This window comes from Phocoena phocoena, chromosome 3, assembly GCF_963924675.1.
Source record: "Phocoena phocoena chromosome 3, mPhoPho1.1, whole genome shotgun sequence".
NCBI classification, from domain to species: domain Eukaryota; kingdom Metazoa; phylum Chordata; class Mammalia; order Artiodactyla; family Phocoenidae; genus Phocoena; species Phocoena phocoena.
The window spans coordinates 115,513,454-115,657,632 of record NC_089221.1 but is presented as its reverse complement, the minus strand read 5'-3'; the positions used below and the strand labels follow the sequence as shown (position 1 = coordinate 115,657,632).

At 43.6% G+C, this 144,179-nt stretch overlaps 2 protein-coding genes across 3 annotated transcripts in view; both read left to right on the top strand.

Annotated features, from left to right (window-relative positions):
• The window catches only part of HNRNPA0 (heterogeneous nuclear ribonucleoprotein A0), a 1,688-nt gene extending 627 nt beyond the window's left edge, over positions 1 to 1,061 (top strand). The window contains exon 1 of the mRNA XM_065875357.1: positions 1 to 1,061. This exon is cut by the window's left edge and continues 627 nt beyond it. Within this exon, the coding sequence (XP_065731429.1) occupies positions 1 to 543 (543 nt within the window). The 3' untranslated portion in view covers positions 544 to 1,061.
• A 32,742-nt stretch (positions 1,062 to 33,803) lies between these two features.
• Positions 33,804 to 130,167, top strand: KLHL3 (kelch like family member 3). Of its 2 annotated transcripts, XM_065873367.1 has the most exons (15): positions 33,804 to 33,931; positions 49,793 to 49,899; positions 61,867 to 61,988; positions 70,814 to 70,976; positions 72,733 to 72,735; positions 84,806 to 84,915; positions 97,195 to 97,311; positions 101,012 to 101,161; positions 113,769 to 113,886; positions 114,311 to 114,508; positions 116,001 to 116,102; positions 119,329 to 119,457; positions 122,775 to 122,915; positions 125,024 to 125,167; positions 130,139 to 130,167. In XM_065873367.1, the coding sequence occupies exons 1-15, from the start codon at positions 33,894 to 33,896 to the stop codon at positions 130,165 to 130,167; spliced, it is 1,671 nt and encodes a 556-aa protein (XP_065729439.1). In that variant the 5' UTR covers positions 33,804 to 33,893. The 2 variants fall into 2 exon arrangements, with proteins under 2 accessions (XP_065729439.1, XP_065729440.1); XM_065873368.1 differs by lacking the exon at positions 72,733 to 72,735.
• The last annotated feature ends 14,012 nt before the right edge of the window (positions 130,168 to 144,179 follow it).

The window sequence follows — 144,179 nt, the reverse complement described above, 5'->3', positions numbered from 1 at the left end:
ACCGTGGAAAAGGCCGAGATTATTGCCGACAAGCAGTCTGGCAAGAAGCGTGGTTTCGGCTTCGTGTATTTTCAGAATCACGACGCGGCAGACAAGGCCGCGGTGGTCAAGTTCCATCCGATCCAGGGCCATCGCGTGGAGGTGAAGAAGGCTGTCCCTAAGGAGGATATCCACTCCGGTGGGGGCGGAGGCGGCTCCCGCTCCTCCCGGGGTGGCCGGGGCGGTCGGGGTCGGGGCGGTGGTCGTGACCAGAACGGCCTGTCTAAGGGCGGCGGCGGCTACAACAGCTACGGTGGTTACGGCGGCGGCGGTGGCTACAACGCCTACGGAGGCGGCGGAGGCGGTTCGTCCTACGGTGGAAGCGACTACGGTAACGGCTTCGGCGGCTTCGGTAGCTACAGCCAGCACCAGTCGTCCTACGGGCCCATGAAGAGCGGTGGCGGCGGCGGTGGAGGAGGCAGCAGCTGGGGAGGTCGCAGTAACAGTGGACCTTACAGAGGTGGCTATGGCGGTGGGGGTGGGTATGGAGGCAGCTCCTTCTAAAATTTTTTTAATGCCTGGGAGTGGCTATAGGGGTAGCTGTTTTCAACCGCCCAACTAGGGTCGACTCCTAAGTCCTTTCCCCTCCCACCGCCTTCCCCGTTTTGCCCTTGGGGAAGCCACTTCTTAGGCTGTTCACCCTTGGGGGTGTTGCCCTGTTTGCCTGCCACCTCCCTTGTCTCCCTCTGAAGATGGACTTGGCCCCACATACACATTTTTGTGTTACAGTCATTGATGGACTCTATTTTTTTATTATTACTTGGACCTTGGTCGTTTTTATACTAGCAAGATGTCTTGTTTTAATTTGTGTTTTTTTTTGGGGGGAGGGAGTGAACTTGCTGATTCTGTAGCAAAACCTGGGCGGGGGTTGGGCGGGTTAGTTTACTTTGTTGTAAGGACTTGATATCTGGCTACAGCGTTTTCTATGAAATCTCCTTGGATCCCATGCCCGAAATTTGGAAGCATATGTACAAAAATCATTTTTACGTTTTATTTTTAATAAATCATTGTGTTTGACCGTACATGTCTAACATTTTTTTCTAGGATCCATTCCGTACCGTTTTAAGGGATCTTGAAAAATTTTCTTGTTAATTCTTAATTCTTGATGTGTACTTCGAGAAACTTTTAAAAGGTCCTGTGGGTTTTTTTTTTCTTCTTCTTGCTGTTGCCCTGGTAGTGACGTGTTGAATTTTATCCCTTACAGGTAAAACTTTTGAAGTGGTGGATGTGGCTTTTTAAAATCTTTAGTTTCTTTGCATCCATCTCTTGTACTAAGTAATTTGCTTATCATCTTGACATGGTCACTTCTTTCTATGAGAATTTACCTCAAAGTATGTACCGTGTAGTTCTAAAGAAATAGTTTGTATTAAGCATGTGTTTTCATTCATATGAACTGTTTAAAAAAATTTCAGATGGACTAGTTTCATCCCTCTTACTGGTTTGTCTGTAATGAATGGTTACAAATAAGGGTTATATTTTATCCTCAAACTAAAAGCGTTTTTGTATTTTCAGAGCAGGTTTAGACGTTTTTCTTTTTCCCCCTCTAGCTGAACTGTTGTCCTTATGGAAATCCTTCCCCCAACCTTTGTGGCACCATCTACTGGCAGAATGGCAGTATATCTGCAAAACAATTCGTTTAAAAACTTGTTTAGGACAGTTGCGTCAGATTTAGAAGTTTTGCCATCAGAAATCTGTGCAGACTTTGGTTATACATTTACTTGTAACTAAGATGGGATTTACAGGAATGTAGTTAACAGTCAATATCACAATTGCCCTTTCTACATGAGATTTGAAAATGTAAACTGCTATGCATAGCTTGGGCAGTGGCCCCATATTGCTATGGCGACTAATGAACCAGCTTCGTGTACTGGTATCTTAGGTGCAAGTTGTAAAGCAAAATATCTGTGTTTTCTGCTTGGTTAACATGTATATTTGTAGCCCTTTCATGCAATAGAATTCAAGTTGTGTTTATAAAAAGCAAAACAGAACAGTGATACCAGAGAAAATTGCCTTCCTGGATAGACATATAGAATAGCAACGTTTATGGATATCACAAATAAAGAATTCAATCCTTTACATGATTGAGTGAGAGTATGTATAACCTGGTGGGTGGGTTCAGAGTACCTATTAATCCAGTACCTACATTTTGATTTAATGTTGTGGTAAAATATTTGGAGTTTTGTGGTTGAAAGCCCAAAGCTAGCTGTATTAAGCTTTCCGAAGGGAGATTACTGGGCATTAAAGTAAAAAAATATATTGATCCTTTTCCTCTTAATTCTTGTTGCTGTATATTAAGATTTAATTCTTGCCAAAAGTTTTTTTTTTTTTTCTAATTGCTAGGGTTCTGCTTTCAGGAGACAGGAAGTACGGTCAAGATTGCTAGGCTGCTTAGTAGTCACTTTGACAAAGGGTAGCTGATACTTGGTACAAATACTTAAGTACCTCTACAACAAATGGGGTAGATATTTTTGCCTATTGAATAAATAAGCAACGTAGTCAAATTTTGCACTCACATGGTTTTACAATTTGCTTAAATTTCTGTTTTTTACTCAGTAAAATGCATCATACTGCCTTTCTTCATGTGGTGATTTGGTTCAGCTTTTTTGGGGGGTCCTCTAAGATATAGAAAATGATATGTGTAAATTTTTTATCATAATTATTACTCTGCTTGTATTTTACTCAGTTTTAAGGGGAAGATCTGTTTCTTCTGGTTCAATTGGAATAGTCCACCTCTTGGAGGGTTTTCATAGTGTAATAAGGTTACTGTCATTTTGTATTTCCAACGTAGTGACTTGTAAAAAAAATTATGTTAAAGGATTTTCTCTTAATTAGAAAAATGACAGCGTTCTGTTCATGGTATATTACCATTTCATTGTCATGTATATACCTTTACAAATTTATACTCTGGATTGGTATTTAGTGAAGGTAAAAGTAGTGGTATTTAGTCTTCCCAGAATTCCTCTTATCAATTTTATGCAAGCATTTTTGGCATGTGGGACTTACTTTGTCTTATGTTTTGATTTCTTTCACCTGTAAGGACTATCTGACCATTACTACTTCAAATTTAATTAAGACTTCATGGGAGGAGGTGGCACAGAACCTAATCAGTATTGAATATAATTTTTGTGCTATGCTTGAATTTAATTTGAAAGATTAGAAAAATAAACCTTTTTTTTTGTCTCCCTATCGTGAAGAACTTTGCATTTACAGTGTTTTTAGTATAAAGTCAATGGTAGTCATTAGTTGGAAGTGGTTTAAAAGATTGATAGTAATTTCAGATATTAAAACGCTTGCAAATGGTTAACGTTCATAGTGATAACAAAACAGGATGATATACTGATTGTTTCCTCCTATAATAGTGATTTAGGACACATTTCATATTTAAACCTTCACAATGAATTTTTGTTTTTAAGCAAGGTTAAAGGATTGAGGATACTTAAGAATTTGCTATTTATGATTATTTCCCTCAAGACCAGAAATGGCAGTGTCAGTTATTTGATTTGTAGGCTTATATATCTTTTAAGTGTGCTTAATTTTCTCAAATTTGAGAATTTGCATTTTAAACTTATCTCTTTGCTGATTGAAAGTGGGCATTTGGATGTTGAGTTGATTTAAGCAAAATTGCATCTGGGTAATGTAAGGATTATTCCCCAAAAGACAGTATTTGCACTTAGAAGAGGTAAGTCTCTTTCTTCCATTTTAACCAACTTACTGAGTCAGTGTTAAGATTTTGGTCACTGGGAAAAATTATTTCTTTTCCCTGTTTTAGAAAGCTTTATTTTTTTTCTGAAGCAGGGCAACAAAGATTGCCTCTAAACCAGTGTAAGACAATGCCTTTTCCTTAGTGTCTTATTGCAGATTACACTGCTGTGCCTTTGTCTAATGCTTTCTATTAAAAGTGAACATAAATTGTAAATTTTTTTCCAATAAAAAGCCCCTTCTGTGTTATTTTAAAAAGTATAATACTGCATATTTGGATTGTACTTCAAGTCACAGAAAATACCAGTATTACTAGGAAATAGAAGAAACAGATATTAATCTTCTTGAGGCTGGTGTATTTTCAAAAATTAGAATTAAATACTTAAATAACTGCTTGTAAACCAGACTAAACAAAGAATAGTAAAAACCCTGCCAATATGAGCAAACTCTCTTCTGAAGGATAATCCTTGTTAATAGGCATATGTTCAGCTAGATCTTATTTGTATGTATCTACATTAGTTTTTTTTAATACATCTTTATTGGAGTATAATTGCTTTATAATGGTGTGTTAGTTTCTGCTTTATAACAAAGTGAATCAGTTATACATATGTCCCCATATTTCTTCCCTCTTGCATCTCCCTCCCACCCTCCCTTTCTCACCCCTCCAGGCGGTCACAAAGCACTGAGCTGATCTCCCTGTGCTATGCCGCTGCTTCCCACTATCTACCTTACGTTTGGTAGTGTATATATGTCCATGCCTCTCTCGCTTTGTCACAGCTTACCCTTCCCCCTCCCCATATCCTCAAGTCCATTCTCTAGTAGGTCTGTGTCTTTATTCCTATCTTACCCCTAGGTTCTTCATGACTTTTTTTTCTAAAATTCCATATATATGTGTTAGCATACGGTATTTGTCTTTCTCTTTCTGACTTAACTTCACTCTGTATGACAGACTCTAGGTCTATCCACCTCATTACAAATAGCTCAATTTCGTTTCTTTATGGCTGAGTAATCCATTGTATATGTGTGCCACATCTTTATCCATTCATACAATAATGGACACTTAGGTTGTTTCCATTTCCGGGGTATTGTAAATAGAGCGGCAATGAACGTTTTGGTACATGACTCTTTGAATTATGGTTTTTTCAGGGTATATGCTCAGTAGTGGGATTGCTGGGTGATATGGTAGTTCTATTTGTAGTTTTTTAAGGAACCTCCATACTGTTCTCCATAGTGGCTATACCAATTCACATTCCCACCAGCAGTGCAAGAGTGTTCCGTTTTCTCCACACCCTCTCCAGCATTTATTGTTTCTAGATTTTTTGATGATGGCCATTCCCTGGTGGTGCAGTGGTTGAGAGTCCGCCTGCCGATGCAGGGGACACGGGTTAGTGCCTGGGTCCGGGAAGATTCCACATTCCTTGGAGCGGCTGGGCCTGTGAGCCATGGCTGCTGAGCCTGCACGTCTGGAGCCTGTGCTCTGCAACGGGAGAGGCCACAACAGTGAGAGGCCCGCGTATCGCAAAAAAACAAAAGCAAATACATTAGTTTTTAAAAGTAGGATTATATAGTTTTGCAGTTTGTATGTATATCATTGACATTATATCAGGGCAGATAGACCTTCCTCATCCTTTTTAATGCCTGTATAATGTTCCATAGCATGGCTGTACCATAGCTGTTGATGGACATGAGGCTTCTTCCTTCTCTTGCTGTTACAAATAATGCAGTGATTGTTCTTGTTGCACATCATGTTGTTGCTCATCACATATACACTTAGTTGATGAGCTGGCTACCTTAGAGTTAAATGTGCTAGATCATGAGAATGCAGCAGTTCTCTGGTATCATGTATTTTTTAGTTCTCGTGTATATTCAGGGAGGATACGTGCTCATTGGCAGCATTGTTAAAGACTTAGGGTATATTCAATTAAAAGATTTACTGAAAAACTTCAAAGCTATATTATACATGATAAAACAGTTAATGGCCTATGAAGACCATTGTATTGTTCTTTCTTGTTTTCTCCCAGTACCTGTAGATAACCTATGTTAACAGTTTGTCTACTTCTAGTTCTTTTTATTTGCAGGGAGGTACATTTATCTTTTTTTAGGAACAAGAATTGAGTCATTTTATATATACATACATATATATATATTAACTTCAAAGACACCCATATCTGTACATATAGCTCTGTCTCATATAACTGGTATTCTATAGTAGAGAGGCACTATAATTTATTGATTAACATGTTTCCATATTTCCTCTGATTATAATTTAAAACTACTTTTGCAGGGCTTGTGTTGCAATTTGCAATGTACCAAGGAGGATCAGCCCATGCTCACAAGGTACCCATAGGTTTTGTTTGAGTAGGGGGAATTTAAATAATCATGATAGAGTGTGAACATTTTAGTCAGAGATAGGTATGAGCAGTAGTGATGACTTTGTGGGTCAAGAAAATTGTTAACCTTTGGACTAGTCTTGACATTAGGACTAGGTAGATGAGTTGGCAAAGGGTGTTCCACAACTTATGCCAAAACACAGAGCACGATGTATTGGGCTCCTTACAGTTTTTTCTTAGATTGCTGGACCACGAAGACTTTAGAAGCACGTCGTCCATTTTTATTTTGCATTATTTTATGACTCACGATTTTTGCTAAGCATTAATAGAATCAGCTTAAGGGAGATGGGACATATTCAGTGATAGAAACACAAATCAGTTGAGATCTTAAATGGGAAGTGATGATCACTATATATTAATGAATATTTCCATAAGGAGTGTAATTCATAGTTTGGAGACCCCCTTTATTAAGCCATAGTTAACAGTATTCTCACTATTCTTCCTCCATTTTCTTCCTTTAATATGTCTTCCCTATATTTTGACTTATTGATTTTAAAATATAGTTTTGCTAGTAACTTTTGCAGTAAACAGTTTCTGATAAAACTTAATTTGCTGTAATTGAAAGCTTAATATGTACTGTAAATTTTGTTTTAAAAATTAACAGTTTTATAATTTGTGGGGAGGCAAGGTTAGTTTGAAGAATAATAAGTGGGCATGAATTATTAGCTTCAAATTGCATTTGAGCTTAGCACATCCTGGATGTTCTTGGTGCTTAAATATAGTCTCTTACTAAATATAATTTGTGGAAGTATCTTGTTGGGAAATAATGACTTATTGCTCATTTTCAAGAGAGGCACGCAACTGGTTTGGGAAAATTAGTCTTTGACATTTGGGGCCTACTTGTGGGTGAGCTTCAGATTCTTCCTAAATGAGAAGTTAAATGCTACCAGATAAAACATTTATCATAAAAAAGATATTAGAAAGCTGGTTTTGAGAAAGGAATCCCATAATAGCAAGGCTAAAAAGGGCAGTTGAGTCTCTTATGTACTGACCTATTCCATATACTTTTTTTTTTTTTTTTTGCGTTACGTGGGCCTCTCACTGTTGTGGCTTCTCCCGTCGCGGAGCACAGGCTCCAGACGCACAGGCTCAGCAGCCATGGCTCACGGGCCTAGCCGCTCCGCGGCACGTGGGATCTTCCCAGACTGGGGCACAAACCCGTGTCCCCTGCATCGGCAGGCGGACTCTCAACCGCTGCGCCACCAGGGAAGCCCTCCATATATGTTTTAAACTTGCACCTGGAGCTGAATGGTTTGAATCTTCAGAGAGGAAAAAAGGATTCAAGAAGATTCCTTTTTTTTTTTTTTTTTTTTTTTTCAGTTCTGTGCTCTGTTCTCTACTCAGGCAGATTTTCTTTGGCCCCTTTGATTCTTTTACCACTTTGTAAGGTTTGCTTAAAGAATAAAAATAAAAATTCTACCTGTAATGGGTTTGTGTCATGGTCTCCTGCTCTAAAATTATCTGATGTGAACTTGTACCATTTGGACAGTATGCTTATTTCCCAGTGTTTACTGTCAATTTCATTAGGTATTGATTACCTTCTTTGTGCAAAACACATCTAGGATCTGGAGATAGACAGCTGTAAGACTAACACGGTTCCTGTCTTCATGTAACTTGCATTCTGTTGGGAATTCTATTTCTTTTGAAATCTTGCATCTTTTTCAGCATCGTGGCATCATCTCAGATTGTTCACACCATACAAACAAATTGGAGTTAGTCCCATTGTCATTTAGTATATATCCTCTGATGAAAATTGTCTCACTCCTTTATTGATTACTTGTTATTTGGATACCATATGAAAGGTGTATTTTTTCTTCGATGCTTATGTTGCAAATGTAATTTGCCTCAGTAGGCATCTGATTTAGTATTTCATAGTCCTTAAGGACATACATTTTGGTATCAGGTAGAACAGGTTCTTTTCTTGACCCAGTCACCTTGTTCCATGATCTTGAGCTAATTGGCCTGAACCTCAGTTTCCTTGTCTTTAAAAAGGAGAGACTACTATTAATACCTGTCTCACAGAGTTGTTGAAGGAATTCAGTGAAAGAATACATGTAAAGGGCATACTGTCATCTCTGGTATATAGTAATTTTAATATTATACTTCTGATAAGGGATGTGACAGGCAGAAGGTGTACCTTTTTTCACCCCCACCTCAACCACAAGGTATTTGCACAGTTAATGAGGTGAATGAATAACTATCTTAAAAAAAGTAGTGACATGTGTATGTAGTCCATAGAGCACTCAGTATCTGAGGTTTGGTTTTTAACCTAGGCCTTTCTCTTGATTTGCTGGGTGAGCTTGGATGTGGGAACCCTCTATACCTCTGCTGCTTCAACTCTAGTAGGAGAGAGATGAACCGTGTTAGCTATGTGTGTTTATTTGTTATTATAAGAAAGATATAAATAATGTGTTGAGAGTGACTTCCAGGTAGGAAGAAAGATCAAGAAAAGCATTGAGGAAGATGTGGTATTTCACTTAAAAAATTGGCCACATAGAGAAGGTGAGGGGAGAAAGAGGTAATTTCAGGTAGAGGGACAAATAGGCAGAGATATGGGCATGCCTACTCTGTGCTAAACATTGTACTGAGTACATTTGCAAATGTTCTCACTGGATCCATTCAGTAACCTGCTTCACAGGTAAGGAAGCTGAAGCTCATCTCAGAAAGATTAAGAAACTTTCCCAAGGCCACCCAGCTGGTTAAATGATTGAGCTGGGAGTTGAATCCAAGTCTGATTCCAATGGCCATAGTCTGCACAAAACTTCCTTTACAATTGAAGCTTCCAAATACAAGTGGCTAATTTGTATTAAGGGTAAAGGAGAGTTGTGGGAAATAAATTGGGAAAAGTTGGGACCATATTACTGAGGTCTTTGAGTAGTCTATCTGGCGGTCAGTGGAAGTCACTAAAGGTTTTTGAGAAACAATAGTGGTAGTAGAACTGTAATTTAGAAAGATTAATCAATAACACTGGGTATAATAGATGGCATTTGAGTGATGTTTCAGGTGGTAAGGCCTTTAAGACAGCTGATGTTAACCAGGTAAGAAAATGAGAGCATGAACAAAGTAGTAGTACTGGCAATAGAGTGAAAGGGAATTTGAGGGAAGTTGTGAAAGTATAATTGGCAAATGATCAGATATGGTGGGGGATACGGAAGAGGGAGTAGTTGAATCAGAATTACTGTGTGAGTAGGAGGATGGTGATGTCACCGAAAATGGGAAGAGGAGATTTAGAAGGAAGGTTTGAACATAGCAAGTTGAAGATGCTGGTAAACACACTGAAGCATTGTGTGTTTTGCAGATAGCTTTACAAAATGGTTATCTCTGCTGGATATTCTCTTTTTGCCCTTCCTGATTCACTCCATACCTTTCTATTTCTCGCTTTGTGTTCTTGGAAGGTTGATTCTTAAGGAACTGTATACTCTCTTCTTTGGCTTCATGTTGAGTTTGGACAGTGGGAGAAACCAACAGGAGGTCTGGAGAGTGACAGAAAGGTGAGGTCAAGATATTTGTTCCCCCTGTCTCCCAAGTACACATACTCAGCAAACAGGTTATTAGGGGCTACAGGTCTGCTCCAGTGGCCCTCCCTTACAGCTCTGGGTCTTTTCTGGCTTCTGGTAACCACTCCTATTGCTACTTCAGGCTCCCTTTGTCTAGCCCCAAGATGGTTCACCAAACCTTGTTGGTTTTCCTTAACTGTGCCCACATCCTTGTAAATAGTTCCTTTTATTAAAACTCTTTAATAACCCTGTTTGAATGTGCCATCTGTTGTCATCCTTTCAGTGAAAAAATATTTAATCCCTTCCATGTTTTCTAGTGACTTGATCTCCCAGGCACCACCAAACTTGAAGATCTAGCTATTTGCACTAAGTTACTCTCCCCACCGGTCATGAGTTTTCCCACATTGTTTGAAATTCAGTGTTTCCCTGTCTCCTACTATGTCAGGTTAAATGTATGACTTCTCTCCTTCGTGATTCAGCTGGAAATGCAGCAGTGAACAAGAGACAAAAATCCTTGCCCTCAGCAGAGCTTATATTTTAGTGGTGGTGGTGGGGGAGACAGATAATGAAGCATAATAAATTATATGGCATTTAGAAAATGATGTGTGGTATAGAAAAATTAGGCTAAGGAGCTGGGAGTGCTGCAGGGCAGGATGTTTGTGAAGGTAGTGCAATTTAAAATGGGGTGGTATGGGTAGTTCTCTCTGAGAAAGTGGCATTTGAACAGAGACTTGAAGGAAATGTGGGAGTGAGCAGTGTAGATATTTAGGGGAACAGCATTCCAGGGAGAGGCTTAGGAAGAGCAAAAGCCCTGAGGCAGGATTGTGCCTGGATTTTTTGAGGAAGAGCAAGTTGGTCAGGGTGGCTGGAGTTGAGGGAAGAGAAGCAGAGGAGTAGCTGATCACAAAAGAAAGGGCTTTGTAAACTGTTGTAAGGATTTTGGCTTTTACCACACAATTGGTGAACCATTTCACGGTTTTGAGCAGAGGAGGATCATGATCTGCCTTGAATTTTAAAAGATTCTGATTTTCTTAGAACAAAATGTCTATTCCTTTAGTTGTTATGGTTGGTTTCGATGAGGGTTTATGAGAAAAGCAATCAGAACAATTTGGATTAAGGTGTAAAAAGACCCACAATCTCTTTAATTCTATTATAGGCATCTGCTTTTTTGAGAGAGAGATTATTCTTTTTGGCTGAAATGAAGCTTTAATTGTGATGTGCTGTCTTTAGAAGGAACTACTTGCAAGATTGGCCCTTGCCTGGGCACTTGTATTTAGGGAGTGTTCCCACTGTTCCCTAACTGATGAAGGTGGTTCACAGTGTCTAGACTGTGCAAGCAGTATGATTTATGCTAAACACCGCCTTCCTTCTGGGACTCTAGAGTTTTGATAGGTGCTAGGCAGCGGGTACCTATAAAACTTGGGAGGACTTAGTCCTTGGGCAGAAACATGACACACAAGTGTATTCTGTGTGACCCCTCATGGTCAGAGAGACCATAAAGAGGCCTGCACTTGGGTTCCTCCAGACTGTCTGTGTCTTTTCTCCAAATGATCCTACTGTGTATCTTCACTGTGTGTCTGTAGTAAACTTTATCTGTGAGTGTAAGACTTAGCAGTACTGAGTTCTGTGAGTTCTTTTTAGTTCATCTCTGAACCTGGTGGTGTACTTGGGAACCCCTGAAACAGCTGTTTTTTTTTTTTTTTGGTGTGTGTGTGTGTAACCAAGTTAAGTGGAAAACATCAGGTTGCGGGTAGAAGTTGCAGTTTTGGAAAACCTATCACATAGGTCAGTCAGCTCTGTGTCTAGTGGAGAGCTCTTTTGAGCATTTTCTGCTTTGTTAATTCCTTTCGTTTTTCCAAAAGCTCTAGGTCTTTTCATTATTGCAGCTTCTAGCAGTTTTGAGCATGTGGAGACTCACTGCCACCATGTAAATCCTTTGTAAGCAAGTTTATAAAAAGGACTGCCTTGTAAACATCTTTAAAGTAATCTTAGTGAAGGCAGTTGTTGACAGAGGCACCATAAACAATTCCTTAGGGAGGTAGGAAGTACAGCTACTAGAAGCAACAGCATCTGACAACAGGTGTAGGTATGTCAGTATGTTAGAAGGATCACACTTTGCCTGTATACACTGCAATGAAATGTGTAACAAGATGGTCTGATTTAACTGCTTTGTATTACTCCCCTTGGAAGGAAGTTATTCTGTTCTCATCATGAAGTAAGATTTTGGTATGGAGAATATGAAACGTGGGTCACAGAAGGGAGATTGTGGCAAAAATGCCCATTTGACATAGCTCTTCTGAATTTCTATTTATTGCTGACTTCAGAGTCACAACCAGTTCCCTTCAAATCTCTGGATCCATATATTCATGAGCTTGAAAGCTTTTATTTTCATTTGGTGGAACTGTTTGTTTGCTTGTCTTCAGTTGAGTTTAATCACAGTTTTGTACTTTTATAACTGAAATTGCAGACAGTAACTTCTCCATCAGGCTGGAAAAGATGATGAGTGAGGAGGGTAAATATGGATTTATTTGGTAGGAACCACTAAAGTATCCGTATCTTTTCTCTAGCCCTCCAATACTAGGAATTTAACCTAAGAAAACAATTCAGTGAAAGAAAAACAGTCATTGCACAAAAATGGTCATTATAACATCTATAGCAAGAGATTGGAAACTGATGTAAATGTCAAACATTAGGGAAGTGTTTACTAAATTGTGTTCTGTGAAAATGTGGGATATTAAAAATCCATTGGCCATCAACAGGTGAATGGATAAACAAAATGTGGTATCTACATACAATGAAATATTATTCGGCCATAAAAAGGAATGAAATTCTGATACATGCTACAACATGAATGAACCTTGAAAACATTATGCTAAGTGAAATAAGCCAGACACAAAAGGACAAGTATGACTGCACTTATCTGAGGGATCTAGAATAGGCAAATTCATAGAGACAATAAAATAGAGGTTACCTGGGGCTTGGGGAAGGAGGGAATGGAAAGTTACTGTTCACTGGGTACAGAGTTTCTTTGGGGATGATGAAGTTCTGGAGATGGATAGTGGTAATGGTTGCATAACATTGCGATTGTACTTAATGCCACTGAATTGTGCCCTTAAAAATGTTGATGTAAGCAACTATACTCCAATAAAAATTAATTAAAAAAATACCTGCAAAAAATAAATAATCTTGTTGGCAAAAAAAAAAGGTTGACATGGTAAATTTTATGTATATTCTATCACAATAAAAATTATAATAAAATATGCAATAATATGTATTTAGTGTAATATAGTATGTCAGTGTATTAAAGTAGTGAGATTAAACAATTAACCCTTTAAAATTATTTTTAAAAATTTTAAGTGAAATCATGAGAAATTGAACTTATCCAGTTGAAACTATTTACACTTACGAATACTCTTTTTAAAGCCCCATGGAATTATTTACTAAATTCACAACTTTATATCTACTCCTTGTGTCCTACTCCCTCCTTCCTCAAACTGGAAGCTGTCTCTTACTCCACTGAGTTCCCATAGTACCTTTTCTTCATTTCTCTTGAGTCTCTTGTTTTCTACCATTATTTATATGTGTCCATGTGCAGTTTCCCCAATCAGTTTGTAAGCTCTCTGGCATTCTATTCTTGTAGAATTTATGTGGCAGCTTCCTGGTACAACCCATCACATAGACATAGTAAGATATTCAGGGAGACTGAATTATAAGCGTGCAGTCATATGAAGGCAGAGAGTGACCAGAATGTCTGAGCATACTTTCTCATGGGTTTTACATTACTTTAACCATGTGCCTGCCTCAGTTCTCTGTACCTGCTAGATGGGCAGACCTGACCTCACCCACATACGCATCCCTGTATTCTTGACTTTGGGGCTATGTCTCATCTGTATTTTACCTCTTCTGTAAAAAACAGCTCAGCTTTCTTTGTAACCAGAATGGAAAGGACTAGAGAGCTGAGACAGGGGCAGCAGATAGAGGACCGATGCGTCAATTTACAGTTGCAAGTACCTATGAAAAAGTTGTAAGTAGGAATTAATACTTATTCTTGAAGGAAGCAGATTTTTGAACCTTGCCTAAGCCATTGATGTAGTCATTAGGTTTTGCTTTTCTCATAAAGATATGCACATATTTACCAGCAGAGGGCACCAGTTGCAGGTTGAAGATTAGCGAGAGGATGGAATTCTTAGGGAGACCCGGAAAGACAAGTGTTTGCAATGTGCTGGCCTGTGTGAAGCACCCTGCTTGCTGCTATAGTTGGTCTGGCTTTTCTTTGACTCACCCGGGGTCCAGTGATGTGCCTCCAGCTTTTCTCAAGAGCAATCTTTGGCTAGGCCTGCTTGGTAAGCTAAGGGACCAGAGGAATCCAGGGTTAAGGACTTTGTAATAGTAGGTGTTGGGAGCCTTGGATGCCAGCTTGTGTTAATATCTTTAGGGGTTCAAATGCTGTTCCCCATCTTCAGATGAGGTGGAGAGGGCATTAGGCCAGGCATCTGAGGATTTCATCCCACGCCCCACTTGGCCACCAACTCACTGAGTGATCTTGAGCCAGTTGCTTTCTCTCTCTCAGCCTCAGCTGGCTTTTCTCTAAAATGAAGGTAATAAGATAGGGGTAGTGACTGCCAAGCACAGTAGTTAGTAATGGTCTCTGAGGTCAGGGAGACCTGGGCTCAAACCTATAGGGCTTTGGTCAAGTCCTTATAAGTCTCAGAACCTCAGTTTCCTCACATTTATTTGTTTATTTATGTTCCAGTCGAGCTTATATTTACTGCATTACTTTTGAAAAGAAAAACATTTTTCTTTTTACCTTTTGACCCCCTTCACCCATTTCTCCCTCCCCCAACCCCCTGCCTCTAGCAACCACCAATCTCTTTTTTTTTTTTTTTTTTGCGGTACGCGGGCCTCTCACTGTTGTGACCTCTCCCGTTGCGGAGCACAGGCTCCGGACGCTCAGGCTCAGTGGCCATGGCTCACGGGCCCAGCCGCTCCGCGGCATGTGGGATCTTCCCGGACCAGGGCACGAACCCCTGTCCCCTGCATCGGCAGGCGGAGTCTCAATCACTGCACCACTGCACCACCAGGGAAGCCCCCAATCTCTTTTCTGTATCTGTGAGATTTTTTTTTAATTAAAAAAATTTTCTAGATTCCACATATGAGAGATCATACAGTATTTGTCTTTCTCTAACTTATTACACTTAGCATAATGCCCTTGATGTCCATCCATGTTGTCACAAATGGCAGCATTTTAATGTTCTTTATGGCTATATAATATCGCTCTGGGTGTGTATATGTGTGTGTGTGTGTGTATCATCTTTATCCATTCATCCATAGATGGGCACTTAAGTTGTTTCCATATCTGGACTATTGTAAATAATGCTGCAATGATCATGGGGGTACATACATCTTTTTGAGTTAGTGTTTTCGTTTTTTTTTTTTTAAAGAATCAATTTTATTTATTTTTGGTTACGCTGGGTCTTCGTTGCTTTCTCTGGTTGCGGCAAGCAGAGGCTACTTTTCATTGAGGTGTGTGCGTTTCTCATGTGGTGGCTTCTCTTGTTGTGGAGCACGGTCTCTAGGCGCGAGGGCTTCAGTGGTTGTGACACGTGGGCTCAGTAGTTGTGGCTCGTGGGGTCTAGAGCGCAGTCTCAGTAGTTATGGCGCACGGACTTAGTTGCTCTGCGGCATGTGGGATCTTCCCAGACCAGGGTTCAAACCTGTGTCCCCTGCATTGGCAGGCGGATTCTTAACCACTGCGCCACCAGGGAAATCCCTCGTTTTCTTCAGATATATACCCAGAAGTGGAATTACTGGATCATGTGGTAGTTCCATTTTTCATTTTTTGATAAACCTCCATACTGTTTTCCATATTGGCCGCACCAGTTTAAATTCCCACCATCAGTGTACAAGTGTTCCCTTTTTTCCATCTCCTCACCAACACTTGCTTCTTATCTTTTAAAAAAAATTTTTTAATAGATCTTTATTATATAATTGCTTCACAATACTGTATTAGTTGATGTTGCACAACAAAGCAAATCAGCCATATGCATACACATGTCCCCATATCCCCTCCCTGTTGAGCCTCCCTCCCACCCTCCCTATCCCACTCCTCTAGGTCATCGCAAAGCACTGAGCCGATCTTCCTGTGCTATGCTGCTGCTTCCCACCAGCCAACTGTTTTACACTCGGTAGTGTATATATGTCAATGCTACTCTCACTTCACCCTTCGCCCTCCCACCCCATGTCCTCAAGTCCATTTTCTATGTCTACCTCTTTTTCCTGCCCTGCAACTAGGTTCATCAGTACCATTCTTATCTTTTTGATATAGCCTTTCTGATCGGTGTGAGGTGGTATCTCATTGTGGCTTTGATTTGCATTTTCACGATGATGCATGATTTCCATGATGTTGAGCATCTTTTCATGTGCCTGTTGGTCATCTGTATGTTTTCTTTGGAAAAACATCTATTCATATGTTCTGCCCATCTTTTTTTTTTTTTGGTACGTGGGCCTCTCACTGTTGTGGCCTCTCCCGTTGCGGAGCACAGGCTCTGGATGCGCAGGCTTAGCGGCCATGGCTCACAGGCCCAGCCGCTCCGTGGCATGTGGGATCTTCCCAGACCAGGACACGAACCCGTGTCCCCTGTGTCGGCAGGTGGACTCTCAACCACTGCGCCACCAGGGAAGCCCCATACTGTTTTAATTAGTATAGCTTTGTAATATAGTTTGAAATCAAGGAGTGTGATGGCTTGGCTTTGTTCTTCCTTCTCAAGATAGCTTTGGATATTTGGGAATTTTTTGCAGTTCCATACAAATTTTAGGATAATTTGTTCTATTTCAAATATTAGGATAATTTGTTCTATTTCTGTAAAAAATGCCATTGAAATTTTGATAGAGAGTGCATAAAATCTGTGGATTACTTTGGGTAGTATGAACATTTTAACAATATTGATTCTTCCAGTCTACGAGCATGGAATATCTTTCCATTCATTTGTGTCTTCTCCAATTTTTTTCATTAATGTCTTGTAGTTTTCAATATACAGGTCTTTCACCTCCTTGGTTAAATTCATTCCTAGATATTTTGGGTTTTTTTGGATGCAACTGTAAATGTGGTATTTTTCCATATTTCTCTTTCTGATACTTCGTTATTAGTGTATAGAAATGCAATAGAGTTTTGTGTACCGATTTTGTATCCTGCAACTTTACTGAATTTATTAATTCTAACAGAGGGAACTCTACTAATCTCATTTTAGGAGGCCAGCATTAACCTCTTACCAAAACCAGACAAGGACACCACAAGAAAAATATTATAGGCCAATATTCCTGATGAACATAGATGTACAAATTCTCAACAAAATAATAACACATTGAATGCAGCAACATATTTAAAGGATCATGCACCATAATCAAGTGGGATTTATTCCAGGATTGCAAGGATGGTTCAACGTCTTCAAATCAATCATTGTGGAACACCACATTAACAACACGAAGGATAAAAATCATATGATCATTTCAATAGAAGCAGAAAAAGCATTTGACAAAATTCAGTATCCATTTATGATAATAAGTTTTAACAGAGTGGGTATAGAGAGAACGTACCTCAATATAATAAAGGCCATATATTTTCATATTCAAAGGTGAAAAGCTGGAAGTTTTTCCTTTAAGATCAGGAACGAGACAAGGATGCCCACTCTCACCACTTTTATTCAACATAGTATTGGAAGTCCTAGCCAAAGCAATTAGGCAAGAAAAAAGTAAAAAGCATCCAAATTGGAAAGGAAGAATTAAAACTATCATTATTTGCAGATGACATGATATTATATATAGAAAACCCTAAAGACTCTATCAAAAAATTGTCACAACTAATAAAATTCGGTGAAGTTGCAAGATAAAAAGTCAATATACAAAAATCTGTTTCATTTCTGTACACCTCACATTTAAAACAGGGATAATAGTCCCTTCTCACAGGGTTGTTGTGAGGAAATGAGAGGGGTATATGTAAAGTCTTGAGTACAGAGTCCGGCCCAGAGTAAAATGTTAAGGGATGGGAGCTGTTATTACTATTCGGGGGATGTTATCTTAAGTCCAAGGAGATGAGGGATGTGAAGAACTTTGTGAGCTTTAAAGTGCAACACAGATGCCACGGGTAATTATTGTCTTGAATATGTTCAGGGCATGGGTTCTTCTACTTCACAGGAGGAGTCCTGAGGGAAGCCAAGCATCTCTCTGGATAATATGCTGTTCTCTTTACCTTTTGACTTTTTTGGGCCTCAAATTCCTTTTCATTTTCTGCCTGGCTTCCTGTGCTGGGGGCATGCTAAGCAGCTACAGGGGGAGTCTACTCTCATCAAGTGGTCCAGAATCTGAGGGAAAGTTTTGGTGATACAGGTGTGGGTGGGTCTTGATTTAACTTTGGTCTTGCCTGGCTCTTGGTGACCTGTTGGTAATAGTGACCACTGAATGGCTCTAGGAGAGGCCCAGGGCTGGGCTTCCTGGCACAAGTTATCCTGGTTGACTTTCTTCTTGACCTCAAAACTAAGGACTCACAGAGCTATAGTTTGGTAGCATTGGCATAGGCAATGCAAATAATAGCTGCTAATGGTTACTCAGTGCCTATTACAGGCCAGGCTCTCTGCTAAGTGCTTTATAGTCTTGAAACCTAACAACACTGTGAGGTAGGTACTATTATTATCTTCTTTTTACAGATGAGGAAATTGAGACTTGTAAAGTACATTGCTAAGGGTCATGTTTCTGGTAAGTATATTCAGACCCTGGTCTGTCTGATTCTATTGGTCTGAGCTCTTTTCTTTGTGGTCTTTCCATTTAGCTGTGTATTAGAGTCACCTATGAAGTTCACTAAAATTCCTGCTCCTTGGGCCCCAATTCTGTAGGTGTGTGGTAGAGCCTGGTACTGTAGTATTTTCTTTCTCCCAGATTTATTGAGGTATGATTTGCGTAAAATAAAATTCACCCACTTAAGTGTCTAGTTTGATAAAATGTAGTAGTTGTATACAATTGTGTAAATATCATCACAGTCAAGATATGGAACACTTCCATAACCCTGAAAAGTTTCCTTGCATCTTTTGATCCTTTGATGCCTACAATTTTAACCCGCTGGGCAGATGGTTCTGATGCAGGTGTGGGGCTACTGTATGTGTTATGGTGCCTGCACATGTGAGGAACTGAGGCTCTGGAGAAGCAGGATAAAAGCAAGAAAAGAAGAAAAAGACACTTGGAAGAATGATGGGCCTTGCTACCTCCAGATAAGCTGTGCTGTACAGGCTCCTTGTAGAGAGATGGGGTGTGGAGAAGAGAACTCTCTAGACCAAACCCACTTAAAAGTTTTTTCTCCTCACATGGCTTCTTCCTCAGCCACATAGAGCTGGAGGATGCTGAACAAAGTTGGTGTACATGGCTGGGTAAATTGCTGTGGGATGGAGAGGTGGGTACTATTGGTAAGCTGTGGGAGAAGCTTTGGGTATGGGGAGGAGGGCTAGCAAGGAGGTGAGACATTACATCTGGGAATTCAAGGATGGGACCTCTTCCTCCAGGTAGAGATTACTTTGGTTCCTCTGACTTTCCTCTACTGCAAGAATCCAATAGTGACTCTCCTTAATCTGAAGTCCAGTTAGGAAAGTTAGCCTAGAGCAAGCAGGTTCAGGCTGTGGCCCAGAGAACACTTGGGTAATAATGTAGAAAGTGTAAAGTGTAGCTCTGATAGTAGAGAAGATTTAGGTGGCAACTTTGTGCCAGGAGTCTGGAGGCTTTGATTCTTGGTTCAGCTCTGACCCTGGTTTTGCCTTTCTTTTCTCAATGTCCTTCTCTAGGTAGTCTCTGTTCAGCTTACTTCTCATGGATAGAATGGGGAATAAAGTGAGCAGGTGGTAGCACTATGGTTTCAACACATACGTTGTAGTGATGTTGGTTAGCTTGGCAAAAGTAGGTTGCAAAGGAAATTGTGTAAAAATTTTATACTGGCTCTCAATAGTTGTATGTTAAAACCTGAATATGCTCAGCCTTTCAGTATTTTCTGATCTTTAAAAATTTTCTCTCTGGTTTGTTAGATGTGACAGTTCTCCCCCCCCCCCCTTTTTTTTAAATAAACAGGATTATTTATTTATTTAAAAAATATTTATTTGTTTTATTTATTTATTTATTTATTGGCTGCGTCGGGTCTTAGTTGCTGCACATGGGGTCTTTATTGAGGCATGTGGGATCTTTTTTCCTTATAGCCTGTGGTCTACTTGGTTGTCTCTCTAGTTGTGGTGCACAGGCTTCTCTCTAGTTGTGGTGTGAGGGTTTTCTCTCTCCAGCTGTGGCGCACAGGCTCCAGGGCACGTGGGCTCTCTCGTTGAGGTACGCAAGCTCAGTAGTTGTGGCATGTGGGCTTAGTTGCCCTGCAGCATGTGGGATCTTAGTTCCCTGACTAGGGATTGAACCTGCATCCCCTGCATTGGAAGGCGGATTCTTTACCACTGGACACCAGGGGAGTCTCCCCCCGTCCTTTCCTATATGGTGAAGTTGTGAAAGAGGGTATGAAGTTGTGAGAGACTCATTCTCATGTCCCTTTTATGAATCACCCACTTGTCATCCTGGTGGATGTCTGCATTCTGGCACGGATTCTGGGATTCAGTTTCCTTATTTGTGATGTTCAGCTTCTGGTCCCTGTGATTCACCTCAAGAGGAAATATCTGGAGCAGCGCCACAAAGCTGATTAGAAGAGGAAGGGGCAGAGGGAGAAAGATAGGAGGGGTATTGTTGCGAAAGGAAGAAGTTGTGATACAGGGCTGTAGGTTGTAAATAAAATCACCCGAGCCTCTTCTCACTTGAGAAAGAATGAGTTTGGGTAGTGGCCTAATGGCCTCATCTAAGAGGACATTGCGGTGTCAAAGGCGGGGGGTTATTTTTAAGAGTAACACATTAGCCACTTTGAGTTCCGGAGGCTGTATAAAGTTTAAGTTACTCTTAGTTTCTGTTACCTCAGTGTCCAGCCTCCCTCCCTGGTTTCAGGGCTTTCTGGCAGTGAAGACATTTATCAGGTCAAAATTATAACTATAATAGGTTTACTAAGCATCCCACATACTTTCACATACATCATGTTATCCTCCCTGAAGCCCTCTCAAAACATTGGAGTCCAGTAAAACTTTCTTCTTAAACAATCTTACAGATTACTCTAATGAGGAGAAAAATGGAACATTTAAGACATTTTTAGCATCATGTGATTTTAGAGCCAAAAGGGACTCTAGAGTCTGACCCTATGTTATGGATGAGGGGCTGAGGTCCAGAGTGGAGAAAAGACTTACTGAAAGTCGCTCAACCAGCTAGTGGTAGTACGGGTCCTGAAAAGCACAGATGTGACCCAGAGAATTCCCAGAATATAGATCCTCATGTATGATTTTTCTGAGGCATCAAGGAAGCTTCTTAACCCATTTTTGTGGCTAACCAAACACCAGTGGCTGATTGCCCCCATTTCCTCTGTGTCCCTTGACTGTGGCTATGAGGTACAGACTGGCCTCCAGTGTGCCCCAGGATTATGTGTTTGCATTAGGTGGGCCAAAATTGAGGCTCAGCAACTAGAGATTACAGGGTGCGAGAGATCTTTGGCTGCAGATAGGGATTCAGTGGGAGACTTACTGGTTGGAGCCACAGCTTAAGTTAAATTTCAACACGACAGACTTTAAGGAGGTATTTTAGGGCTGTGCTATAGAACTTGTGGTCTTTTGGTATGGCCTGGGGAAATAAATGTACGTGGTACCATTGTGGTGGTTTTACTGCAGTTTAGCCTCTTGTAGTAAAATAGCATTTGTTTCAGTTCCCTGTTTCTAATTTCTCTCTGCGTTCTTCTCAGTTCTATCAGGCTCTTTTGCCCTAACTTCTCTCCATCCATCAGACTCTCAGAGCTGCTGTAGATTTTGGGAGGAGGAATTGGAAAATGAGATGTGACCTACAAGTCAATTTCCCCAGGTGGATAAAGTCCACTGTAAGCCACAGAGGGGCCTCCTCATTCCAGCAATCTGACCAGGCTGACGAAGTCGTAGTCTATGGGGGCAGGGGAGGAGGTGGGGGCCCGTATTTCTTGGGCTAGTGAGGAACTGCCTGAGTCTTTTCAGTCTAGGCAGAGGAGGCAGGAGGCACTGGGGTGGGCTAGTCGCCTGGGCTGGGGATGCCTGGGCAGATGTGGAAGCGGCTGGAAAGGTGGCACTGTACTTGGGTTGCTGGCGCTGCGCTGTTCCTAGGAGACGGAGGAGCAGCAAGCCTGTGGGGGAGGGGGAGCAAGTGGGTTGCTGCTTTTAGCAGCTGAAAGGGCTGCAGGGAGCTCTGGGTAAGACATTTTCTGTTGCTGCTGCTTCTGCGGTAGAAGCTGCCGCGAGTAAGTCAGAGGAAGGAGGATCAAGAGGGGAGGAGGCTTCATTTGCAGCCATGCTGAATCACTGTTGCTGATCAGATCTCCTGCTGGTTGGCTGGGAGAAACGAGAACAGGGCTAGGATCCTCCAGTGCATGCACAGCTCAGCGGCTGCCACCCTGGCTGGGCCTCACACAATGGACGGTGAAAGGTATGTTATGTATAAGTGTGTGCGTGCACGCACGCGCGGGCGTGCGCGCGCCTGAGTGTGTACGTGTGTGTGTGTGTGTGTGTGTGTGTGTGTGTGTGTTTGTGTGCGTTCGCGGTGCAGCCACCAGCTTTGCGTTGGCATTGGTTAGACAGGGTTGGAAGACCTGGTCACTGATGGATCCCAGCGGGCAGCAGAGTCAGAGCAGGAAAGCCACTTTCCCCAGAGATCTGGCTTCCACAGAGGCGGGTCTGGGTTTGCTGGGCAGCGGAGCACCCTGAAAGAAGGGACTTCTTGGCTGGTGTTCAGGAATAGTTTCAGCATGGGCTGAATCAGGCTGTTTCAAGGAGGCGTTTCCCTTTCCTGGCTGCTTTCCCGGGGTGGTTTTTCTTGGGTGGGGGGTTTTTGGTATCATAGCAGGTCTGGCCTGACATAGAGTGCTTGCATTTTCACTCTGAAGTGCTCAAGTTGTCAACACGCATGCCAAGCTGATGTCTTTCCTTACAGTGTGTGTGTGTGTGTGTGTGTGTGTGTGTGTGTGTGTGTACCTGTATACACACACAAGTTCAAGTGAGAAGGAGAGAAATCCATTCAGGTGACACTTGCTCTGAACTGACTTCCATTTGCATTGAAAAGTTTACAAATTATACTGGAAGTTATATTCTTTAGAGAAACTCTTGCTCCTTCTGTCAGGGGTTTCTTTATGAAATAGAAGTTAACAGATGGGAATTTAAGTATTTGTGTTGAGCTGGATCTAACTAGCGAGGGATTGTTTCCTGGCAGGCACATGCATTTTAATAAATTTTAAGCTGTTATCTGAGGATCTGATTCTTTCATCGTGAAGGTGCTCAGTGTGGTGCAGGGGCGGGTCATTCCTCTGTGTGCTAAAATGTCCCCTCTTCATTCTGTGGGTCTGTGGCTGGTAGAGAACAAGGCTTGCCATTTTCCTTGAGGTGAGAAGACTGCAAGAGCGGTCAGGCCATGGCAGTGGACAGCCGAGGAGGGAGGGCTGCTGCTCTGAGTTGCCAGTTTGATTCAGATGGTAACCAGCTGGTTAAATGATAACAGGTTCCACTAAGTCAACACTGGAGAGCACCTCAGTACACTTTCTTTTGCATGGATTGTCCCAAATCTTGCCCCATCTCATGGGGCAGAATGATGTCATTAAACATCTCTAGACCCCATTAGAACTGGCATGATTGTTTGGTGTCCTCTTGTCTGAAGAGGCCCCCAGGGATTGTGTTTCTTGATGTGACTCCCAGGAAGAGATTGGGACATTTTAGACTGAGTGTGGTGCTGGTACAGCCTCTCCTTGAGTGCCCTTTGCAACAGGAGCTTAGTGTTGGACTCTGTGTGGCCACTGGCCGACAGAGCATCTGAAAGCCTGCTTCCTTGGGACAGAGGTGCGCAGTGTCCCCACCTTCTCTTATTGGTCTAGTAGCCAACAGAGGGCAGCAGTGATGTGAATGGAGGTTTAGAGATTCTTGATTTGCTTACATATTGGGGCTGAAAGGTCCATTTCAAACTAGCAGCAGCAGATCAAAGTACTGCTTCCCAAGCATTTTGGGGTACTTATTGTGTTCTCAGTTTTGTGTTCAGAAATGTAATGAGTCCTTGCCCCCAGGAGCTCTCTTGTTCTTCAACACTCTGGTGCCTCTCAACTGGGATGGCTGATGTCTTTGGCATTACAACACCTAGTTTTCACACATGTTCTTTTAGTTTTTCCTATCAAAGGCAGAGAAATCTAAACCTTGCAGCTTCCAGTGTTCACCAGGTCACCAAGCTCACTACCTTTTGTTCCCACTCCAAGACCAGCTTACCCTGCCAGGCATTCAAGTTTTGTGAAATCTGGCTCCAGTCTCCATTCCCAGTGCTCACCCATATACCGCCACCAAGAGATCTGTGGGTCTCTTTTGTGATCACCCATCCTGTACAGTACTCCATCCAGTCTCAGATCCTTAGCTTCCAGAGTTTGTTTTTGCCTGGAATGCCTTTTGCTTCTACTTTTCCAAAAGTTATTCATCTATCAAGGCTGTTTTAAAATTCCGCTTTGTCTTGGAAACCTAAGCTTTTCTGGTTCTGGCAGATGTTCTTCCTAATTCCAATTCCATAGTTGGGTACTGAATAATAGGCCCACCCACAAGATGTTTCTATGCTTTTGTTTCCTGTAAGTCCCCAAACTGGGAGATAGGTCCGCAAGGGCAAGGATGCTGCCTATATCTCTGAATATTCCACATTAAGTACTGTGTGGCTGCACACATAGTAGGCGTTAGATAATTATTTGCTGATTAGCTGATAACTTTTGTGGGAAGCTCTGATAACTAAAAAGGAAGCTCATGAGAGAGGTGATTGAAACCTTTGGCCAATAGGTTCATCCTTGGATATCAGCCTTATTATCTCAGCACGGGTAATTGACCCCATGGAATGCTTTGAGGTGGGGGCAGAAGAGGGGGAAGTAGCCTTGTTTCACAAGTTCCCTGGGAAACTCAGGGCCAGAGAAGCTGAGTGACTGGCCTAGGATCACATGTCAGACCTCTGGGGACTGGAGGGATCCTGAGTCTGGTTCTTCCACACTGAACCCGCTGAAGCTTAATTGGGGCTGTTTTTAAGCATTAAAAATGTTCAGCCTAGAGATTTCTAATGAACAATTTTCTTTCTTTGTCATAAGGGTATGAAAATCATGGGCTTTGGGGTAACACAGAGCTTGCAGTAAATCTGTTTCATAAACTGTATGACCTTGAGTGTGTCACATTTTTTCAGCATTAATTTTTCTTCTCAGTGTAGAGGGACAGTTTCCATATCTCACAGAGTTGTTGTGAAGATCAAAGGAGGCAATTTAGTAAGTTTTTCAGGCACAGCGTGAGTACTCAGTAAATGGTAGTTGCTGTTATTGTTGGTGTTCATCTATTGCCCTGTTGTACTCCATGGTTTGTGCTTAGATAGTACCCAGGGCTTATTTTAGGGCCTTCCTATATTCATAATCCAAAGAAGATTTTGTGGGACTGTTCCCATGAGAAAATTAGAGAGATCTTATCAGGTCATCATCTCCCATCCACCTAAACTTGTCTCCTCACAGTAAGATACCACACAAGGGCGTGGCACTTCCTCTTGTAGGATTCACCAGCACCTACCTTTGTCCTCCTTTTTATAGACACCCTGAGGCATCTGGATGCTTTAGTGGTTTGGAACCATGAACTGGATACTCCTTTGTTCAGGCCAAAATCTTAAGAAGAAACTGAATTTACACTCACCTTTGCAGTATCCCCTAAGCACTCTAGCTCTCTACAGGACCTTCTGATGCCAAGTTTCCCATCTCCCTCTGTGAAGAATCATTGTGCCTTGATCAGTCAGAGGAAGATGACTTCGTCTTCTGTTTTGCATAGGAAAAGGGTCTCCAGCTCTCAGCCACTACAGTGATAAATTGTGTGTGTGTGTGTATAGAGCAGATAGACATCGAAAATGACAGTAGCTCTGGCTACTGGGACTTAAGTTCTGGAAATCAGCCTTTTGGATGGATTACAATAAATTCCCAACTTATATGAGGAACCTAGAATGGTCAAATTCATAGAGGCAGAAAGTGGAATGGTGGTTGCCAGGGGCTGGGGAGAGAGAAAAATGGGGAGTTATTGCTTAATAGGCATGGAGTTTCAACTTGGGGAAATGAAAAAGTTCTGGAAGTGCATGGTTGCGCAAGAACATAAATGTACATAAAGCCTCTGAATTACAGTCTTAAAGATGGTTAAAATGGTAAATTTCAAGTTACATATATTTTACCACAGTTACAAAAATTTACAGGCAAAGTCTCTGGCATATCCACAAGAATTGCAGAGAACCACAACTTTTGGAAGAAACATCACAAAAAGGGGAAGTTGGTTGTCCATTTTTCTTAAAATTGTGGTGGTTTTCTTCATCAGAAGCATCGGGATGCCCGTGATTGTGAGGGGCATTGTGTGCCCAGCAGTGTGCTGTGAACTTGTGTGAGCAGTCCTCAGAGGGAGAATGGCTCGTCCTTATGGAGGAGAGCCTGGAACTCCAAGAATTTATCTTTCCATTCTTGATCAGGAACAGATAGAGCATATTTTTTGAAAGAACATGACATATACAGCCAATGCTCTCCAAATGCTGAGTTTTGCAGTGCCAGGTGTAACACTGGCAAGACCTAGGGAAGAGCAAATGTTCAGTGTCCTAGCCTTTCTCTTTTCCTCTCAGCCCTCTCCCACCCCTAGAAGGCATGGGTGGAAACTTCTGTAGAAATTTTTCGGCATCACTGCTTCCTGAAGCATATGTGCATTTCAACCATGATAAATGAAACCAAATTTTCCATTTTGGAAATACCTTTTGGTGAAGCAAGGTTTTCAGCTGCAAGAAAACAAGTCAGTTGAAAGAAACTTCTTGATTTCCCCACACCCAGATTTGGGTTTTTAGGCTTCTGCTTCTTGTTACGTTTTAGATTGTTAAGACACATCCAGACAAGAACATTTTGGGGTAAGTTTTCTAAAGCAAGTGTTTTATTTGATGAAATTTGCCATTGACCTAATTTTTTTCAAATTCTGGATAAACCCTAAAACTAGGTTAGACTTAAAAAAGCATTAATGCACTATGTAAAAAATAACTTGAACATGTTTTGTTCTTAGATATTTTTTTCCCTATCAAATAAGTTCAATGGTTGTCAAGTTAGAAATCTGTAACTTTTTATAATTTAAAAGGATTTTCAGACTCTCGGCCCAACTTTCCTGGACTTTTCTTTTTAACTTGTGAAAGTCTATTGTAGCCTCTATCAAAACCACACACATGGAAGAGCTCAGCTCTCCTAGTCAAACCAAATAGAAGCTTAGCTTCCAAAAATGCCACATAATGAGGCTGTGTTTTCTTTTAGCCTTTCTCTCTCCTTGTCTCATTCTATCTGTCCGAACTCAAGCGTTTCTCTTACGTTTTACATTTTTTATGCAGCCTGCTTAAGAGATTTCCCCCTTGGTTTTGAAGGAAGCTATCTGTGAATTGGACTCTTAGGAATGTGATTAGTAACATACCTGTTCTTGAGCTTGTTTATGAAGGAGCACATTATAAGAATGGTAGCAGCTGCTGGCCAGCTTTGATGCATCATGACGGGCTTGTGTGGAAATTCTAAGTTCCGTATAATTAATAATATCAACTCCCGTACGTAATGCAGTTCCCCACAATCAGTGGAGTGAAACAGTGCTATGTCACAGGTCCTAGGAGATTCAGTCTTTTTCATTTAGCCTGGTTTGGCCATACCATGAAGAACCTCAGAGAGTGGATCATAAGGATTGAGCTCCCATTGGCCGATGGGCTGTGGACATTATCCCAAGTCAGTGGACATTGCTATTAATAGCATAGGCCCTGGAGTCAGACCTGGGTTTGAGTGTCAGTTCTCTACTTAGTAGTTCTGTGGGACTTTTGGACAAGTTTTATCTCAGTGCCTCGGGAGATAATACCTCATAGGGTTGTTCTGAAGATAAAATGAGATGGTAGAGGTAAAGTAAGCTTTCAGTAAATGTTAACTGTTACTGTTACCCAGGAGCTGTAGCTTACTGATACATATCTTCTCTGTGTCCATGTGTCCCGTTGCAGGGAATCAGCTGATGCTGTGAACTGAGGTGGCACTGTGAAAGTGCAGGAGAATATGGAGCTCTATAGCAGCCTGTGTGTAGGGGGTGTTTCTTGATGACAGGACTGCACCATCACACCCTGAATCCTGCAGCCTGGGTATCTTCAAGTGCCAGGTCCTTCATTCATCCAGATGCAGAAATCTAAATTTGGTCATTTTGGCCTTGAACTTTAGGATTGAGAAATAAGCTAGATCTGCAGTTTGCCCAGAGCCTGGTAGGTTCTGAAATCCTCTCTTGTCAGTTTCCTTTGCTGCCCAGACTTGGAGAAGTGGAGTCATGCTGATGAACTCATCATGACTGAGGTACAGCAGTCAGAGTGTCACTTTATTGATATGTGATGAACAGTATTACTGGCACAATGTTCCTGAGAGCCTGCTACCACTTTCTTGCTTCCTGAAGGAGAACCATGGGGGAGGCCAACTTCATCAAGAGGCTCCATTGCGAGCTGGGGACTGAGTTAGGGCATTTGAGTGTTTATAGGTTTCAAGTTCCACAACAGGGATCTGACCTGAGACTGAACCAAATGATTGTCTGATGATTAAATCATGTCTTTCATAGATAGTGTTGGATGAGCTGGACCAAGGGCTTTCTCAGTCTGATTCTTTTTTTTCAATTTCCCTTTCTAAAGGACATATTTGTTGAAGGATTTTAATGCATTCGGCATAGTCTTAACTCTGACTCAAGAGTTGTGCTGCCCTCTTTAGGTGACTTTGACTCTCTTTATTCTGTCTCATCTATAGCCTGACCGTAACGTGCTTGGGCTCTGTGTGTGTGGTCCACGCTGCCTGAACTTTATTTGCATCTCTTGAAGACTTGTAGTGGGGATGCAGTCTTTAACCCTCAGCAGCGTTTCTTAGACTCCCGTTTCCTCTCCTCCCCATTCTCTCACACCCTGGATGCTCTGGAGCTCCTCGTTTGGCACATCCCCCAAACACTTCTGCACAATTGGATGCTCAGAGGTTTTTATGTCTCCTGCTTTGCTGACATGCCTTCTACTGTCCTTTCCTTTCCATTTATTGCCTGGATTTTCCTTAGTGATGGAAAGAGCCTGAGAACTGACACAGTAAGCGGCAACCCTTCTTGCTTTCTTCCTTCTACTCTAGTTGTGTCTGGCTTTCTCTTCTCCACCCGCCTCCACATCCTCCTGATACTGTATCACCAATGCAGGGGACTAGACTGGCTAAGAATGCCCCTCCCCTCCCCCCAGTACCTCCTATGGGGAGGAGGGTGGGGGAAGTTGAGAGCGATAAAGCTATAATTATTTTAATGAGGGGATGTGAGGAAAGATGGAATAATTGACCGTTATACCTCATTTACTTATCCATCCATTCAGTTACTCAGTAATCATTTATTGAGCACTTGTCATGTGCCAGAGGCTAAGACTATAGAGGGAAATAAGGCACCATCCTGGTTCTGATGGAGCTCAAAATCTAGGGTGGGCAGTGGTGTGCAAGAGCCAGCACTCACCCACTTGCTGGAGCTGCTTGTTAAATTTTTAAGAATTTTGTGAGTTATTAAATACAGCCCTTATTAAAAATTAAATTACGTAACTTACTAATAAATTATATTAAAAACAAGTGTAGTACATACTCATCACTTTCTAATTACTTTGCTAATATCTATGCCCTTTAGATTATGTCTATTATACTTGTGTAGTGGAAGTACTATATGGTGGTATAATGTACATCTCTTCCCAACTCCATGTGTTCAGTGAGATCCCATTGGTGGCTTGAAATCTGCCATGGTGGAGGTATTTACACCAAGGAAATTGGCAAATGTTACAAATCAGGGCTCCCTTCTTTGTAACCAGCTGTTACACATTTACCAGCACACACTCTGTGGGGGAGAGAAGAAGTAAGAGGAGACAGAGAAGTAAGAGGTCACTACAGTATAATACAGAGGGAAGTACAGAGTACTGCGGGAACACAGAAGAGGGGAAGTTAGTCCAGGGTAGTGGAGGATGATAGAGAAGGCTTTCAGCAAGAAGTCTGAAGCGCTGGTGGGAATGAGCTAGACATAGGGGACAGTGGGTGGGGATAGGGCAAAAAAGCCTGGTTTATTAAGGCAATTGTGAGTATTTTAGTACCTCAGTAACAAGAAGTCTTCAGGACAACGATGAGATTATGCAGGGCCAGGATGGGTCTCTGAGGCTTATTCTGGATGCAGTGAGGAACCAGTGAGAGGTTTCACATAGAACGTGGCATGCGCACAATGACATTCTGTAAAGATCATTCTGGAGTCTGTGAGGAAGTTACTGTAGTAGCCCAGGTGAGAGATCTTGATGGCCTGGACTGAAGTCGTGGTAGCAGTGACCGTGAGAAGGGAATGGGGTGGAGAGATAGTAAAGGACCTAGGACTGATGGGACTTGTGGTTATATGTGAAGTGAGAGAGAGAGAGGGAGGGAAGAAGATATCAAGGATGATATCCCAGTTTCTTGGATAGGTGAGTGGGTAGTTGGTTATACCTCTGGGATCGAGAATATAGATAGAAGAGTAGGCTTGAGGGAGGGTGGGGAGCATAAGTTGAGTATAAGTTACTGTGAATATCTAAGTAGGGGAGTCGATTCAGACACTGGATATGTGGCTCTGGACTTTAGAGGAGAGGGGAGGGTGGGAGAAAAGGCTGTGGGAGGTGGCGTGCCATGAAGAGGGCCTGATGTTTAGAGTTTATGTATTTTTATGTATAACTTCTATAATTAATAGTTTGTGTGTATTGAGTTGTAGTTTAACTCTGAAGACCAGCTCTACTTTCATTTTTTTAAATTGTTGGGTTGGGGGCAGTGGTTGGGGCAGACCATCCCTTTCTGCTGTGCTCTCTACCACTGTGGGGACAGTGAGAGGTCTTCAGATCAGAGTTCATTGATGAGAACGATGTAATGAAGACCTGCTGTGGGCATGGCCCTATGCTGGGAAGGCTAGGCCGTATGAGAGTCCTTGGACACACAGTCCTTGCTCACCAGGAATGTCGAATCTAGCATGAGGGGGCTGGGTGGCTAAATATGTGCTATGAAAAGGTACTCAAACACAGGTCAGTGTCCTATGTGCCAACTGAGTTACAGGCCAGAAATACTACAGTGGTTTAGGGAAGGCAGAGATCACTTAGGACTGAAGTATTCAAAGGGCTTCATAGAGGAGGCAAAACTTAACTCACTGGACCATTCTGGAAGTCTGGAAAGTGCAAAGTCCAACACAACAAGGGAGAGCAAGCTTTCCAGTTACTAGTCACAGTGGAGGTTGTTGTCAGTGCTTCCAAAATGGCTCTGTTTGGTCTACATCTCTTCCATATATGTAAAATAGAACTAATAATTTCTGTCCCCTGGGCTTTTATGAGCTCTAATCTTATTAGTTCTCTGTCAGAAACCTTCAGTTTTTCCTGATCAGTACTAGATTATATTTTCTCTAACTGTCTTTTAAGTCTCTCTACAGTTTGAAGACAACATTTGTAATGTATATTTGTGCAGTGTTTTACAGTTTCTAAATTTACTCCAGGAATGCAAGTATAGTGTAGTATTAGAAAATATATGTCATATACGACATTGAAAGATTAAAGGGAAAAATACGTATGATCATCTCATTAGATTCACGAAAACATTTGATAAAATTCAGTTTAACTTTATGATTAAAAAATAAAACACAAGGGAGTTTTCTTAATTTGATAAAGGCCATCTGCAGAAATCCTAAAATTAACACACAGTGAGGAAACACTACAAACATCTTTTTTAAAAGCAGGAAGATGACAGGAATATTCATTAGCACACTTTATGTTCAACATTCTGTGATATATGACTAAAGGTGGCATAACAGGTGAGTGGGAAAAAGAAATATTCAATAAATGGAACTTAAAGGAAAAAATTAGATCCATTTAATATAGTGACATAAAAATCAACATCAGATAAAATAAGGGCTTAAATATCAAAAGCAAAAATGTTAAACCTTTGGTATAAAATAGAAATTTATATCTGTCTGGCATGGAGTAGGGAAGGACACTAACTACAAAAGAAATTATACTTGTGGGATTTTTTTTTTTTTTTTTTGCGGTACGCGGGCCTCTCACTGTTGTGGCCTCTCCCGTTGCGGAGCACAGGCTCCGGACGCGCAGGCCCAGCGGCCATGGCTCACGGGCCCAGCCGCTCCACGGCATGCGGGATCTTCCCGGACTGGGGCACGAACCCGTGTCCCCCGCATCGGCAGGTGGACTCTCAACCACTGCGCCACCAGGGAAGCCCAACTTGTGGGATTTTTAATATGAAGTTTTTTTATCTTTACTGGGTTCTCCCCTTCCTTGATAACATTCTCTGTTTTGAGATTTTCTTCACCTTTTTAAACACATGATTCTAATCATCTGTCTTGATATTTATCATACTGTGCTCAGCTAACTTCTCTGCACCCTGAATGCAGGCAGTCCCCAAGTTCAGAGGTCTGTAGCTTACATTTTCATGCTGAAGTGAAAGTGGGAAGGAAGCCAGAAGAGGCATCTGTCCTGGTCAGACAAGCTGTGGGTCTGGCATGCTGGTTATATTGGAATGTTCTAGTGGTTACCAATCCCAGTGTGAAATTGAGAGAGACTCTCAGGTCTCTGGAACTTTTTCTTAACCATAGCAACGCCTATCTTGAGCCAGTTTGCAAGACTAGGTGGTAGCATCAGCGGAGGTCCACTAGGGGAAGGCAAAGGAAGCTACTCTCAGTGTCTTAGAGTTGGAGTGAACTGTGGGTCCCCAAATCTACACAAGTGGAGAAGGTTCTGTTTTTCTACTAGCAAAGCAGAGCTTAACCTGGTCCAAAGAGACCTAACTCCAATGTCCTGGACTTGACTTGGAGCTGAATAGTTTTACCAGTTTGGGGAGAAGGTCCTTTCCTTGCTCATTTTTTGGATTCTTCTTTCGCACCCACCATCAAGTTGAGACTTGTTGCTCAGGAGTGATTGGGCATCTAGCTGGCATCCCATAGGAATTTGAGTGTTTTGTCTTTGGTATAGAGGGCTTTGAGATTATGGGTGGCTCTTGCTAGTCACCACCTGCTCATTTAGGCCACATAGCTAGTCTTTATATAACAATTACAATCCCTTGGCTTTCTATGGGATTATGGTTTCGCCAAAGCTTTCACTCTTGTGCCACTGTTCTCCACGCTGTAGCCAATGTGATCTTTCTAAAGCACAAATGTGTTCACCCACTTCCTGCTCCACTTCTTTGCTTAAAACTCTGATGGCTTCTCATTGTTTTAGAATGAAATCCAAACTCCTTAGCTTTGTTTATGACACTTAAAAGACTGCTCAGTCTTCTAGGCTTTTCTCTTGATACTCTTCTTTAGTTTTACTGAACTTCCAGTGCTTTGAACATACTTGACTCCTTTTCTCTGGGTCTTTGTTCATATTGTTTCCTCTGCTGTTTCCCATCGTCCTTTTTACCTGGCTAATTCCTGCTCTGCCTTAAGACTTCTGTTTTTCCTCAGCTTCTAGTAAGTTTTTCCTTAACCTGCCAGCACTGGGATAGTTGCCTATCCTTTGTGCTTCTGAGAAATGTTTTCCTGGCTTTCTCTGTCACTGAACTCTAAGCTTTGTGAAAGCAAGGTCTGTGATTTCCTTATTGTTGTGTTTCTCTTGAATTTAAACACAGTGCTTGGCACATAGTAAACTCCTTTAAATGTTCGTTGAATGAACCAACATCCCTGTGAAGTGAGTGGTATAGTGCTTAATCTCTCCTCACCCCCTACCCTTTTAGGGATGGAGAGATGGAGGATAAGGACCTCCCACAAAGTTACACCTGTGTTTGATGGAAGAAGCTGAGCTCGGATCTGAGGGGTACATTTTCTGAGGGGTGCATTTTGCACTGGAAGATCCTGAAGAAATTCCTGACCCAGTGATTTCTTTCCCTGCTGGGTCTGTGGTGAAGAGAACAGGCTGACAGAGATGCCCCTGGTGGGTGGGCAAATGCATGGGTTTGTGGCAGTTGGATGAACGAGTTTACCAACATGTGATCCTCTCTTTCCCTTCCCACTCCCTTCCTGTTCACAGCATCAAGCTGAGCTCCCAGCCCCCAATACAGGCTGGGGATGACGAAAAGAACCAGAGGACGATTACTGTCAACCCTGCCCACATGGGGAAGGCGTTCAAGGTTATGAATGAACTGCGGAGGTACTTTTCCTATTTTGCTCGTGCCCTTTTGGAAGGAACTTGCTGGGTGAGCGTCATCAGGGACTGAGAACAGAGGCCAGAACACCACCAACTAGTGAAGTCTGACTCTTCCTCACCCACACTTCTCACTTGGCTTTCCCTTTCAAACTCTGACAGAGACAGAATGGCTTCCTCAAATTTCTCTTTCCTTTGTATTTATTTAACACCTATTGTTTCAGTGCTTAATCACTGGGGGAAAAAATCCATTATGGTTACAGCAGTTCTGTTCATAAACTTGATTTCCAACTGAACCAGCTGCATGAAGGCCAGTAATAGAATGATTGCAACACCTACACACAATTGCAGATTAAAGATTGTGGATGCCAGGCTTTCTTTGGGCCTCCCTCTCTCATGCTTTGGCCTGAACTTTTGTCTTTGTCAAGACAACCACGTGAATGGAAGAATACCTAGCTTCTAAAATGCAGTTTAACTCTATAAAGAAAGAAATGAAATGCAGAAGCACTCATCCTCACTGAGCTAAACAGTGAGGGGTGTGCAGGCTATTTGTAAGACCAATGTGCATGTTTGCTGAGCTTTTTTGCAAGACAGGTTCAGGGCACTGAACATGTTTTTCTGTACGAAGGCTGTGCATACAATCTCTTCTTTATCAGAGAGCTCAGAAGCTTCCTTTGCCCATGGCATTATTTGTTATCTTTTTTATTGAAATACAATAAATTATTGATTTACAATGTTGTGATAGTTTCAGGTGTACAGCAAAGTGATTCAGTTATATATATATATTCTTTTTCAGATTCTTTTCCATTATAGATTATTACAAGATATTGAATATAGTTCCATGTGCTGTACAGTAAATCTTGTTTATCTATTTTATATATAGTAGTATGTATCTGTTAATCCCAAACTCCTAATTTGTTTCTCCCCCACCCTTTGCCCTTTGGTAAACATAAGTTTGTTTTCTATGTGTGTGAGTCTATTTCTCTTTTGTAATAAGTTCATGTGGATCATTAGTTTAGAGTCCACATATAAGTGATATCATGTGATATTTATCTTTCTCTGTCTGACTTACTTCACTTAGTATGATAATCTCTAGGTCCATCCATGTTGCTGCAAATGGCATTATTTCATTCTTTTTTATGGTTGAATAGTATTCCGTTTATATACATATATATATGTAAAAAACGATGGTGTATATATATATCTATATCTATATCATATATATATATGGTATATATATACCATATCTTCTTTATCCCTTCATCTGTCAATGGACATTTAGGTTGCTTCCATATCTTGGCTATTGTAAATAGTGCTGCAATGAACATTGGGGTGCATGTATCTTTTTGAATTAGAGTTTTCCTCTTTTCCAGATATATGCCCAGGAGTGGGATTGCTGGATCATATGGTAGCTCTATTTTTATTTTTTTAAGGAAATTTCATACTGTTCTCTATAGTGGCTGCACCAGTTTACGTTCCCACCAACAGTGTAGGAGGGTTCCCTTTTCTTCACACCCTCTCCAGCATTTATTATTTGTAGATTATTTGATGGTGGCCATTTTGACTGGTGTGAGGTGATGCCTCATTGTAGTTTTGATTTGCATTTCTCTAATAATTAGTGATGTTGAGCATCTTTTCATGTTTCTGTTGTGCCCATGCCATTATTTACCGCATATTTCATCCTATTGTGAGTTGTAACTGTTTATACCCTCTTTGTAGTTCATGCGCTCCCTGAGGGCAGGGGCAACTTCTGAATCATTTTAATCTCTAGCACCTTGTACTTCATAGGAGCTTTGAGTTATCCACCAAAGATGCCCAGATATACTGGCTAGGCTCTGGGATGCGTGGGTGGGGGTACAAGGTAAAAAATGATAATAAGTCAATGAAAATGGTCTTTCTACAGTGCAACTAGGTGTTATGAAGGAAAACTGCATCAGGTGCCTGCCAGGTGGTAGGTATGCAATAATTGTTAGTTTCTTAAAGGGTGTCGTGAAAGCAAGCATGTCAAACCGCAACTTTGGAGGACACTTCCTAAAAGGGAAGGTGCTTGAGCTAAATTCTGAAGAACAGGTAAGAGTTAGAGAAATGAAAAGTGGTAAGGTTAGGGGGAAGTCTTCCAGCCAGAGAAAATGGCATGAGCAAAAGCACATATAGCTGAAGATGTGTGTTTTGGGTAGAGGCTTAAACTACTTGTAAACAAAAATTCTATATTCATTTACTCATTTCTCCTTTCTGCAAGGCCTAGTCTTTGGCATTAAAAACCAAGTTAAATTAAATTTGTCTTATGCCCTACTGATCAAGAATTTTTTAATTAATTTATTTTATTTTTGGCTGCATTGGGTCTTCGTTGCTGTGCACAGGCTTTCTCTAGTTGTGGCAAGCGGGGGCTGCTCTTCGTTGTGGTGCACGGGCTTCTCCTTGCGGTGGCTTCTCTTGTTGCGGAGGACAGGCTCTAGAGCACAGGCTCAGTAGTTGTGGCGCACGAGCTTAGTTCTTGTGCGGCATGTGGGATCTTCCCGGACCAGGGCTCGAACCCGTGTCCTCTGCATTGGCAGGCAGATTCTTAACCATTGTGTAACCAGGGAAGCCTTACTGATCAATTTTTATTAGGCTTCCTGCCAGATTTCCTAGAAGCTCCATCCATAGTTGTTTTAGGCAGTGGGCAGTGCTAACATTCAATCCTAATTCTCTTTTGTCACTAAAGAATTTGTGTTGTGTTCCCTAGACACTGTTGAAGTTCCTCATTTAGTTCCCTTGACTATGGCTTGTGTCCTTTGTCTGATTTAAGACTTCAGGTCTCCAAATAAACAACCTAACTTTACACCTCGAGGAAATAGAAAAAGAAGTTCAATCTAAGCTCAAATTTAGCAGAAGGAAAGAAATAATAAAGATTAGATAAAATGAAATAGAGACTAGACAGACAATAGGAAAAAAATCAATGAAACTAAGAGCTGTTTCTTTGAAAAGATAAACAAAATTGACAAATCTTTAGCTAAACTAACCAAGATAAAAAGAGAGAGGACTCACAATTATAAATGAAAAAGGAGACGTTACAACTGTTATCACAGAAAGACTAATCATTACAAGAGGCCACTATGAAGAATTATATACCAACAAATTGGATAACCTAGAAGAAATGGATAAATTCCTTGAAACATATAAACTATGAAGACTGGATCAAGAAGTAGAAAATCTGAACAAACCAGTAATGATTAAGGAGATTGGATTGGTAATCAAAAATCTCTCAACAAAGAAAAGCATGACCAGATGGTTTCACTGGTGAATTCTACCAAACTTTCAAAGAATAATTAACACTAGTCCTTCTCATACTCTTACCAAAACTTGAGGAGGAGGGAATAATCCCAAACTCATTACCAGCATTACCCTGATACCAAAGCCAGCTAAGGACACTACAAGAAAAGAGAACTGTAGGCCAATATCCCTGATAAATATTGATGCAAAAATTCTCAACAAAATACTAGCAACAGTATATGTATGATCTGGTAAAATGCGATCTGATAAAAGGATCATATACCATGATCAAGTGAGATTTATCTCTGGGATGCAAGGGTGGTTCAAGATAATGAAATCAATAAATGTGATACACCACATTCATAGAATGAAGGATAAAAAACATAAGATGCTTTCAATAGATGCAGAAAAGCTGTTTGACAAAATTCAACATCCTTTCATAATAAAAGACTCCCAACAAATTGGGTATAGAAGGATCATACCTCAACATGTTAAAAGCCCTGTATGACAAACCCACAGCTAACATCATAATGGTGAAAGTTTGAAAGCTTTTTCTCTGAAGTCAGGAAAAAGACAAGGGTGCCCACTTTCACCATTCTTTTTGAGCATAGTACTGGAAGTTCTCGCCAGAGCAGTTAGGCAAGAAAAAGAAATAAAAGGCATCCAAATTAGAAAAGAAGAAGTAAAATCATCTCTGTTTGCAGATAACATGATCCTATATATAAAAAACCCTAAAAGACTCCACCAAAAAGCTGTTAGAACTTAAAAACAAATTTGGTAAAGTTGCAGGATACAAAATCAACATACAGAAGTCAGTTTCATTTCTATACAATAACAAACTATCTGAAAAAGAAATAAAGCAATCTCATTTACCATAGTGTCAAAGCAATAAAATATTAGGAATAAATTTAACCAAGAAGGTGAAAGATCTGTACACTGAAAACCATAAGACATTGATGAAAGACATTGAAAAAGAGACACAGATAAATGGAAAGATATCCCATACTCATGGATTGAGAGAATTAATATTGTTAAAATGTCCATACTCCCCAAAGCCATCTGTAGATTCAGTGCAATCCCTATAAAAATTCCAATGGCATTTTTCACAGAAATAGAAGAAACAATCCTAAAATTTGTATGGAACCACAAAAGAACCTAAACAGCCAAAGCAATCTTGTAAAAGAAGAGCAAAGTTTGGAGACATCACACTCTCTGATTTCAAACTACAGTTGGCCCTTGAACAACATGGGTTTGAACTGCAAGGGTCCACTTACTTGGATTTTTTTCATTAACTGCTATTGTACTACACTATCTGTGGTTGGTTGAATCCTGGATGTGGAATTGTGGATATGGAAAAGTTATATGTGGATTTTCGACTGCATGGGGAAGGAGGAGTTTGCTCCCATAACCCCCATGTTGTTCAAGGCTCAACTGTATATGACAAAACTATGGTAATCAGAACAGTATGGTATAGACATGTAGACCAGTGGAACAGAATTGAGAGCCCAGAAACAAATCCACATGTATATGGTCAACTACTATTTGACAGAGGAGCCAAGAATACTTAATGGGGAAAGGATAGTCTTTCATCAAATGGTGTTAGGATAATTGGACATCCACATGTGAAGGAATGACTTTGGACTCCTGTCTTACACCACTCACAAAAATTAACTCAAAATGGATTAAAGACCTAAATGTTAAGACCTGAAACCATAAAACTCCTGGAAGAAAACAGGGGAAAAAAAATAAGTGGGACTTCATCAAACTGAAAAGCTCCTTCACAGTAAAGGAAATCATCAACAAAATGAAAAGGCAACCTATGAAAGGGAGAAAATACTGGCAAACCATAAATCTTATGAAGGGTTAATATCCAAAACATATAAGGAATGCTTGGAACTCAGTAGAAAAAAATGATTAAAAATGGGCAAAGGACCTCAATAAACATTTTTGCAAAGAAGATACCCAAATGGCCAACAGGTGCATGGAAAGGGGATCAACATCACTAATCATCAGGGAAATTCAAATCAAAATCACAATGAGGTATCACCTCACACCTGTTAGAATGGCTATTATCAAACAAACAAACAAAAACAGACAAATAAAAAACACACAAGAGGGCTTCCCTGGTGGCGCAGTGGTTGAGAGTCTGCCTGCCGATGCAGGGGACGTGGGTTTGTGCCCCGGTCCAGGAAGATCCCACATGCCGCAGAGCCGCTAGGCCCGTGAGCCATGGCCACTGAGCCTGCGCGTCCAGGCCTGTGCTCTGCAACAGGAGAGGCCACAACAGTGAGAGGCCCACGTACTGCAAAACAAAACAAAATAAAACAAAACAAAACAAAACAAAAAAACACACAAGAGATAACAAGTGCTTGTGAGGCTGTGGAGAAAAGGGAACACTTGTGTGCTATTGGTAGGAATGTAAATTGGTACAGCGACTATGGAAAACAATATGGAGATTCCTCAAAAAATTAAAAATTGATCTGTGGGCTTCCCTGGTGGCGCAGTGGTTAAGAATCTGCCTGCTACTGCAGGGGACATGGGTTCGAGCCCTGGTCTGGGAAGATCCCACATGCTGTGGAGCAACTGAGCCCATGTACCACAACTACTGAGCCTGTGCTCTAGAGCCCGTGAGCCACAACAACTGAAGCCCGTGTGCCAAAACTACTGAAGCCTGTGTGCCTAGAGCCCATGCTCTGCAACAAGAGAAGCCACCATAGTGAGAAGCCTGCACACCACAACAAAGAGTAGCCCCCGCTCTCAGCAACTAGAGAAAACCCGCATGCAGCAGTGAAGATACAATGCAGCCAAAAATTAAATAAATGAATTTAAAAAATTGATCTGCTATACAATGTAGCAGTCACACGTCTGGGCGTATATCTGAAGGAAATGAAATCACCATCTTGAAGAGATATTTGCACTCCCATGTTCATTGCAGCATTATTCACAGTAGCCAAGACATGAACACAACCTAACTGTTGGTCAGTGGATGAATGGATAAAGAAGATGTGGTATATATACACACTGGAATATTATTCAGCCACAAAAAAGAGGAAATCCTGTCATTTGCAACAACATGGATGAACCTCGAGGGCATTGTATTCAGTGAAGTAAGTCAGACAGAGAAAGACAAAGACTGTATGATCTCATTTATATGTGAAATCTAAAAAAGCCGAACTCACAGAAAGAGAATAGGTTAGTGGTTGTCAGGGACTGGGGGTTGTGGGAAATGGGAGATGTTGGTCAGAGGGTACAAACCTCCAGTTTTAAGAGGATTAAGTTCTGGGGATCTGATGTACGATGTGGTGACTATAGTTAGCAGTACTGTATTGCATACTTGAAAGTTGCTAAGAGAGTACATCTTAAATGTTCTCACCACAAAAAGTAAATGGTAACTATGTGAGATGATAGATGTATTACCTTATCGTGGTAATTATTTCACAATATATATCAAATCATCACATTATACGCTTTAAACTTACACAGTGTTATATGTCAATTATAGCTCAATAAAACCGGGTGAAAAAGACTGCCTGCTTTAGCCAAGTGTAGTAACTGCTTAAAGGTAGAGCTCAGGAAATAGACATGCACACAGAATTCCCCGAATCCTCACTTTATATTATTAGCATTTTTTCTTTTTCTTAAATACCTAAAAAAATCCTGTTATGTCTGTTCCTTCTTTTGCAAGTTACCACATTTTTGCATCTTTCCTCAAAAGCATCAACTTGGATTTAACCTCCTCCAACAGTCCTGCTGCTTCTCTTTTGTATAAGTCAGCGTTTGCCAAGGCTGTTCTGAGGAACATTTCCTCAAGATGCTCTGTGGGGAAAAAAGAGATCTGTAACAAAATGAGTTTGAAAAATGTTATATAAAACTGCTATACCCACCCCCTGAGATTCATAATATATATAGGCATATTAAAATCTCTGAGAAGTCATACAATAAAGTTGTTTAACTGAGGGTTTCCCACATGGTTTTGAATCCTCTTTAGTTGTTGTTGTTATGGATAGACCGAGTGTTCTGTGAAACTTATTTTGGAAAACACTGGTCCTTTGCTGAAATTTAAGTGAATCATCTTTGTATGAGTCAGGGTTTTTTAGAGAAACAGAACCAATAATATATCTATTTATTTATCTATTATTATTATATTATTTATATATATGTATTGCTTCTGTTTCTCTGGAAAACCAGATATATAGACACAGATATGTAAGAGGAGATTTATTATAGGAGTTTAACTCACATGATTGTGGAGGACGAGAATTGCCACAATCCGCTGTCTACAAGCTGGAGAACCAGGAGAGCCAGTGGTATAATTCGGTCCAAATCTGAAGGCCTGAGAAACAAGAGCCAGTGGAGTATGTCTTGCGGTCCAAAGGCCCAAGAACCAAGAGCTTCGATGTCTGAGGGCAGGAGAAGATGGCCAGTATAGCTCAAGAAGAGAAAGAGAGAATTCACCCTTCCTCCACCTTTTTGTTCTATTCAAGCCCTCTGTGGATTGGATGATGCCCACCTACATTGGTGAAAGAGATCTTCTTTTCTCAGTCTACCAGTTCAAAGGCTAATCTCTTCTAGAGAAACCTTTGCAGACACACCCACAAATAATATTTTATCAGCTATCTGGGCATCACTTAGCCTGGTTAAGTTGACATATAATATTAACCATCACAGTCTTGTTCTTCCTTTTGATTTTTTCAAATTGATTTTGATTTTTTCAAATGGACCACAATCTGTTTATGTTTTGGTTGGGAAAATTTTAGTTCAGATTTAAGCATGGATTTCCCTTTCGTTTTTAAATTAAAACCTTTAAATTTTTCTTTAAAAATTTGTAAATTTTGTAAATTTTTTGTAAAAAGAATATATTATAGAACATTTAGAAAATACAGGTGAGCAAAAAGTCACAGTGCTAACCATTGTTAACCCTTAGGAGATCTTTTTTTTCTTTAATATATATGTCTCAACCAGATTTTTTTTCCTATGGGTGATTTTTATTTTATTTATTTAAAAAATATTTTAATTTTATTGGAGTACAGTTGATTTACAATGTTGTGTTAGTTTCATGTGTACAGCGAAGTGATTCAGTTATACATATACATATATTCATTCTTTTTAGATTCTTTTCTCATATAGGTTATCACAGAATATTAGGTAGATTGCCCTGTGCTATACAGTAGGTCCTTGTTTATCTGTCTTATATATAGTAGTGTATGTGTTCAACCAGATTTTTATTCTTAACATTATGTTGAACAAATTTTTTGTGTTACTGTTCTACAACTTCATTTTAAGTGGATGAATGATATTCTATTTTTGTTTTTTTTAAAAACACTTCCCTGTTGCTGGGTGTCTAGGTTTTCCAATCCCTCAAATAAATAATACCTGCAGTGGTTATATGTGGAGCAGGATAGCACAGTGGTCACAAGCATAGACTCTGGAGCCAGGCAGCCTGGTTTCAAATCTTGGCTCCAGTGCTGACTAGCTGTGAACCTGGGCAAGTTCCTTAATATCCCCAACCTCACTTTTGTCAACCATAAAATGGGGCTAATAATAGTTCCAGTCTTGCTGGCTTGTTAAGAGGATTAATAAGTTAAGTGCTTAGAACAGTGACAGCACATATATTACTGTTGTTAAGTACTTGTGCATATTTACAATTATTTCTATAGAATTAATTCCTAGAAGTAGAATTGCTAATTTAAACAGCATGTTGCATAATAATAATAGCAATAGCTTATTCCTTAGATATTTTATGAGTCCTTGCAACATAGTGAACATTCTATGTTAGCTGTTATTATGATGGCGATTTTTTAAAAAAGATGTCTTTATTTATTTATTTAATTTATTTTTGGCTGCGTCGGATCTTAGTTGCGGCACGCGGGATCTTTTGTTGCGGTTGTGTTGCGTGGGCTTCTCTCTAGTTGTGGTGTGCAGGTTTTCTCTTCTCTAGTTGTGGCACGCAGGCTCCAGGATGCCTGGGCTCTGTAGTTTGTGGAACGTTGGCTCTAGTTGAGGCGCGCGAGCTCAGTAGTTCTGATACGCAGGCCTAGTTGCCCTACGGCATGTGGGATCCTAGTTCCCCGACCAGGGATCGACCCTGTGTCCCCTGCATAGCAAGGCAGATTCTTTGCCACTGGACCACCAGGGAAGTCCCCTGATGGCAATTTTTTGCTTCAGGCATATGGCAGTAGGTGAGACAAAGTCTTGCCCTCAATCTTGCTTGTATTCTAGTGGTGTTCAAAGACTATATCAAATTCTAAGGTATTTAAATGGCTAACTTAAAAAACTAGCATGGAATGGGGGAGGCAGGGAGAGAAAGGGGGCCTGAATAGACACTTTATTGATTTGGGTGAGTTTAATGGGAACTGGAGAGAGGCATACTTTGTTTTGATGAAGACCAGGGTGAAGCACCTTGCCATTCAGGGGTCAGGCTAATGAAATGTTACCTGATATTCCAGGGACCTAGGGTTATTTCTTGCATTATTTTCACATTCCCCTCCCTCAATTTTAAGCTATTTTAGTTCAAGCACATATGTTCCTTGCAATTTATGAATCACACAATTCACGTGTTTCCTGTTCTTTATACTTGCATTGTAGAAAATGGGCTGCTGACATGGTAACCAGCCAGCTTTCCTCCTCCTTTTGCACTTCCTCGCTCTGCTCTGGTCAGACCAACAGCTGCTTCTGGGCAGCAGAGCCCTAATGGCTCTTTGTCTCCTGACTTACCAGCCAACCAGCAAGTGGGCACGTGGTCCTTGTTGGAATAGCAACTCCTCATCAGGCCTGAAAAGGAGCGACAATCTTCTATCTTATCTTTACAATTTGAATCTCTCATTTCTCCATTGCAAAAAGTTCTCTGCTTCATCTTTTTTTTTAGATTGTTTTCCAGTATGGCTTTATTACTAGTAACGAGCCATTTTAGCACACTGCTTTTTGTTTTTCTTTTCTTTTGAAGTGTATCATTTTTTTAGCCTTTAAAATTTTTATTCCTTCTTGCTTTTAGTATAACTTCTTAAAATTGAAGCATAGTTGATTTACAATATTGTGTTAGCTTCAAGTGTACAGCATACTGATTCATTTTTTTCAGATTATATTCCATTATAGGTTATTACAGGATATTGAGTATCATTTCCTGTGCTGTACAGTAAATCTTTGTTGCTTATCTCTTTTATGTATAGTAGTTTATATCTTTTAATACCATACTCCTAATTTGCCCCTCCCCCCTCCCCTTTGGTAACCATAAATTTGTTTTCTATGTCTGTGAGTCTGTTTCTGTTTTGTATATACATTCATTTGTATTATTTTTTATATTTCATATGTAAGTATTTGTCTTTCTCTGTCTGACTTATTTCACTAAGCATAGTATTCTCTAGGTCCATCCATGTTGCTGCAAATGGAAATTTTTCATTCTTTTTTATTGCTGGGCAGTATTCCATTTTGTGTGTGTGTGTGTGTGTGTGTGTATCACATCTTCTTAAGCCAATCATCTGGACACTTGGGTTGCTTCCATGTCTTGGCTATTGTGAATACTGCTGCTATGAACATTGGGGTGCATATATCTTTTCGATTTAGAATTTTCATTTTTTGCAGATGTATATGCTGTTTTTCTTTTTTTGGTAACAGCTTCATCAAGATATAATTCATATACCATACAATTCACCCATTTAAAGTGTACAATTTAATGGCTTTTATTATATTCACAGAATTGGGCAACCATCAATCAATTTTAGAATATTTTCATCACCCTGTATACTTTAGCAGTAATCCCCCTGTTATCCCTATTCACTCACCTCCCAGTACTAGACAGCCACTAATCTACTTTCTGTCTTTATGATTTACCTATTTTGGAATCATATAATGTGTCTTTTGTGACTAACAGTTTTTACTTAGCATAATGTTTTCAAGGTTCATTCATGCTGTAGCATGTCTCAGTATTTAATTCCTTTTTATTGCTGAATAATATTTCATTGTATGGATATACAGATTTGAGGCCATTTGGCTATTATGAATAATGCTGCTGTGAACATTCAGGTACAAGTTTTTGTGTGGATGTATGTTTTATTTCTCTTGGGAGTGGGATTCCTGGGTCAAATAACAACTCTGTGTTTAACCTTTTGAGGAACCGTCAGACTGTTTTCCACAGCAGCTGTACCACTTTACATTTCTATCAGCAGTGTATGAAGCTCCCAGTTTCTCCATATCCTCATCAACACTTGTTATTTTCTGTGTTTTTGATTATAACCATCCTAGTATGTGTGAGGAGTTATCTCATTGTGGTTTTGATTTACGTTTCTCTGATGACTAATGATGTTGAGCACCTTTTCATGTGATCATTGGCCATTTCTGTATCTTATTTGGAGAATGTCTATTAAGATACTTTGCCTGTTTTAAATTGGGTTATATGTCTACTTATTATTGAGTTGTAAAGTTTTTATGTATTCTAGATACAAGCTTCTTATCAGACATATGATTTACAAAGGTTTTCTTTCATTATGTAGGTTTTCTTCTCATTTTCCTGATGTCCTAAAGCACAAAAGTTATAAACTTTGATGTCTAATGTATCTTTTTTTTTGTTTGTGCTTTTGGTGTCCTATCTAACAAACCACTGCCTAATCCAAAGTCATGAAGATTTACCCCAATGTCTCTTCTAAGAGTTTTATAGTTTTAACTCTTACATTTAGGTCTTTGATCCATTTTGAGTTAATTTTTGTGTATGGTGTGAGGTAAGGGTCCAACTTCACTCTTCTGCATGTGGATATCCAGTTATCCTAGCAGCATTTGTTGAAAAGATTATTCTCTCCCGGTTGAATGGTCTTAGTATCCTTTTCAGAAATCAATTAACTGTGAATGTGAGGGTTTATTTTAAACTCTCAATTCTATTCTGTTGACCTATGTATCTATCCTTGTGCTATTACTACACTGTCTTTAGCTTTGTAGAGTTTTGAAATTGGGAAACCTGAGTTCTTCAACTCTGTTCTTTTTCAAGATTGTTTTGGCCATTCTAGGTCCCTTGCATTTACATTTGAATTTTAGGCTCAGCTTGTCACTTTCTGCAAAGAAGCCAGCTGGGAGTTTGATAGAAATTGTATTGTATCTGTAGAACATTTTGGGGGAGAATTGCCATCTTAACAGTATTAATCTTCCAATTCATGAACACTGGAGATCTTTCCACTTATTTAAGTCTTTAATTTACTTCAACTGTGTTTTATAGTTTTAGGGTATAGGTTTTGAATTTTTTTGTTAAATTTATTCCTAAAGTATTTTATTCTTTTTGATGCTATTGTAAATGGGATTTTAAAAATATCATTTTTGTATTGTTCACCGCAAGTGTACAGAAACACAGTTGATTTTTGTATATTGATCTTGTATTCTGCAACCTCCTTATACTCATTTATTTATTTTAGTAGTTTTTTAGTGGATTCCTTGGGATTTTATATGTACAAGATCGTGTCATTTGTGAAGAGAGATAGTTTTATTTCTTTCTTTCCAATTTGGATGCCCTTTATTTCATTTCCTTGCCTAATTGCCCTGGCTAGCCACCCTAATGTTATCTTACTTATCAGCAGTATTTGGTACAATTGATCATTCCTTCCTTTTTGTATCCCTGTCTTTACTTGGCTTCTTGGACATCACACTCTTTTGGTTTTCCTCCTATCCCACTGGCTGTTTTCTCATCTCTTTTGTTGGTTCTTCCCCTTTCCCCCAACTTCTTAACCATTTCCCACCTCTGAACTCCAGACCCTAGTATCCACTTGCCTACTTGACAGCCCCACTTAGATGTCCAAAAGGCAGCTCAAATTTACCATATCCAAAACTTACTCTAATCTTGACTGAAGTATTTTGTGGAAAAAAGGAAGAAAAGAAATACATATTCACTGAATGTTTACTATTAGCGCTATTCATTATCTTGTTTACAACACATATCAGTTCTATGATACTCAGGGGACATGAACCCTGGTCAGTTTGATTCCAGGGCCTGAGCTCCTTCCTAACAGCTCTACTCTATTTCCTACAAATCAGAGTATGTATAGCCCTACTTTTCTCTCCTCAAGACTGTCCTTTGGAGTAGTGTCTGATACTTCAGAAAAAAGGATCTCACAGGATCTCTGGTAATTGGAATTAGAAGTGCTTGTGAGCCATGCAGTGCTTGTAGAGCTGCCTCTTCCCTTTTCCCTGCATAGTGGAGACTGAGATGTCTCCAGTGTGTAGACAGGCTTTCCCACCACCTGGGAAAGCCTACCCTGACTTTGTGGCAAGTTTTTCTTGGTCACTCTCCCAGGTTAGAGTTTCTCTGGCCTTGAGATACACTTCCCACCTATCAGAGCTGCTCTCATTTATTTGCTTGACTGGATTCTCCATCTTTACTCCTCATTCCTTCTGGTCTCTTTCCCATTTGTTCAAGAATTATCAGCTCTTCTGGGTTTGTGTAAGATATCCTACTTTGACATTTGCTTGCCCATCACCTGGCACTGAAAATTTGCTCAGCATTTCTGACCCATCTGTGTCAACACTTTCCTTATTAAAATACTGGTTACCAAAAAAAATTACTTGTACTTTTAAATAGCAGTGATAACTCTGTTTTCTCCCCAGAATCTTTAATAGAAATGAAAATGTCCAAGCAGAGTCTATACTGTTGGGAATACATTTTTACAATATATTTTAATCATATTTAAACAAGCCTATTCTCAAGTAGCATCTGCAATCTCATTTGGTCCCCACGGTATATGTCCCAAGGCAGCTAAGAAAGATGAGAAAACTGATGGGGTCAATTTGTCCATGTTCTTGTAGCCTGTTGGGGCAGAGCCAGTTCTGTTCCCAGTTGAGCTGGTTTATTCTGATAAAGTTCGTGTGTAAGGTGTGCTGTTCACTGCAGGATGAGGTCCCACCCCCAGGTTTTGCCTCTTGGTGCTCAGGGGTCTCACCCTTCCCAGAAGCCCCCTCACTGGTACCTTATTCTATATGCTGAACCTTTCCTGGTCACCTTTCCCCATTGGAGATAACCTAGCTACTGTTTTTTCCCATTCTAAGTGTCAACCAATCATGAGGCATTATGGTACTGTACCTGGAGTCAGAACTAGTTCAAGACTAAGGCTTCTGTGGCTTTGGGCCACCTCTCTGAGCTTCATACATAGGGTAATCTCTAAGGGCATTTGTGGTTCTAGCCTTCCCAGGCTGTATGACTCTATTTCTCTGAAAAGTGAACCTGGACTAATGTCTGAATAGTTGGCAAGGGTTTAATATGCTATACCAGGGAGAGCAAATATGTAGCTTCTCTTCCATCTATTAACCATGACATACTCATTATATTTATCTCATCCCTGTCACGTGGAACCCAGTCATGACCTCAGACTTCTCAATCCAGTATAGTGCGCTAAGTAACCACTACCAGTGGATCACAGTTGAAATGTGTTTATCTTCCCTGTCTTCCCTCCCACTTCTAGTGCTTTAATCTAAAGCAAGGACTAGTGGTGACCAGGATACTACAGAAGTTAAGAGCATGGGTTCTTGGGTTCAGCTGCTTATATTCAAATCCTGCATCCACTGCTCCCTTTCTGTATGACCTTGGGAAAGTTACTTAACTTCTCTGGGCCTCAGTTTCCCTTTTTAGTAATATGGGGCATAACAGTAGTCATACTTCATAGGGTTGTAGAGAGGGTTAAATGAAATAATATGTATTAAAAAAAGTGCTTAGAACAGTGCCTGGCACATGTAACTCAAGAAATGTTGACTATTGTATTGATAATAGCCAGGATAAGAACTTGAAAGGCTGGTAGAGGAAAAATTCTTGGATTGATAGGGCTTGTGGTACCCTTTCAGTCTTCAAAGTAGTCAAATATTCATTCTGTTTCTGAGTGTGGATTGATCCTATTTAAAATTTCATTATTTATTTAGTAAAAGTTTAGGGCCTACTGTGTGCTATGCATCCAGCTGGGTGTCTAGGATATAACAGTGAACAAGTCCTTTTTAAAGTTCATAGTGTATGGGGGTGACAAACAAGTAAAAATGTAGTTACAGTTTTCTTAATAATTGCAGTAATTGGAGTTTGCCCAGGGTCTTTAGGGAGCACTGTGTGTACCGGCGGAGTCTTTTTGATGTTAGTGTTAAACCTGGGTGGGAAGAAACATACCTGAGTCCTCCAGATCTGGCTGGCCTCTTACCAGTGTTTCACAGGCAGTGGGCTCCTTGGGGAAGAGTTAATACCTGTTCTAGCTGGTGGCACACCTCAGTGGCCTGCTCATGCTCCTTGGCATTCATTCAGTTACTCAGCTAACAGCCCAAAGCTTTTCCCACTGCTCCTTGAACTGCTGTCCCCCTTTCTCAGTCATAGCCTGTAGAGTTGCGGAGCAGAGATGTGAAGACAAATGAAGGAGCCCTGAATTTGCAGCTACACAGTAGTTAGATCTCTACAGAGTTGAGTGCCTTAGGAAAGCCTGAATGTGGGGCTTATTAGGGACTTGGAAAAGTTGATGAGTCCATCTCCCTGCCTAACTTAAGATATGGTAGGTCTGTATGACAACCGTGGTGATAGTATGGAATGTGGAGGGTGGGGGAGAAAAAATACCCTTGTGTGGCTGGGGGTGGGAGTTGGTGCTGTGACCCATCCTTTCTCCCACTGGTGTCTTGCAGCAAACAGCTATTGTGTGACGTGGTAATTGTGGCAGAAGATGTTGAGATAGAAGCCCACCGTGTGGTCCTGGCAGCCTGCAGCCCCTACTTCTGTGCGATGTTCACAGGTATGGTGAGGGGCAAACAATAACCCATGGTTGTGGGGCTGCAGCCCCACTGGGAGAATATTGAGGGTGGTGGCATGAGAGGGGGGAGGAAAGAAGGCTGTGACGCCCACCCTGCGGAGCTCCTGTGTGCCAGATTCTTTGCTTTGCACCGTGGAGATGCAAAGCACCATGACAGGCCCTCAGCTAGGCGAGTCAAGCATGCAGCCTCTATTGCAGTTAACTCTGTAGCATCATATAGTCTATGAATTCTCAGACTTTGTCATGCATCATAATCATGTCAGGGAGCTGGTTAGACATGTAGACTCTTGGCTTCATCCCCAGGCTTCTGAGCTATCATTTTGCAGATGGGGGACCCTGAGGCTGAGAGAAAGGAAGGGACTTGCCTGAGGTCACACGGTGAATGAGTGGAACTTGGCTTCTGGATGCCTGGCCCAGGGCTGGCTGGCCTAGCTGGCCCACATCTTATTATTCCTTAGCTGTTCTTTCCAGGCAGGGACCTTGAGTCTCCTCTAACCTTTATAGGAATGTGGTAGAGTTGGCAGAATTGATGGTGGGGCTTGGGGTGGGGAGAGTAAGACAGAGGTATATTCACCATCTGCATTCAGTTTCAGTACCTTTGCCAACTTTCCAGGGAGTCCCTGTTTCCTGAACATGCCAAATAGCCTTGTCCAACTATTGCACGTGTATTATTTCTAAGACTGAATTCCCTGAAACGCATGGGCTGAGCTTCTTGTCTGCAGTACCTCACAGCACCTCCCCTGAGCCAGGTGCAGGCAGTGCTGTATCCATCACTGCTGACTGAAAGCCAGCTGGATGAGGTCAGGTGTCTCTTCCACACACTTATCTGTACCCTGTGCTTCCTCTGAGTGTGGTCACTACCACTCTAAATGCTCATCTGTTTCCTGGGGTTTGAGGTGGTCATGCTCTGGGGTCTCATGTACCTGCTGCTTCTCACCCTGTATCAAATGTTGCCTCCTCTCTGACCACCTGAGCCGTAGTTCACCACTAGGTCTCTTTCTATTCCATAACCTGACTCTATTTTTTTCATAACATTTATCACTGTCTGAAAATCGTATTGGTTGGTTGTTTATATATTTTTTACCTGTGTCTCCTTACTGGAGTATCAGTTCCATGAAGACAGGGATCTTGTTAGATTTGTTTGTTTCTGTACCCTGAGTACCTGGTACATAATAGGACTAAAATATTGTTTTAATGAACAAAATGTCTCCTACCCTTGATTGTGAGCTTTGGGTGCTTGCGGATTATGTCTTATGTCTTGTCACTGTTGAATCCTTAGCGCCCACCCCAGGGCCTGATGTTTAGGAGACTGAATAAGTGAAGGTTAAATGAATGAATGTGGTGTTGCTAAGGATGGGTGAGTGCAGGCACATCTTTGCTGAATAGGCTCTTGCCCTTTTCCTGATATAGTACAAAGCCTGTGCTGGGCAGGAGTGGTTCTTGGTGGGGCGGGGAGTACTTAGCACTTGGCGTTTGGAGAATTCCTCACATGTATGTCCCCCTTGGCTCATCATGTGAAGGACCTGGCCTCAACTTGGAGCAGTGCTTTTGCTAAGTGGACCAAGCCACACTTACCTCACTTTGAGCCTTGGGCCAGGAATGCCACAGTGAAGCCTGGAAAACCAGCTAATTTCACTACCTGGAAATTTTGAGCCACGTTCTCTTTGGAGTAGCCTCAAACTCTAGTAGTAAGGTTTTTATTTCTTTTTTTGTCCTTGTCCTTCATCCGTCCCTTTCTTTTAAAATAATTTATCTTGTCTACAATAGTTATTTAGCTGCAACTTCAGTAGATAGTTCTGCCAGTCATTCTTCTCTGTTTGTGTGGTTTGGAAAGTCCAGTGTTGAGAGAGGAGTCTATTTGAATTACAATAAATTGTACTGTTGGCTCCACTTTTTGCTCATGAACTTGCCTCTGGGGGTAGTGGAAGTGCCTAGCAAAACAAGGTGATTTTAAAAAGGGAGAGAAAAGGTGCTTCTGGATCAGGTTTTGGATTCTGGTAATTGAAGGGAAGAGGGAATCAAGAGAAGAAAGCAGTCTAATATGTTGCCTAGCCCAAGCTTTCCACTGATTCTGGTTACCATCCATTCTTCCCTCCTTCCTTCCATCCATCCATTCATCCATCATCTGTCTGTCTGTGCATCCATCCACCCACCCACCTACCTATCCATCTACTCATCCAAACACTATTCACATATGTTCATTGTAGAATAAAAATTAGAAAATGTGAGCAAGCAAAAAAAATACATGTAATACATTTACTCTTGTGATAGCTTATGGTTCTCTTTACTATTACTACTTATCTCATTACTTCCTCACTGTCTGATTTGCCTGGTCAGTCATAAACTTTATGAGGGTAAAAACTGTACCTTTTAAATTTACTGCTATGTCCCTGCTGCCTAGCGTGATCTTACGTACAGTAGGTGCTCAATGAAAATTTGCTTAATTGAACTTAGCGCTATATTGTCAATATATTTTCATGGCAATGAAATCACATCTACATCATTATTTTAATGGCCGCATAAGATTCCATCATATGTATCCGAATTGAAAATCCATTTCCTTATTGGTTGGAAATTATAGTTCTTTCTAATATTTTGCTATTGTAAATAATGCTAAAATGGGCATCCTTGCAACTTAGTCTTTACTTACATTCCTGATTATTTCCTTAGATCCCTAGAATAAAAAATACTTGGTTAAAGTGTGTGCACATTTTGAATTCTTGTGAGACACGTGCCTCAGTTCCACAACACTTAGAACAGTTGTACCAGCTTATGCTTCCATCGGCGGTACATCAGATTCATGTATTTCTGAGGCCCGTTGGTTTTGCTTAAACCTTGGTAAACAGGTACAAAAAAAAAAGTAACATGGCAAAATTTTGTTCTAATTATCAGGTTCAGCTTCAAAATGCATAAAATTAGTAATGAAAAGGCCCAGCTGACTCGTGTTGAGTCCATTTCTATCAGCATGTTTAAAGCCCCAAAGAAAAGGAAATACATGTGACTTTCTTCTGACTTGAGTAGTATGATTAAGATCTTTTACTGAGGCTTAAAGTGTTTTTATTTTTTTGTCCTCTGAGTTCATATTGCCCAAATGTCCTGTGATGGTTCCAAATACCAGCTCCACTCCTTGACCATATCCTTCCCAGAATAACTTGTAATAAGCGTGAAACTGAGGTCTGAGTGCCCACAGAAGAGTGTCCAAAGGCAGCCAACCTGTGAGAAGATCTGGGATGGGCAGTCACCTGAGTTGCTCTCCACTCCTTCAGCATAGTGAGATTGGAGAGGCCAGAAGGGCTGGTCTTGTCCTCCTTTTCTCTGTGAGTATGGAATACTTAAAATTCCCCTTGATCCCATCCCCCCATCTAGCACCTCCATCCCAGGGGAAGATAAGTTCCCCAAAATAGCCCAGTCAGTTTTTTTTCCCTCCTTCTGTCATGCCCTTTTCTATGTGTTCTGTGTACTATAGTGTTTATACTCCATATGGATCCCTTCATGTCATCCAAAACTTTGAAAACAATCCCATTTTATGGTGTTAAAAGAACCAAGTTCTAAAGAATATGTGGACTAAGTGTCTTAGGCTCATCACATGGCTAAAAGACATTTGAACTCCATCCCAAAAGAAGCCCTGGAAGTGAGCTGTCCCATCTTCTGGCTCTGTTGTGCTACATGCAGCAGCTGATTAAATTGGCTTTGTTTTTTTATTTGTTTTTATTTTTCTATCTATTTAGGCTCCACTGGGTCTTCGTTGTGGCACGTGGGATCTTCGTTGTGGCATATGGATCTTTTAGTTGTGGCATGCAGACTTTTAGTTGTGACATGGGAACTTCTTAGTTGCAGCATGTGGACTCTTAGCTGCGGCATGTGAACTCTTAGTTGTGGCATGCATGCGGCATCTAGTTCCCCGAGTAGGGATTGAACCCGGGGCCCTTGCATTGGGAGTGCAGAGTCTTACCCACTGGACTACCAGGGAAGCCCCGGCTTTGTTTTTTTAAAGAAAAGTTACTGTCCAGTTTTTATTAGATGTAGGCTGATATTCAACTGGTGTCTTTGAACATATGGTGAACAGAAATAGGGAGGAGAGTCAGGAATGTGCTGGAGGTAAGAGGCAAGGGGCTTGGAATGTAAGCACCAACTAGCCTCAAGCAGAAAAATTAGGGCCTGGCCCTCTTACCTCCAGGCATGCACTCATCCCATAGAACCATTGTTTCACCCTTTCTTTATGCCTGACTCTGCCAGGCCCTGGCCTATGTCTGTGTTCTGAGTGTTTGTATGATGTATTGATGTTTTTGAAGATCTTTGCATAACATGCAGTTTAGCAAGACTTAATCCAAGGCAGTGGGGCAGGGAGGGAGGGAGCACTAGGGAGTAGAATCCTTTCTTTGTATAAAGAGGGCCTTGAGAGATTAGTCGGAGTAGATAGGGTCTGGTTTCCGAGGGTTTTGCCTCTAAGGAAATGGCGAGTTTTTCAGGAATTGATTTGGATGTAGTTCAACATAGGCCTCTGTAGTGTCTAGGAAAAGAGACCACTATTCAGACACTCACCAGCACCCATTAAGGTGCAACTGATTTGACCAAGATGATCTGCGGTAGACTTGTCTGGACTTGGAGTAGCTCAGCCTTGAAATTTAGATCATCATTGGAGAGGATCACTGGTAAGAAATGTTTTATGAATGTTCATAGAGGAGGTTTGGAGTTATTGATGCAGAGGCCTCTTTGCTAAGGATTAAACACAGGGGTGGTAATGCCACCTTGCATTGGGAGATGGTGTGGTGTCTTGGAAAGGGCTTTGGAGCCATCGTGACCTGACTCCAGCACCTGATCGGTTTGTAGGGAATTCACTTAACCTCTATGATCCTGTTTGCTTATTTATGAGACTGCAATAACAACAATAAAACAATAATAACAATAACCAGGGAACAGATACAGGTAAGGGAAATAAGGCACCCAATACAGAATACGTACTTAATAAACTTTACTCTTATTATGTGTAGAGCACATCATAGTTTACAGAGCTCATGTGGATGTGTGGGGTGGCTCTGATACCAGCCGCCCTGATGGTGGTTAGGGTTGATATGAAACATCTCTGTTTCATATCAGGAAGGCATTTCCTTCCTGACTTGGTGCTCCATGTGCCTCTAGCTGAGCAGAAAGACCTTTCCAAGTGGAGGAAGGATGAGATTCCAGGGAGGTTGAGTGCTGGGGTGATATCCATCATTGCAGCTCTGTTGAATCCTGCTGCCACAGTTCTCAGACTCTCATTATCTCCTTTGACTCTCACATAGCCTTGGCTTAAAGGCAGGGCCGGGAATGTCCTTACTTTACAGGAGACAGAGGTCAGCCTTTTGCAGTTAAATGGCATAGGCTGCTCACCTGCAGGAGGTTTAGCTGGGATTCAGGGACATGACAGGGTATTTCTTTTTCTCATGTGATGTTAACATGTGACATAGGTCTCAGCTTTAGCTAAATGAGTTGGCAACCCAGATATTAGGACTTAGACAGATGAAGGTTAGTGGTAAGAGAGTTTAATAACCATCTTAACAGCCATGCAGGATCACTGTGCAAAGGATAAGGACCTTCTGTTTTCTTTTTACCCAGATCATGAAATTAAATTAAAACAGTAAGGATTCAGCTGAGGAGTGAGGAAGAGTTCCATAACACAAGGCTTCCTGAATGCACTTTTTCTTGCCTTTGCCATACAGCTTTGTAGGGGTGGTTGGTGGTCTATGTCTGGTCCTTCAGAAAGACTTCACAGCCACTCTACCATTCCTTTCTCACTCTTGAGACTTCTTTGGCTGAATAATAGGGTTGGGTTTATATCAGTGACCTAGAGGATGAGCCAGTGATTTCATAGCCTTCCTAAGTCTTCTGTGATGGTGAAAGGTTTTCCCTCCTGGCTCCTCAAGATGCACCTCCTCCCTCCTGTTCCCCCTTGGGCAGTCTTCCACCTAAAAAGAGCTCTGTTGTGCATGTGGTGTGCTTGCTATGTCGAGAACCATGACTTGCTTTCCTGGGCTCTTTATGGTTCTTGGAGACTTCTAGGTGCAAGGTCTTAAAGTAGAGCCTGAGGATTTAAAGAAGTTCAAGACACAGACCCTTAGTCCAGGCTGCCATCATCTTTCACCTAATTTACTGCAGCAGCTTTCTAATTGGTCAACCTGCCTCCTATTTTGTTCCCTCACCCCCAACCCATTTTCTATGCTGTAGCTTTAGTGATCTTTCCAAAATAAAAAATATGATGTATCCCTTACTTGCTTAAAGTCTGTCAAGGGCTCCCCATTGCCCTTAGAATGAAGTCTAAACTTCTCAGCATGGCCCACAAGACCCTCAAGTGGTCCAGACCCTGCTTATATCTCCAGCTCCTCTCCCCCTTCCTCCTTTTTCATGCTGTGCTTCTGCCAGACTCAACTTCTTATGGTCCCAGAATAGGTCATGCTCTTTCTTACCTCCGAACCTTTACATACACTACTCTATCTGCCTGGAATATTCTTCCCTCATACTCACTGCTCTTCTGAACAACCATGACTCCTCCAGATCTCATGTTAGATCAGTGGTTCTTAACCATTATGAATCAGTCTGATGAAAACAATGGATTCTTTCCACAAAAAATAGTAAATGTGTGCTCCTGTGTGCTCATCATTTTGCATACAATTCAGGGTATAGGCTTCCCTGCTTAAGAACCTTTTAAGCTGAACCTCCTTTTCTAGCATTTAACATACTTTGTAATTGTTGGTTTACTTATCCCTCTTTCTACTAGACTGAGCTCCATGAGGGCAGGGAACATGACTTGTTCACCACTGTGTCCTCTGGGCCTTGCCCATGGGGACTGTTTGATACATGTTTGTTGAGTGAATGAATGAACAAATATCTGCCCTTGAGTAGATCATGATCTGTCTGGAAGAACAGGATATGTTGTTAACAGAGGACAAAAGATGTGCAACAAACAGACATTTTCTTTTTTTTCTTTCTTTAATTCAAGTATAGTTGCTGTACAATATTATATAAGTTACAGGTGTACAATATAGTGATTCACAATTTTTAAAGTTTATACTCCATTTATAGTTATTATAAAATATTGACTGGGCTTCCCTGGTGGCGCAGTGGTTAAGCATACACCTGCCAGTGCAGGGGACATGGGTTCGAGCCCTGGTCCGGGAAGATCCCACATGCTACGGAGCAGCTAAGCCCGTGCGCCACAACCACTGAGCCTGTGCTCTAGGGCCCGCATGCTACAACTACTGAAGCCCACGTGCCCAGAGCCCGTGCTCTGCAACAAGAGAAGCCACTGCAATGAGAAGCCCGCACACCACACCAAAAGTAGCCCCTGCTTGTTGCAACTAGAGAAAGCCCACGCGCAGCAACAAAGACCCAATGCAGCCAAAATAAATAAATAAATACATAAATAAATAAAATATTGACTGTATTCCCTGTGTTGTACAATATATCCTTGTAGCTTATTTTATACCTAATAGTTTGTACCTCTTCATCTCCTACCCTATATTGCCCCTCCCCACTTCCTTCTCCGCAGTAGTAACCACTAGTTTGTTCTCTATATCTGTGAGTCTGCTTCTTTTTTGTTGTATTCACTAATTTGTTATATGTTTTAGATTTCACATATAAGTGATGTCAAACAGAATTTGTCTTTGTCTGACTTATTTTGCTTATTATAATACCCTCCAAGTCCATCCATGTTGCTGCAAATGGCAAAATTTCATTCTTTTTAATGGCTGAGTAGTATTCCATTGTGTATATAAACCACATCTTCTTTATCTACTCATCTGTTGATTGACGCTTTGGTTGCTTCCATATCTTGGCAATTGTAAATAATGTTGCTGTGAACATTGAGATGCATGTATCTTTTCAAATTAGTGTTTTGGGTTTTGTTTTTTTTTTTTTTTTGATGTATACCAAGGAATGGAATTCCTGGGTCATATGGTAGTTCTATTTTTAGTTTTTTGAGAAACCTCCATACTGTTTTCCACAGTGGCTGCACCAATTTACATTCCCACCAACAGTGGTAGGAGGCTTCCCTTTTCTCCACATTCTCACCAGCATTTGTTATTTGTGTTCTTTTTGATGATAGCCATCCTGACAGGTGTGAGATGATACCTCATTGTGGTTTTGATTTGCATTTCACTGATGAATAGTGATGTTGAACATCTTTTCATGTGCCTGTTGGCCATCTGCATTTCCTCTTTTCTGAAAGTTCAGAGTCTGAAGTGGCTGGGCTGGGCCTCTTGAGAAAAACCAGCAGAACAGGTCTCTTGGGTTGACCTTGAATAGAGAAGGACTTATTGGGCTTATGTTCTGTTCTCTAGAAATATTTGTCAAAGTAGTGGAGGTGAGTGAAGTAGTAAGAATGACCAAGCCTTTGATGATTTCTCCCTCTTTAGAATTATCAGAGTCTGTGGATTTATGAGATGTCAAAAGAAAGCCTCTCTTCTTTCTTTCTTTCCCTGTACCAACAAATATTTTTTCAGTGCTTGTTATATGTCACGCACTTTGTTAGGTGTTGAGGACAAGATCCCATCTCTCTTCTTTCTTGCTTACTGGGTAATAAGTATAAGTTGGCTCAGAATTTGGACATAGGCTTTGTTTGGGAATACTTTTATCAAAGCCATTAGTTGGGGCCAGTTAAATTAGTTAAATTATAGAGGGATTTATTAGAAATGACATGAGGTCTAGAGTTAGGCCACGGTTCAGATCCCAGCCCTGCATCTTACTAGCTGTGTGCAAGTGCCTCTTGATATGCCAGTTCTATAATTTGTAAAATGGAAGTAATGTCTAGTACCTCCTGGGGTCATTGCAAGGACTAGATGAAATAATGTGTGTAAACCCTGAGGGCCTGCATGTAGTAGCAACTATTATTACTGCCACTTTCAGGATTTGTTTAAACTGGTGTCTTAGTTTGGTGCAGTGATTTCTACTGCTTCATAGAGATATTAAATTGCATTTTATGAGTGCTTATGATTTATATAGGTCTCCTATTTCCTATAAGGTAAATTTCTCAGAAAATACATGTCTTTGAGGCCCTAGGTTTTCTTTCTTTTTTTTTTTTTTCATTTTTTCCATCCTTGTTGGAGTTTTAAGTACTTAATGTAGAAATTAGAAACTTTTGATTCACATAAAGAAGCAAGAAAAAAAATCTCCCAAAGTCCCACCATCTAGAAAACTGTGTCTTAATGTTTTTTGGACATTTGAGACTGATGAAAATGATTTGTTCATCCCCTCAGAAAATCAGACTTTTGCCCACATATACAAATGTTTTCATGCAATTTCAGGAGTTTCCATTTGTTTACCCCCAAGTTATAAAACCCTAAGCAGACTCCCAAGCTCTAATTCCATAGAGAGAAAGCAATCAGGCCAGGCTCTGATTTCACACTCACTAAGGGCTTCTGAGTCTCTTGGTTCTTGCAGTCAGGTTGCTGGTTGCTCATTTTTCTAAGGTCCAAGTTTTTTTTTTTATTATTTAATTTATTTATATATTTATTTATTTATTGGGTGTTGGGTCTTCGTTGCTGCGCGTGGGCTTTCTCTAGTTGCGGTGAGCGGGGGCTACTCTTGGTTGCCATGTGCGGACTTTTCATTGCAGTGACTTCTCTTGTAGAGGAGCACGGGCTCTAGAGCGCAGGCTCAGTAGTTGAGGTGCACGGGCTTAGTTGCCCCGCCGCATGGGGCATCTTCCCGGATCAGGGCTCGAGCCCGCATCCTCTGCGTTGGCAGGCGGATTCTTAACCACTGCGTCACCAGGGAAGTCCCTTTAAGGTCCAAGTTCTTAAACTAATAATTGGCTATCTTTGATGATCTTTTGCAATATAATTACCAACTGGACCTTTATTTGTGAATGTCTTAGTAGCTGTTTGGAGAGATGAATTTAACTTCTGATTTCCTTACGTGTATGTTCTTTTTTTTTTTTTTTCTTCTTTTTTGTGGTACGCGGGCCTCTCACTGTTGTGGCCTCTCCCGTTGCGGAGCACAGGCTCCGGACGCGCAGGCTCAGTGACCATGGCTCACGGGCCTAGCTGCTCCACGGCATGTGGGATCTTCCCGGACCGGGGTACAAACCTGTGTCCCCTGCATCGGCAGGCGGACTCTCAACCACTGCACCACCAGGGAAACCCGCGTGTATGTTCTTGTTTGTTTTAGAGTAAATTCAAGAAAAGATTGTGAGAGCCTGTTTTATAGGTAGAGGAGAAGCCCACCGTCTTTTCCTGTTTCCTCTTTGCCTCTTCGTCCTGTCTCAGGGCTCTTTGTGCTGAAGACTTTTCACTGGCTTCTACTACAGTCAGAGAGAAGAGAGAACCAACTGGAGGTCTCTGGGCTACCTGATCTGGCAGCAGTGGGAGCCAGCAACGTCTGGAATAGGTCCCCCGCCCCCACCTTTCCTCCCTGTTCAGAGTCATTCATATCTAGAACTGTGTCAGGGTGGGAACTGGGGATTGGTGGAGGAATCATGTGCAGTCCATGCAGCTTGGAGGTGGGCGTCTGCAGCCCACATGCTGTACTGTACTTTATTTCTTGGCTCCAGTGCACAGATTCCACAGAGAGAAAACAACTGCCCAGGCTCAGTTTTCACACTCACATAAGGACTTCTGAATCCCTGTTTCTAGTAGTCATGTTGCCCTTCATTTCAGTCTACAAAGACACATGTCTTGCCTGTCTTTTCCTTCTGAAATCAGCAGCCCTTGTTGAAGGAGCCTGGCTCTAGATAGAACTGTGCACTGTATAGAGAGGGCAGGCTGAAGTCAGGGGCCTCGGGACTGCACATGTGGTGTCACTGCTGCCCTAGTTCACAGGCCTCTGTCTTCTCTTTTTTGGATTATTGTCAGGGCCTCCCATCTGTTCTCCCTGCCTCTGATCCAGCTTCCACCAGTACATCCAGAATTTCATTCAAAGACACCCATCTGTTGATGTCATTCCCTCATTTAAAACCTTTCAGTGGTGCTACTCTTAGGATAAAGTGCAAACTCATTTGCATGGTTTGCCGGGCTCTGCAAGTCCTGGCCCCTGTCTGCCTCTCCAGCCTCCTTCCTCTCACTGTCACCCCATGTACCAGCCGTGCTGCCCTCTCACTGTTCCCCACATTTATACTTTTGACACTTTTCTGTCTTTGCACTGACGATTCCTGCATCCAGCTCGTCCTTCCTCACCTCTGCTGCATGAGGAATACCCAGCTCAAATGTGACCTCCTATTAGGATGCCTTCCTGGATTCCCCAGACAGCGTTTGTTGCTCTATCATCTGCATTCTTGGGATTCAATACACCATAGTGATTACAAGTGTGGGGCTCTAGAGTCAGACTCCCTGCTTTCAATCCCAGCCTGGCCCCTTCCTAGATGTATGACTGTAGGCAAAATGAATTACCTACACTCCTGTGCCTCAGTTTCTTCACCTGTAATATGGGGATGATATTAATAACACTCATAGGTTGTTGATTAAAATAGGCAACAGTTTAAAGTGCTTAGCACAGTGCTTGGCCAGAGTTAGCACTCAATAATTGTTTTTTTAAGAAATTGTTGTTCTATTGGTACTTTGCATATACCTCTATTAAGCTCTTATCATCTCATATATTTTTATATATATGCCCTACTAGAACAGGTGCTCCTTCTTGAGGACAGGTGCATATCTCATTCACTTTCCCTGGCCCCCGTGTACAAGTTTGTAGTAACTTGGTTGAATGCTTTATCACGTATAGATTTGCCTTCAGAGTGGAAATGGGCAACAGATAGAGTGGGGAATGCTTGAAATTGAGTTTGTGGATGATCACAGACCCAGAGTTGTTGTGACCTTGATGTCAGCTGGTCTATCTTCCTCTGTGCCTGAGCCCTTCTGCTGCCTCCGGGAACACAGACAGTGCTTTTATGTTGCCAAGACAGGGCAGGAGGCCATGTGAAAGTTAAGCACACCCTAGGCACCAAGTTCATGTCCATTTTGTTTTTGTTTTGAACTGTAGGTGACATGTCTGAGAGTAAAGCCAAGAAGATAGAAATCAAGGATGTGGATGGGCAGACCCTGAGTAAGCTGATTGACTACATCTATACGGCCGAGATTGAGGTGACTGAAGAGAACGTCCAGGTAAACTCAGCTCCAACTAATAGCTCAGTGTATTGTATATTCAGGGCCCACTGTTTTACATCATCATTTCATTTAACCCTCACAACAACTCAGTTGGTAACTGGAGAGGAAACTGAAGCTCCAGAGAGAGTAGGTGACTTGCCCTGGGTCACATGGCCAGGGTGAATGACCGTCAAACTCCTGCCTGCCTGACCATGGGACCCACGTTCTTAACCACTAGGCCAAAATCCCTCTGAATGAGCTTGGGCTGCAGAGCAGAAAGTCTTTAACTCATGCTGGTTTAAAGTGTTGGTAAAGGAAGAATTAAGAAGCCTGTGTGATCCCTCTTCTCCTCAGTCATTATCTCATCTCAGGGATTTTGAGTATTGGCTTGTGAGGCTGTTAAAAGTTTTTCTTGTCTCACTGTTCGTCAGCGAAATGCCTCTGAGCCTGTGGAGGTGCCAAGCACCAGGCTTGAGTGTCAGTAGGGGCATGTTGCTCTGAGACATGTTGTCTGTGCCTTTTCCTCCTTTCGCCGCCCTGCCCTCATCCCAAGCCATCTGGAGCCTTGAAATAGGAGCCAGTGAAGACACTGCTTCACCCAAAGGTGTGGATCTTTACTGTGGGGACGTGAGACATCAGCGTCATGCTTCAGAAGGGAAGATGGTTGAGGGTGTGGCCCACGCTGGAACCCTATGAGTCACTAGGCCAAATACAGACGCAGGATACACTATTTCTTGTCATTAAGGATTTTACTGTTTAATTAAAGTAATGGAAATTGTGTGGGATATGGAGGTTTTTTCTTCCTTCTTTTTTTTTTTTAAAGCAAAATTTCACCTTAGTTAGGTGAATAGGCCGATACCTCTCTGGTGACCAAAATACCTATTTCCCTTATCCAGAACACCATCCCCTTTTCTAGGATTGAGGTATTTGGGAGGCCGAATTGATAATCATGTATTGATTCCATTTGGCCCAGATGTTTGAGTGCCTCTTACATGCCAGACACTTTATTGGGCACTGTGTTTGTACCAGTGAGCAGAGGTCATTCCATTGTCTGCTTTCATGGAATTTGTGGTCTAGGGGTGAAGATGGACACTCATCAAATAAGCACACAAGTAATGTTTATGCACAAATTGTGGTAAGTCCTTTGAAGGAAAGGAACAATTTGGATGAAGGAGGGAATCTAGGAAGGGCTCTTTCAGGAGATAAGATTTGAGCTGAGGACTGCAGGATGAGTGGAAGTTAGCTTGGTGTGGTGAACGGTACTCTGCTGGGGGTGTCAGGGCACAGGCAGACTGATGGTCTGAGGCACCCTGCATTTGGGCCTGCAGAGCCTGCCCCAATGTACAGACTGCTTTTGTCTCTGGACCCTAGACAGACTTTTGGGTGGCATAGTTTCTACAGTGATCTGGTATAATCCTCCCCTGCCCTTTTAAAATTGAGGTTTATTTTATACACAATAAAATGCATAGCCATTCCATTATTTCTGGTCTTTCCCATCCAGAGTAGAGTGGGCGAGGTCATGGTTACATACTAGGTCTAGCAGCAGAATTTAAACAGCTGAATGACTTTTGGGGCAGTAACAGTAAGTGCAAAGTAATTTAGTATAAAATATGTATAGGGCATGTATGGAAAAAAATTTTTTTAATGGGTGATAGTGATTTCAAATCACCATGACATTTAAATTCATTTAGGTACTTTTGAGACTGATATAAATATTGAGATTCACAAAATGCCAGAAATTACATCCTTTCAACTCTAATGAATAATGCTAGATGTCAACCTAAAAATATGCAGGTGTATAAATAATTTTTTAAAATCTTGCATTAGGGTATATCAGTAACTCATTAATCATACAGTGTGGTAGGCAGAATAGTAGCCCCCAAAGATGTTCGTGTCCTAACCCCTGGAATTTTGTGAATGTGTTAGGGTGAATGTCAGAGGAATTAATATTGCAGATGGAATTAATGTTGCTAATCAGCTGAACATGTGATGGGAGATTAGCTTGGATTATCTAGGTGGGCTCAGTGTAATAGCTAGGGGTATTTAAATCGAAGAGGGAGGTGGAATGAGAGAACTAGAGCGATGTGACCTGGCAAGGATTCAGTTTGATGTTTCTGGCCTTGAAGATAGGGAGGCCATGAGCCAAGGAATGTGGGTGCCTCTAGAAGCCTGAAGGGCAAGGAAACGTATTCTCCCTCAGAACCTCCAGAAGGAGCTCACCTCTGCTGACACCTTGATTTTAGCCTGGTGAAACCCATTTGGGACTTCCGACTTCCAGATGTAAGAAAATAAATTTTTTGTTGTTTTAGGTCACTAAAACAAAACAAAAACAAACAAACTTAAAACACTGTTTAGGGGAGATTGTAGAATTGTATAATTGGAACCAGCTTTTTTCTCCCTTTTCTACATGTGTTTATTTAATAAACTTTTTTTCCCTGTAAAGTACAAAGTGTTTAAAAGCTTAGGTAGTTAGAAGATGTTCCATTCTGGATCCTTTTTGCCTGGCTGGGTATTTATCTTTGCAACTTTGGTTTAACCCAGTGGTGGTCTCTATAGCACCAGTTACCTTAAGGCAGGTAGCAACAGATAGGGTAATCGGAGGACTCTGGAGAAAATGGCGTCACCATTACTTTTAAAAACTACTTTGTAGGGGTCGTGGGGAGGGAGCCAGCGTGAAGACGTGCAGCTTCAGAGGGCATGCAGAACTAAAGATGAGGCAGGAATCAAGTCTGAATGGAGACCTGGGTCCAGGCCTCAGCTTTGACGTTCATTCACACAGTACTCTTATTCTTGCCTTTTCCCACTGCAGGGGTTCAGTCTTCTGACTGTAAAGTGAGGGCATGGGACTCTGACCTCTGATCAGAGAAGACTCTTACTCTGCCAGCCTCTGGTTTGTTCTGCTTCCTTTCTACTAGAGCTTCTCTGATACCGTCCCTGACATGCTGCCTCAAGGATCAGTTTTCTCATCTGTAAAACAGGAATCATAATAGTACCCATTCTGTTGGGTGGTCATGAGTTAGACTGTCTGCCTTCAAACCTTGACTCCACCATTTTCTAGCTGTGTGACTCCAAGAAGGTCCTTAACCTCTCTGTGCCTCAGTATTCTTGTCTGTATTATGGGCATAATAATTGTAATTAACCTCATAGGGTTGGCATGAAGGTTAAATGAATTACTATAGGTAAAGCACTTAGAGGAGTGCCACCCTGTGCCAACAGACAGTATGGGCACAGAGAGCACTGTGAACACAGAAGCTTTTTCATCAAGGAGCACATAGTCTGAAGGTGGAGACAGGTGGCCAGGCAAATGCATGCCCTCCAGTGTGGTAGGGGCCAGGGTGGAGGTACCCAGGAAGCAGGCAATGGTCATCACCCCCTTGATGAGGATGGTCAGGGCAGGCCTCAATGAGGAAGTGTTGGGTGTGCTGGGTCTTGAAGGAAGGTCTGGGAGGTCAGGCCTGCCTCCTCTTCCACCTGTCTGTGTCCCTGCTGGCGTGTGAGCCCCTGGAGGGGCCTGTTGCATTCATTTGTATGTGGGAGTAGGCTGCATGTTCAGGGGCTCCCCTGAGAAGCACAATGTGGAACCTTCAGGAAACTGCATTGTTTGGAATCAGTCAGATACATGAACTATTTTCCTTTTTATCCCTCACTTTAAACTATGGTTTGGTCAGGGGTGACCTTGGGGGAGAACAAAACAAAAAAAGTTGAGAAGAGAAAGTTTAGATGAAAATGTGGTTGCTTCTTATGCTGTGGTGTACCTGCTGAGAGTTGCTCACAAGCTGTGAGGACAGTGTGTGTTGAGGATTTGGTGCACTGAGGCGGTGAGCATGGAGGCACCTGGGGAAACAAGGGTCAGAGACTTGGGGCTTGGTTAAGTGACCGGGAGATGATGCCCTAAATCTCTTCCCAGCCACACATACCTTGGAGAGTCTGAGCTGCCCTTCTATGGTGGAGGTAACAAGTCGTAACTGTTACTTATTGATACTCATTGTAAGACAAACATGTGTTGATTATTTCACATGCATTATTTCATTTAATTATCGTAACCATCACTAGAAGGTTGTACTATGATTCTTCTCTTACAGTTGAAGGAACTGATGCTCCAAGGGGTTAAGTGGGTAGTACCCACGGTCACACAGGTAGTAAGGGGTGGAGTTGGGGTTTGAATCCAGCTCTCTCCAGCTCACTGTGCCCTGTTGATGTGGTCAACTCAAGTTTCTTGTTAAATGAATGATCAGAATCTTGACTTCAGCTCGTAATAATTAATAATAATAAAAACCAGTTTAACTGACGAATTCCTATGCACTAAACACTGGGTTAGCTGCTTTAAATGTATTATCTCATTTGAGCCCAACAACAAGCCTTTAAGGCAGTACTATTATTTTCATTTTACTGTTGAGGAGTCAGAGGTACAGAGAGGTTAAGTAATTTGCCTTTAGTCACATGGCTGGTAAGTAGAGAAGTCAATATTCTAAGTGACACTATACTTCAATAAAAAAATTTTTAAAATATTCTAAGTGACACATTTAATCACAGTACTGTTTTGCTAGCTCTCCTGTTCATCTATCTGTACACCTCTCTCTCCCTGTCTTCTTTCTCTCAGTAGATTTTTATTTAGCACTATTTCTGTGCCAGGCCTCATGCCTGGTGCTGGCAGAGGCAGACCCCCTGCTGTGTGGTGTGGGCAGAGGCCCTGGGTAGCCTTGCCACCTGGTCCTCTGGCTGGTACCCTTCCTCTGTGCATGGCCCTGCCTCTCTGAAATTCCAGGAGTAGGTGCATTCTGAGGCAGGGCATTTCCTTTTGTTTTTGTTAAAGGAAACTAAACTCTGTGACGGGATATCCTCTGCTGTGTTTTCATGTTATCCGAGGGAGAGGAAAAAAAACAAAACAGCGCCTGCATGTGAAAAATGGAGGGAAGCCATTTGCAAGCTGGAGGGGAACCTGTAAACTCTCTGCTGAGGGTCATTCCAGGGCCTGTTTTCCCAGAACCAAAATGCTGAGACGGCAAGAGGCAAGCTGAAAGCTTTTAACCCAGGGTCGTCTTCTCTTCCTGCGGCGATTCCAGCCAACTGCTCCTTCTCAGGTCTCAACCTCCTTCCAGGGGCCAAGCAGCACGGCCCTAGGGATTCCACCAGGACAGTCTTGCTTCCAAGCTGAGGACCTGAGTTTGGCCTCTTGTTCCTAATCTTGTTACTGCTGCCACTTGAGGGAGTCGAGTTGCAGGCAAGATAAGAGAAGAGGAAATCCTCTCTTAGCCCTTGTTGTGGGAGAGGGAAGCAAAGACCACCTCCTGGACGTTTTTCTCTCTCTTTTCTTTTGCAGCCTCTGGGGATTTGTGTTGACTCGCCTTGTGTGCAGCCCCCAGAGCCCTACTGGACCAGGCCCCTGTTTATCCCTGAGACTCAGCATTTGAGCAGTGATACATCCTCCAGCCTCTAAACCCTCCTCAGCATTCTGAATCCCTTTGCTTTTCTTCATGCCTTCCTGTATGAAGCAAGTGGATCGCAGCATAAGATCAAAGAGAAAGGAGGGAAGGGGCAATTAGAGAAACCACCAGCCCCGCTCATTTTGGGAAGTCACCTTGGGAATGCTTTCGGGCAGAAGTGGACCCAAAGAGGATGGGAGGAGGGTGTGTGGAGAGGTGGAAAGCCTGATCATTTTTGTCTGCGAAGTGGGTTTTGTGAACAGTAGGAAAGTTGAAAGCTGTGTGGGTAGCTCTATCCAGGGAGGTTCTAAAAACTGAAAGTATAATCTAAGGAATGTGTTCAGAAAGTATTTATTATTTCATTTCTTTGGATGGTTGTCACGAGCTTGAAAAATTAAGCCCCAAACTGTGGCTGTCATTGTGGGGGAGAAGAGGACAGGGAGGCGGGGGAGGCGTGTGTCCCTGGCATGATCGCATCTTGGCTTGGCGGGTATGCAATCTGGGGGCGGATTGGACTCTCAGAAATTCCTCCTCTGCGGACCTAAAGGGCTGCTGTCCATTTCGGCCTCTAATCACACCTGACCCTTGGGGGCTTGCCACGCCCGAAGTAGGGTGTATGCTGGACAGCATTGGATTACTCCTCTCCACCAGGGTTTCTTAGTGTAACTGGATACAAGTTTCTGGTCTCTGGGGTAAACAACCAGCCCAGTTTGCCCAGGATTGAGGGCTCTCCTGGGACACAGGACTTTGAGTGCTAAAACTGGCAAAGTTTGAGCAAACCAGGATGGTTGGTCAACCTATGGCCCTAACTCTAGGGTTTATAGCTGGTGCTGGTCAGGGCGGGTGTCATGGAGGTCATTTGGGGGTTTGGAACACGACTTTCCATTCCTGGTATGTATTCAGCAAGAATGGTTAATGGTTCTCCACTTAACTCTCAGGGAGAGACTAATCTGGTCCTGGAATCTGTTTGGCTAGGCTGAGCAAGCTCACAGGTTAATTGAGTTTCCCAGTTTATGGCTGCTCCGTGGGGACATGGCTGTCTAGTGGGGATGGAGCTCAGGTGGTCAGATTTGGAGCCTGGCTATGTTCACTTACGGTCTCAAAGTCTGCAGAACGGGTGATCTTATCTTTTTCCTTCTCTGGAATGAATCAGTGGTTCAGAAAATACCAAGGACAGGATGGTAATTTACTGTTGTATTGCTGGGGACATAGGGTAGTGGAAGAGAGAGGGCAGAGGAAGGAGAGAGGAGATGTTTTCTAGAATTTGGCTCTCGTGAGGGAGAGGTTTAAGCCTGCAGGTAGGAAGAGCTTCCCTTTGAGAGCAGGCTTTTAAGCTTGGGAGCAGGACCACTGTTAGTGGAGGCTCTTGGTGGCATCTGTGTGTGGGCAGGAATGAGGAAGGGTGGCTAACTGCCCCAGTTTTTGCACTGAAAGTCCTGTGTCCTGGGAAACTCTTCAGTCTGGGGCAAACCTGGATGGCTGGTTACCCTAGTGGTGGGACAAGGCCCAAGAATGGGCAGTGGGGCAGAGATTTTGGCCTTAGCCTATGGAGGTGAGGAGGGCTAGAGATGAGGCTCAGAGCTGTTTTTGGAGACCGTCAGCCTCCAGAATTTAAATCACTCAAAAAACAAAAAACAAAAAACAAAAAACTTTTGTAGTGCCCTGAGTCAAGAAATCAAATGCATCTGCAGCCCTTGTCTTCCTGGGCAAGCCCGTGTGGATGGGAATACCTGGAGTCTGGCTGGCCCAGACACTCTCCCTGAGAGTCAGGGGGGCAGCTGAGAGCAAAGGCCCAGGACACGGGGGTTGTTTTGGGGTTAAATGGATGCTGGGGGTCCCTGAGCGATACAGTCTCAAGCCAAACTGTTCTGCTCTGATTTTTTTTTTTCTGAATTTCTTTTTGTTAAGTCACTCTCAGAACATCTACCCCTCCCACAGGGTCGGGAGGGAGGGGTAGCAGAGCTGGTGTCAAGAAGGACTCTGACAACGATCATGGTTTTTGATCCAAGGGCAGGCTTTGGCAGCTGTGGCAAAGTCCTAGGGAGCTTGACCAGGGCTGACAGTCTGAGCACCCATCTGGCCTGTTCAAGCTAGTCTTCCCTGGCTTTTAGGAAAGACACATGCACACACACCTGAGCAGAAACTATTTCTGTCTTCCAGGATACAGTATAAATACTCATGTGTCTCATGACCTTTTAAAAGGAAACTTAGCTCTCCTTTTGCTGAGAATGTACTCAGAAATGTTCTTTATTATTTATCTGTTGGATGGGAGAGTAGAGTGTGTCTGTTTGAGTCCCAGTGGATTTGGGGATGATGCTCTTGTTCCAGTAAATGATAAACTCTGTAAGATCAGGGGTTCGATTTCTCTTGCTTACCTACCACTGAATCACAAAGGCGGGCCCACAGGTGCTCAGTAATTAAATGGTGAATGAGCTTGTGAACAAGTCAATAAAGACCTTTGAGTGAAGACAGTAGCTAAAGGCTGAAGGGCAGCGGTTCTAAACTTGGCTATATATTAAAAGCACCTGGGGAACTTTAGCAATATCTCACTGTCCAGGCTCCACCCCATTCCTATTACGTTGAATCTTTGGGGGTGAGACCCAGGCATCAGTATTTTAAAAATTCTCCAGGTGAATCTCCAGGTAGGAGGACCAGTTTGTCTTAGCTTGGGCTGCTGTAACAAAATACCACAGAGTGGATGGCTTACACAACAGAAACTAATTTTCTCACAGTGTTAGAAGTTAGAAGTACAAGATCAAGGTTCCAGCTGATTGAGTTTCTGGTGAGGGCTTTCTTACTAGCTTGCAAAAGGCCACCTTCTCCTTGTGTCCTTACGTGGTAGAGAGAGAACTCTGGTATCTATTTCTCTTCTTATAAGGGCACCAGCCCTGATGGATTAGGGCCCCACCCTTCTGACCTCCTTTAACCTATCTCCAAATACCGCCCAAATTTGGGGTTAGGGCTTCAATGTATAAACTTTTGCGGGGGACACAAACACTCAGCCTATAAGGGTCTTGTTACTCAAAGTGTGGTTCATGGACCAGCAGCTGCAAGCATAGCCTGGGTACTCACTCAGAATGGAGGCTCTTGGGCCCCACCCTAAACCTACTGAGTCAGAATCTGCATGTTAATAAGATCCCAAGGGGAATTCATATACACATTAGCCACTGGGAGGCACTGCTGGTCTGTAGGGAGACAGAGAATCTGTTGGTGCTTAGGGTCCATGAAGTGGAGAGTAGTGGGGACTAAGGCTGGGCTTGCCTCAAAGTCCAGGCCGAGAAGTTTGGACTTACTTGGGCAGGTAGTGGAGAGCTGTGCAAAGACCTTGAGCTTGGGTGTGGTTTGATTAGAACACTGCTTTGGGGAGATGAGACCCTGGCGGTGGGATCCTGCAAGTCAGAATGTCACCTTCTCTTCCAGGTGCTGCTCCCAGCAGCCAGCTTGCTGCAGCTCATGGATGTTCGCCAGAACTGCTGTGACTTCCTGCAGTCTCAGTTGCATCCCACCAATTGCCTGGGTATCCGCGCATTTGCAGACGTGCACACGTGTACCGACCTCCTGCAGCAGGCCAACGCTTATGCAGGTAATGGGGAGCGGGGTGGCTGTACCTCTCTGAACTTGTGGATTTAATAACCTGGTCTGTGGTGTACTCCTCAAAGATGATGAAAAGTGCACTCTGCTATGAACAAGTTATAATTTAGTCAGGGAGACAAGACACAGGTGAAAAGATAATTAACAATAGAAGAGTTCAGCTCATTACCAAGTGGAATGTGATTAATTGTCGGGTGAATGGTGCAGACAGTGATTTTCACGAGAGAAGAGGAAGGAGATCTGAGACTTCGTGGGGGAAGAGTAATTTGGCCTAGGTCTTGAAATAAATCTTTGTCATTTAGGAAAATTTCTATTTTGACCAATGTGTTCTATGACCACGATTTGGAAAAGTCAAGTACTATTGCAAGGCTTATAATGATAAGAGTCTCCTGCTCTGCTGTTCCACATGAAGTCTTGCTCTCTAGAACCACTCACTTGCAATTCTAAAAGAATTAAAATACATGTGCTGATTTAGCTAAAAGCTGCTTTGTCTGATATTTACCTCTATTTACCTAAATAAAACGTTTGTACCACTATTTTTGGACTTACTAGCTTTAGATGTTATCTGTTGACTTCTCACAGGAGAATAATTGTGCTTTCATAGACGTCCCCCTCATATACATACATTGTTCTCCTCTCTTTATTCTTCTAACATCATTTCTACAGCTGAGATAAGTTATAATTATTTTTTTATCAGAAAACTCTTTGTTCAGTAAGGCAGTTAATAAAATGCTTTTTCTTTTACACAGTGACTGCTACAACTGCTAACTCTTGTAAGACAGATACACTGAACAGTCTTCTCAGTATATCAGATAATCTGTTGAGTCCATTTTATTTTTCTTGGAGACATTCTCCCGGCTACAGCTTGTCATCTTGCTATTTTAATGGGGTTTTCAGAGGGAGTAGTGATGAACATGAATGTTCAGCCCACCATGTTTAGCTGGAAAGAAGTCTTCATTGGTATTTATTTCAACTTGAGGACGAAGGTCATGAGTGACCTAGGAAACAGATCTGGTCATATGAATCAATAGATTCAGTCATGGCCACCTCCTTCCCTTGCAGTAAAGCCTCTCATTCTTCCCCCTGCCCAAACAAACGCCAGCATAGCTGCTGTCTGTTCTGTGTCTCATGTCCAGCTAATGTCTAGAAGTTAACTGAGGACCTGCTGGCTGCCCACCTGCCAGCTCCCTGTGCTGTGTTAGCCCCTTGATCCACAAGTCAACAAGCATTTCTTCTGTTTTTCAGCATCCTTTTTTGCTCTCATCAAGCCCCAGAGCCCAGGAGCCTACACAGACTCTCATTTCTTCCTGAGGTCTGTTTCTGAGGACACAAATGGGACCAGATGTTAGGATGATGTCAGTGATGATGATTTTTGTGAAGGACGTTCCCCAGTCACCCCAATTCTGAATTCCTCTGACTCTTCCTGGCCCTAATCCTTGACTCTCCTGCTTCTCTGCTGTCCCTCCTGTGTCTGCCTTTCCCAGCATTGTACCCCACTTCCTTTCTGTTCTCAGGGAGCCGTGGCTAGTCCAGCCCTCTCTAGTCCAGCCACTTTCTTGAGGGATGTGTTCAGACTTTGCTTCAGCAGGAGCTGAGAGCTTGGCCAAGGCCCAGGTCAGCTTGTGGACATCTGCTGGTGCAGCGGCAAAGGGACAGTGCTTAGACACCAGAAGGTCTCTGTCTCTCTTCCTGGTCTCCCCTCCCCAGCCCTCTCCTTCTATAGAGTGCACGTGCTTGCATGCACACAGCAGGTATCACATCCTTTTGTAGTTGGCTTACAAGGTCGTCTGAGGTTTGGGCCGTGTACCGAACCCCACCTTTAACAAAGGCTCCCAGGTTCTTCTGGCTTGGCTCTCCCCTACTTTCAAAATCTGTGTTTTCTCCCTTTGCCCTTTTTACTGTCTGATGGTGAGACTCACCTGTGGGAGAGTGGGGAGGATGCAGTTGGGAACATATCGTGGTCTTGGTGCTCCTAAGTCCTGATCTGGGCGTGGTGATTGGGTTCTGCAGCATTGTGGGTGTGTGTAGGCAGTGTCCTGGTGAATTACTTTTAGCTAGCATTTACTGAGCTCTACTTTGGGTCACATCCTAGGCTAAGCATTTTATGTGCACTTAATGCATACAACAGCTGAGGAAACTAAGGCACAGAGGGGTGAAGTAATTTGTTGAGGTCATTTGGAAGAGACAGACAGGATTCAAACCCAGACAGTGTTTACTCCAGAGCCATGTTTTTAACTGCTACATTCTGTGGCTTCCAGGTCCAGTTTGGACGTAGGGTGGCTCTGTGAATCAGTAACTGTGGAGTGTTGGTGGCTAGAGCTGGCATCTTCCATCGGAAGTGTGAGCCTTGAAGTCTGTGCCATGCAATTACCAAATCCCAACAACCAAGTAGTGTAGACAGACGGCCAGCTGTCTCTGCTAGATGTGGGGTGTTTAGTCATCTTGGGGTGGAGAAGTGAGACGTGGATATCTTCTCCTCCCCCTTGGGAAGCTGCCTCCCAGGAGCACGTGGAGGCAGCCCCCTCACTGCACGCATGAGTCCTCCTCCTTTCCCTGTCTCAGTCAGCGTGACTTAGGGCTGAGAGCCTTCTGCCTGTCGTTCAGGCCTTCTGTGGAGCCTGGGACCAGCTCCTGGATAGTTTTCTTTGCAGCCATCAGCTGTGCACAGCAGGGAAAATAAAAATCATATTTTTAAGGTAGTGTGGTAACGCAGAGGTTGATGAGACCGTGATGAGAAGACAGAAGAAGCAGTGTGAAGGTAAGACTTCACACGGTGCAGTGCTTAGAGAAGGAAATAAAAAATGATTATTTGTGCTCACTCCCTTGCACCCACCCACTGCTGTGGGCCTGCTTTGTGTCTTTGATCTTGCACCGATTGACTTGAGTTGGAACCTGGCGGCTCTGCCATTGCTGCCTGCTGAGACAGAGCAGCCACCTCGTCCCATTTTAACTGTGGGGGTGTGGGTACTGGCCAGAGTCACACACAAGGGTCAGCGTCAGCCCCTGCGGTCACAGGCTTCCCTGGCCCGATGCCTCGAGTTAGGAGGTATTTTAGCCTACAGACTACGAGGAGACCTTCCAGATCAGAACCAGGGGTCACACCAGCCAACACTTTGGAGCTGAGTGGCCCTAGGCCTGTTTTCTTCTCTCTCTGATGGGGTAGTTCATCCTGCCTTGTTTCCAGGATGGTTTTGGGGTCAGGGGGACAGGGAGGTGAGCCCCCTGCAGAAGTAGGTGCCACCCAGGGCCGTGCTCTGGAGCCTCCCTGCCACTCACACCATCTGTAGTAAGAGAGCCTCAGAGCTGGGACCTGGCGGAGAGATGGGACTCCTTGGGTCACCACCACTGCCCCTGCTGCAGACTGCTTGCACTTTGGGGGAGGAGGACCATTTCCAGAGCTTCTGATTGTGGTTTCTCTGTATGCAGATACACAGCTGGGTATGTCCTGCCTCCCCCCTCTGCCCTAGTCTCTGGCCAGCTGGCCTCTGCCTTCACCTGTCCATAGCCCCAAGCTGTGCCTCAATTCTGTTCCTCTTCCTTCTCTAAGATGAGCTTTCTTTTTGTTATTATTGCTATTGTTATTACTATCTTAATACAAAACCACCTGTGATTATTACAGAAGCAGCCAACAGGCAGAAAGAGCAGGAAAAGCACCACAATCCTACCCAGTGGGAGTCACGGGCAGCACCCTGGTGTATAGCTTTCCCAGTCTTTTTCATTCCACGTGTATGTTTTCCAGCCTAAAAAAATCTTAGCAGTATATTCTGAACAACTTTCCGTGTCAGCAGACATATTTCTATACCATTATTTTAAAACTTTAGCGAATGTATTCAATAAAAGCAACTTGTACCCGTGATAAAAGTTTCAAACAGGACACAAGGCAAATGCTCAGCTGATCTTCTCCCAGGCCCTCTTAAGGGAGTAGGGCACTCTCTTGGGTATCCCTACAAAATATGTATATGTTACGCTTTTTAACTTACACAAATAGAAGCCTTTTGTACTCATTATACTTAAAAAAAATTTTTTTTTTACTTAGTACAATATCTTGGGGTTCTTGGCAGACCCTTGTGTATGGCTACATCTTACTCTTTTTGTCTACTGCATCGTAGGGATGAACTGTAATGAACTACAATTTATTTAAGTAGTCCTCTCTTGATGAACATTAATGTTACCAGTTTTTTTCTTTTACATAAAATGCTTTAGCAAGAATTACTTTATGTAATATTTTGGAGTAAACTTGCTGCTTTGTAAGTAAGAGTGAGCTTGTACCTGTAGGGTACCATCTTAGCAGCGTAAAGTAGCTGAAAGAGAGTGAGCATTAAAAAAAGATACTGCCAAATTGCTGTCTAAAAGAGGAACTACTTTTAAGGTCGACGATGGCCTTCTGATAAGTCTTCATACCCCTGGCGAAGGTGGACACAGCATGCCTCTGCCGGGCTGGAGCACGACCTCTTTCCACCCTATTTGATTTCCTGTTTGGAATGGGCCTTTTTCTTCCTGCTGTGGCAGTCCCTTCTGCTTCCTCTGGGTCCAGTTTCCCCTTCAGGGTTATGCCCCCAGATTTTTGCTGTGATATATATTATTCTGGGCTGGGGGAGGGTGAGTCCCATAGTTAGAAGCTGACTGCTCAGACCCTTGCCCCCAGCTGATGGTATCATAGTTCTCCTGGGTAACTGGGAAAAGGACCCTAGTGTTTTGCACAGCCTGTTTCTTTTTCTTTTTAAAAAATTTTTTATGGGAGTATAGTTGCTTTACAATGTTGTGTTAGTTTCTACTGTACAGCAAAGTGAATCAGCTATATGTATACACATATCCCCTCTTTTTTGGACTTCCTTCCCACTTAGGTCACCACAGAGCATTGAGTAGAGGTCCCTGTGCTATACAGCAGGTTCTCATTAGTTATCTATTTTATACATAGTATCAATAGTGTATATATGTCAATTCCAATCTCCCAATTCCTCCCACCCCCTCCCCCTTGGTATCCATATGTTTGTTCTCTACATCTGTGTCTCTATTTCTGCTTTGTAAACAAGATTATCTATACCAATTTTTTCAGATTCCAAGTATGCATTAATATCCGATATTTGTTTTTCTCTTTCTGACTGACTTCACTCTGTATGACAGTCTCTAGGTCCATCCACGTCTCTACAAATGACCCAGTTTCGTTCCTTTTTATGGCTGTGTGATATTCCATTGTATATATATGTACCACATCTGTCGATGGACATTTAGGTTGTTTCCATGTCCTGGCTATTATAAATAGTACTGCAATGTACACTGGGGTGCATGTGTCTTTTTGAATTATGGTTTTCTCTGGGTATATGCCCAGTTGTGGGATTGCTGGGTCGTATGGTAATTCTATTTTTAGCTTTTTAAGGATGCTCCATACTGTTTGCCACAATGGCTGTATCAATTTACATTCCCACCAACAGTGAAAGAAGGTTCCTTTTTCTCCACACCCTCTCCAGCATTTATTGTTTGTAGATTTTGTGATGATGGCCATTCTGACCAGTGTGAGGTGATACCTCATTGTAGCTTTTTTTTTTTGCTGTACGCGGGTCTCTCACTGTTGTGGCCTCTCCCGTTGTGGAGCACAGGCTCCAGACGTGCAGGCTCAGCGGCCATGGCTCACGGGCCCAGCCGCTCCCCGGCATGTGGGGTCCTCCCAGACTGGGGCACAAACCCATGTCCCCTGCATCGGCAGGGGGACTCTCAACCACTGCGCCCTCAGGGAAGCCCCTCATTATAGTTTTGATTTGCATTTCTCTAATAATTAGTGATGTTGAGCATCTTTTCATGTGCCTCTTGGCCATCTGTATGTCTTCTTTGGAGAAATGTCTGTCTGGATCTTATGCCCATTTTTTGATTGGGTTGCTTGTTTTTTTGATATTGAACTGCATAAGCTGTTTGTATATTTTTGGAGGTTAATCCTTTGTCACTTGCTTCATTTGCAAATATTTTCTCCCATTCTGAAGGTTGTCTTTTCATCTTGTTTATGATTTCCTTTGATGTGCAAAAGCTTTTAAGTTTAATTAGCTCCCATTTGTTTGTTTTTATTCTCATTAGTCTAGGAGGTGGGTCAAAAAAGATCTTGCTGCAATTTATGTCATAGAGTGTTCTGCCTGTGTTTTCCTCTAAGAGTTTTATAGTGTCTGGCCTTCCATTTAGGTCTTTAATCCACTTTGAGTTTATTTTTGTGTGTGGTGTTAGGGAGTGTTCTAATTTCATTCTTTTACATGTAGCTGTTCAGTTTTCCCAGCACCACTTATTGAAGAGGCTGTCTTTGCTCCATTGTATATTCTGGCCTCCTTTGTCATAAATTAGGCGACCATATGTGTGTGGGTTTATCTCTGGACTTTCTATCCTGTTCCATTGATCTGTATTTTTGTTTTTGTGCCAGTACCATATTGTCTTGATTACTGTAGCTTTGTAGTATAGTCTGAAGTCAGGGAGCCTGATTCTTCCAGCTCTATTTTCCTTTCTCAAGATAGCTTTGGCTATTCGGAGTCTTCTGTGTTTCCATACAAATTGTAAAATTTTTTGTTCTAATTCTATGAAAAATGCCATTGGTAATTTGATAGGGATTGCATTTGAATCTGTAAATTGCTTTGGGTGGTGTAGTCATTTTCACAGTATTGATTCTTCCAATCCAAGAACATGGCATATCTCGCCATCTGTTTTTGTCATCTTTGATTTCTTTCATCAGTATCTTATAGTTTTCTGCATAAGAAAACTTTTTGTCTCCCTAGGTAGGTTTATTCCTAGGTAGTTTAGTCTTTTTGTTGCAATGGTAAATGGAATTGTTTCCTTAATTTGTCTTTCTGATCTTTTGTTGTTAGTGTATAAGAATGCAGGAGATTTCTGTGTATTAATTTTGTATCCTGCGACTTCTTATATCTCACTGTTATTGTTTCCAGGGACTGCTTAATATTTAACTTCAGAGGCTTGGGCCCAGGTTTATGGGGACTTTGTTATTTGGTAATTGGATGGCCATGCACTGGACCATCAGCAGAGCTGGTTGGGAGGGATATTAATGGGACCCTGTTAATGAAATGGCAATTAAAATTCTTTGGACATTTTGTTCACATCAGTCTGCCAAAGCTGAGCTGAAACCCTCCAGCCATGGGATGGAAAAGCCATCGAATTTCACGTGTTTGTGGAGAGAAATGGCCTTTTTTTTTCGATTGATGGAGTCATTTGAGACCATGGAATGAAGTAATTAAACTAAGGGCAGCAAAAAACTTTGACAAAGCATTTTAAAACACACGAACCTCTGACTCACTGAGGGTCATCTTGTGAAATTGCTGCCTCCAACTTGGCATCATAAAGTAATAATGGTGGTGATGATCATGGTGGGAGTTTCTACCTTTTCTGAACACTTGCAAGGTGCCAGGCATGGTGCTACACACTTCATAACTATAAGAGGCCACATAACTATCAGAAGTAGTTATTACTTTCCCAACTTATAGATGAAGAAATGGAAGCCCCAGAGAAGTTTAGTAACTTGCTCCAGATCACATAGTTTGTGAGTGGCAATGCCAAGATTCATGATGAGGCTGTCTCCAGGGCCTGTGCTCTGAGCCCACTGTTTATTTTCACATCTTCCCAGGCCAGTTCAGCCTCTCTGTCCATGGCGGTTGCCTCACTCCTACCTCTGCTTCTACCTTGAAGGTGGCAAGTGAAGTATTAGTGCAGATGCAGGTATTTTTTGTTGTTAGTTGTTCTCCTTGTTGGGATTTTAGGAAACTTCCCTGTTCCTTCCATACTCTGGAGAACAGGGAACTTTGTTGTTGTTGAATCAGTAGCACTGATAACTGGGTAGTTTTGATATAGCCCTTTGCTCTGTGTGTGTGTGTGATAGAGAGAAAGGGGAGATACAACATATATACTTCTGGAATTAGGTCAACGTGGAAAGAGAGCTTGTATCCCACCATCCCTGGGAGAGTGGAGTCAGTGAAATTTAGAGTCTGAGGGCTGGTGGTCGTGACCCCTTGTGGGAAAAGGTCAAGGTAGATCTGTGTTACTTCTCTGTGGGAGCTGAGCCTTCTCCCTGGAGCAAGGAAACTGTGGGCCTTGAAAGCCAAATATTGATTCAAGAAAGCTTACCTCTGCCCTCCCAAAATAGGATAATGGAGAGAGAAATTTAAATCAGCTGTTTTCTTTTTTTACCCTGCTAAAATGTTTTGATTCTGTTTGTGTGTCCACCTGTGTCAGCCATTCATTCCTGGGGGCATGATCAGTGGTTCCATTCAGAGGCACTCATACCTTTTATGCTGGGGCCACTGGCCCTGGAATAACTGGGTTCATTTTGTCCCTGCAGGTCAAAGAAGTCATAGATGGGTTATTGTCTGGGCTTGTAGTTTAGTTGAACCTGATCAAAGGCTTAGGTTTATTTCATCCATTCAAGAGGGAGAAACGGACTTGGGACTTGCTTGAGAGGTTGCCTGAGCCCTAGGCAGTCCTGAAGAATGGACAAGGAAGCACAGTAATTGCAGAGCTCAATATCTGCAGACATTGTCCTGGACACTGAGGATTCACCTTCACACAGACAGATTCAAATGAGACAGACCCTGCCCTCATGGGACTCATAGTCCCAGTATGAGAGGAAGACCTCAGGTGGTAGGACAGGGTGACTAGCAGTATGAACATTTAAATTTCCTATTTGGGTGGCTTTGGGAACACAGAAGAATATCACGGCATCTAGCCTGGAAGACAGGTGGATTAGAGAAAGATTTCAATCCAAGGGTTGGGTCTGAGATTTGAATCCAGGTCTGATGCCAAAATGTTTAGAACACTACTACTCTAAGATTTTTTTTTAAAGAAATATCTTTAGGTTCCTATTTCTTTCTCTCTCTGCAGTATCCCTAAGAGGGATTCTTAGGGTGCTCTGATGTCTATATTGAATTTTACCAAAATGGCCTGCTCAGGACAAGTTTTTATTGTCTTGAGGACTATAATACTTATCAGAATGTTTGTTATTATATTCAGATAGCCTTAATTTCAAAACCTGGCTCTACCACTTTACTGCCGTATGATACTAAGCTCATAACTGAGGCTTTCCAAGCCTCCCTTTCTCCATCTGTAAAATGGAGATATTGATATTCACTTCAGCTGGGCTTTTGGAAGATATAAGTGACATAATATATGTAAAATACCTAGTACAGTGTCAGCTGTTTTTAGGAAGAGCCATTAACTTTCTCCAGGCCTGCTTCCTTGAAAAGACCCAAATATGCCCCCTTTCCTAGGAATGTGCCACCCAATTTCCTCATCCTTTCAACATTGGGAAGATATGCGCGTGTTGCTTGCCAGGGAAAGGATTTGCAGTTGTCTGGTGCCCCTCCCCTTCTCCAAAATTTCTCATCCAAATGGACAGGAACAGATCCATTAATGTTTCATTAATCAAAACTTGGATTTTTTTTTTTTTTTGGAGAAGGAAGGCTTTATTATTATTTGCAGCAAGTAGGGAGAACCCTGGAGATCTTTCCCAAAGCAGTGTTTCCAAAACTTGGATTTTTAAAATATTTATAATAATACTTTTTATTTGAGTACAGAGGGGAAATAAAGAGCTATCTTTTAATCCTGAAATTCTAGACTTACATATTTGTGACCAAACAGTATCTATAAATTTGTATTCTGCATTTTCTCTTAATGTTATGATTTTTTGTTGCTATTATAATCTCTTAAATCATGTTTTCCCTTTATATTCCATAAGCAAAAACTTAGTCAAATGAAGAGAAAAATTAAATACCTAATAACTTAAACAACTCACTATTTCCATTCCAAAACTTGGATCCTAAACAGTGTTTGCTACTTATAGTGAAGCCTGGTTAATTGGGACTCTCAGTCAGAATGGTTAATTAATTGACTTTTTCTTTTTTCCTGTTTACACTCCTCCCTAAAGGAAAAAAAAGCAAAAAGACAAGAAAAGTTAGAGTTTATTTTGGAGAGTCCCCCTTCAAGGGGCTAGCCCATGGTTGAAAGATACTACACCCCTGCATATTTCACCCGTCCCCCAAGATTGAGCCTTGCCTGTCTCTCCTGCATCTCTGGGAGCCTGGCACAGGATGCTCTGTACATATTTGTTAGATGAATGAAGAAGACACAGCCTACCCTCTAGCTAGACTGAGCTATTGCTGTTCTCTAGTCATGCTCTGAATTTGCCTGCCTTTATTAACTTGGAGTGCCTCTCCCAGTCACGGCCCTGTGGACTTTGGGTTGAAGTTGCTGGTGCCTTGTTTTACCCTTTTGTAAGCCAGTGGCCTCCTTGTAGGCATCGGCTCTGCTTTCTTCATTTTTGAAGAAACACTGTATTTGGCACATCATGTATGAAGAGTTATTGAGCACTTACAATGGTCTCAGGAAATGTGAGTTACATATATTTGCTTATCTAATGCCCATAACACCTCTATGAGATAGGTGCTATTATTCTCTCTATTTAATAGATGAGAATTCTGAAGCCTTCGGTATTCTCATCTGAAGAAATTGAGTAACTTATATCACTAGAAAGTTTGTGGAACTCAGTGGAATAGAGTGGGTCTCTTAAGACCTTTGAGGTCCACAGCCTTGCCTGCAGGACCTGCAGTCTCAAAGGATGACTCTGATGCTGCGGAAACGCTTCTCTGTTGGAGAGCAGTCCTGCCCACAGAACTGGACTTCGTGACTCAGGAACATGGGCGCATAATATTCCTCCTTCATTTCTAAAGAGTTTCTTATAGATCTCAAAATGGGCTAATACATAGTATCATTTTTGAACTTCAAAACAACCTGGAGACTGAGGTCAGGCATTACCATCCCATTTTATGATTCATGAAGCCAAAGCCTGGAAAGAAGTGACTGTAAGAGGTGGAGCTGGGACTTGAACCCAGGTCTTCTGATTGTTAGCCACAGTTTGTCACTACATTCTCCCTTAATACATTCACAGCAAAGCAAAACAAATTTAAAAAAATCTCCAAACAAACAAACAAGTGTTAAAGGTAGAAGCTGATTCTCAGGGCGGTATCTTCTGGTAGCATAGTGGGTTCTTTCCAGGAAGAGGCTGGGAAGAGTGCTGACTTGGGTACAAAGTCTTCTGGGGAGCTCCTGTCTCCCAGGAAACTGAGTTAGCCAGAGTATCCTGTTCCTGTTTTTTCTGTCCTGTTGTGTCTTGAGTGTTGCTAACAGAAAGGGGGCTCTGGTCCCCAGACTCTGGGCCCTGTGTCCTCAGACCAAAGGGGGAAGGGAAGGAGTTTTTGTCTGGGCCCCTTCTTTGTGTCCCCCTGTTCATGCCTCGCAAATCTCCTGGATCTCGGGGTGCCAGCCCTGGGTGAGAAGCTCCTGCCCAATACCTCCCTTGTTGCCTCCTCCCCACCAGATGCTCCTTCCTGGGAGGATTTCTGAAGGTTTTCAGTGGGAGGTTCCTGATGGGCAAATAAGCAGCTGACTTCAGAGAGAAGGGACCCAGATTCACATCCTGCAATGCCACAGAGTGTGAGAGATGGGGAGGTGTGGGGGGCTGACTACTTCCTGCCTTGGTTTATCTTTGAGGACTTCTGGTTTGTTCACCAAGTCACCTAGGGTACACATCACTGCACTTCTATTTTCCTCCTTTTCAAAACCCAAGCTCATCTACTTTTGGCTTTCTGAGCTCTGAGGAAGAATTCCTTACAGCTCAGAATTTTACTTTCTCACCTCCTCCTGTTCTTTTCACTCCTCCAAATGTTAGGTTTTTCAGTCAACCAAAGATAAAGGTGGGAAGACCAGGTATGGCTCTGGGCCACAGGGATGTAGGCTGACTCACCTGGTGAGCTCAGCCGAGGCTGGTCCACAGAACCTCCCTGTCCTATACTTTGTCAGTTTTCTCTCTGCTGTTTCTTGGGTGTTGCCAACACATTGAGAGACTCTGGTCCAAAGACTTCTTGGGCTAGAAAGAGTGTATAGGGAGAATCCTGTTACTTTCCAAGCCTCCAGGCCAAGAATGAATTCCCATTGTCCAAAAAAAATTGTTTACTTGCTTTTATTTAAAAATCTTTAGGAATGGACACTTTAAAAATAACTATCTAGTCTTAAATATTCCCATAGTTAGGGAGGTGTTTTGAATGTCATACTTAAAATCTATGCTTTAACTAAAGGCTTTTTTCTGTTGACATATAGAGAAGTAAGGCCAGCTTCTTATGTTTTGACAGCTGCTTCCGTTTGTAAAAGATCTGACTTTTAAATTTGTCTTGTCTTGTACAAGCATCCCCTGAGCCTCAGGACGGGTGAGCTTTAATAGTGGCTTCAGTTATATCCTTAGGCTGGTGGGGAGAAAGTGGGGAGCCCTCTTTGTCCAGTGAAAGATGGAAAAGATTATTTATAACTCAGTCATTGAGAGTAAAGTATTAACATTTAGGGAATCTGGATGAAAGGCATATGGGAATTCTTTGGATCTGAAATTCTTACAACATAAAAAGTTAAAAATGATTTTTGCAAGAAAATGATTTAAACCTTAGTTCTTCATTTGTTTGGTTTTTAAGAAGCTGATGAGTGTGATTAGCATGCTCTGATTTTCCTTTTCATTGTGCAGCTGCAGCAGAGTTGATGTTTCAGCAGCCTCCCAGGCATGGAGGGACTCAGAATCTCACTCCAGGAGCCAGCCAGGCCAAGTGGGGGGTGGGGAGCTTCTGGAATTATCCAAGAAGCTCTCAGGGCAGAGCGGGGCCACCACAGAAGGAAGGGGAGAGGCCTGGAGGGCAAGGAGCACAGATGCTCCTGGGGCGATGGTGCAGGGTTGTGAGAACCGAGGAGGGAGCAAGGTATGGGGCAAATGACAAAGGACGCTGTGACCTCTAGAGTCTGCTACACCAGGAATTGTCAGCCGTTGGGCTGGTTCACTTTGAAGGAGCTTGCAAAACACGTTCTCAATTCCTCTCTCATCAGAGCATGGGAGGGAGTGAGACGTGGTTTTTACCTCCATTGTACAGATGGGGATAATGAGACCCAGGGAAGTGATGCCATTGGCTCAAAGACACAACTCATAAATGACAAAGCCGGGACTTGAATCTAGGTCCTTCTTTCTGAAGTGCACGCTCTTTCACTGGCAAATGCCTCTGTAATAGCAGGATGGTGGCCTGGGCGAATGTCAGGGTAGGAATTGTCCTTGGCATTTCCCTTGTGTGGTCCTCGGGCCTGTGAGTTTTATCTTGTTCTAGTTGTCCCCAAACTCCCCTCCATCTTATAGCCTCTATAGGCTCAGCTGCTGTGGACTGTTCCCAGTGGTGGTGGTGCCAGCTGTGTTGGTGCCACACCTGGACAAAAGCTTAGTTGAGCCTTCTTGTGAACCAGATTCTCACTGTAGCAGGCTTGACTTGGGCAAGATGGGATGAACCCTTCTGCCAGCCTTCTAATGTTGACTTCCTACCAGAACCCCCAGAGACTTTGAGCTACACAGCAGTTCTGACCCACTTTTGTTTGGCTGAGCTGCAGGGGGCACCGTCTGCAACTCCGCCAGCCTGTGCCTTGAGGGGAAATGAGCTCAATTAAGTAGGCAGGCCCCTGTGAGGCTTCTCTGCAACACCATTATTAATCTCATGGAGCATGGAAAAAATATAACCGCGCATCTCTCTGCCCCATTTTCCTCTGTGATGATGTTCAGGACAGAGGGTCACACAGGGGGATGCCTTTGCTGCTGAATTAAGAGGCTGGTTTCCCTCCAGCCAGGATGTCTGCCTTTCTCTCTGCCTCCTGCCTCCCCCAGAGCTCCCAGGACTCTGCTCTGAATCCCACAGATTGTCATGGCCTTGGTTCATGGAAGGGCAGGAGTGTGTTATAACTTTGTTTTCTGAACTTCTGCTTTTTTTGGAACAGAGCAGCACTTTCCAGAGGTGATGCTGGGGGAAGAATTTCTTAGCCTAAGTCTGGACCAGGTGTGCAGCTTGATATCCAGTGACAAGCTGACCGTTTCTTCAGAAGAGAAGGTATGACATGGCCCTTCTTTGAAACAGGAGCCTCTCTCGTGAGGTGGTCATGGGAAGGACTTGTGGTTCAATGAGGCCTTTTCTCTTTTTCAAATAAAAAAAAAGATCTTATTTTTTTGTCCCTTTTTTTTTTTTTTTTTTTAAAAAAAGGCTTTCTGGCCCACGACTGCTACATTCACTTTATGGACCCTTTAAAGAAGGAGTGATGGTGATGATGATGATGATGGCGACAAAGCTGCCTCCCTTTTTTTTTTTTTTGCCTCCCATTCTTAAGCGTTTGCCAAGCCCTGTGCTAAGTGCTTGATGTTCTTCAGTTCACTCAGCCTTCACCTCAGCCCTGTGAAGCAGGCATCGCTGTTGTCCTCACATTACAGATGAGGAAACAGACTCAGAGGATTTAATTAGCTTGTTCAAGGTCACTCAGCTGGTTTGCATGTCACCTGGTCTTAACCACAGTCCCACACAGCCTCTTGTGAGTATCACTGAGCATTTAAGCCAGAGCATACCTTTGGGGAACATCTACTCCGATAGGGAATTGGAATTTTTACTGATGAGGAAACCGAGCCCCAGAGAGGGGATAGAAACTGCTGAAGGTCACACACAGTTTTTCAGTGGCCAAGCCAGGACTAAGACCCAGGTCTCCTGACCCCAGTCCCCTGACTCACTGACCACACACCTCTTCCTCTGTGCTAGAAGCTTGACTTCTGCCCCTGCTGTAGCTGGTCTGTGACTGCTGATCTATCCTACTTCCCAGCCTTCCTCATCTCTGACCCTATGCTAGGAATATTCTCTACTTCCCTCTTCACCTGGTTGAATTCCCAAACAATTCAGATTTTTCTTCTACCAGGAAGAATTTCTTTACTCCAGGAGATTCAGTCTACTATACTGGAAATAACATACGCTTCCATGTTGGCCACTGGGGTCCAAATCTCATCTCTAGTATTTACAAATCAGTTATATGACCTTGGGCAAGATATTTTGCTTCTCCATCTACTTCCTCATTTTGTAAAGTGTGGGTAGTAATAGAACATGTTCCACAGGGTGGTTGTGGGGATTGAATGGGATAAGGTATATAAAATGCCTAGTATAGTACCTGCTGCCTAGTGGGTGCCTAGTCAGTGTTAGCTGAATTGATTATTGACTGTGCATCTGGAATTAATCCCTTTTTCCTCTGGGATAACACTTAACCTTGTTCTGCTTTATATTGTAGTTAGTTCTGAGCTGGTCTTACCTCCTCCACTCACTTGTGAGTTCCCTGATGGTGGGGACCACACCGTACTCACCTCTGTAGCCTCAGAGATACTCAGTAAATGTTTCTTGAATTGTCCTAGTCCAATCTCAGCATCCAAGCTTGAGGCCCTTTCCTGAGGGAATATTCAAGGAAAAGCCCTTGAGAAGGATTTTATGTTGGAGATGAGACTGCATCCAAAGGTACATGTCCAGAGAATGGATGTGAAATTCACAAGCCCCTGCCTGTTGTCCTGCAAAAGTCTGATCAAGAAGAAAAGCAGTTGTCAGTTGGAACTATGGGCTGTCCTGAGACTTCAGGGGGATCCCCAGAAGGTGACTGGCACAAGCTGGACTCTTCCGTAGGCTTAGGGAGGTCTCTGCTTCCATTAGCTGATGTGAAACAGCACCTCCAGGGGAAAGAATGCTTCTGGCCAGGCCACAGGCCCCTTCCTGCCCCAGCCTCAGAAATGGAGAGGCTTTCCTCGCTTCTTGCTAAGCTTGTGTACTTTCTTCTCTGGACTGTGCTACCAAATTGGCACAATTTGACGGAATGAACCAGTCATTTGGCTCTGTGAATGTTGGGCTGTTGGCCAGTTTAGGGTCTGCTTAATCATGTCCTCAAGTGTAGTTTGAGAAAATGGAAGCAGGCACATAAGTAGCAGGATTTGAATCAACTTAGGGTGTTGGATTGAGAGGGAGACCCTTCGATCTTAAATTCATCCTGGCCCATCCTTCTCTGAGATCATAGTAAGTTTTAGGTGAGGGCTTATCTATGCGTGCTATGCCAGGACAGGGGTGGAGGTGGGTTGTTAGTAGGGAGGGGCAGTATAGTGCCCTGGAAACCACTTGGGTTTTGGACTTGGGTAGGACTGGTTCCACACTCAGCTTACTGACCGTATGACCTTGAGAAGTCACTGGTTTCTTTGAACCATAATTTACTTACATGTAAAACTGAAATACTAAGAGTGCCTCCCTTATAGAGTTGTCATGAGGATTAGAGATAATGGGTGAAAAAAAATCAAATACGGTGTTTGATAGGTGCTCAATAAATGGCAGCTATCATTGTAATGATCACAGTTCTCTCTTTGGAGGTACCAGTGATAATGGTAATTGTATTGATTTGCCATTGGTAATGGTGAAACAAAGCATGATGTTAATTGCATCTTTCCAGAAACAAAGAAACATGACAATAGATGTACACTCTTAAAACTTGTCTATAGTGACTTTCATTTATTCATATGCTTACATATGGGTTCCTCTTTCTGTAGAATCAGTTTGGAGTGTAGGTATTTTTCACATTATTGATGTTGTGTATCATATTTGGTTCTCAGAAGTTATGTGTAACTTCAGAGTTATGTGATGCTTTTCAGAAAGTATATTACTCATGATCTTGAACCCTTTGGTATGTTTAAGGTTAGCTATGTAATTTTGAGTCTTATTAATGAATAGTAGGGTTTGGCCTGCATTTTCTCTTTGGCAAAACCCATATGTTTTTTTCCCCCTTAATTGCTCACATATTGCTGGAAGTTAAATAGCTGGAAGCTTTTGACAATTAGGTGTTTGTCATTTGAACGCTAGCCCTTAAGGCTTTGAAAATTCTGTGATCTGTTCCAAGAGGTTTGGTGATTTCTACTCCCTTTAATTACATTGCGTGTGATAGGCATAATCGCTTGCACGCATAATAGCTTTTTCTTGCAATATAGTGAAAATTTTTGAGTGTATTTGAAGTAGTATCAGGGATCTTCATTTAAGTTAAAATCCAACTGATTTAATGTTAACAGTTGCAGAAAATTCAATTGCGTCGGCAAATGACCTGTGTTCAGCGAAATTTACACTTGAACCACAGTATCAGTTATATTATGACTTACTTCTCTACCAGCAGCCCACAGGTTTCTTTCAATGTATATTATAAAATGCAGCCAGGTTTCCGATGCATCTTAAAACTATGCATCTTAAAATAGAGGAAATGTGGTATCTTACTGTTAATGATGACTTCAAGTGTCTGTGGCTGGGCCCAGGCAGCTTGCTTGTTGGAAGTTTGAAAGTATAGGTTCTGTAGCCAGAATAACTGAATTCAATCCCGGCTCCACTACTTTAACAAGCTGAGTGATCTTGGGCCAGTTATTCATCGCCTACCAGAATGTATACACCATGTATAGTCAGGAATTTTGACTATCTTATGGTTGCTTCTAGAGTGGTGTCAGGTCCATGGTAGATACCAAAAAATATTTGTTGAAGGAATGAATAAAAGAACCTAAGTCTCAGTTTTCTCATCTGTGAAGGCGGGTAATGATAGTGTAGTATCTATCTTATAGAGCTCTTCTGAGGATGAAATGAGGTGATACATGTAACCATTGACTGGGGCCTTTCTCAAGGGGAAGCTCTTCCCGGGTCCCATATTGGTCTGGGTGGTTGGCGTGACCTGTGGCTCTGTGCCAGGCAGGAGCTGGGGGTGGTAGCTGTCTCTGGGTCGCCAGCACCCCCAGCACCATCTGGGCCTCTCTGAGGGTTCAGGTGCTGTTCTTCCTCCAAGAGCACTTGCTTTTGCCCACGACTCATCCCCTTCACTACGCTCAAGCTCCTTGAGGGCTGTGAGGGTACCTTAGCCATCTCTGTGTCACGCACAGTCCTGACACAGAGCCCTGGGAGGCACTAGGAGGTGCTCAGCAGACGTTCCCCGAGGGAGTGAAGAGGCAGACTGGGGCTGGGCTCTGCCCTGAGCCAGCAGATATTATAGGGATAATTTTAATATTTTTCCAGAGAATAAGGAGAAATGTGGAAACTAGAGGTTGGAGGGAGGCATGGATCTTTGCCATTTTCTCTCCTGTTTTTCCTCCGTGTGGTTTTTGTTTTAAAATTCCTGTTATTTGAGAGAGGACAAGCGGATGTGGTAGGAATCACAAAATCACTAGTTCTTTGGTTAGGACTTTCCTCCCCTCTCCCCTGCTTACCCCTGCCCAGTGAGAGGGAAAACACAGAGAAGCAAGCCCCTCCCAGGCACCTGATTCTTTCCTATGGGAGGTGTCGCAGGGTTAGAGCTAACCCTGTGAGCAGAAAGCCTGTTTTTTGCATACCCTTTGAGACACGAAGTTCAGCTGTCACCATGGGCAGCCTCATTGACCCAGGGGCAGGATAAGCAACCTTCCAGGACAAACACACTGCAGGGAGAAGAGATATGACTCCTGCGTTCTACTGCAATTTTGCCACCAAGGTGCTGGTTATTGGACTTTTCGGAATCTTTGCTTTTCTAGCTGGTAAATATCTTTCTACTTTTCAAGAATTCCATGCCTTCTTATGAAATACTATTGAGGCTTCTCAGAGTAAGAACTAACGGGGAAATGGCCACATGTTAGATACAGGTCAGGAAGAAATTGGTTGAGTTTCTTCAAAAAATTAAATTAGTGCCAAGTATGTGTTATAATGAGAAGAACAGGTTAGTTTCTCTCTGCATGATCACATTTTTATGTACTTTTATCTCCTAAAACTCTCATCAGGGGACAAATTCTGATATTTTATCTCCTGGAAGGGCTTGGACCTTGTCTCCTGGGATCATTAGTGTTGCAGGCTCTCCTGTCTGAATTCCTAGCCTCTCCCGCCAGCACCGGTGGTCGGTCTGGGGTGTGGGCAGGAGCTCCTCAGCCAGTAGGCTGGGCTTCAGTGCTTGCTGCTGAGGTATCATCCAGCGCCCAAAGAAGTACATCCTGTGCTTAGGCCGAGCTGTTGGCAGCCCTGCCACACTCTGAGGTCAGCATTCGAGTTGCCAAATCCTTAGCCTGCAGACAATGATGTGGCCTGGGCCCCCGAGTCAGTGTTACCCTTCTTACTGCTCTCCTTTGGAGAACGCAGTTCAGTAAGTGCCTATGACGGGAGTACCACCACGCTAGGACCAAAAATCTATCTTGGCTGCTCACTGTGACTGTTTCACACATCGCTGAAAAAAAGCTCAGAGTAAGTGAGCTTGGAGTAAGCTCAGAGACATGAGCAAATGCAAAGTGCACAGTTCAACTTTTTACAAAGTGCAGCACCCACAAAGCCAGCATCCAGATCAAGGAACAGAGCTCCAGGCCTTCCTCCCAGTCACTGCCCCCCATCCCGAGAAGCCAAGCTACTATTCTGACTTCTCAGTAGATCAGTTTTGCCAGTTTTTGAACTCTGTATAAATGGAATCCTGGTGTGTGCATGCTTTTGTGCCTGACTTCTTTTACCCAGCATACTGTTTTGCATATCATTTCTAATGCTTACAACGGCTCTCAAGGCCATTTGGAGAGGAGGAGACTAAGGCTTATTGACAATAGACAGCTCTGTGATTTGAAGCTGGCTGTGTCTGCCACCCAGGCCCCTAGTCTTTATTAATGAACCCCCACCCCAATGGGGAGACCTTACTCATTACTATTCAAGAGCTTGTTGGGAGTTCCCTGATGGCCTAGTGGTTAGGACTCTGGCCTTTCACTGCCATGGCCCGGGTTGAATCCCTGGTTGGGATCCCGTGAGCTGTTGGACCTTTCCCCTTGCCAGTGAAGGGCTCCCCCCTTTACTCAGTGTGCAGGAACATCTGGCTTGGCTGTCTCAGTGACTTAGGGGGTGGGGTAGAAGGATCGGGTTCATCTGGTATTTTCTGGCCAAGGCTTGTGCTTATGTTGGAGGTGTGAGCCGAGGACGATGAAATCCAATTTCCTCCATCCCCTTTCCACATAGCAACCTCGTAGCACTCAAGAAATTGGTTCTGGAACATGAAGCAGTGAGGAAATGATGCTATTTCTTTGTCTAAAAGTGAAACCCTAAGCGTGCCGTGTGGGCAGCCAATTATTTCATCGTGGGGCCCATGAAAAGTATTTTCATCTGAGTAGACATCACCCTGTCTCATGATTGAGGCCACAGGGTCTCTGCTTAGATTTTACAGACCAGGGGTTGACACAGTTTTCCTTTAAAGGGCCAGACAGTAAATATTTTAGGCTTTTGTGGGCCACAGAGTCTCAGTTCAGCTCTGCTGTTGAAGTGTGAAAGCAGCCATAGGTGATTTGTCATGAGTGAGTGTGGCTGTGTTCCAGGGAAATTTTATTTACAAAAACAGGTGCATGTGGCCTGTTGGCTGAGGTTTGCCAGCTGGGTAGCTGCTGAGAATAACGGGTAAGAGCCTGAGCCCTGGAGATGGGCTTGTGTGGGCCCAGCCCTGCTGCTTTCTGCCTCTGGACTTGGATGAGTCAGTCAATAAGGGGCAGGAGTGTCTACTCAGTGGCCGTCAGGAGAGTCCATGGTTACAGTGTCTCTGGGGAGTGTGGCTCAGGGCCTGACACAGCATGGACATGAGCTGCTGCTGCTGCTACCTGTTGCCCCTTTGCCTTGGCCAGTCCTTTGATGGCAGGGGCCGTTGGGAGCGATTTTAGGCACATAGGCTAGTTGGAAGTTTATTTGCTTATTTTCCAAGCATGACGTCTAAATGAAAAAAATATGTGGCCTTCTCTAGCTGCTGAGAAGGTCACCGTTGCTGCCGAGTGCTGTGGCTTTCACAGCTGAGTAGGTAAACAGTGCAACTGAGTGGAACCAGTTAGACAAGTCAAGCCAAAAATAAAGATAAGGTTAAATATCAACGTCATTAGACTCAGCCTGCTTTGCAGCTTTTATAACAAAGACTAAGCTGGTTGACAGGGAAGGGCGTGATCAGTAAATCCTACCTACTCAAGGCCTTGCAGTTCATTCTTCATGAAAGCTTTCTCAACCAGTCACCTGGCATTGTACTCAGCGGCAGGAAGTGCAGAGACAGAGCTGGTATACTTCTCACCCTGCAAGAGTTACAGTCCAGTAAAGGGAAGTGGAAGGAAGTGTGGGTAACCACAGTGCAGGGCAGAACAGAACCATGGCTGCTCACCTCCTAACGCAGCAAAAGCAAGGAGTCTCCAGCATCCTTTGGTCTGTGGCCTGGCTCTGCCCTCCCCACCAAGATACCAGCCTCTGCTTCCCCAGTCCTGCTGTCTGTTCCAGCCTGCTTACATGCTTATTCTGAACTCATTTGTCCATTCATTCATTAAAACATATTTGAGTGTGTGTTGTGCGCCAGCAAGTAAGACAAGGACCCTGTTTCAGGGATCTTAAGGGCTACTTGAAGAAACACACAACTGTTTACAAAATAATGCGATAAGGGTGAGACACATAGCTCTGTGACAGTTAATAATTAAAAAAAAATGAACTAGACAGGGAGAATTTCCATGGTGTGTGTGTGTGTCTATGTTTGTACACATATAGGTTATTTTATATAGAAATGGTAGCAAACTATACATACATACTGCTCCTTCCCTTCTGTTCCATTCCACTCATCTCTCTTCCCTTCCCTTCCCTTTCTGACGGATTCCTTCCTGATACCTTGTTCAATCTGAGTATGCTTAGCCTGACTTAAGTATATGTTTAGGAAATAGGGCCAAAGCATTATTAACATATCAATACACACAAAAATATAGTTAGGGTAAGAAAAATTGGAGGTTTTTTACCCACCCCGGGAGATATAGCTTTCAACTTTGAATTTTGTTGTAGGATTGAGATCAAATCGAGAAATTAATTGAGAACAATCAACGTTATACCACGTGGGAGATAGCTGACATAGCTCAAAATATCCAAATCAAGCACTGAAAGTCATTTATACCAGTTTGGTTGTATCCTTTTCTTCTCCCTTCCACTTTTTATTTTGAAAAATTCCAAACCTATACTAAAGTTGGAAAGAATGAACATTCATATACTCTTTACCTAGATTCACCATTTGTTAACGTTGGGCTTCACTTGCTTTCTCTTTCTCTCTATTTAATCTTTTATTTTGCTGAACCATTTGACAGTAAATTGCAGACATCATGACACTTTACCCCTAAGTATTTTAGCTTGCACCTCCTAAGAACAAGGAAATTCCCTTTTCTAGCCATAAACCATTATCATACCAAAGAAATATCTAGTCAGCATTCAGATTTCCTAACAGTCTCAGAAAAAGTCTTTCACGGTTGTTTCTTTTTAATCCATGATTCAAACAAGGATCATGCCTCCCATTTAGTTCTCATGTCTCTAAATCCCCTTAATCTAGAACTATCTCCCTGCCTTTTTTTTTTTTTAAGTGGTTTTCATAATGCTAACAGTTTCGAAGAATCCAGGACACCTGTGTTGTAGAGTGTCCCACACATGGAGTTGTCTGATTGTTTCCTCACTATAAGATTCAGGTTAAACATTTTAGAAAGAATACTACCTAGGGGATGCTGTTTCCCTCTCATTAAATCACATTCAGGAATGTATTGGGTTGGCCAAAAGGTTCGTTCAGTTTTTTCCATAAGATGGCTCTACTAGCACTTAGTTTTTTGTTTTTCTTAAGATTTATTATTTATTTATTTTTAAAATTTATTTTTGGCTGCATCGGGTCTTGGTTGTGGCATATGGCATGTTTGTTGAGGTATGCGGGATCTTTCATTGCAGCATGTGGGCTCTTTGCTGTGGCGTGTGGGCTTCTCTCTAGTTGTGGCATGTGGGTTTTTTCCTCTCTCTTTAGTTGTGGCACGTGGGCTCCAAGGTGCGTGGGCTCTGTAGTTGTAGCGTTCGGGCTCCAGAACATGTGGGCTCTGTAGTTTGTGGCACGCAGGCTCTCCAGTTGAGGCACACAAACTCAGTAGTTGTGACACGCAGGCTTAGTTGCCCTGCAGCATGTGGAATCTTAGTTCCCTGACCAGGGATCGAACCCGCATTCCCTGCATTGGAAGGCGGATTCTTTACCACTGGACCACCAGGGAAGTCCCACTTAGTTGTCTTTAACTTCATTTGAAACAATTTTGTTAGATTGTATTGTGACAGCTGTCATATTTGCATGCATAAAAAAAAAGAAGACATCAAAATTGGTGAATTTTTGTGTAGCCATTTTAATATTGAAGATGGAAGGAGAAAAGCAACATTTTCGGCATATTTTGCTTTCTTATTTCAAGAAAGGTAAAAACCAACTGAAACGCAAAAAAAAGGTTTGTGCAGTGTATGGAGAAGGTGCTATGACTGATCGAACACGTCAAAAGTGGTTTGTGAAGTTTTGTGCTGGAGATTTCTCGCTGGATGATGCTCCACGGTGGGGTAGACCAGTTGAAGTTGATAGCGATCAAATTGAGACATTAATTGAGAACAATCAACGTTGTATTACATGGGAGAGAGCTGACTTATTCAAATACCCAAATCAAGTGTTGAAAATCATTTGCATGAGCTTGGTTGTGTTCATCGCTTTGATGTTTGGGTTCTATATAAATTAAGTGAAAAAAACCTTCTTGACCACATTTCTGCATGTGATTCTCCACTCCAATGTAATGAAAACGTTCTGTTTTTTTTTTAATTTTATTTATTTATTTATTTATTTATTTTTGGCTGTGTTGGGTCTTCGTTTCTGTGCGAGGGCTTCCTCCAGTTGCGGCAAGCGGGGGCCACTCCTCATTGCGGTGAGCGGGCCCCTCACTGTCGAGGCCGCTCTCGCTGCGGAGCACAGGCTCCAGACGCGCAGGCTCAGTAATTGTGGCTCACGGGCCCAGTTGCTCCGCGGCACGTGGGATCCTCCCAGACCAGGACTCGAACCCGTGTCCCCTGCATTGGCAGGCAGACTCCCAACCACTGCGCCACCAGGGAAGCCCGAAAACGTTCTGTTTTTAAAGCAAATTGTGATGGGCAATGAAAAGTGGATACTGTACAATAATGTGGAATGGAAACGATCGTGGGGCAAGCGAAATGAACCACCACCAACCACACCAAAGGCCGGTCTTCATCCAACGAAGGTGATGTCGTGTGTGTGGTGGGATTGGAAGGGAGTCCTCTATTATGAGCTCCTTCCGGGAAACCAAACAATTCTCACAAGTACTGCTCCCAATTAGACCAACTGAAAGCAGCATTCAACGAAAAGCCTCCAGAATCAGTCAACAGAAAATGCATAATCTTCCATCAGGATAACGCAAGACCACATGTTTCTTTGATGACCAGGCAGAAACTGTTACAGCTTGGCTGGCAAGTTCTGATTCATCAGCCGTATTCACCAGACAGTGCGCCTTCGGATTTCCATTTATTTAGGTCTTTACAAAATTCTCTTAATGGAAAAAAATTCAGTTTCCTGGAAGACTGTGAAAGGCATCTGGGACAGTTCTTTGCTCAAAAAGATACAAAGTTTTGGGAAGATGCAATTATGAAGTTGCCTGAAAAATGTCGAAAGGTAGTGGAACAAAACGGTGAATATGTTGTTCAATAAAGTTATTGGTGAAAATGAAAAATGTGTCTTTTATTTTTACTTAAAAACCAAAGGCACTTTTTGGCTAACACAATAATATAAATTTGTCCTATTTATTAGTGGTGCTGCCTTTGACCACCTGTTAAAGGTGGTATTTGTCAGATATACCCGTTTGAAGCACCCCCACTCTCCCCATGTAATGAATAAGTAATCTGTCAGGTGACACTTTGAGAACCGTGAATATCTTTTTTCCCAAAAACTTTTCACCCAATGATTTCAGCATCTATGCATGATCTTTGCTGAATCAGTTATTACATTGGTGGTTGCAAAACAATGTTTTTCTTATTCTGTCATCCCTTTTACCTTATTAGAAGACATTTTTCTGGGAATAGCAGCCCTTCCCACACTTTTTAAAGTGTCCTTACAGACTCATGGACTCTTTTTTTATTCTTTGGGTTACGATTCATTACTATCCTTTTCTTTTAACTAAAAGTATTTTAAATTGAGGTACGATTTACACACAGTGAAATGTATAGATATTAAGTGTAAAATTAGAATCATTTTGACAAATGCCTATGCTTACATAGCTCCTGCCCTATCAAGATAAAGAACATATCCATTACCAGAAGAAATTTCCTTTGGCCCCTTCCCAGTCAGCGCAGAACTGATTTCTTCATTATTCTTTTTGATGTTTAAATTGTCCCAGACGTCGGCAATGAAAAAGCGCCATCTAGCTCGCTCTGTGTCTGTTCGTTGTGTCCCCCTTAATCTTTGAGCACTTTTTTGCTTTCTGGCGCAAGAAAGTGTTTTGTCTTATTACTACTTGTTATTGTTATTATTGTTTTTTAAGAGCTGAAAATATCCCATGGTATCGATACTAGTTTAATAATTTCTCCACTAGTGGATTTTGGATTGTCTCCTTTTTTATCCTGTTACAAAAACGCTGCAGCAAACATCTTGGAACACATATTCTTGCACCACTTTTGTGAATGTTTTTGTTGACTAGAGCTCTAGAAGTGATATTTCTAGGTCAAAGATATGCACATTTGAATTTTTGATTGATATTGCCAAATTCTTCCTTCCCTTCTTAAGCCGTGTTAGTTAAGTTTCCATTAACAGTGGTGGTTTCCCCGCTGTCTTACCAGCATTGAAGTTTATGTGTCTCTGTGTATATGGTGGTGCAGAGTTTGAATTTGAACTTAACCTTGAGTAAGGCAAACATCCAAACCATAGATTCCCCTTTTTGCTTCGAAGCCCCATTTTGATTTGTATAGAAATGAAATCTCTCCTCAAAGGAGAGGTTTGACCCAAGGAGAAATTTTTGCCATTTTCTGTCATTCAGTGTCACATTCACCATTACAGCCAGCTTTTGCAGAGGATATCTTTATTGTTTTTGTTCTGCATTAAATGAACATGGGAGATAGATGAAGAGACGGGGGGGTGTGATGGGGATGATGATATTGCCCCCAGGGCTTCTGGTCCTCTTGGACAGTCTTTGTAAAATTTGGTTCAGTTACTGCTCTGTATTTCTACCCTGAGGTAACTACTGGAATTGATTTTTGTTTTGCGATGAACCTTGATGATTCTGTGTTTGGGGTAGCAGGTTTTTCTTAGCGTACCTGTGTGTGTGTGAGAGAGAGAGCACTCGCTGATGTCAGATAGTAGAGACTTTGTGTTTTTGTTTTAAGTATTAAATTTAAAGGTGTTTACATTAGCCTAAACACCTTTGTGGATGACTTGTAACTTTTCTTTCTTTTTTGAGGTTGAGGAAGTTGTTTGAAAGCTGTTTAAAGTTAATGCCTCTTTGCAAAAGTTACCTATGTTGATTTTCCTTACAGGTATTTGAAGCTGTGATTTCATGGATCAATTACGAGAAAGAAACCCGTTTAGAGCACATGGCAAAGCTGATGGAACACGTCCGTCTCCCTCTCTTACCGAGGGATTACCTTGTCCAGGTGAGTGCTATGTGAAGAGCCAAGCACTTCCCTGCTCACCCAAGCCTCCTAGGAGTAGCAGTGGGCAACCCCGGTTGTATGGAGTGGTGAGTTTCCTGGGTCCTTTCTGTGGAGTGAGGGCACCAACCCACTGGGTTCAGTGTGAGGCATGGTAGTGTAAGGTTTAAGAGCATAGGTTTGAGAATGAGACACTAAGGTTTAGTTCCTCCTCTTCTACTTCTTAGCTTTAAGCCTCAGTTTCTTTTTCTCTAGAAGGGAAATTATACTAGAGCCCAGCAGGGTTGTTGTGAGGACCAAAGGAGCTGTAAGGATGCGGTTCAGGTGTTAATATGGAGCTGGGGATGACACATGTTCAACAGAAGTTATTAGCTGTTTTTGTTGTACAGAACTGAAGCAAGAAGGGTCATTTCCATCATGTTTCTATCTTCCCTTTTTGCCTTCGTGTTAGGCAACTTGGGGCCCAATTCAGGACTGTAAAAACCAGCTCTTTGCAAGTGCCTGGAATACATACTGCATCTGCTTCCTCTAAAACATGGCGCCACATATTTTCTCATTTAATCCTTGTAACAACCCTGTGAGCAGAGGTTAAAATCCCCTTTTTACAAATGTGGGCTTTGAGGCTTATGGAGGTTGGGATTTATCTGGAGTCACCAGCTAGTAAGTGGCAGGGTTAGGATTCAAATCCAAGTCTGTCTGGCTCTAGACCACCCACCTTCCCTAAGCAGGCACCACCTTTAATACTTTCTCTTCTGTTTGTATATTTTACATGACTTAACTTTGTAGTGTCAGTGGCATTAGATGTTTTCCAGGCAGGCAGAGGATAAAACTTAAATAGACAAATAACAAGTGCCAAGGCAGTAGGCCAGCCCTCAGCCGTCCTCAAGAAGTCCCTGGGAGGAATGGCAGATGTGAAGCCGGGATAAGAGTAGGTTCGGCAGCCCAGCAGCTGAGTTCTGTCACTTCTTGACCGTAAGACACTGGGCGAATCCTCAGCCTTGCTAAGCCTCTGTCTTCTCATCTGGTGAAAATAGCCCCTGCCCTTATAGTGTCGTTTGGGGATAGAATGAGATAAACCATGTAAAGCCTACAACCCTGTGTTCAGTGATATCTCTATGGTCTTCACGACCACTGCTACCGTTGGTAGTAGCGGGAGAGAGTATCCTTACCAGCACTTATAAAGTCTTCATCTTGTGGTGCTGTTGATCACAGGCCTCAGGAGTCAGTGGAATGGTCTCTGAATCTCTGAACCTTAGCCCTCTTCTCAGGGGTCGGGACGTATATTCTCAAGCCTTCATACATGCCCTGCGTTTTACACTTTGGATGGCACCACTGCCACCTGGTGGCCGCACATCCTTCGTGTAGGAGAGGCCCCCTCAGCAGATCTCACCGAACCCACCTGAGCTCCCCGTGTCAGAGCCAAACCTCCCACTATCCTGAGTGGGGCCTAACCACCGGTGAAGGCGGACACCTGGCCTCCAGCACAGTCTCACTTTCACAAGGAGGAAGGGCGGTTTGTGGACTTGGGTTCCGGAGAAAGCTAAAGGGGCTTTAGATACCCCTATGCACAACCTCCGTCAGGTACCCACAATGGAAATTTAATGAAGACTTTAGGAAATAGTTCCTGGGTTATTAGGGCAAAGTCAGGTTTAGATCTGGAGAAGGAGGAGCTCAGAGACAATGTGCATGAGAACTGTTGTGTGGGACTTTTTTTTTTTTTTCCAGAACACCTCTGGAAGGAGATGTTCATTAACACTCATTTTCTCCAATAAAAATGTTAACACCCCCCCCCCCCCCCCCCGCCAAAACACTCGTTTGACCTTGAAACGTCAAACTAGTCTAACCACTGGGGATGGCTGATGGTAGAGGAGGAGGCTGAGAGAAAGGAAAGCTCTGGGCAGACCTGTACCAACACTGACTTCTGGGGCAGTTGTTTTGTTGTTGTTGTTGCTGTTATCTTTTAATAGCTAACCTTTATTAGGCTTTTATTAAATATTTACAAATATTGTGCCAAATGTATAACATGCCGTATCTTATTTAAAAATTGGTCCTTGTGATAAAATACGTACAATATAAACTTCATCATGGTAACCATTTTAAGTGAACAGTTCAGTGGCATTAATTGCACTCGCTGTGCTGTACAGCCATCACCATACCCATTTCTAAAACTTTTTCATCATCCCAGATTGAAACTCTGTACCCATGAAGTACTAACTCTCTCAGGGAGCTTTTCATTCAAGCCGAATGAGTTCTTTGGGAGAAGTAGCTACTCATGTATTTTTCCTTCTTCCCAAGCTTTTAAAGAGATCCTCTCCCACCCTTTTTCATTTTTAACCGACCCCAAACGTTTATGATTTGTCCCTACCTGCCTCAATCCCTCAGTAGGTGGGAAAAAAAACCTTCCAAGAAAACGGAGTGTCCCTGGGGATAGTCTGCGGGGAAGGAGGTGTCCAGAGATAACAGAGGCGCCCTCACTGATCCTTCTTTTCCTGCCATCTCCAACACTACCCAGCAGGTGATGGCCCTGGCCGCATTCCCATTCCTAGTTACAGGTGGGGGACCCAGGAGCGGCTCAGCCAGGCCTGTGCGTGACAGCTTGAGGGCTGAGATAATTGAGGTGGGGAGGCCCTTCTCATTCTCTGACTGGACCTGAGGGCCTCTGGGTCAGAACCCTTGTCTTGTGCATCATTTTCTCCCCGGGGTCCAGCACTGAGCTGCCCAACCAGGAGACATTCAATCACCGTTAGCTGCTGAATGGAATTGACCTTGCCAACAGCTCCCAAACACTCCAGCAAAGAAGACATGAAGTAGCCTCTGAAGACCACACTACCCCTTACAGATATGCCACGTAGCAATCTGACCTGTGCCCAAGGGTGGAGATTTGAGAGTCAGAGTACCAGCGTGGTTCATCCTTAGCTTTGCTTGTGAAATATTTAGGCCCACACTTGCTGAGCACCTGCTTAAGTCCTTGGCTCCAGAATAAGGCATGAAGAAGCCACAGCCCCAGCTTAGATGCAGTCCAAGTGGAGGTCAGTTGGTGGGACTTTTGTGCAGGACATTCTTTCTGCTCTGATACCACTGCTCTGTTGGAGAGTGCCTCACTGGACACTTCTCCCTGAGGCTTGCACTGTAAGATAATGAATATGAATAATTCTTCTTGAATATCACCTTATTATACCCAGTGCCTCCAAAGGTTGGCCGATGCATCCCACCGTTTTCCTCTTTCCCTCCCTCTCCTTCTCTCAAATATCTGGCCATTTGCCTTAAACATTATAATACATTCCAACCAGAAGGCATGTGGAAAGAAGCCTTAGGGACAATCAATTGTCTTTGTTTTGCATAATCTCTTTAAGCCTATAAACAAACAAACAAACACAACCTGTGAGGTTGTGGGGGACTTTAATATGCCCATCTTACATCTTACAGATGAGGAAACTGAGGATCAGAGGAGTTAAATGGTAGAGCTGGGATTTGTAACCCTGTCTGCTTGATGCCAGAGCTTAATCACCTACTCCATTGTTCTCTTGAGATGCAGGAGGTGGGCACTAAGCTGTAACTCTGTGGACCTTTGTCTTAGGGTCTGAGATGGTGCGGTATGGGAACGAATGAGTGTGAGAGTACAGGAATGACTCAGCCCAGGGAGATGGCTTGGGAAATGGGGCCGAGTTCTGCACCAGGATCACCTGTGGGTTATTACCTCTAGACAGTTGAAGAAGAAGCTTTGATAAAGAATAACAACACCTGTAAGGACTTCCTCATCGAGGCCATGAAATATCATCTTCTCCCTCTGGATCAGAGGCTCTTGATTAAAAACCCAAGGACGAAGCCCAGGACTCCAGTTAGCCTGCCCAAGGTAAGCCCCAGCCCAGTCACTGCCAAGAGTTGGAACTGTGATCTGGGAAAATGGCCTTGTACTCCTGTCTCCAAGTCTCTCCTCACCCATGGCTGCCCTGCATCTCGGTTGTATTTACCACCTAGGAGATGGAGTCTGCTGGTTCCTCGTGAATCTGCTGGTACCTCTCTCTTCCGGGGTCTTCCTTTCCTAAGGGTTTCAAGGTAACCTTCACTGTCACCAGGAAGGATTGTGAATAACTCAGGTCTCTTTCTTCTTCCCTTCCTGTTTTACACCATGGTATGGGCTCTGTTTCTTTTGGAAGCAGAGGAGTAGCTGAGTGGGTCTTGACGTAGTGTTGGCCACAGCAGTCCTCTTTCTAGGCCATTCTTTGAGTCAGAACAGTCCTAGTCTGGTTTCTCCCCTCACCACAGAGCCATAAAGGACAATTAGGGCTGCCAGAGGAGAAAGGGGCCCTTAAGGAGTCCTACAGGTAAGGAAGTGGGGGAAAGATATGGGGGAGATGAGAGCGTGTGAGGGGGCAGGCAGGGGGAGGGAAGGATGAGTGTAGGAGGGGACACCATGATGGAAGGTCTGTGCTGGGTACTGGCTCTCTGGTTCCCTGCCAGTCCCCACCCCTCCGTGGTCCTCAGGCTCCTCACATGTAGAATGAAGGATGCTGCACTAGATGGTCTCTCAAGGCCTTTCTACCTTGGCATTCGAGTCGTCTTTCCAGGATCCTAACATGAGGTCTAGGGGGACGTCCCAGCCAACCCAGGAGGAAGGGTAGAGGAGAGGAATGAGTCGTGTTGGCTCATCCACTACAAGTAGGCAGCACCCAGGAATTCCTTGCCTTGTCCTTCTCTTCCTCTTTGTGGTTGGCTGCCTTACTCTGCGCCTGCTGCTTCCAGGAAGGGTTTCACGGGGCTAGAGAAGCATGTTGTCCAAGACCAGATATTTGGATTTTCCGAGGTTTGCTTCTCTCCACTCTGCTCTGTGACCCCAGATCATGGAGAACATAGTGGTTGCAATGTGAACAGAGGTTACAAATGTCCCAGATAATATAAGCATCTGACATTTATTGAGTACTTACTGTGTGCCAAGCAGTGAGCTGAAGATATCGCATAGAAAGTAGAGGCAGTTATCCTAGTTCAGGAAGGAGGAAACTGAGGGTCAGAGAGATTAACTGACTTGCCCAAAGTCAACACAGCTAATGTGGTGGAACCAGGTTTTTTATGGTTTTGTTTTAATAAATTTATTTTTTTATTTTTGGCTGCGTTGTGTCTTCATTGCTGCACGTGGGCTTTCTCTAGTTGCAGTGAGCGGGGGCTACTCTTTGTTGTGGTGCGTGAGCTTCTCATTGTGGTGGCTTCTCTGGTTGCAGAGTATGGGCTCTAGGTGCACGTGCTTCAGTAGTTGTGGCACGTGGGCTCAGTAGTTGTGACGCATGGGCTTAGTTGCTCTGTGGCATGTGGGATCTTCCCAGACCAGGGCTCGAACCCCTGTCTGCTACATTGGCAGGCGATTCTTACCCGCTGTGCTACCAGGGAAACCCCCTGGAATCAGGTTTTGAATTGAGTCTTTCTCCCGCTGCAAACCTGTTCTTGAACCCTTACCATCCTGTACCTGCTCCACCTTTGTAAACCTGATTTTTACCTACCTGTCTGCCTCCTGTTGCACAGTGCCAGCTAGGAGGGGCAGCCACAGGGCATGGGTCTCAGCCTTGGGACCATTTGCCTTATTGCATGTTGATGCGTTTTGTTTTGTTGGAACATTGCATCAAAACTTCTTCATATTTTTCAAAATGAAAATAACTTAGCTTTCTTTGATTATAGAAATGTATGCTCATTGTAGATTATTAAAAGGATTTCAAAATAAAGTAAAAATCACCTGAAATCCTTCCACCCAGGGACAGTCACTGCTATCATTTTGATGAATTTTCTTCCAGACGTATCTCTGTGCACTTATTCACAAATAGGTCAAACTTTACAGTTTTAGATAAATGGACTCTTGCTACACAGATTGAAATCTTTTTCTCCTACTCAACCAGATGCTACAGACTGCATTCAATGTTATCACTATGGGTAAAAACAGCATTTAAATTGTAATAGGTGCATGGCATTTAATTATATTTATGTGCTATTATTTATGTAACTGTCATCTATTGATGGGCCTTGCAATAATTTCCATTTTTTAAAATATCTAAACATATATGTGTCAAATATCCTTTAGAAGATGGCATCTTGTTTTGGTTTGCATTTCTTTAATTGTGAGTAAGATTAATCTTGGTTTCAAAGGATTATTGGCATTTGTATATTTGGGGGGTGTGGAAATTCCCTGTTCATGTCCTTTGCCCATTTTTCTGTTAGACTGTATTTTTTTAATTAATGGTTTTTACATGCTCTTTTTAAAGAGTTTAGGCCCTTGTATGTGTTTTACATATTTCTTTCTTAGTTTGTAGTTTGTCTCTAAACTTGTTTGTAACATTTTGAATCCCGAAAAATAATAAGTAGTCAAATTAATCTATCTTCTGCTTTATAGCTTAGGTTTTGCTTAGAAATTAAAAAAAAAATACTCTGTGTTTTCTTCAAGTACTTTTATGATTTCTGTTTGAATCTTTGATGCACTTAGAATTTGTTTTGGTGTAAAGAGTGAGGGTAGGAATTCAGGTTTATTTGTATTGCAGATCATGAGGCTGTTGCCTCAAAGTTATCTTATTAAATAATCTCTCTCTCCCATGGACTTGAATATCACCCTCATTATGATCTAAATTTCTACCAGCTTTGTGTCTGGAGAATATTGATTATAAGGTGCACTGTTGTTTTGTGTGCAGGCGGTTTTTTTATATCCCGGGTTTTCAGCTGGCCTTATTGCTTGTCTGTGACTTTTCTCTTTGAAAACTGAGGTTCTCATCCTATCTAATATCAGGTTAATGACGTCTTTTCCTGGGGAGTGTATTCTGGAGCTAAGGAAATGGTGCAGAGCTGGCCCGTTTTCTTTGTGTGGTGACCCTACCCAGTGGCCTCTCCTTTTCTAGACTCCATGTCTGGCTTTTACAGCATACACCCATGAAAAGACAGTTTTGAAAATCAAAGCCAAGTTTGTATCTGAGCCTGGACTAAGCATGCTTGAGACAACCCTCCCCCCCCACCACCACCGCTCCCCACCTCTGCAACATACCTTGTGTCCCTTCCCAGATATTGATTCTATAATTGAGAAGAGTCCACCCCCTGTTTCAGGAGGCCAAAGTTGTCCCCCTGTCGCCTCTACTCCTTAGGAACCGTTTATTTTCCAAATGAAAATATTTAGGTTTCTGAGCACATGGCCTTCTGCAGGCGACTGGCACCATGACTTCCTTTGAATCTGTTGAAGGAATTTAAAAAAAGGCGTTGCTGCTCTTTGCCTCATTGTTCCCCCAGCTTTAGTCCTTAAATGATTTAAGGTTATATTGTCCATGCTGCTTCTCAACCTCTACTCCTGTCACCATTGTGTGGGCACTTGAATTAACAAGATCTCCACTGTGGGTTTGAGGAGTGGGGTGTGCTGAGGGGAGTTGTCACTTTGAGGATTATGGACTGTGCCTTATCTCATTAAATCATGATAATAATAGGTCAGTGCTAGTCATATCCCTACTTTACAGAGTTTAATCAGAGAGGTTAAGTAACTTGCCCAGTAATACAGCTAGTAAGTGCAGATCTGGGGTTTGAACAAGGTCTGTTCCACTCCAAAGTCTTGTACCAAACTGCCTTCAGGGACAGGTTTTCACATTTTGGTGGCAGATAAAAAAAGATTCTTTTCTTTCTCTTCCTTTTCTTTTCTCTTTTCTTTCTTTTCGCTTCCCTCTCCCTATTTTTCCTTCCTTCCTCCCTCCCTCCCTCCCTCTTCATCTTTCTTTTTTTTCTTTCGCATCAAAATATTCTTTAATTAAAGCTCTATAATATCTCATTCATCTCATTGAGATGCATTTCTAATACATTTACTTCTTTTTTTTTAAGTTAGTACTTTATATTTTTAGAGCAGTTTTAGATTCATAGCAAAATTGAGGGGGGGACTTCCCTGGTGGTCCAGTGGTTAAGACTCTATGCTCCCAGTGCAGGGGGCCTGGGTTCAATCCCTGGTCAGGGACTAAGATCCTGCATGCTGCAACTAAAGATCTCCTGTGCCACAATGAAGATCCTGCATGCAGCAACAAAGATCCTGTGGGCTGCAACTAAGATGTGGCACAGCCAAATACATTTTTTTTTTTTTTCTGGTACACGGGCCTCTCACTTTTGTGGCCTCTCCCGTTGCGGAGCACAGCCTCCGGACGCGCAGGCTCAGCGGCCATGGCTCACGGGCCCAGCCGCTCCACGGCATGTGGGATCTTCCCAGACCGGGGCATGAACCCGTGTCCCCTGCGTCGGCAGGTGGACTCTCAACCACTGTGCCACCAGGGAAGCCCCAATAAATATTTTTTTAAAAATTGAGGGGAAGGTACAGAGATTCCCCATATACCTTCTGCCCCCACACATGCGTAGCTTTCCTCATTATCAACATCCCATATTTTTAAAAATTCCTATTTATTGAGGTACAATAATTTATTCACAGTAAAATTTGCTCTTTTTAAAAAGGGATGCAGTTTGATGAATTTTGACAAATGCATGCAGTCATATACCCACCATCCTCATCAAAATATAGAATATTTTAATCACTCCAAAAAGTTCCCTTGTGCTGCTTTGTAGTCAAGTGCCTTCTCCCACCCCCAGCTCCTGACAGCTACTGATCTGATTTCTGTCCTTACAGTCTTCTCTTTTCTAGAATGTCATAAATGTATTGTAATTAGGCCATATGTAGCCTTTTGATCTTGCCTTATTTCTCTTTGCATCATGTTTTTGAGATTCATCCATGTTGTTGCACGTATTAAGAGTTAATTCCTTTATATTGCTAAGGAATATTCCATTGTATGGATGGACTGTAATTTGTTTATCCATTTACTGGCTGATGGACATTTGGGTGTTCAGTTTTTGGCTATTACAAATAAAGCTGCTTTGAACATTCACTTACAGATTTTTGTGTGGACAAATATTTTAATTTCTCTTGGGTAAATACTTTAAATTCTCTTGGGAGTAGGATTGTTGGGCTGAATGGTAACTGTAAGTTTAACTTTTTAAGAAATTGCTAAACTGTCTTTCAAGGTGACTGTGCCATTGTGCTTTCCCGTCAGCAACGTATGAGAGTTCTTGTTACTCAACTGTCTCACCACTCCTTGTATTATCTATTTAAAAACAATTTGGCCATTCTAGTAGGTATGTGGTCGTATCTCATTGTGGTTTTAATGTGCATTTCTCTAATGATTAATGATGTTGAGCATCTTTTCATGTGCTTATTTGCCATTTGTTTGTCTTCTCTGGTGAAGTTTTTGTTCAAATCTTTCCCCATTTAAAAAATTATTTTCTAATTATTGAGTTGTAAGAGTTCTTTATAGGTCTGGCCAACTCAAAGTCTTTGCTTTTGACCATGACATGATACTAACCCACAAAGATGATAGTAGCAGGTCTAATTGCTGAGCACGTGCTAAGCGCTGAGCTGAGTGATTTACATTTATTATCTAATAAGATTTTCAAAATTGTCGTTATCCCCCTTTTACACATGGGGAAGTTGGATCTCGGGTTATGTCACCTACTCGCTGTGTATTAGTTTCTGCATTTCAGATTACCCTAACCTTGGTGGCTTAACACAGCAAACGTTTATCTTAGTTTCTGTGAGCAGGGATCCTGGAGAGGCTTAGCTGGGTCATCCTGGCCCAGGGCCTCTCGTGGGGTTGTAGTCAAGCTGCTGGTTGGGACTGCAGTCACCCCCAGGCTTGTTTGGGGAGGATCTGATTCTAAGCTTACTCTTGTGCTTGCTTGTAGGTATCAGTTCCCCACCCCACAGGCCTCTCCATAAGCTGCTCGGGTGTCCTCATGACATGGCAGCTGGCGTCCCCAGAGTGAGTGATTCTACAGCAAAAGAATGAGAGAGCACGCCCATGACAGAAGCTGTAGTCTTTAAATAACCTTCTCTCAAAGTGATGTCCCATCACATCTGCTGTATTTTATTTCCTGGGTGTGAGTCAGCAAGTCTACCCCACACTCAAGGGAGGGGGTGGTGATTAAGTTCCATGTCTTGAGTGGTGGAATATCAAAGAATTTGCAATGTATCTGGAAGCACAGCTAGTAAATAGCTAAGCTGAGATTTAAGTCCAGGGTGACTGACTTCAGACCTTGCCTCCACATTTCACAAAAGCATTTTAGCTGAGTACTGGGTAGAAAGAAACCTGATTCCTACCCTCTGAGGACTTTTAAGAAGTCCCTCTGAGAAAGTAAGGTAGAAATATACAAGTGGCCAAATAAAAGGAGGAAGAAGAGAAGTTGAGAGACAATGGGGCTACTTGGAGGAGTGGCCACAGGAATTCCAAGGGCCAGCTGGCTTGTGCTTTCATGAATTCAGTCCAAGTTGGCTTTCTGACAGAGCTGACTTTGAGAAACAAAGGGGTGGAGAGAGATTTGCACATTGTTCTCAGCAATTCTCAGCAGAGAACCTTTTTGCCAGCCAAACCTCCTCCCTGAAAGAAACAAGACTCTGCCTTGAGATAGCTGCAGAGGCTAAGAAGGGTGTTTTTTTCTTGTGCCATATATGCATTGATCATACTGACATATTCAAGCCAGAACAGCTAATAGCATCATCTGGGCTCCCACACGTTCACCACCCAGCACTTTCCCTGAGGCTGGGTTGCCATGGACAACCAGGGGCTGACTCCCAGCCACTCACGATACTCCTGCGTTACCTTGTGCTGCAGATGGCAGCAGAGAAATGAGGTTCCAGGAAGATGCAAATAAACCCTTTGGAGATGTACTGAATCTGGCACTTTTCACTGTCATTTCAGTGCAGTTGACATCTTTATTCAACTCTTTACAATGACACCAAAAAGCCATTTGGGCTGGAAGTGGGTGGCTTCCTCCTGAGTTGGTCTGTCCTGCCTTCAGAAGACAGTGTTGGAAACAAGGCTGTTGGCAGGGTGGGTAGGATGACTTCTCACCTGGGCCGGGCCCACGGATGGACACTGCTCCTTCCGCATCTCGGTCCTTTAAGTGGACCCAGGCAAGACCCTGGGAAACACCCTGGGGTCCTGAAAACCCCCCGTCATTATCCCTGGAATTACTGGAGCTCACTTTCCCATTCACAGATCATAAGCGTCCTTTTCTACCGTTTGTTGGGAATCTGTTTTAGCAGCTGCTTTAAACGGTAGTAATGATGCTGGTGTTGATCTAATAATAGAAGTTAACATTTAGTATGTGCTGTTTACCGAACGCTGTGCTAAATGCTTTATATCATTTAAGCCTCCTGACACCCATGGGAGAAACATCCTATTATCCTGATATTTTAGGTGATGGAAGCGAGCTTGGCAAGGTTAAGTGCCTGCCCAGGTTCACACAGCTCGTTAGTGACGGGGCTGGTATTTGAGCGCAGATGTGTCTGACTCCAAAGTCCGTTTCCCACTCCCGCTCTCCTCCTTGGGTCTTGCTCCCGTGCTGCTGCTTCTTCACCCCTCGTGGTCCGTGCACCTTGGCTGTCAGTCCTTGCCTGGAGCACCAGTTGCTCAGAACCTGCTGGGACAAGTCTTCTGCCTCGACCTCGACATGCTCCTTCGGATGAATTTTTGGTGTTAGCCCTGCGGCCCCACGCACCAGGGTAAGAGAGACTCTTGCTTCCTGCCCTGGCCCGAGGGACCGACTGGCTGGGCCTGCCTTCTGCCCAGCTCACCGGTCATGGAAGAGAGTTTGGACACACACTCTACTCTTGCCTGATGAACAAGGTGTACAGAGCCTGGGTCATTCCACTCCCCTGAGTGCAGAGTCTAATGACTTAGGGTTAGGGTCCTGATGCACAAATGGGCTGGAAAGCTCTGCGCTGTTCACTTCCTGCCCTTCCCCTGGCTAGTCTCTGCTACCTGATGGCTCTCAGACACAGAGCAGTTGTCATGTTGTGAGGAGGGACCAACATGCCTGCACTGACACAGTCACACTGGTGGAGTTCAGACTCATCCAAGTGAAAGAAACAGTGTTAAATGTTTTTTTTAAAAACCATCTTGTTATGCTGGGAGTGAAATTTCCTTCCCAAGGAATCAGGTAGTCTTTACATGGTCTCACTAATGTCCCTAAAGTAAATGGCCATTTGACTTTCTAAAATGAGGGTGTTTTCCTTGGGAGTGGTCCAGTAGCCATGTCCCGCACAGTCGAGTCTGGCTCACCAGTGTTGTGTCACCCAGAACTCTCCACTCACCAAGAGGTCTGCAGCCTTTAACACAGTGATGACTGAGACTTGGGGTCAGGACCCTGGGTGCCCTGCAGAGCTCCCAAGTACATTGCTGTCCTTGAGTGTGAAGAGGTTATGTTTGGTCTAGCATAATTGTTAGCCTGGAACTAGTTCTTTAGTATTTTATGATTCCCATATGACCACCGGTAGTTCTTACTCAGAGTTACCTTGAAGGATAAATGTTAAACATAGTGATCATTTAATAAGCTGATTTGACTCAGTAATTTCTAGTAAAGACATTACACATCTTTAGTAAAGTGGGACTTAGGGGTGTCAGGGGAAGAAAGAAATATGCCTATTGAAGTCTTTGGGCCTGAGTTTTTCTGGAAATGTCAAATGTGGGCTTGCAAGAAAGAACGGTTCAAGTCTCTTCTTGCCATGACAAGAAGAGACTTGAGTAGCTGGAGGTTTACAGTTTCAGAGGTGTAATACATGTAGACTTTGGGGAATACTCGTTTTTGTCTAATTGGCTGCTAAAATCAGGTATCTATGGAAACAACCATCTGTTAGTAGTCAAGATAGGAAATGTATTCTTTTTATGCTGTACAATTACATAGTGATGACCGTATGATGGGTTTTTGTAAGACCTGCCGTAGAAATTGGACTTCTCATGTCTACGAGAGAAGGAGAAAGTATACCTACTCCTCCCTCTGCCTTGAGCTACCTCCACATTTTCAGAAACCAATGGTCCTACCCCCACGAAACCTCATAATTGCTCTTCCCAGATTATTGTACAAGTTTGGAATTTTAGAAGTCGTCTCTCACCAGTGGTTTTATAAGCTCAAAGGCAAGTTTATTTTGAAAACCTTGTTCTGTATCTTTTTTGTCTTTCTATGCAGGTGTTACTTTAACATTAAATTTTTTGCATTTCTATAATATCGCTTCTGTGTTATTGTGAAAATTCTCAGAGATGAGTGCTGGATTTTCTCCAGTATGAATGTACTTCCCTACCCTGGTGGAAGATGGCTTCTGGGACATGGTTAAGTCCCCTGAAGCTTTGCCTTTTTTGTTTATAGAAGAGGTCTTGATAGCTTATGCAAAGAATAAACAGCCTTCTGGTGGTTGAGTCAAAAGATGGGAAAAGCTCTCTTTCTCTTTTTGTTTGTTTTCCTCAAATTCTGTCCCCAGAATTGTAATCTGGTGTCTAACATGTTTTAACCCAAGAAAGAGACATTCTAGCTTGTGTTTTTTTTTTTATTTAACTGTGTATTTTTTTAATTAAAAAAATTATTTATTTAATTAATTTATTTTTGGCTGTGTTGGGTCTTTGTTGCTGCGTGCGGGCTTTCTCTAGTTGCGGCGAGTGGGGGCCACTCTTCGTTGAGGTGTGCAGGCTTCTCATTGTGGTGGCTACTCTTGTTGCGGAGCACGGGCTCTAGGCATGCGGGCTTCAGTAGTTGTGGCACGTGGGTTCAGTAGTTGTGGCTCATGGGCTCTAGAGCGCAGGCTCAGTGGTTGTGGCGCACGGGCTTAGTTGCTTCACGGCATGTGGGATCTTCCTGGACCGGGGCTTGAACCCGAGTCCCCTGCGTTGGCAGGCAGATTTTTAACCACTGTGTCACCAGGCAAGCCCTGTAACTGTGTATTTTTTCATTTAACTCTTTGCATGTGGTCTTTACTATTCATTTATTCTTTATTCCAAATAAATATTTGAGTCATCACTTTTACCTGGTACCCTAGGGCCCTAAGGTTGTCTTGGTGATTGAGGCAGGTACATTTTTCTGCGCTGGCAGGGCTCACTGTCTAGAAGGGAGACAAGGTTACTGGACAGTTACAGCACAATGTGGGGCACTTTTAGTGGGAGAACCCAGTGCATATGTGCTCTCAGAAAAGGACCTGTAACTCAGCTTTGGAGGTCAGAGAGGTCCTCTTGGAGGAAGTGACGTGTAAACTGAGACCTGAAAGATAAGCAGGTGTTGGGGGGGGGATCAGATGGGGGAAGAGTGTTTCAAGGAGAGGGTGTTGGGTACTTGATGTCACTGCAGAAAGAAAACTAAAAACTAGTTTTATTCCCAGTTAGCCCCAAAATCAGATTTCAAAGAAATTCCTTGTAATGGTTTGACTTCATTTCAACTTTACCAACTCAAAACCAGAAAGACAGTACAAGTTCTAGGTATGTTTATGAATGCGGGTCATTCAGCCCTGGAGGAATAAGTTGGGCATTGTCTGAAGTTTGCCAAGAGGCTGTGTTCATTAACATCCTCCTTGAACTGTTCATGGATGCCTATCTAAGCAAAGAATTACAGATGGGAAGGAATGTAGAATTCTGCATCTCTCTGAAAAGGGCTGCTCTTGACACAGGGCAGTGGACCTTCTGAGCAGAGGAAAGTCAAATGCAGGACATTTATTTATGGAGGCACCAACAGCTCTAAGTCTGGACTATGTGTCCTGGGTTCCTTTGGCATGTTCCAGAAGTCAGAACGGAATTCTGAGTTTTTGAACATTGGTCACTTACATTCGGTCACAGAAGTGCTATAGACTAACTCTGATGACTAGTGACCACCCACATGGGCAGTAGGTGAGCCTGAATCTAGAACCTTGGGTCATAAATAATTGATCTTGAGCAATGATTGTCAGCCCTATACCTGTCTCCCTATATGGTGGATAATGTTCAGCTGCACTCACAGATTTTGATCATCACTTTTCTCCCCAAAAATGCTTTGCAGGGAAGCAAAGATCACTATGATAATTATAACGGCAGAAATGGTTGATGGCACATCATCAGGAAATCTCTATGTTTGTGGGTTAAAACAGGGGTTGTCAAAGTATGACTCTTGGAAATGCAGCATTAGCATCAACTGGGAACTTGTTAGAAATGCATATTTTCAGTCCTGCTTCAGACCTACTGAATCAGAAACTCTGCGGGGTAGGGCCCAGCAATTTGTGTCTCAGCAAGCCCTCAAGGAGATTCTGATGCACATTGAAGTTTGAGAACCATTGTGGTAAATAAGACAAGCCACAGATAATGAGAAGATCCTGTGACTTATGTTGATTGTCTGTCTGTGACTTTATCCCTTTCTCTCCACTTAAGAAGGCAACTTGGAATGAGTGAGTGAGAGTGAAGTCATTGTGGGGACAGCCATGAATTTGTAGGCTTACTGACATATGTAAACTATTGTTAACTTTGGTGCTTTAATTTTTATTTATTAATAACACATGACAAAAGTCACAGCAATGGGGATACCACAGTAAACTGCTGAAGTTCTGTTGCTGCAGGCAGAACAGTGGCTTTCATTGTTTTTTAAAATACTACATCCTACGCTAAGAAATATGTTTAAATTGCTCTCTAGGAGATACATACATGTGTGTGTAACCAGAACAAATATTTCATGAAATAACATCCTTACTATATTTTCTGTGCTGTTCTATTAAAAAGTATGCTGGTTGAAACCCGTTAAATTGATCTAGTGACCCACCAATGAAATGTGACCTGCAGTTTGAAAAACACGGTGTAGTGAGCTGTCCTGGCATAGACCCTGTCTCTGGAGCAGGAGAGAGGTGGCGCTGCACTCACTCCTGTGTTAGGTGCACTTGGCTCTCAGTCTCTCTTCTGCTGCTCTTAGCTGTGTGACCTTGGGCAATTTACCTATGTTCTCTGAGCATTACTTTCCTGACCTGTCAATGTGGACGATAATATCTACCTTGCAGAGTTGTGGTGACAAACAAATGACAACATACTTCACAAGATGACTGGCAGTGGTAGCTACTACCTTACTTGTGGAAGTAATACTATAGCACTGTTTTTTCAGAACATCGTCAGTTACATGCATTTTTGTGGTGACCACCACAAAGCGGTGTTTTACAAATTTTTTTCCCATACTGCAGTGAATAAGTGTTCCCTATAATCTATGCATTCAGAAATATTTTTGAATAAATTTTATCTTAGCATCCAAATTCTGTACTCTATTCCAAAATATATGCATATTTTGATATATATATGGTAATATTTTATTTTGATTTAAAATTTAGTCCCCTTGCCCCCAATGCTTAAGGACACTCAGATTGCAGAAGATGCCCCAAGTGGCTATACCCCCAACATAGCCCTGAGCAGGGGCACTTGGGAAGTGTAGACTTTATGGTTGTGTTTCTGTGGGAAGATGCTCTTTAGGCTTTTCTTGAATGTTCAGACCTGTTGGTGATTAGGGGCAGCACCTTCACGTATGTAGCTCTGTAAACTGGCATCTCAGATCATCCACGGACCCTGGGCAGTGAGCATGTGGACGTAACAGGGATTGATGACCCATGAATCTGGATGTTGGGGAGTCCCAGCTAATGTCCACTTGTCTTTCTGGAGGTCATGATCGTGGTTGGCGGCCAGGCACCCAAGGCCATCCGCAGTGTGGAGTGCTATGATTTTGAGGAGGACCGGTGGGATCAGATTGCTGAGCTCCCCTCCAGGAGATGCAGAGCAGGTGAGCCGCACTGCCTCCCGGTGTGCAGGCTGCCTTTCCACTCCGCCCCACCCCTGCCACCACCACAGGTCTCTACTGGGTGCCACAGTCCTGCTCCTTGTTTCCAAAAACATCTGTGCATTCCACACTCCCTTCCTTTCCCTTCCCCACCTGCACCGTTCCTAGCTGCACCTTCTGGGGTCAGTTCTCATGTGCTTAGGAACTTCAGGCTAATCCAAGTACTTGCTTGAATCAAACAAAACTAGAAATGCAAATGTGAGAAGAAATCCAGTGAGTCCCATAGTGACTTCCAAATATCTAAAGTTGGAGATCACCTTCTATGGTGAATTATTTACATGCCTGCCTCGTTCCCCCATTGTCACTCATTAACGTGAGTCATCAGCCGTCTGAGATGACCTTGATGCCTTGGTTTCCTCTGCCTCAGGTGTGGTGTTCATGGCTGGCCACGTGTACGCCGTGGGCGGGTTCAATGGTTCACTGCGTGTGCGGACAGTGGACGTGTATGACGGGGTGAAGGACCAGTGGACGTCCATTGCCAGTATGCAGGAGCGCCGGAGCACGCTGGGAGCAGCTGTGCTCAATGACCTGCTCTACGCCGTCGGGGGCTTTGATGGCAGTACTGGTAGGTCCCGGACTCAGTCCCCATCCAGCCTAGGACACACCTTCCATGCAACCCTGGCTTGGTCAGCCATTTCTTGGGCCAACTGCTGGTCCCTCTGTAGCTACTGCCCCAAGAACATACCCATCCTTCCTCCTCTCCCAGCTTGCGTGTCAGAGGCACACCTTCCTACACACAGAATATGTAACTGCCCACGTGCTGTCATTTCTAGGGCTCTAGGAAGGACCCCACCCTCAGAAGAGGTCCTTTTCTCCTTTCCAGTGTCTGTTAACCCATTTATTCCGGAGATGAGCCTTAGAGCAAGCTCAGCTGGAGGGTGTCTTAGAACTGTGGTCTGAACCCTCTGAACAGATGAGGGAGCTAAGGTTCAGCTATGGGAAGAGACCTGGCTCAGGTCACACAGTCTTTGCCCATTGCCCTTTCTACTGCCCCACCAAAGCTGTGCAAGGTTGTGCCACTGCAGAAGCGTCCCCTTGCTCCTGGCTTTCATCTAGCTCCAAAGTGAGAATCAGAAACTACTAGTGGACATGGACTTGGAGAGATTATCTCCAGGTGGATGTCTCTGTTGACAGCAACTCTGTTAAACTAAAGTGATATCTTTTGGCCCCCAGTGACAGGAAAAACAATATATTTTACCTCCCTGAAATTTCATTTGTGTCTTCACCAATTGGTAACCTTTTTCAGCCTTCTCTTTGCCTGTTTCATTAATTCCAAGATCTGTAGCCCCTCCAGAGGCTGCTTCTAGTGAGTGGGAACTGAGAATAAAGAGAACAAAGGATAGTGGGGCATTGTTTCTTTTAGGCATTGCTTTTGGCTGCTAGTAGAAAACCTGATTAAACTGTGGCTTAAACAAATGAGAGCTTTTGCTTTGTTCATGAAACAAGAAATTCAGAGGTTGGCAGTTGCCACCTTCATCCAGTTGCTCAAGGATACTGAGGCCAAGTTCCTGAAGAGTCTTTTGGACTTATCCTCATGGTCACAAGGTGGCTGTCACATCCAGCCAACACATTTGTGTTCCAGGTAGCAAGAAGCAGGAAGGGGGGTGGGGGCTTATCAGAAAAGCAAAGGCTGTTTCAGAGATCCTGCTTAGATTGCATTGACTTGGTCACCCACAGCTCCAAGGGATTCTGGAAAGGCAAGTTTTCAGATTTCCAGCCTCTAAAATAGAGGAAGACAAGGGAAAAGAGGGATCGAATAGGTGTTCAGCAAGGCAACCTCAGGTATTTATTCCATTCTGTCGGTTTTATGGTTTACGTTATACCCCTGGGCCTCTCACAGCCCACCCTCTAGGTCAGGTCTTAGTGGTCCCCCCAGGCAGACACAGTGCAGGTGTGTTTAGGGAGGTGCCACGGGCTGCACAGTGAGGCAGAGGTAGTGCTGAGTCATACACCCAGGTTTCCAGCCCCCGGGTCTGCACTGTTCCCCCATCCTCACTGTTCGCACAGCAGGGTGAGGCCTGGCACCATAGAAACCTCATGAGTCTCTTGTCTCCCAGGCCTGGCGTCAGTGGAAGCCTATAGCTACAAGACCAACGAGTGGTTCTTCGTGGCCCCAATGAACACACGGCGGAGCAGTGTGGGCGTGGGTGTCGTAGAGGGTAAGGAGCGGCAGTGGGTGGTGGCCTGTTCCTGCCCTGGCCCCTGGGCCTTCTCCTGGTGTCCTGACTCTATTCCTCCCGTTACTGCTGAGTCTGGTACTAGTATCCTGATGAGCGGATGAGAAGAATTGAGACTCAGAAAGGTGAAGCTACTGGCCCAAGGCTAGAAAGTGGGTGAGCTGGGTTGGGGGGCGTGGGAGGAGCCTAGAGGGGAGGTGCTGGCCTGTTGCTTTGGCCACTTGTCTCTATTACGAGTTGGAGAATCCAGAGTCAAGATATAACCCAGGAGTATAATGTGGAGGGGGTGAGAGTCAATTGTTTGTTTAATTTTGTCCTCATGTTCACATGTTAAGCATTATTAACAGAGCCCCGAGTGAGGTGGGCACCTTTCCCCAGTCCTGATTAGTCACTATAAGGCAGGTTGGTGGGTCCTGCTCTAGTCAGGAAAGGTGTGTGCAGTGAGACAGGAGCGAATGGTGAGGTCTGGAGCCTGTTTAGACAGTGCACTGTAGTTTTTAAACGGTTTTCATCTCCAATTTCTCATTTTGTTCCTAAAACTCTCCTGAAGGAGATGGGCAGGACTTAGCTTTTCTCCGTTCTCCAGAAGGGGAAACTGGTCCCAGAGGGGTAATCAATGTGCCCCGTGCTAGTAAATAGCACAGCCACTCCTTGAACCCAGGTCTTCTAACTCCCAACTCAGACCATTAGCAAATGCTAATAGAGAGACATTTTAGAAATATGTATGAATTCAACGTATTAAAGCATAGAGTATTATTTGGACTAAAATGCTATACTTTGCAGGACAACACTGATTCATTAGCCTGTCCTGAAGTGGGAATTTAGCTGGAAATCTGTGCATTCACACATGTACACAGGCATTTTCTATGTCACGTGCACACACAACACATACACATGCTTCGGGGAGAGTGTAATGTGCGGTGAGTTAGACATTAATATAAGGATTCTTTTCTCTCGCTGCATTTCTTGGTCCATACCAGTATTATGTGGTTTAAATTTTAATTTAAAAGTATATTGTTCTAACATACTGAATGAGTCATCTTAGTGAGTGCAAGGATTTTTGTCCTCCTACTGAGATAAAATTGTTTCTTGCAATCTCATCCTCCCATTGGAACAGAAGTTGATTTGTCTGCCAAATGCAAGTGCTTTGTCTAGCCACCTTCCCATTTCCCCCCTTTTTCCTTAGCCAGGAATATCAAACAATAGAGTTGGGGTTAAAAATAGCGTATCCCTGAAAGGAGAAACATTGAGTGGGTATTTTTTCAGCTGACGGCAGAGTTGGCATGGTTGATGGGGGTTAGAGGAGATACCTTCCTGGTACTCATTTGAAATACTCCCCTTGACAGAGCCTTCTGCGAGCATGTGCTGTGTGGCAGAAGTGCTGTGTGGTAGCATGCCCTGTTGACCCGGAGGACAGACTGGGGATTTATTGATCTTGTCCAGCCTGAATCTGAAGCTCTTTCGGCTGAGAGTCACCCTGGGGCAGCAGAGTCCAATGGACAGCTTTGGTGAGAATGTCCAGGGAGGATCTTAAGTGGACGCTCCTTCCTCGTGGCCCTGAAGATACAGCTCCGCACGCTGTCTGCACAGAACCGGCCTCCCTCTCATCGTCTCCTTACCATGGCTACATAGCCTAAATAACACTGGGGAAAAAAGAAAGAAAATCAGGATCATCTGCTACTGGCTGCCTTGAAGAATCTCTATGTAGGAAGAGGGACAGTGAGGCTGGGAGATTAGGCAGAAGCTCCCCGCAGAGCGGAAGTCGTGTGTTACAGAGACTGGGGTTGCCCTCAGGAGCTTCTCTTCTCCTCCACGCCCCAGGCCTGTCTCCTCCCTGCCCCAGGCCTGTCTCCTCCCTAGTGATGGACAGCTGGCTGGGCAGGTGGTTACCTCTGAGCCAGCACACACCATGAGAGTAGCCTGGGTCCTGGGGGAGCTCTGAGTCAGGATTTTGCCCTCCGGCTTAGGCAAGGGCAGAGTCAGGAGGAGGTGTCCCTTTCTTCTAGAAGGGCTGGTTGAGAGGGCTGTGGGGGCAGAACACAAACCCAGGCTCAATGATAGAAGAAGAAATAATTTTACATCTGATGCAGCAAACGTCCTGATGGTACAACATAGTTCTGAGCCTGAGAATCTCTTTCTAACTTAAAATGATTGTAGATTTTTCACATACTGGTTGTACTCTTGGTACCTCTCCATTAAGAAAGCACATAGTGACCAAAAAAATCTTTTGATTGAGTAACCCTGTTAAGTAGATTTGCATCTGGTGGTGTTTATTTAGTCTGTAGCTAGTGTTTAAGATCCTTATTGTAATTCCAGGGTCCCCCCATAGGACTGAGACCCCAGGTGAGGTAGGACACCCACACCTAACACACACACACACACACACACACACACACACACCCCCCACACACACACACAAGACCTTCTCACTGTATTCTAAGACTACATGTTAAACCCAAATGTTTGAATCTCTCTCTGAGATCATTCAAATACCAATTTCCTTCCCCCTTGCCCAACCTCACCGCCATTCTCAGAACAAACTGTTGCTCTTTGATAGCCGTTTATGGTATTTTATTTTTAAAATAGGTGATGGTGCTTCAGGGGTCTTGTGCATGGCTCAGAGATTGCAAGGGGGTCTGCAGATAAATTCCAGCCAACCCATCCCACAGTGCACACAGAGCACTCCATTCACACGTTCTGCCTGCCTGGGTTGTGGACAGAGTACAAAACATGGAGGAGACAATGTTTGGGTTCTTGTTGGAGAATATTTTTCCTTATTTGTTCTGTCTGCTGTTGTGAGCCTTTACCCAGAAAGTCTGCCTGCCTGGCTGTACCTGGGGCCCTCAAGCTTTCCGTCTCTCCGGTGCCTTGTTCTGGCGAAGATCTAATGAGTTCACTAGGAAGAATATGTTGAGCCCCAGTGACAGCAGGCCATCGCTTTGCACTGGCTGTTTGGGGTGTGCTTTTTGAGAAAGAGGTTCAGTCAGTACTGCTTTGAGGAGGAACTCAGGGCTTAAGAGGAAGTAGGAGACAGAGTCGTGAAGCATGCTTACCCTGGTTGGGGAGGGAGTCGTGGTCTTCCTGGGGGAGGGGGTCCTGAACCCTGATGGAGGTGAGGGTGCCCCGGTGGGTTACAAGTGGAGTTTCCGCCACGCTCCAGTTCTGTGCGAGTCTGAAGCACCACCCTCAGCCACTTTGTCTGTTCCAGGGAAGCTATATGCCGTTGGGGGTTATGATGGGGCTTCCCGCCAGTGCCTGAGCACCGTGGAGCAGTACAACCCAGCGACCAATGAGTGGACATACGTGGCAGACATGAGCACTCGTCGCAGCGGCGCAGGTATGGTGTGTGTGGGGGGCAAGGTCAGGGGGCAAGCTGTGTCTGATCTCACAGGTGGGTCTGGAGGCCAAGAGCTTAACATTCTACCTTATTTTCCCTCCCTCTTCTCTCCTTTCAGTGTATATAATCCCACTTGCATCTTTGCAGCTGACACAAGCACTTAGGAGTTAACCCTTCTCGGGGGGGGGGGTCCCTTTGGGAGAGAATAGATGAGATCATATTCCCTTCATCGTCATCTCTTCCATTTCTTTGGAGGTGTCTGCATCTCTTGAAAAGTGAAGCTTGCTATGTGCCAGGTGCTGTCCTAATAAGCACTTTCTATGCCTCATTTTATTTAATCCTCTTCACAGCCCTGCAAGGTAGATACGACATAACTCCACTTAACAGATTTAGAAAGTAAGTCAACCAGGGGTTGAGTAATTAGCCAAGGTCGTATCATTAGTCACTGGCAAAGTTGGGATTCCTACTCAGGTTTGTTGCATTTTAAAGTTAGATTTTTTGGACCCCAGATTATCAGAGTCTCATTCTCATGAAGTAGTGTGACAAGCATGGCTGTCCCAGTCTTCCTTGGAAAAGCTAAACTTGCCTGTCTCTGTCTCGGGGGCTGAAAGCCAAGCTATTAGTGTTAATATCTGGAGATAAACTTATGTCTCCCCCCAACTTTTCTTCACTTCAGCCCCCTCCCCCGCATGGGAGGAGAATAAATCCCCACATGGGGCCCACTTCCGCCTCCTGTGGGAAGGCCAGGAGCTGTGTGGTCGTTTGGGATTTTCCAGGAAGTGGAGCAACAGTCCGTTCTTCCCTGCTTTGTCTGCCCCATCATCTAGGGGCCCAGAGGAAAGGGTCTGGGAGGGCAGATGGAGGCGCTTGAGGCCGGGCATTGGCTCTCTGCTCCCGGTTTCTGTGGGAGTGGTGACTGATGACCAACCTGGCTGGCAGGAAGGCCATGTGACTTCTGGGAAGGGAAGCCACAACTGGGAGCTTTTCCCCACCATGTTATTACTTTATCTTTCTTTTTGTATTTTTGAAGATTGAGTTGTGATCTCATTTTATACAACCAAACACATGACCACTTTCTTAGTATTCCTTAAAAATTATGCTATTTTAATATTTTCCAAGAACCACTGTATGCTCACTGGTTAGAAAAGAAAATGCTCTATGATTCCATTTAAGAAACATTTGTGTTTGGAAGGCTATTTTTAGGGAGCTCGTCTCTGCTGATCCCAGCAGGTTGGCCCTTCCTGAACGTGCAGCAAATGCATGGAAGTCAGGGGGGCTGGATCTTGGTTCTGGGTCTGCTCGAATGTCCCTGTGGTCTTGGCCTCTGATTCCTCAGATGTGAAATTAGTGGATTGCAATAGGTGTTACCTAGGGCCCAGTTCAATTCACAGATCCTCTGGTTCTCCTGCCATCATAGGGCTCTTTTAGTAGTTTTGGTTTACGGTACTGGTAGAGTCTTCTTTGTATTTCCTGGAAATCCTGTGTGTGACTTGAGGTGTGCAAGAAAGTGTTCAAAGCCCAAGGAGGCAGGGACAGCTCAGCGGGAGTGGAGCAGCACACTGAGGTCTGTGGCTGTTTCTAGGAGTGCCTCAAGCAGAAAGTGTGGAGGGCCAGCTCCGGACAGAGCCACGAGCACAGACCCACCTTAGAAAGTTCAGGCTCATCTTGTGGACGGAGCTGCCTTTGGAGGCCTTGCTGCTCTGTCTCTGTCAGGCTGCCCAGGGGTTATTGCTGAGTGGAGATCACTGGGGCTGCTCATGTCTCTCACGAGGCACAGTGACCTTGATTTAAGGGGTGGTATCTCTCCCGGAGATGGGTTCTTTCCTCAGGTCACTGTCAGTGCTCTGGCCTCAGGCTCCCAGGGCAGCCTTTCTTTAGTGCTTCACATCCCTAAGATTTGGAGAAGCCTCACATCTGGAGTTGGGAACCCACATACTCGTCCTGGTAGGTGTTCTTTGATGGCTAAAGACCCAGAGACCCTGGCAGCAGGGGCTCCTGTGGCTCTAGGTCCAGGAAAGCTCTGTGTGGGCATTGGCACAGGAGGCTGCAGAAGGGCACTGGTGCCCCTGAATGCCTGGAAGGCTGCTTGCTTCCTCAGCAGGGTGTGGGCAGTGCTAGCAGAAGGCTGTGAGGAAAAGAGGCCATTTCTGGGTCCCAGCATGTGCTAATTTCCTCCTGTACATGGAGGTGAGGAAGGTGAGGCAGCTTGGGAACACACTGAATTTTATTTAACTCAGGTCCGTAAGATAGCCACTGTCGATACACCACCACCATCTGCTGTTAGTTAAGGGCAACTGCGAGGAGCCATTTGCGCACCTGCATAATTGCTGGTGGGATTTTACACATCTTGTCATTCAGACAGTATTTGTTGAGAACCTACTACGTACTGTCACGCTCAGGGAAACAGTCATGATAAGACAAACATGGTTCTTGTCCATAGGAAGTTTATATTCTGGAAATCTAGTCCTTGGGTCTGAAACCTGGCTGCACATTCCAATCACCTGAGGTACCTTTTCTGATTTCTGACCAGTGTCTCTGGGAGTGAGGTTGTGGAATCTGTGTTTTCAAAAATTCCCCAGCTAATTGAGCTGTCCACGCAGTGGAGTAGTCTGTGGTCCAATGGAACTACCGATCTAGTCCAGCTCCTTCACTATGCAGTTGGAATACTGAGGCCCCGAAAGGGAAGCACCACCTGGCCGGCAGGTTAGAGACACAGGTCCAGAACCCAGGTGTCCCGGCCACCACATCAGCTGCTCTTTTTAGGCCCTCGGGCTTTCTGGATTTTATTTCCTTGACATCCTCTAGATGTTAAAAGGTTATGGTAAAACCTGTAAATGATGCAGTCCTGGCCCTCAGCTCAGGCTTACCACCATCGTGAGTGATTCAGTGACCCTCTGCCATCTAAGGAGGAGAGCACGGGGGCAGAAAGAACAGCTTCTGCTTCAAGACAAGCAGGGAGGCCTCAGCAATAATGATCTCAGCACACCTGCTGTGTAGTTTCCATTTCAACTCTTTTTACTGCACGCACACACAAACACACACCTATATATATTATATATATAATATTTATTTTTATGTGTCTGAATAGAAATGAGGTTATATTTGCTTTATATTTGGTGGTTTTCAAGTTGATTTTATGAGGCAGTTAGGTGTCATTATATTTGTTTTATAGACGAGGACCCTGAGTTCCAGGGAGACAAAACAGCACTCCCCCTGTCACCCTGCCGGTGATGGCTGTCCAAGACTGGACTCTAGGCCTCCTGGTTTCTGGTCGCTGCAGCCAGCCTGAGACTGGAACTCTGTGCTCTGCCTTTCAGGCGTTGGGGTCCTCAGCGGGCAGCTGTATGCCACAGGTGGGCACGATGGGCCCTTGGTGAGGAAGAGTGTCGAGGTTTACGATCCTGGAACAAACACCTGGAAGCAGGTGGCAGACATGAACATGTGCCGGCGCAATGCAGGTAATATGACTGCTCCCTCCTTCTCTCCTTCCGGGGGAGGTTGTGGGTGTTTTCTCCCTGCAAACACTAGCTCTAAAAGAGGGCCAGAGGGGAGAGGCTCCCAGGGCCTGGGGCTGAGCTTGTACCCTGAGTAGGGAGTGTCCATTTGCTGGGCAGGGGAGAGCTTGGAACCCACAAAGCTAGCCACGAGGCGCCTCACAGGGCCCCCTCTTAGATGCAGAGGGTTCCTTCCCTCCCAGTGGAGGATGATGACTTTCACTGCACATAGATGGACACAGACCCAGAAGAGCCTCTGGTTGCCATCTGTGCCCCCAGCCCAGTGGCTTTGTTGGGTAGCTAAGCATAGGGCTGTGTGGACAGTGTCAGACAATCATACTTGGTTCTATCTTTTCTTTGCCAGTGTCTGACTATGAGAACCTCTCACCTCCCACCAGAAACCAATTTCCCTCCTTTCAAGGGTGTCCATGAAAGGATTCATGATCCATTCTCCAATAGGACCACTTTCCTTATTCCCTTCTTTGTAGTTTCTGTCTCTCCTTCCCTTCCCTTCCCTTCCCCTTTTCCTTCCTGTAGGAATGGTTTTCCTTAGAGTGTTTAGGTTTTTTATGCCTGGAGCCTGACACCCCTATTAAACCATTTCCTTTTAGAACTTTGCCCTATGGGTTGTGTCCTTTGTTGGTATATCTTGCTTTATGCCTTCTTACTCTATCATAGTGTTGGCTTAGCCCAATTTCCCAGGCTGGAAATACAAGCAGGTGACTTTCAGGAAGACTTATTTCCTTTATACTCAAATTACCTGCTTGCTAAACCCATTTGCAGCTGACTTGTTGAAAGCGTAAACAAGAAAAAGAGGGGAGTTTATTAATTTGCTCATTGTCTAAGCCTGCTGTGATATAACCTGGCATTTGGCCTTGAGCCACACGAGTGAGGAATTACAGAACCTTCAAGCAGCTAATTCAAGAAGTAGGTTTAGATGTAAATGCATGTGTATACACACATTCACATATAGATATTTCTATTTTTTATAACAAAAATGGAATCATACTGTAATACTGGTTTATAACCTGCCTTTTTAATCCACTTTACAATCTTTTATGAATATCTTATTATAACACTAAACATATTTACATAATATTATTCTAAATGTCTATAACATAATTTAAATAACCAAGCTACTATTGGACTTTTAGGTCATTTCCATTTTTTCTCTAAGTAATGCTTTGGTTATTATAAATAGTCTTTATAGCTAATTAATGCACACATTTAAAATTATTTCTTTAGAATAAAAGGCCAGAAGTGAAACTTTTGAATCAGAGGGAGTATATGTACTTTTGACACCACCCAGGAAGGTGATGCGTTTTATACTCACCAGTATTTGAGAGTATGTTCACCAACACTGATAATTACTACTTTTTGAGCATCGTTAATCCCTGAGTCTAATTTTGAAAAAATACACAGTATATTGGACTACAGCCTTTTAAATCTTGATGAGCAGTACTTACATTTTCCTACTCTTGAGTCCCTGCTACACGAGACCGTGCCTCCAAACCAGCTCACTCTGAGATCAGGGTGGGTAGGAAGCCTTTTCCCTGAGAACTGTATGTGGATTCAGACCCCAATTGTGTAAAGGGATCACAGACACAACCATTAGTGCCCCACAGTGTGGATAAAATGGTTTATCAGGGAACAGTTAACAAGCAGAGTAGAAGTAGTGTACATGAAATCCCCTGAGTTGTCTCCTTCCACATGTAGCTCAGACTGGGCGTGGGAGGCCTGCATGCACCAGTGGGCAATGCTGCAGTAGAATAGGGTCTGTACCTACAGTGCTCTGCCTATTCTTAGGGTCAAGGGCAGGGAACACCTGTGGGCTATGTCGTGGTGAAAGCTCCCTCGTCAGAGACATGACCTTGTTAGGAAGGGGGATCCTCAGATCCCAGTGGCTGTTGTGTGTTCCTCCGTTGAGCAAACTTAAACCCTAGGAGCCAATTGTCTGTTATTCTAGCAGGAAGAGGAGGAAGAGAGCCTCCAGGGCCATCCAGACTTGTCTCTGGTCCATCCCCTTGCTGCTCCTGCTGTCATGCCTCCTCTGGCCTCTGTTTGATCCCCAGGGGTCTGTGCAGTGAATGGGCTCCTGTATGTGGTTGGAGGGGATGATGGATCCTGTAACCTGGCTTCGGTGGAGTACTACAATCCTGTGGCTGACAAGTGGACGCTGCTGCCAAGCAACATGAGCACAGGGCGGAGCTACGCAGGTCAGTGTGCTCCACCCCCATCCTGGGGCCTGGGTGGGGTGGGGCAGGTGGGGGCTAGGTTAGCTTGCGTAACTTGGGGCTGAGTGCCTCCTTCAGGCATGGCAGATGATTGTCACGTGTCACCACTCCTTCATTCTGCACCCACGGCAGATACCCATAATTAGCACTCATTTCCCCAGCGAAGCTGAACGTAGCCATAGAATTCTTCTTGACACAGTGTTCCAGGGAGCCACTTCCGACTGATCCGAATTGTCATAAGAGGTTTTAGAATTTCATTGCCCTTCCTGATTTGTTTTGTGCTGGGCCCCTAGGTGGAATAAGATACAGTTCTTGCTTTCCAGAAATTAAATTGGAAAGATAAGACCTACCTACAAAAATAGGAAATACAAGATGATGTACATGTAAGTTCTAAATGAAATGTACTGCACAGGCTTTAGGACATGACATGTCAGGGAACACTTCCTGGAAGAGGTGGAGCCTGATTAAACTTTGAGGGTAGGTCACAGTCATAGAGGTAGCTGCCCTTTGCCAGCTGCCCACTCCCTGGGCCACAAAGCAGTCTGTTAGGTACAGTGTATACATACACTCTTATCTTTTCAGCAACCCTCTGGTTGAATGAGACTCCATTCCATTTTATAGATGATGAAACGGAGGTTTGGAATGTTTAAGTAATCTGCCCAAGACCACGTGGCTAAAAGAATGTCAGGGTCAGAATTGAAACCCAGGTCTGAGTCCCAAGCCCATGCCTTTTGTGCTACTCTAGCTCAGGGTTGGGGGAAAAAGCATTCTAAGCAAGAGGCTGGAGGGAAGAAGGAGGAATGAGGCGGCTATAGAGGCTTATTCCTGGTGGGGTGTGTGATGGTTTTGATGAGGTGTGGGGGACAGGATCAGAGTCAGTGGGGCTGAGGTTGAGGGTCTATAGGGAGACAAGCAAACATAGATATTATGAGGTATTGGTTTGGCCAAAAAGTTTGTTCGTTTTTCCCATAAGATGGCTCTAGTAGCAGTTAGTTGTCTTTAATATCATTTGAAACAATTTTGTTAGATTGTATTGTGACAGCTGTCATATCAGCGTGTAGTTTTAAAAAAACTTATCAAAACTGGGGAATTTTTGTGTAGCCATTTTACAATATTGATGGAAGAAAAAAAGCAACATTTTTGGCATGTTATGCTTTATTATTTAAAGAAAGGTAAAAACACAACTGAAACGCAAAAAAAAGATGTGTGCAGTGTATGGAGAAGGTGTTGTGACTCATCGAATATGTCAAAAGTGGTTTGCGAAGTTTCGTGCTGGAGATTTCTCGCTGGACAATGCTCCATGGCCGGATAGACGAGTTGAAGCTGATAGCAATCAAATCGAGATATTAACTGAGGACAAGCAATGTTATACCACGTGGGAGATAGCTGACATACTCAAAATACCCAAATCAAGCGCTGAAAATCATTTGCACCAGCTTGGTTATGTAAATCGCTTTGATGTTTGGGTTCCACATAAATTAAGCGGAAAAAAAACCCCTTCTTGACCGTATTTCCGTGTACGATTCTCTACTTAAACATAACGAAAACATTCTGTTTTTAAAACAAATAGTGATGGGCGATGAAAAGTGGATACTTACAATAATGTGGAACGGAAGAGCTCGTGGGGCAAGCGAAATGAATACCACCAACCACACCAAAGGCCTGTCTTCATCCAAAGAAGGTGATGTTGTGCATATGGTGGGATTGGAAGGGAGTCCTCTATTATGAGCGCTTTCTGGAAAACCAAACAATTAATTCTAACAAGTACTGCTCCCAATTAGACCAACTGAAAGCAGCACTTGATGAAAAGCGTCTGGAATTAGTCAACAGAAAATGCATAATCTTCCATCAGGATAACGCAAGACCGCGTGTTTCTTTGGTGACCAGGCAAAAACTGTTACAGCTTGGCTGGGAGATTCCGATTCATCCGCTATATTCACCAGACATTGCACCTTCAGATTTCCATTTATTTAGGTCTTTACAAAATTCTTTTAATGGAAAAAAATTTAACTCCCTGGAAGACTGTAAAAGGCACCTGGAGCAGTTCTTTGCTCAAAAGATACAAGGTTTTGGGAAGGTGGAATTATGAAGTTGCCTGAAAAATGTCAGAAGGTAGTGGAACAAAACGGTGAATACGTTGTTCAATAAAGTTCTTGGTAAAAATGAAAAATGTGTCTTTTATTTATACTTAGAAACTGAAGGAACTCTTTGGCCAACCCAAGAACTCAGCTCCTTGTATTTGGTTCTCCAGAAACTGGAAGAATTAGAGCTAACGTTTATTTATTGAGCATGGACAATGGGCCAGGCATCATCCTAAGTATTTATGATCATTATCATGTATAATCTCCGTCATAACTCCAATGGTACTCTTATTCCGTTTTCCATCTTGTTTGGATTTCAGTGCAAAGGAAGATTATGCCATGCAGGCTCAAAGGGGTTTGTATCGCATTCTGTCTGCCCAAGGCTTCAATTAATGAACTTATTTAAAAAAATTTTTCTCGTTTAGTTTTCTCAATTAAATAGAAAAGATTTTAGAGGCGTTTTGGTCCTAGAGTGATTCTGTTCTCATGGTTAATTATTAAAAACCAGCACTGTCATTTTCTCTCCAAAGCTGAAGTGGAAAGTACAGGGCATTTTCCTGTATGAAGCAGTGAGGCCTGTGAGCGATCCCACCTTGCCTCCACGTGAGCCTTAATGAGAGGGGAAGGTGCAGGTGTGAGTAGTTAGAATTTTGTGTAAGTGCTGAATATTTCATGTCCATTTCTTTACTGTTTGCCCACCCCATAAGTAGGTGGGAAGGAGATGAGCAGAGGTGCGATTTGTGTTCAAACCCATTGACTGAGTGAATCTCTTTTCTTAGAATCTATGGATATGGCCTAAAATGCAAAGATTTATGGACAAAGTTATTTATTGGAGCAAAAAACTTGAGAATTACTTAATGTCTGACATGAGGGAAATAGCTAAATAAGTTGTGGAATATTTATACAGTGGACGTGTTTTTAATATGGGAAGATGTTTGTGACAGACTGGTTGAGAAAAGGATGATGCAAAATGTATGTACCGTGTGAGCTCAGTCGAGCAGTCCTGGGTCATGGGGGTTAGAGTAGCTCCTGCTTACAGAAATGGATACTGGAGTCACATCTGAATTTGAGTCCCAGCTCTGCCACTAGCCCTGGAACTCTGGGCAAGGTAGTCAGTCTGACCGAACCTCTGTTTTCTCATTTGTAAAATGAGAATAAAATCATATCAAGCCTCTTAGGGCAGTTGTGAGAATGAAACATGATAATGTGTGGAAGGCGCTTAGCACGGTGCCTGCCTGGCAGGTAGAAACCACTCAGTCAATGATTGTGGTTATTATTAGTAAGCCAGAAAATATTCCAGAAAAGCTAACGGTGACTCTCTTTGTATGTAGGGATTAAAGTTCTTTTTCTTGGTGTTCTTCTGTGTTTTCCAAAATTTCCATAATGAGAATATTTTAGTTTTAGAATCAGAAGAGAAAGTTTATATAAGAACCAATACAGGAGCCTGCTTTTTAAAGACATGCTCCCTTGAGAAAGAGGAGCCTCAGGTGCAGGCAAGATGTTCTCCAGGTCAGGCAGCACATCTGGGTCTGAGGACTTGGGTTCTCCCCACTTCTAATCTTTTACATCTGTGGCTTTATCCAGAAATTAACATGAAATGCATGTCTTAGCAGAATGTCACCATTGGGGTGTCCTGGGCTTTCTTTTAGCAATGTTCTCTCAATCTCATCTTCAACCAGAAGATTTGATCGTGGTAATATGTTAAAATAAGGCTCCTAGTTACACCTTAACTATAAGTTAGAATTTGGTTCAGCTGCAGGTACCAGAAAAACTGACAGATACTTGCTTAGATAAGGAAGTATCTTTTTTTGTATGTATGTATTTGTCCCAGGCAGAAAGGAGTCCAGGGCTGGCCTGGTGCCTCAAGAGTGTCATCGAAGAATCAGGTTTCTCTTGTGTTTTCTGTTCTGCCAGCTTTATGAATAGCTGCTGCTGCTGCCCCTTGCACCTTGCGTGAGCTTCTTCCAGGCAGGACGAGGAAGAAAACCAAAGTTGCAGCACTGGCAGACTTGTAGTTACAGTCTCATGGGCCAGGATTGGGTCACATAGCACCTCCAGCTGCAAGGTAGTCTAGGAAGCTGAGCTCATAACTTGCTGGTCTCCATAGCAGAGGACAGCAAGTAGAGAGGATGTTGGATGAATCAGCCTATAGTATCTGCTGCATACCTGTAACCCCTTACAAGCAAGATTTTAGGCTCATGAGTTAGCTGTTGAGTATGGTTCCACCTGGCCAAAACAGTAACACATACAGACATGTCTAGGATGTTTATCCAAGTATAGAATTTAGCATTGGAGGGGTCTTTCAGTTAGAAAACATTGAATATATGGGAATGGAGCCTGAAGAGGTACATGGACTTGCCTGAAGCCACAATGCAGTTTGACTGGTGGCAGAGCTAGGATGGGAATTCAGTTGTTCTTGCTACCGTGAAGTCAGTCTATTGTTCTTTCTACTTCATTTCAGTGTCTTCTAAAAGGAGACATGTATCACTCATCAATTCTCTTAAAGTGATACAGATCTAGAGCTGTGAGGTTTCCAGTGCGGGTGCCGAGTGTCATTACAGAGAGTGCTGGGGTTGGGAAGGGGAGTCACTACGACACGATGTGAGTCGGTGAGATGATGTGGGGTGAGATCACTCACCTGTGGTGTTGAGGGACTGTGCTCTGTGTTTAAACATCTTGTGGAGACTGGGCTGTTAGAGTGGGAAACAGCCAGCTGCTGGCAGCCTGAGTCCACAGGCCCTTCAGTATTTGGGTACAAATCGTGCCCATTTCCCTTGGCTATGGCTTGGGATGTTGTGGGTCATGAACTCCTTGTGACTCTGAATAAGTTCGGAGAAGCTAAGATGGTAACTTTCTCCCCCTTTCATCTTAGGTGTTGCTGTGATTCACAAGCCCTTGTGACCCCAACTCCCGCTGCCAGGAGGTGGAGGAAGGGAGGGGTGCTGCCTGTGACTTGGCACAGTGGGACCACGCTGGCTGGGTGCCACTCGCTGCCGGAGTCTGCAGAGGAGTGGGGACCGCCCTCCTCCAACTTGGCAGTGTCGTCAGGGTGGGACGACAGTGACCCACCTCCTGCTCCCGCAAGGTGTTTCGTCCTCTGCCCTGAGCAGTGGGTTCCTGATAGCTCCGGCTGCACTTTTGAACGTTCTTTTGTGTGTTTCTACAGGGACACCAGAGAACCTGGGACCTGTGTGTGTGTGTGTGTGTGTGTGTGTGTGTGTGCACAGAACGTGGTGATTCACTAAATTGGGGGGTGGTGATGGTCTGCTCCATTTCTATACTACTGATCCTTCCGCTATGCTAAAAATCAAATCACAGAAACCTCTCTTATGGATTTGCCCCATGGGGACCTTGAGACTACTAGAGCTGTTGTCTACTGGAAGTGCAGTTGGACATACCGGGAATGTCCAGAAATGACCAGGCCCATGTACCGGCCTAGACTACTGGCATTGTCTGCGGAAGAGTGGGGTGTTCTCGAAGCTGCCCCGTGTCCTCTGTGTGCTAGAACTAGGACCACAGGTTCTCTAGCCCCTCAGCTGGGTGCTCTTCCTTGGGCTCTTCTCCTGGAACTTCTTATCAGAACTGCCCAGTCTCTGGGCTACTGGTCTTTGAGGTCAAGGATTCCAGGTTTGGGAGATTTCGTGTCTCTTCAGCTGGGAAAACTAGCTCTTCAGAGAAGCACTGAGTAACACACTGGAGGAAAAAAATACATGAAAAACAAAAACACAAGAAAACAAAGTGGTAAGGCTTCAGTCCTTGTCCATAGTGGTCCCAGAGAGGATCCTACTTCTGGGTTTTCCTGGGATAGGACAGTCCCTGTTTATACTTATTATCCAGGTTTAATTTTTCAGAGCATCCCGTTTTACTCTCAAAAGTGTTCTGGTTTGGAGGCTAAGTAAAAGATCACCATACCTCCAAACCCAAAGATAGGTTTGTCCCTGCGCTGGATGGGGTCACATGTTATTTACATGGACATGGATGAATTCAAAGCGGTGTATACTTGGCACCCTGGGCCTGGCCCTCGGCAGTCGGTCCAGTCTGTCTCACATCCTTGTCTTCCTTTCCTTGTGCTCTTCCCCCATTCTAGGCCTGTACCCTCTCGCCAATCCTCAGAACTTCCCCCTCCTAGCTTCCCCCGTGAGGGAGGACATGGTGGTGGGCCCTGAATGTGTGATCTCTCTCAGGAGTACTTGCATTTTGAGAGAGGAGCTTGAAGAAAGCTTTGCTAATTCACAGGTAAAAATGATTAATGACAGACCTTCAGGCATCCGGAGGAGGGTATTTGAGGGCTCAGGGAGTCATCTGCATTTAAAAAAAAAAAAAAAGAAAGAACCTTAAAGCTGTACTGTTCCTGAACTAGCAAGTTGCTTATATTGGAATTTCCAGCATAAGGAGGGGAAGTCTTGTGTCTGGAGAAGAGTCTCACAACTTGGGGGCTGGAATTGACCCTTCCTGATGTCAAGGTCCATCTTTAGGGAGCCAAGGGGCTTTATGAACTCTGATGGTGGACTTCTCATACAACTGGGCAACTTCCAAGCAGGTTTTATAGGAGACTGTCATTCTCCCCACTTCACCCTGAAGTTATAAACCCAGGACTTTCCCCAGCGAGTTGGACACTTTGTGTATTTACTGTATATTTATTGTGCGTGAACCACTCAACTCCCCTGAAGGGGAAACATCTTCTGATGTTGAGCAGATGTTATTTCAGTGAGACATTTGGAGAATACCAAGGTACCCAGAATTTTTAGTAACCTTGGGCAGAGGCTGAAATATCCAGCTTTGGTGGACCTGGAAGAACAGCTCCAAAGGGATCAAGACATGCTGTTAGCTGGTTTGTTCTGCTCTTACCTGGCATGGAGGTGACTGTTGTCTCAAAGCTCTGCCTGCCTCTGGATCGGAAGCTGATGGAATGCGCTTTCTGTTCCAAATGTTCTTCCTCCCTCTCTGAGGAAGGTTTGGGACTTTGTTTCAGGGTGTGTGTGTGGGGGGGTGGGGTGGGGGATGAGGCTGGGGTCTGATGTGTGCCATCACACAGCTCCTGATTTCAGACGAAAGGTGAAGTTCCCCCCCAACACCTGGAAGCTGAACTTCCAGGCTTATCATGCTTATGTGGGGGGAGGCTATTGTTTGTGTGTCATCTTCCCAGAAAGGATCCCCTCCCTGAGAGCTAGCCAGCTGTGTTTCCTGCTTTTGGATTTTTGCTATTGACCCCACCTCACGTCCCCTTTCCCAGGAAGCACTGCCCCTGCTGGTAGTGCTGCTGAGGCCATGTTCGTTATATTCTCATGTGTCCTTTCTCACGGGGACTAGAACACTGGTACGTCATCACAAAATAGCCAGTCTGCTCTAGCTGCCCACAGATGCCATCCAAAACCTGCTGTCCCTTTATCACCAGGTACAATTCTCTCTCCACAGTGGGCACAACAGACTTATTTTCACGTCTGTGCTGGTCATGTGGTAGGTGAACCCCCCTGCATCCCCTCTTCTGGTGGCCACACCTGCTTGTGAATGCAGCTTTGCCTGTGGGATATCTGAAGTCTGATCACAGCGATGAAATGGAATTGCAGCCCAAGGTTAGAAGCAGCTTAGACACCACTTGGATTCTGATTTGGACAACAGAGAAGTCAGACTCTGAATTCCAAAGTTCTTTCTCATAAGTACCCAATGGCATCTCTCCATCTAATAAGTTGCAGTATTATGCAAATGAAAGTGACCTCATTTTCTGCTATGCAATAAGAATACTTAATTCTATTTCATGACAGACCAGTTGCAATATCCCCTAAGATGCTTTTTGAGCTGTCTTACTTTGATATCTGTTGTGTAATGTTTGTATATTCCTGAGCCAGATCCTTTCAAAGATTGCCTTTTTATAAAACTGAAGCTACAGCTTTCAGGCTAAAATTTTAATGTAGATATTTTTATAAAGTAATTTTTCACGATATTTGAATTGCTTTTTATTGTCCATGATAATGAAATGTTATGTTCTATGCATCATTCACTCTCAAACATCGTTCATGCCTGTAGCTATCTTCCCTTTGTTTCTCACCCTCCCCAGACTTCAGTAGCTCCAGGTTGACTTGGAAGCTTCTTTCTTACACCACATTCAAGGGAGATTGTTGAAAAAACACAGTCACTGGTGTTTACTGAATTGTTTAGGGACTAACATTAAGCCTGACTCAGCACTTACACATCTATGTTGCCGATCTGCTTTTCTTGGAGTCTGTTTTTGGCAGGGTGAGGCAGGGGGGACTCTGGTTGGCCCATCTCCTGGCATCTCTCACGGCCTGGCATGGAGCCTGGCATGCTGTGGCATGGAGAAGCCCAGGGAGAGGCCTGCCCTTCAGCGCATAGTCCCGGGAGTTTTCCTAGATCGAGCTGACTAGTCTTCATTCTTTTCTGTCTCCTTATTCTTCGGAGCTTCAGGCTTAAGGCTTTTGCTGCTGGATGATGTCCCTTCTGGAAGCATCTTGTCGATGAACTTTAAAAGAGGGCTCATTCCTCATGATCCCCACTAAGAATGTGATCAGCATGTGCTTTGCAGATGTTCATACTACACTTACTTGTTTCTTGAGCTGTGTCTGCACTCCAGGCTCTGTTTTGTGTATTTATCTGCCAATTAGTCTCATTTTTAAAAATCTTTATTTTTATTATTATTGGGACAGGTGCCATTTGAATTGCCTCCACGCTTGCTCCCCATTTGCACCTTGACAGATCAAATTGGGAAGTTGAGCAAATTCATAATCCAGTTAGCTGGAGGTTCTCTGTTTGCCTGGAGAAGCGAGGAGGTTGGAATGTGTTTTGTTTTTTTTAAGTGTTTGCACTATTTAGAGTCCTAAGCCCCTCATATTCAACTGTGCTGTGTATCTACTGACCAAGCAGGAGAGCCGGCAGCACTTCTGACGTTTGGGAGTGCCTGAGGACTCTTCTGTAGTGGATAATCACAACCTCAGAGCCCCTGTGCAGCCTCCATCATGGGGCTCAGTGACTTGTAGCTACAGCATCTGCCAAGGCAGTAATGCATGGGACAGTGGCATTTGGAGCAACAAAGTGCCCTAGTGCGGTGTTCTTGCCTTTGGTTATGAGATTTCAAATTATTTTTCCCCCTTTTTAGTGGCAATAAGGACCCTTGTTGGACTTCTTGTTTAATTCGTATGTGATGTGTAAAATACTTTCTTTGAAAGAAGATTCAAGACACTGAATTTGTATGTCTGTGTGGGTGCCATGTCCATGTGGTTGTCCGTAGGCAGGCAGAATTGATCCCTGACACCCTGTACACCACACTGCATAGGTTGGGTCCTTGATCTGGTGGTCTCTGCTTGGACGGTAGGGAGCACAGAGTTTGTAAAAGAAGACTTGTCACATGCTCCATCAGTTACAGTGCTAGCTGAAGAAACAGTTCCTCACATGTATTCTTTGAGCAGGAATTGTGTTCTAGGTTCCCATACTTTATGTTCCTTTAACTTTAATAAAAGCTGAACTGTGAGAACCTTTCTCAGTATTTCATTTCTGTAGTCCAGTCTCTTTACTCGGTCTCAGACATGAAAAGGGCAGACTTAACTCCTGCATGTCTTCAGATTCAAAAGATTTTCTCTTCAAGATCTGCTGGACAGAGTCTGGGTTCCTTTGATCTCTATTATCTGACACAGTGCCAGACTCACAAAGATCTTCAGTGAGGCCCAGAGAGGCCAGTCTTTCCAGTGGGTGTTCGGTTGTGTGGACAACTGCCTGGTGATCACCGTGAGGTGGGTGAGATGGTACCGGCACGGGAGGAGGAGGTAGAGATTTGGCTGTAAATAAACATTGATTTTTAAATGTTTGTTATACAATACCTAGAGATTTTTATAGATATGTTGTTATGTTTGAACCATTAAAAATGCAAATATTAATTACATTTATTAAATATTTACAACTATTAAATATGCTGACTTCTAAAATATAAACACATATGAAATAACAATAATAGCTAACATTTATTGAGTGTTTACTATGTGCCAGCACTCTTCTAAGTGCTTTACTTATACCAATACATTTAATCCTTATCATGGTCTTCTGAGTTACTATTATTATCTTTGTTTTACAGATGAAGATACGAGATGCACAGGGGTTAAGCAACTTGCCTGTGGTAGCAGTGCTGCAGGATATTGGTTGCACTCCAGAGTCTGTGTCCTTAGCCTCCTCACTCCAGCAGTGAGGCGGTGATGACGGGAGCAGGGCATGCTGAGAAGCACCAAGGAGAGGGAGGCCCTAAGGGTCACTGGGAAGTGCAAACTTGGCTCAAGAAGAATACTGAAGCCCAAGTTTTCAGGCCAGTTGGACCAACAATGTCCCAATCTTACACTATTGGCAAATAATTACATTTGTTACCGTGGTGATAGTAGCAGTAACCACTATTCATTGCATCGGTACTGAGACGAGGAGGCCCAGAGAGGTGAATCCGTTTGTCTGAGGGTATGTTATAAGTGAGCAGCGGAGCAGACCCAGATGGAAACTACTAGCTCTTTTGGCTCACGACTGAGTTTGAGAATCAGCCTGAGAAGAGGGCTTAGGATGCACTTGTTTCCATCATCACACTGGCTAGCGTTTATTGTGCATTTACCGTGCGCCAGGCCCTGTGCTTTAATGCCCACAACACCTCATAGAGGCAGATGGTGCCCAATTCGCAGGATCGCAGGGCCTAATTAACTGGCTCAACGTCATACATAACCTTGAGAAACGATGCAGTCCCCATCCTTCTGCCGAGGCTGATTGTTGAACTGTGGCACGCCCGATCCCAGAGGGGCTGTACCTCATGGGCACATTCTAGAGTGAAGAGGTTGCCAGTGTCTGGCCCTCCAGGGCAGGCAGTGAGGCAGAGCCCAGCGCCAGGCCAGCAACCTGCTCCGCCGCCACCCTGCTGTGGGCCCACCCACTTGGGCCCTTGTCACCCCCGCTGAGAGGGCCCTGGGGAGGGACAGATGAGCAAAGGAGTGCTTGTCCGAGCACACACACCTTTCCCTCCCCTTGACCCTTTGGCCTGGTTTCCCCTCCTTACCTTACCCAGAAGTTCCAGAGTGAAATCATATTTGGTGGTTTTTCTACCAACTTATCCTTCTACACTTTACAAATAGGGTCTTTCGACCCTACCTAGCTAGTCTATTTTGATACGAAATCTGTTGTTCGGCCTGCCTCATGAGGTTTTCTATGAGCAGTCTGCATCCCCCACTGGCCATTCCTTTCTGCCCAGGTGGCTTTCCCTGTAATGCTCTCTATCAGGGCCCAGGGGATGGGGCACCTGGCTGGGACCCTCGACATCGTCCACTCCAGCGCCTGTGTTTGCAGAATTGGGGACTGGGGCTTGGAGCTGCAGACAGGCCAGGGCACCTGCGGCAGAGCCGGGTACCCCAGGAGGCCAGCGGAGGCTCCAGGGCCCGTGTCTTCCTGCCTGAACCTGAGGTTGTGCTGGGGCTGAGGAATGGGAGTGACCGCAAGCTTGAGAGCCACCGCCCTTTCTGGGGTGGACAGAGGAGAGGTGGTCCTGTTGCAGTGGGCCTGGTCTTTCTGAGACTCCCGTCCTGTGGTCGCTCCAGCTTCGAGGGCTGCTCCAAACTCCCAGGTGGATGGAGGGCCCAACTCCTCCTCAGGTGTCTGAGTCCTCCCCCAGCCTCAGGTGGGAGGAGGCCTTGTTCACAGCTGTGTGGCCTGCGGGGAACCCCTCCCCCTCTCTGGAGCTCTGTTCCTCATCTGTAAACAGGGCTCTTGTATCCGTGGGAGCATTTACTCTACTTGCAGGGTCTTGTTCTTGCCCCCACCTGATCGGGGAGGAGATGAGGTTCAGGAGGCCCAGTGACAGTGGGGAGCTAGGTTCCGAACCCACATCTTCCGTGGAAGTAGTTTTGGACGACTATGCCCCACATGCTTTTAAGCTCTTAGGCCACTGGGCCCTGCCAGTAATCACACATGATCAAGATAGTTTGATGAGTCCTCTGAGTTTTGTAAGGACTGGAAAAGTTGGCTTTAGACCTCTATCCTTCCCTTTGTTTTCCTTCCCTTCCTATTCTCAGTTCCCAGCTGCCTCTGAGAGACCCTCCCTCCATCTTTCCAGTGTTGGGGATCTTTTATTCTCCCTTCACAGTATGTTCAACAAACAGTTATTCATTCAACAGAAATACATTCGGCATCTACGCTGCATATTGTGGTGGGTACTTGAAACGCAACTGCCAACGAAGTAGATGGTCCCTGTGGACCTGGAGGTTGGAGTTCCATGAGAGACACAGTTGGAAAACAGCAGGTACTGTATGATGTGCTAGTGGGGGTGGGTGTGGGGAGGACAGAGAAACACATGCACCCAGAGAGAGAGGGACAAGCTCACAGAGACCTGGGGAGAGGGTGTGAGATGCACACAAAGCAAGAGAGACAGAGACCAAGAGAGAGACTGAGACACGCAGAGACAGAATCAGAGGGAGACAGAAGCACAATGAGCAAGACACACACACACACACACACACACACACACACACACACACACACACACACACACACACACACACACACATGCACCCGTAGCAGACAAGGTGCCACTCATATAGAAATACATAGGCAGAGACCTAGAGCAAGCCAGACAGAGCCAGTGTTATTTCTTTAAGTGGCAGGAGACAGGTCAGCCTAGAGCTTCAGATCAGAAGCTTCTGAGTCCGGAGATGCGGGTTTAAATGTGACCTCAGTCAGGCGGTCTTGTGGTTTTGAGCCAGTCTCTTTGCCTCTCAGCAACAGTGCAGTTAATTTTGTGAGCTTATGCAGAAGACTGCATGAGAAGACCCTAAAACGTAGAAGGCAGCCACTCAAGGCCCTGGGGAGGCTGGGCCCAGCAGAACAACCTCTGGAATGAGAAACCTAATCTCTGCAGTGACAGCGCAGAGAACATCCTGACTGCATGTGGTCACCACACCAGGCATATGAGCAGAGGGAAGACAGACATGAGAAAGGAGGCAAGCTCTCTGCCCAGGGTCTTGTCTGGGCTGGGGATTCACACAGGGCTTAATTTCTGAAGGAGGTCACTAAGGGAAGCAATGTACTTGGGGCCTGCTTTCACCCGGCAGCCATGTGGCTTCTTTCTATTTGACACAACTGTGTTTCAATCCCTTTTGTTTTCTCCTTTCCTCTGGGTGGTGATGGGGGCTTGTCTCATGAGTTTACTTCCTGTTCCAGGAGTAGAGCATCTCCCTGGATTTGATCCCATCAACTGTAGAGAATGTGGGATTTAGTAGGCACTTGTATAACTCTTTATTGCTAAGGAATTTCAAACGTGGTCTCATTTGATTCTCAAAAAAGCTCAGTGAGGCAGCCAAGGCAGGTATTATTTTGTGCAGCGTGTCTTTACCTATTATATACGATGGTCACTTTCTCAATGCAGTGGGTGGGGCATTTGAAACACTGCATGGTGCCTGCACATAGTGGGTGGTTTATTAGTGGTAGCAATTATTACTCTCATTGTTCCCTTTATACAGATGGGGAAACTGAGGCTAGAAACAGGTGAAGCAACTCACTCAAATTCCCAGTCAGTAAGAGCTTGGACTTTATCACCAAGATTGTGTTTGGCTCCGTGTGACAGCAAAATGACAATAGTGGCTTTAACCAAAGAGTGGTTTTTTTTACCCAGATAACCACAAGTCTACAGGTAGGCATTCCAGAGCTGGCACAAGCAGTTCCATGGTGTCATTGGGACCCTAGGTCCTTCTGTCTTTCTGCTCTTCCATCCTTAGCATGTTGCAAGGTAGAGGCTTCACAGCTGTTTTCACATCCGCAAAAGGCATGAAAATGAAGGGAGGGGGAGGCAGAAGGAGCACTACCTGTAATAGGAAAGTAAAACCTTTCCAGAAACTCCTAACAGAATTCCTTGCGGTGCCACCAGCTGCAAGAGAGTCAGAGGAGGTGAATGCTTTTAACTGAGCACATTGCTGCTCCAAACAAACTCAGAGTTCTGCCTGGGAAAAAGAAGGGGAGAAAGGACATTGGGTGGGCAATTAGCAATGTTGGCCCCAGTCAAGGCTCCTATTAGCCTCCTGACTCCACGTGCCATGTGGCTCCCTCTCCGGGGGTCAGCCTTCTTGGATCCAAAGTACACATCATGTTGGTCCATAGTCTAGCATCTGTCCCTGCAGTTAGTTTGGCTGGATACTGACCATATGCAGGGCCCCTTGTCAGTGAGGGATAATGATGCTCCCTGTGTGCTTGGCATCTGCTGAGGAGGTACAGGTACAGAGTTGGGGCTCTGGGACAGGGCTGGGTGGGGAAGTCTTCCTCTCCAGCCTCACTCAGCCATCTTCCTTGCTGTGTTGGCATCAAGAGCGGATGTCCCTCTTGCAGGATGAATGAGACATTATCTGAACAATGGAGACCTTTAGGAGCCTGTCGCTGAGGCTTTGGGGACAGCTCCTTTAACCGCCGTGGATGCTCTCCTGAAGCTCTGATTGAGGAGGCCTGTCAGCTGCAAGATCTATGACCTTTTTTGCAAGAATGACCCATATGTGCAGCACCATAAGTCTTTCTGAGCCGCAAACTGGGAGGTGGAGGTGGGTGAGATTTGGTGTTGGCTTTTTGGAGGCATTTCCCCAACTCCCTTGTCATCCTGTACTCCAGGACATCCTCACATTTAATGGTGGCCCATTGAGTGGTGTCTGAGCTGTGCTAAGTTAAAGGAGGTCAAGAAAATGATGTGCACGGTCTGGCTGCCAAGGGGCTGTCCTAGGGCTGTTCTTGCCAAGTGAGGCTGCTGCTTCAGCCCTGGCCATGGAGTGGGAGGGGTCCTGTCTGAGCTGGAGAGGCCTGGGCCTTCCCTGAACCTGTGAGGAGGTTGTGTGGCAGCATGGAGAGGGCCATGGAAGAACTGGATGATCTAGTCGCAAAGTAGAGTTTGACAATGTAGCATAGTGGTTAAGAGCTAAGGCTCTGAGCTGGACAGTGTGGGTTTAAACCAATGCCCACCAATTGCTAGCAGGGGGACCCTGGTAATAAAACCAGGCCCAGCCGCAGGCCCTCTGAGGTCAAGGACAGACAAGGCATTGCACCCCAGTCTGGAGGGAGCCCGCACTCTTGGGAGTTAATGGTCCCCTTGAGGGCCTTCCTCTGGTTCTGGGCCTCATCTTCACCTTCAAGCTGCAGCCTGGACCTGGGAGGAGGGGATATTGGGGGGAAAGGCTGAGGCTACAGAGAGCATTCCAAATGTATTTCTCAGGCACAGATCCGTCATTTTAATGTACCCCAGCCTCTTATTGAACGATTAACTAAAGAATGGTCTGTCCTGGTGCCTGTGACTTCTGCAGTGCCCTGATAAGGCAACCCATAAAACCCTCTCCAGGCAGCCAGAGGAGGTTTTATGCATGCCTCAGAAAGGGTGGTTTGATTTCTAGCAGCTTCTAGCAGAATTTTTTTGTGTAGACTTGTGAAAATGCTAGGCACCGGGATCCTGTGAATGCAGGAGGGCTTGCCCTGGGGGAATTCAGGAGGCCCGGGTAGAGACTGTGGGATGAGCAAGAGAACTGGGGTCTGCTGTGGTGCTGACTACACAATACAGGGATGCCCAGTGGGCTGCAGACTCTGGAGTGGCTTCACTGCAGCCCTCCCACTATTGGCCTGGGGGCTCCTGTGCCCTCTGAACCCTGTGCAAGAGCTTCCCTGTCCCTTCGTGAGACAGTCCCTAGTTACTCACTGCATTCTCTGGGCTGCTTCTGTACTTTGTGTGTATTCAATACATAATTATTCATTCAATGCATGTCTACTGAGCTCTTCTTGGATGTTAGGCTCTACACCAGGGGGTAAATGAGAGGGTCCCTGCCCTTGTGGGGTTCATGTTGGTCATGCAGACAAAGTAATAAAGAAGGCATTAGAATCAGTGTGGTACGCATAAGGGTGGGGTGAGTAAAGGGGCCTGTGGATGTACACAGAAGGGTCAGGGAAATCGTCCTGGTGGAAGTGATGGGCAGCTAAGGTTCTACTTTGAATGGATGATGGATGATAGCCAGGTGAAAGGATAGATGGAGGTGTGGGGGAGGGAGGAAGAAGGAATAGCAAGTGTAGAGGCCCAGAGGCTACAGAGATGGCCTTTCTGAGAAAGCGTAAGTAGTTCAGTATGGCTGGATCACAGAGGGGAAGGGGAACGCACAAGAATGGGGCTGGAGAGGTGGGTAGGAGCCATGTCACAAAGGACTTGAAACCATGGGGAGGAGGTAATTGTCTTTCTTGAGGTCAGTGGGAAAACATCGGAAGTATTATCCCCAAAACCTACTCCTAGATGCTGAGATATTCATGCAGAATGTTCTTGGTGAGTGCTCTTAGCTGTAACGTCCGTGAAGGAGAGAGGGGGGCAGGAAGAGGTAGAGGGAGAGTTGAACTACAATGCAGTTGCAGCAGAGGCCTCAGTCCATCGCCTGGGGAACTCTGGAGCTGGGATAGCCTTTCAGTACTGTCCTGAGTTGACACAAGGGGACTACTTTTTGAATCTTTGCAAAAATCAGTCATTGAAAAAAAAAAAGAAGGCAAATTGGACTTCAAAATTTAAAACTTTTATCCTTCAAATGATACCATCAAGAAAGTGAAGAGACAACCCACAGAATGGGAGAACATATTTGCAAATTATATATCAGATAAGGATTTAGCATCCAGAATATATAAAGAATTCTTACAACTCAACAATGGAAAGATAACCCAATTAAAAAATGGGCAAAGAATTTGAATAGACAGTTCTTCAAAAAGATATACAAATGGCCAATAAGCACATGAAAGGATGTTCAACATCATTAGCCATCAGGAAAATGCAAATCAAAACTTCCCTGGTGGCGCAGTGGTTGAGAGTCCGCCTGCCGATGCAGGAGACACGGGTTCGTGCCCCGGTCCGGGAAGATCCCGCATGCCGCGGAGCGGCTGGGCCCGTGAACCATGGCCACTGAGCCTGCACGTCCGGAGCCTGTGCTCCGCAATGGGAGAGGCCACAACAGTGAGAGGCCCACGTACCGCAAAAAACCAAACAAAAAATAAAACCACAGTGAGACACCACTTCACACCCACTAGCGTGACTATTATAAAAAAGACAATAACAAGTATTGGCCAGGATGTGGAGAAATTGGAATACTCATACATTGCTGGTGGGAATGTAAAATGGTGTAGCCTCTTTGCAAAATAGTCTGGCAATTCCACTACCTGGTATACATCCAAGAGAACTGAAAACATATGTCTACACAAAAACTTGTACACAAATGTTCATAGCAGCTTTATTCCTAATAGTCAAAAAGTGGAACGCTAAATGTCCATTAGCTGATGAATGGATAAACATAGAAAGGAATGAAGCAGTGATACATGCTACAACATGCGTGAACCTTGAAAACATTATGCTAAGTGAAAGAAGCCAGACATAAAAGACCATATATTGTATGGTTTCATTTGTATGAAATGTCCAAAATAGGCAATTCCATAGAGACAAAAACTAGATTGGTGGTTGCACGAGGCAGGGGGAGAGGGGAACAGGGAGTGACTGCTAATGGGCATGAAGTTATCTGGAGTATTTTTGAGGAGATGGAATGTTCTGGAATTAGTGATGATGGTTATACAATTTTGTGAATATATTAAATGCTACTGAACTAAACTTTAAAAGGGCAAGTTTTTAGAGAGTGTGAGTTATAACTCATTGAAAAAGGTCATTTTATATGTATACTCTCACCTCCCACCCCTGCAGGTCATATAACCTTGGGTGAGGCAGCTCTCCTGGGCAGACAGCGGTTTCTGGTGAGGGGCTCGGCTGTGAGCCATTGGCACACGACACTATAGGAGGCTGGGGGAACGCGTGCCTCCAGGGAGCTGGGTTATGCACCAGTACGTCCACCATAGGAGGCTTTAAGGGTGGAAGCGGCACAGAGTTTTGCTTTCGTGGGTGACCTTCATGACAACCATGAGAGGTGGGCATCATTTTCCCCCCTTTTCAGTTGAGTGAACTGAAACTCAAAGAGGTTAAACCACTTGCACAGGGTCTCCATAACTAGTGGAAATTTGCACAGGATTGTGATGTCACATCTATCTGAGTCTGAAGGCCATGTTCTTTGCTATGATTCCATGCTATTTTGCACTCACTCATTCACAGCTTTGTTTCTCCTGAAAAATTAATTGGTTTGAAGGCAGGGACCAGGTCTGAATGTGTCCTTAGCACCCAGTACAGGGCATAAATAAGGTGCTAAAAAATGTTTGTCAAACTGAAGTAAGCAGTTCCCTTTCCAACTACTTAAAGATGCCATGCCATGGCTGATGTTCAGGGAGAGCAGTTTTCTCCAAGTTACAGGAAAAAAGGAATGGCATGAACAGAATTTCCTCATTGTTAATCCTTTTTCTTGGGTGCAAATTTTTGCTCATACTTTGACAAAATCAAAGTACTAAAATCTAGTATCGGAAGGCATGTTATTTATCAAAAATTATAGGCTTATCTTCATCAGTATTTCAGTTTCCTATCAGATGCTCCCACACCTAAACACATTCCCTTGAAGACATGGGGAGAGTTATGGCTTTCAATAAATTGAAGTCAGGGCTGACGAAGATGCAATTTGACAGCTGTTTTCCCCTAGGCTTCCCCAGGAAGCTGCTTCCTGGAGGCTGACGGAGGATCAAGGACATTATCCTTGACATGTACGCCACATACGCCCGCTGTCAGGCCTGCTGCTGCTGAGGCCCCAAGTTGCTGCCTCTTGGATACATCCTGGCTAGTGGTGAGTAGGTATCAGTAGGTGCAGCTCTGCTTCCTGGAGGCTGACGGAGGATCAAGGACATTATCCTTGACATGTACGCCACATACGCCCGCTGTCAGGCCTGCTGCTGCTGAGGCCCCAAGTTGCTGCCTCTTGGATACATCCTGGCTAGTGGTGGGTAGGTATCAGTAGGTGCAGCTCGGTTGCCTTTGG

Bases quoted from the DNA above. Each gene is read 5' to 3' on its own strand.
- KLHL3 (XM_065873367.1), top strand. From the start codon at position 33,894: ATGGGGAAGGCGTTCAAGGTTATGAATGAACTGCGGAG. The intron at 61,989-70,813 runs GTAAACTCAGCT...CTTCTCTTCCAG, and splicing joins TGACTGAAGAGAACGTCCAG to GTGCTGCTCCCAGCAGCCAG. The intron at 116,103-119,328 runs GTAAGGAGCGGC...TGTCTGTTCCAG, and splicing joins GGGCGTGGGTGTCGTAGAGG to GGAAGCTATATGCCGTTGGG.